The sequence below is a fragment of the Phytophthora sojae genome, assembly GCF_000149755.1.
Source record: "Phytophthora sojae unplaced genomic scaffold PHYSOscaffold_11, whole genome shotgun sequence".
Lineage (NCBI taxonomy): Eukaryota > Oomycota > Peronosporomycetes > Peronosporales > Peronosporaceae > Phytophthora > Phytophthora sojae.
In genome coordinates, this window is record NW_009258125.1 from 135,891 (window position 1) to 258,261 (window position 122,371).

The window sequence follows — 122,371 nt, forward strand, 5'->3', positions numbered from 1 at the left end:
TCGACCAACTCGACGTGGTGACAGCATTCCTGTACGGGATAATGAAGGAGGTGGTCTTCTGCGTGGTTCCGGAAGGCGTCGAACTGGATGGTGACTTCGACTGCCTGGAACTGGTGAAGGCCATCTACGGTCTCAAGCAAGCTTCGCGAGTGTGGAACGAGACCTTCGACGAGTTCGTGTGCTCCATCGGCTTCCAAGTGTCGGCCTTCGATCCGTGCCTCTACATCAAGGTGGTGGACGGTCACTGCGTGCTTGTACTGGTGTACGTGGATGACGTACTGATTACCGGGAGTTCGCCCGAGCTGATCGCACGCACGAAGACCGACCTGAAGACGCGCTTCGAGATGACCGACAGCGGCAAGTGCGCGTTTGTTCTTGGGATCGAGTTGGTGGACGGCCCGGACGGCAGCGTGACCATGTGCCAGCGGCGATACGTGGACGACATCCTGAAGCGCTTCGCCATGGACGAGTGCAAGGCCGTGGTGAGTCCGGTGGACATGAGCACTCGACTGGTTCCAAGCGACGCGGCGACCAAGGTGAACGCTCCGTTTCGCGAAGCTGTTGGTGCTCTGATGCACCTGATGACCGCCACGCGCCCAGACATCGCGTACGCCGTTGGCTATGTATCGCGCTTCATGGAGAACCCCCAAGAGGAACACTGGGTTGCGGTCAAGCGTATCTTTCGCTACCTGCAAGGCACCAAGACGCATGGGATCTGCTTCAAGCCGGGCGACAAGATCGACTTTCGTGGCTACTCGGACGCGGACTGGGCCGGCGACCTCGCCGACCGCAAGTCCACTTCAGGCTACACGTTCATGCTCATGAGTGCGCCTGTGAGCTGGGGAAGCAAGAAGCAATCAAGTGTGTCGCTGTCCACGAGCGAAGCGGAGTACATCGCGCTCAGTCTGGCTATCCAAGAAGGCAAGTGGATTCATCGCCTGCTATGCGAGATTCTGGCGGCCGCTAATGAGACTGGACCCGAACTCATGATCCGCGAAGACAACCAGTTGTGCATCAAGATGACGAAGAACCCAGTGAACCACGGTCGCGCCAAGCATATCGACACCAAGTACCACCACATCCGCGATGAAGTCAAGCGCGGCGAAGTCAAGCTCCAGTACTGCGAGACTTCTGTGATGCTAGCGGACATCATGACGAAGGCGCTTGCGGGACCACGCCACACGGATCTGACGGTGGCTCTCGGCATTCGTGGGACTTCGAATTGAGGGGGCGTATTGAGGGTTGCTGGTCTTGGGTACTGTGTACCAGTTGTACCCATTAATCGGTTAACCCGAACCGGTCCAATCCGAACCCACGTTGATTATGGTGATTACGGTAAGTTGTTTACGCCACCGATGATTAGACGAGTAGGATGATTGGATGAACACCGGTGAGTGATGGTTGATTAGATGCACTAGGTGATAGGACGCAGGGTCGCGTGTCTATAACAGTAGGGTGTAAGCTCCAACAATTCAATCACTTTCGAATCTTCATTCTACCCCTCAAGTGCCTTCGCTCCGGTCCCGCCGTCTGCGACGTCCCTCCCTCCGCTTCGTCCGAGCTTCGTGTCCAAGATCCATCCTTCCATCATATTTTATTGCGTACATAGTAAAATCGAGTCAAATCAAAATCTCGGGCGGTTTGCTGGCGATTTGGCTCGGTCGATTCAATCAATCGACTTCTGAAAGTTTGACTAGAACGCGCAATACGCCTTCAGCGAAGCCATGGCGCTCTCATAGTGTACTGGAGCGCACGTAAGTGTTTGAATGCAGGTTTTGGTAAATAATTAACGATTAGTATCACCCTTTGGTAAGTAATGTATTTAAAATTTAAATTTTATTGTGCTTTGCAAACGTTTTGTCGTTTTGACTTGAAGCTTTCCTCGAGTTATAATAATTCGAGATCGATTTAATAAAGCGAGGTCAAAGAAAGGGACAGATCGATTTATTTTGGCCGGCTAACAACTCGACCTACGACAATCTAAATCAGGGCTCGAGGTCGATCTCCTGGTGGATTTGAGCATAACGAGGTCGATCTACGGTAAATCGATCCCTTTTGCGTTTTCAAAAGTGCAATTCCAGGTCGATCTAAGTAAATCGAGATCGTCCATGCTACCGCCTCTGTTTTGTGCCCTGATTTGTGGACCGGCCTTCCTCGATCTAGGCCATAAAACGGGGCGACATTTTATCTGCAAAGCACAATACAGACAACGACGGAAAAATCCGGCAACGCAAAACCCGGCATTCCATAGACATGTCCATACAAAACAAGCGATGATTTTATCCAATCAAATTTATTTTATTCATAAAAATAAGCCAATCACCGCGATTTAATTTTTGAATGGCTCTGGTAAATCCCCGTGTGCCATTGCCGAATTTGGAGCTGGTCGACTGAGCCGCTCAAACCGTTTTTCGAGCCTGATGGAAGGTATGGATCTTGGACACGAAGCTCGGACGAAGCGGAGGGAGGGACGTCGCAGACGGCGGGACCGGAGCGAAGGCACTTGAGGGGTAGAATGAAGATTCGAAAGTGATTGAATTGTTGGAGCTTACACCCTACTGTTATAGACACGCGACCCTGCGTCCTATCACCTAGTGCATCTAATCAACCATCACTCACCGGTGTTCATCCAATCATCCTACTCGTCTAATCATCGGTGGCGTAAACAACTTACCGTAATCACCATAATCAACGTGGGTTCGGATTGGACCGGTTCGGGTTAACCGATTAATGGGTACAACTGGTACACAGTACCCAAGACCAGCAACCCTCAATACGCCCCCTCAATTCGAAGTCCCACGAATGCCGAGAGCCACCGTCAGATCCGTGTGGCGTGGTCCCGCAAGCGCCTTCGTCGTGATGTCCGCTAGCATCACAGAAGTCTCGCAGTACTGGAGCTTGACTTCGCCGCGCTTGACTTCATCGCGGATGTGGTGGTACTTGGTGTCGATATGCTTGGCGCGACCGTGGTTCACTGGGTTCTTCGTCATCTTGATGCACAACTGGTTGTCTTCGCGGATCATGAGTTCGGGTCCAGTCTCATTAGCGGCCGCCAGAATCTCGCATAGCAGGCGATGAATCCACTTGCCTTCTTGGATAGCCAGACTGAGCGCGATGTACTCCGCTTCGCTCGTGGACAGCGACACACTTGATTGCTTCTTGCTTCCCCAGCTCACAGGCGCACTCATGAGCATGAACGTGTAGCCTGAAGTGGACTTGCGGTCGGCGAGGTCGCCGGCCCAGTCCGCGTCCGAGTAGCCACGAAAGTCGATCTTGTCGCCCGGCTTGAAGCAGATCCCATGCGTCTTGGTGCCTTGCAGGTAGCGAAAGATACGCTTGACCGCAACCCAGTGTTCCTCTTGGGGGTTCTCCATGAAGCGCGATACATAGCCAACGGCGTACGCGATGTCTGGGCGCGTGGCGGTCATCAGGTGCATCAGAGCACCAACAGCTTCGCGAAACGGAGCGTTCACCTTGGTCGCCGCGTCGCTTGGAACCAGTCGAGTGCTCATGTCCACCACACTCGCGAAGCTTGCTTGAGACCGTAGATGGCCTTCACCAGTTCCAGGCAGTCGAAGTCACCATCCAGTTCGACGCCTTCCGGAACCACGCAGAAGACCACCTCCTTCATTATCCCGTACAGGAATGCTGTCACCACGTCGAGTTGGTCGAGGGGCCAGCCAAAATACTTAGCAATCGCGATCACCATGCGCAGCGTCACATACTTGACCACGGGCGAGAACGTCTCGGTGTAGTCAATGCCGTACTTCTGCTTGAAGCCCTTGGCCACGAGGCGCGCCTTGTACTTCTCGATCGAGCCGTCCGCTTTGCGCTTGATCTTGAACACCCACTTGGTCGTTGTCCGTTAGGCAACTTGGCAGCTCGAAACACACCACGCAGTCGCATCGACTTGAGCTCCGCGCGGATCGCTTTGCGCCAGTGCACTTGATCAGGACCGTTCACAGCCTCTTGGAACGTCGTCGGCTCCGATAGATCGGCTGCTGCTTCCACAGCGTTGGCACTGGCACGCCAAAACACTGGAGGCGTCGAGTCGTCGTCTTCATCTTGGTCCCCAGACTTTTCTTCTTCGTCGGGGTCGGCTCGGCGCGAGGAGGATACGTCCGGCGCACTTGCTTCTTCTAAGCCAGCTCGGTGGCGAACGGGGCGCGATCTTCTGGCAGTGTTGTCGTCGCCACTCGGTCGGTACTTGCGCTTCCCCGCCTGCTTGAAGCTCGTTTGGCGCGGTCCATCGTTGTCGTCCAGGTCCAGCGCGTCCAAGTCCAGCACAGCATCATCGACGTCTTCATCCGAAGTATGCGTCGAAAGTCCAAAGGTCGACTCATCGAAGTTGACATCGCGACTGATAACCACCTGCCCCGCCTCGATGTCATAAACTCGATACGCCTTGGACACTTCTTCGTAGCCGAGGAACAGCCCGGCGCGAGCCTTGGGGTCCCACTTGCGCCGTCTTTCCTTCGGCGTCAGGATGTACGTCTGGCATCCGAACACACGCATGTGCTTCACACTCGGCTTGGACTTGTAAACGATCTCGAACGGAGTCTTGTGTTCGATCTTGGGTGATGGCAGACGATTCTTCACGTAGATGGCTGTCATGGCCGCCTCAGCCCAGAAGCTCTTGTCCAGCTTGGCGTGATGCAGCATGCTGCGGCCAATCGTGACGATGGTCCGGATGGCGCGTTCTGCCGTGCCGTTGGTCTGGTGCGCGTACGGAACCGTGGTTTGCTGCTCGATGCCTTCGACTTCGTAGAAGGCCTTGAGCGAGTTGGTCGCGAACTCACGGGCTCCGTCGTGCCGCACAAACTTGACCTTCTTGCCGAACTGCGTCTGCACCTTCGTGACGTACATCTTGATGCAGTCCTCGCTCTCCGACTTGGCACGCAGGCAGAACCCCTTCATGCATCCGCTGGCTTCGTCCACGATCAGCAGCAGATACTTGCTGCCACCCAGTGACTCTTCTTCCATGGGGCCGCACACGTCGAAGTGGAGCAGCTCGAACGTGTCGTAGTGACACTTGTCACGGTTGCTTGGGAACGGCTTCTGGACCATTTTCCCTTGCTGGCAGCCGCGACACACGCTTGGTCCACTCGACTTGGAAGGTGCCTTCGCGTCCTTGATCATGTTGTTGTCGACCATCTTGCGAAGCACCTCCACCGGAGCGTGACCCATACGCGCGTGTAAGTCGACCGTCTTCCCACTGGTCGCCGCATTCGCCGATCGCTGAGGCGTCTGGAGCCAGTAGAGTCCATCCACGAGGTTTGCCGTCGCCACCACTTGCTTGGAGCCCTTGTGCGCAATCTGCATCTTGGTGCTGTCGAACACGACTTGGAACAGACCACTCTTGTTGATCTGTGGCACCGAAAGCAGATTCTTGCTCATGCTTGGGACGTACAGCGCGTTCTTGATCTCGATGTCGCGCTCGTCGCCGTTGGGCAGAACCACTCGTTCCACGATGGTCCCCACACCCATGATGGCCGCCTTGTTGCCGTCGGCCACCGAAAGTTCGCCTTCATTCCGCTCAATCAAATGAGCGAACTTGGCCTTGTCGTTATTGTCGTTGCAGATGTGGTGCGTTCCGCCGCTGTCGACCGCCCACAACCCGGACATATTCTTGCCCGTCGAAATGCCACACTCCAGTGAGACCGCGAACGCCACTCGATCATAGCCGTATTCGTAGTTGTAGCTGGTGTCGTCGTTCCTCCACTGGGCATTGTTGGCCCCGCGTCCACGGCCATTGCCATTGCCGCCGCGTCTTGGGCCCCGATTCTCGTCCTTCTGCTTGGTCCAGCACTTGTCAATCGTGTGCCCCAATTTCCCGCAGTACGTACACTGGCGAGACTCTCGGTCGGTGTTGAACGCCTTGGCCGCATTCTCCGTCTTCACCGTCGCCGTCTTCTCGCCTTGTCTCTTGATGTGCTCATTCGTCAGCACCTTCACGACGTCTTGCGATCGTAGTTCAGCGCTGCTCATCTCCAAGTTCAGCACGACGTTCTCGTAGCTCTTGGGGAGGCTGCGCAACAGGCAGATCGCCACGTCCTCATCCTCCATCTTGGCGCCGATGCTGCTGAGCTTGGCGCTGATGTTGAGGACCTCGTTGCAATGATGCAAGACGTTGCCGCCTTCCGACATCTCCATGCTGAAGAGTTGGCGCTTCAGGTAGATGCGTCCAGCCTTCTGCGAACCACCGTACAGCGTCTTCAGGCGCGTCCACGCAACCCACGCTTCCTCGCAGTCGTCGACCACATGGTGGTAGTCCGCGTCCATGTGGAGCAACATCAGTCCGAACGCGATGTTGCTCGACTTGACGTAGTCGTCCTTGGCCCGCGAGTCCGTGAAGCTCGGCGTCGTCTCGCGGTTCACGACATGCCACGTCGACTTGGTCAGGAACACGCCACGCATGTAGCGGTTCCACGTCGCGTAGTTGTCCCCGTTGAACTTGTCAATGGAGACCTTGGTCGAGGCGTCTTGGGCAGAGGACATGGTGCTTGGGCTCATAACCTGATGGAAGGTATGGATCTTGGACACGAAGCTCGGACGAAGCGGAGGGAGGGACGTCGCAGACGGCGGGACCGGAGCGAAGGCACTTGAGGGGTAGAATGAAGATTCGAAAGTGATTGAATTGTTGGAGCTTACACCCTACTGTTATAGACACGCGACCCTGCGTCCTATCACCTAGTGCATCTAATCAACCATCACTCACCGGTGTTCATCCAATCATCCTACTCGTCTAATCATCGGTGGCGTAAACAACTTACCGTAATCACCATAATCAACGTGGGTTCGGATTGGACCGGTTCGGGTTAACCGGTTAATGGGTACAACTGGTACACAGTACCCAAGACCAGCAACCCTCAATAAAGTACGAAATAAGAAGTCGCTCAGGTCGATTCCAAAAGACTTGAAATTTGTATTCAGCGATTTCACCCCATATGGCCGAATCGGCAATATTGACCAGAATTCACAATATCAATTTGCGCCATAATAGACCAAGCTTAGCTGAAGATGACCAACATGACTTGTCTAGGTGTCAGCGTCCAATGGCTACGTTGGCGCCAGCAACGAGAGAGCTATTTCATTTATTTTGCAGGTAAGGTATACCGTGCTCATTTTTGTACTACAGTATGTTGTGTGCTAACGATCAGACGAGAGAGCTACAGTGGCGGGACGAAGGAGAGACGCATGGTGCGCTGATCTTGACCTTTTAACTTGAGGATGTTAGCTAAGTGACAATAATGATCCTCAATTCAAAAACAAAACAAACAAACAAACAAACTTTTAACTTGAGGGCTTGGGGGATAAATTGCGGAATGAGAAATACGCTAATGGACAATCCTTGGAAGTGGGTGCTTCAACGGAGGGAAATAAGTCTTATTCAAACGAACGATGCTCGTGTCACTGTCGAGCTGAGCGGATTGGTTTGGTGACAGACACGAGGTTGGGCATCTTCGGCTAAGAGTGATTGGGTATTGAGCAAATTGACATGTAAAAAATGTAGCCCAGGGTGTTATGTCACCGATGGCCTCATCAGACCAGGCAGCCTCAATTGGTGACTTTCGGTTCCTGAGAACCCACCACGATAAAGAAGAGTGGGGCTTGCTGGTTACCAGCCTCACAAAGGTTTGGCTGAAACATCATTTCAGTATCGATACACTTCGATGTGCGCAACTATTACGCATTCTCGGGCAGATGCTGCGGCTCCGAAGCAGGCGCAGTAGATGCCCACGTTAGAGTCAACTAAAGAGTTGGGCTGGTAGTGCCTTTTAAAGGATTAAAAACAATACAACTTTGGGATTTACTCAATTATTAACCGTTATCATCGTCCATGAAACTATTCGTCGACCTGTGTACCCCCCCCCCCCCCGGAGCAACGCTCCGGTTTGCCTATGTACATTTAAAGCAAGAATCTGCTCGTGTAAATGCCGAAGCGTGTTGTAGGTCGAAGAGGGTAGTTGGACTCCAGCAAGAACAACGCGCACACTTGTTGTTCGTAGGAGGCTGTTATTTAATAAAAACTTGATAACTTGCGAACTCATGGTAATTCTGCTGCTGGCTGTAGTCCGAGAAAGCCAGGAAGCCAATCTTAATTAAACCCGATCCTTGGGAATCTAGCGAACTTGACTTCAAAATCACGAAGTTGGCGAGCTTGTGGTTGACCAGCCGTCACAATCCCTGATGAGCAGGCCTCCTTAAAGATGGGAGTTCCCAAGATTCCCATAAAATGCTTTATCAAGGGAGATTTTTCAAATTCATTATGGGAATTATGGGAAGGCATACAATATCTAAGTTCATTGCTTCGTGAATGATGGGAGAACTGCGCCGGGCTGCTGCTGCAGCTTTGAGGCGACACCACTGGTCGTGTAGTGGTTTAAGCGAGCAGCAGTGTATATTTTGAGCTTTTTTTTCACGGGACAAATCGAGATTTTATTATGGGAAAATTGGGAATATATCGTAAAATCCCATCTTTAAGGAGGCCTGCTGATGAGGTGGGCACAGTAGTACCTGTATTGTTGGTGTTCAAAACTTGGGAACCTCAGTGGCACTTCTTAATTTGCGGCCAGCTGAACCAACGATATCATGCGCCCCAACCATCTTGTCATCGGTGTTCTTCTCGCTACGTTTGCAAGTGTCGTTGACGCCAGCTCCTCGAATGAAATAGCCACCGCGACGTCTTCGACCTACAAACCATACACTTTCAGCGCGGATCAGGAAGAAGGTTGAGGACATCTCCCGGGGAATGGAGTCACCTGGAGGCCGACATCTCCCGGGGAATGGAGTCACCTGGAGGCCGACTGGGACAAGCTCCTAGCGGCTCAAGGACAAGCTTTTCTTCTGGAGGCGCTGGAACACTTAGACTCGTCGGCTTCGGTAGGTGACAGACAGAATGAAGGCACCAGTAGCCAAGAAATGTTCAGCTTTCAACAGGCACGGCACAGGCAATAAATGCAAAACGGTGTCTTGAGAAAGACTCGTGGCAACCGATTCACAAAATGTTAGTAGCAGACAGACCGCTTCAGACCTAGATGTAACAACCGCTCTAGTTCAATTGCGACTTGAGGTTGAAGGCTGCCTGCTGCTCGGACGCTTCCTCGCTTGCCAAAAGTGTCTGCACAGCAGCCGCCACACGTTCGCGCTGCACGACCAACCTCAACGCCACATTCGCGTCATCGACTCCTCGCTTAAGCAGTGCAGTTAAAGCCCCAGCCGCAGCGACACGGACCATCGAGTACTTTCCGTCGGCCACACCGAATGGCCCACAACAAGTCTCAACCATGCGCTCCACAGCACCGCTCTTGCCTCCAGCAAGCGTCTCGACTGGAGCTCGATCCGCAACTGCAGACAATGTCTGGAAAATAGCCTTGCGGACACTCCAAGCAGCTAGGTGAGGTGATTCCACACCGGCACAAAGCCAAACTATTGCCTCTGAAGCCGTCTCAGCGTACCTACTGTTGCTCGCTGCTTGATCAGTAGTCACGGGAGGCCACATTAGCGCAAGAGCCTCGAACACGCACTTGATCAGCAGCGGGGGCAACAACTTGGCAGAGTCCGATCTATCTCTTTCGCTGTAGGCCATCCACTCAGCAAACGCACTCCGCAATGACAGCACACTGGCAGCACGCAGCTCATTCTGCTCGGCCGGTATCAAGGCCGAAAACTTGCCCAGATTAATGATGGCACTCTCGAGGTATGCCAAATCGTTGTTCTTCCACGCACGAGCACACTCGTCGACAAGCAGCTGCAATAGCTTTTGCACCCACTCCCCGTTAGAGGTCTCACTTTCCAGTTTGACGGCCGCCAAAGCGACAATTGGCTCCAAAATCACACCCTTGCCTCTCCAAAGGCGACCAGGAACGGCGCCAATCAGTTCCTGCCAAATACGCTCAATTTGTTCAGGTGACAGCCTTGAGCGATACGTGGCACTCGCGAAGATGGCTTGCAATGCGCGTGCCGCTTGCCGGCGTGTATCCCAAGCAGGATGCGCCAACAACAGCGCAATAGCACGCAGCGCAGCATCCAGTGAGTTAGGTGAATACAGTACTGTCGGTGGTAATTCGTCCAGCACAGCTGTCCACGTGCTCTTGAGCCCGTTCGTCATCGCAAACTGACCGATAAACGCAGCGGGAAATACGTTGGTGCTGTACCAGGTATTGCGCAGATCATTGGTCACCACTGTGTCCGCATCTGCGATCGGTGGGACTTTCTTCACGAGCTCCATTGCTGCCAGCGCGCTGATTAAAAGAAACCGGCTTGTGTAAACTTGAAGTGCTTTTGGCCGGGTATCCTCTCCTTCTTCGGTCATGGCTTCGTCGTCACCATGGCTGTGGGGAGAAGATGAAGGACTCGGAGTTTTGCTGGTGTCTGGCTTGCTGCAGGTGTTGAACGCAAAGATGCCAGATCGAACGTAATCTCGAACGGTAGCTGCGTCCACCAGTGGGCACAAGTACGCAGCAGCTCGACAGTAACTTTGAATGACCAGTCCATCCGTCAAACCTGACGATGCGGTCAAAGTTGAGTCAGCACCTTCAGTAGAGTCACCTCCACTCGCTCCGCCGTATCGACTTTCTTCATCTCCATACTGATCATTTTCTGCAGCAGTCTTCGCACCGACATACGGGATGAACACACGACGCAGCAACAGCTCTGCGCCGCTGCATTTGCGAAGTTCAAATGGCAGCTCACCTGCAAGAGTTACCACGAAATTGGCGGTGCCAACTCGAGTATTGAGCCCTACACCAAATTTGAGCAGGTTGGCTACACCACGAACAAGCTCCGTGACAACGGTCACGCAGCCTGCTGAGCCGGCAAGGTCCTTCAGTCGAGCTGTTGCCAACTCTAGAAGCTGGCCAACGGGTCCTGACTGACTGATTGAAACCCGCAGGCGCTCCAACTGATCTTTCTTCTCCACATGGAACTGCGCGTACTGCAGCTCCGGCATTTCCAGCGAAGACAGATATTCTAGCAGCTTGAGTATCAGAGGTGCCAAGCGGTCCTGCATATCATCAGCCTTCAACGTCTTGACAAGACGCAGCAACACATCGATGCTGAGCGCACGACAGATAGTGTTTTTGTTCACAATCCCATCCTGGATCAAGAACTCCAACAATTGAGAGCGGCATACGGCATCGTTTACCGCCACACGCAAGCTTAACTCGCCTAGATAGCGGTAAAGCTTCACTCCAGACAGCGCAACCGCCTCCATGACGTCATCCACTGCGCGAGACGCCGTCTTCCACAATCGTAAAAAGTCATCACGTAAGTCATCTGCTTCAGCACAGTTCAGCAGGTCAACAATAGCGAGGCACGCGGCTTCGCGGTACTTGAAATTTCTTGCGTTTTCGAGCCGAGCCAAAGCAAACTGGAACAGAAGCGACCCATTTTGTCGGAGAGAAGCCTTCTCCCCCTTTGCTTTAGCGGCATCCGTAGTGTTTCCTTTCGCGAACTCCCACAGATTGCCCATGACTGCCGCCACCTTAGCGTTTGAATGAAACTTGAGCAGGAACAGCCAAGGCACCAACTTGGCTTTGCTGGAGTAGTCCTCGGCCATCCACTCACTACCAGCTTTGTTGACAATGGAAGCGTGGAACAACTTATCCACCTTGACAAAGGAGAACATGGCGGGTCGGCGAATGGCAATTGTTGAAGACGACACTGCAAACGATTCCCAAATCGCATCGGCAGTGCTCAGGTACAGCAGTGCATACATCAGCTCTGGGTCGCCAACGTCAGCTGCAACATTACTGACCTCACGGTATGCTGCATTCTCAACAGTAGAACTGGACGACGACGACGACGATGATGATGATGAAGCAGTAGTGGGTGTAGCTGGTCCGCCCGCAGTAGCATTGTTGGTGCTAGCAGCATTTTCGTCATCATCGGTGGCGGCGTCAGCAGAAGACGCGAAGGCTCGGAAGCACCGCAGGCGACGGAATAAGCTTTCGCTAAACTGAAGACCCATCTCGCCATTTGGCGCATGTAGTCGTAGATAAGCAAGTCCTTTGACTGCGCTTTCCTTTGATATTTCATTCGTATCGTTCAGCATCGTAACGAAAAATTCATGCACCTCCAGTACCAATTGAGAATAGGCAGGAGATACCAGAACGCTCTTCCAAGACTTCAATGACGACGCTTCGCCACTTTCCGCGGGTGGCGGTGCTAGTCCAGCAGCGCACATGCACAAGAGCCATATCGTCGAATTCCGACGATATTTAGGTTGTCGGGAGCCTGCATAAGCGCTCAACACACGCTCGAAAATGGCGGCTGCCCGATTCTCAGTGAATCCATTGTACTTAGTGTCGCGGTCAAGTGAGAATAGTTCTTCAGCATCGTGAGCTCCCAGTGCAACCAGGACTTCGCCTACGCCGAACTGCAACTCAGCATCAATTTGATCTCCGAGATTAAGAAGAGCTTCCAGGGCCTTTTCAAGACCAGCAGACACCTCTGCAGGTAGGCCAGTACCGGGTAAACCAGACACCGCGCGGCCGAGATTTTCGATTGCGACACGCTTTAAGGCTGCCAGCTTGGGCAACAGTTGCTCGTCAAAATGGACGGTCTTCAGCTTCCACTCAATCACATGCCTCAATTCGCCAAGCATCCTGGCCTTGAGTCGATTCCATTCGCTAGCAACAGTAGTCGCAGAGCTCTGCATACACCTCGTCAGGGTTCCTGCGAAACCAACTCCATCCATTACACTCCGAAGCAACGTCACGTGCTCATTCTGAGCAAATTCACTTCTCGGGTATGATGCAAAATTCGAACTCTCCTTCACCTTGCTCTCGAGGAGCTCGGTCATTCTTCCAAAGCACGACAACAGCAGCTGCATTTCCTCTGGAGAAGCAGCTTCCACCATGGCTGCATCACAGCCAATGTAGCCCAACGCGCTTCCAAGAATGTAGAGTATGCCTGATTGTTCCTTCTCCGAAGAGCTATCCGGTTGAAGCTTGTTCATTCCAACCGTGACAAATTCAGATATCACTTGGCTGACAGATAGTGTCCCAGCGCTACATGTGCACGTCACGATCGTCGCAATGTTCGAGAGGAATGTGCGGTCTTGGCTGACTGCCGCAACATCGTAAAGCTCCATCACGTGATCAACCAGAACAGCCCTAACACTTTCCGGATCAAACGCGCAAACTTCTACAACTGCGCTCGCTGCCGCCTCGAACACTGACGTAGCAGCTGCAGATACAGAATCCTTGTCCTCGATTGGGGTCAGGAGCGTGCGTAGTATGTACTCCACGATACTCCTCCGATCATTTACGCTCTCCAAACTGAGTTTATCTCGAGAAGCTTTCATGATCTCGACACAAAAGCGCACGCAGCTTTCGGCTGCACCGACATCGTGCATACTTTTCTTTAGATCTTTCTGGGGGAAGTTTGCTCTCAGACTTTTTGCCAGCGCACTCGTCGACGGCAGCGGCTGTGCAAACAAAGCTTTGTTCGATAAACGCCTGGTGTCCTCGTCCGGGGAAGCCCCTAGGCGCAGCACAGCAAAGCGTACAGTGATGTCATCGTTTATTGCAGCTGTGGACGTCAATAATTCCCCACACCAGGCAGCAATTGCAGTTCGTACACGCGCGTAGTTCTTGGTGGGTTCGTAAAGCTTTGAGCCGTTCAGCAGTGCAACAAGCTCGTCTTGTACTTTGGCCCGAACCTCCGACGTTGCTGCTGCCGCGTACGCGCTTGCCAACGCTGTAAATGCCTTTAATGCATTAGCACCAGCACCAGTACGGTGCTCTTCCTCTGCAAGGCAACGCACGAGCAGCACCTGGAAGACCTGCTCAGATGCTGATACTAGCCGCGGCGCTCGGGTTCCAAGTACCGACAGGGATTCGTAAACTCCTTGCCTAAATTCTCGCACAAACTCCGCGCTCGACGCCTCGCTCTCCGAGTGCGGATTCATCAGCAGACGTAGCAGAGTTGGAAACAATACAGGTCCAAGCAAACCCTCCAGCAACGCTAGTTGGCAATGGTGAAATGTCCACTGGCACAACCGCACAGTCGCCAACTTAATCTTATTGTCCACATTCGGCGGTCGAGATGGCTCAGTACCAAACATCAGCTGGCACAACAGTTGCAACATCATCGGAAGCACATTTGTTGCTGCCTCGGATGCTGAGAGTAGTGCCAGCGCCTGCAGGATACTTGGATCGGCCAGCCGTGTGCGGTTCGCCAACAAAATCGCATCAGCTCCCTCAAACGCCCCCGAACTTTGCGCCACTTGACTGCCCAGCACCAACGTCATCAGCCGACGCATCACATCAGCGTCTTCCACTTCCTTTTCTTCGTACTTGAGCACACGAGACAGCTGCTCATCACTGAAAGCTTTCACAGCGTGGTGGAAGGACGCACTACCAGCGAGGTAGATCGGGATTTTGTGCTTTGTGGGGATCCCCATTTCCTTCACCAGCTTCAGGGCATGCAGCTGCCGTTCATACAGAGCTTCACGCCTCAACTCCGACACCTTGGCGCGCTGCAGCCGCTCCACCCGCGACGTCATCAGACCGTAAACCGTCGCGTCCGCACTTGCAGACGAAGGGAGCTCATAGAGGACCAGATCCAGCAAAAAGTCCAGCACCACGTCCACATTGGCGTCACTCTCGTACTCTTCCGCAATATCTCCATCTCGCGCCTCCGCACTCGCTTGTCCCTGTTGATCCCCCTCAACTACAGTGCTCGGAAAAACAGCGGCAGCGCTGACAGGCAACGCGCGCACCAGCAGCCTGAAGAACGCCTCCTGCTGCGCGCCGGAAAAGCTGGAGAGCTTCCTGGCGATTGCAGCCAAGACCGTCGCCCGCTGCTCCGCCGACGCGGCGTCGAAACCCAGCTCTACGAGTGCATCAACACAAAAGAGTGTCAGCTCCATGTTACACCCACCAGATCTACCGGCAGAGCCCCTCCTCCCTCACCGATGAAGAGCAGGGCGAGGTTGTACGAGAAGACGGAGACCTCCGGCTGCTGCAGCACTTGACTCAGCGCGTCCAGCGGCAGCGCGGGGCGCGTCAGCGCCTGCAGCCGCGTCTTGATGTGGGAAACCACCTGCAGAATCTGCAGTAAATAAATAATTATGTTAGTAATTTGAATTTGTTGTGGGGAGGTCACGGAATCTTTTCCTGTACTCTACTGTGCTGTACTGTACCTTGTCCTTGAGCTGCAGCTCCAGCGGCGTCGCGAGCGAGCGAGGGAAGAGCGGCAGCAGCTGGGGAAGCAGCGACTGCAGCACCTGCAGCATGCGCTCGTCGTCCACGCTCGCCAGGCGGAACAGCACGCGGTCCAGCGCCTCCACCTCCTTCTGCAGGTCCATCGTCCCAAGAGCGCGGAATCGAAACTGCGTAATAAAAAGGGGAGGAATGATTGTTATTGATTTTGAGAGGGGAATTTAAGCGTCCACAAGGACACTTTTGCGTTGGCTTTAACTACGGCCAGAGGTGCCACGTGAACTCCTTCGTGTAGTCGAGAGCTTCCACCCAGAGCGCAGCGTCGCGGGGCTCGGCGGTGCGGAACAGCAGCGCGTCGTGGCCGGAGAAGAAGATCTGCGACGGAGAGCTGTTAGAATAGTGTCCGAGTGCAACAGTACAGCGCTTAAGAGACTCGATCGCACCTTGAAGATGTTGGGCCGTTTGCGGTGGACGGAGGCGCCAGTGTACATCGTGAGCGGGAAGACTTGCGCCTCGACTCTCGACTTGCGATGGACGCGGAGCTCTCCTGTCAGCACTGACAGGTGCACCGAGCAGTGACTCCACAGCCGGAGCATGTGGAAGCTGGACGGACACACACACAAGAGGGGTGAGCTCTAGCAGCAGCAGAAACTTGCAGCAGTGCGTAGGATCACAAGCGTACATGGCGTCTCGGCGCATCTGCAGCTCCCCCGTGGCGTTCGTAAAGAGCAGGTAGTGCATGTGGTCGCCCACGCCGCGGGACAAGCAGATGCTGTTCGAGACGAGCAGCGACGTATTGTTGCGGCGGCTCGCTGTCCTTGCCGTCGCGTCCCGCTCTGCAGCGCAGCCGTCGTCCTCCGCGGTTAATGCACCTGCAGGCAGAGATGCCACATTGGACAAGCTCGACGTCACTCCTGAGCCCATCGAACCTGTACAGCAATGAAAGTTTGTCCCTCGCTGGGGGTCAGAGCCATCTCTCCATAGCGTTTCTCGGTGTTTTCTCGAGACTTCAAAACCGTTTTGTTGAAGTTCTTGCTCGCAGCTGTTACCCCTCGGTTTACTAACATTGTGTCCTTATTTGTATGTCCCAGTCAACTTTTCCATTTTCGCTGCAATAATTGCAATTATTGTTGGCGAGCCTGCCTGATGGGGGGCGAGCAGGAGGAGCAGGCGCTTGCGGCGACGGAGGAGGCGTGCCGCGTCTACGTGGGGAACCTGCTGCCCAAGGCCAAGGAGAGCCACCTCACAAGCAAGTTCTCGCGCTTCGGGACCATCCACAGCGTCTGGATCGCGCGCAGGGTACGCGTCCTGCCCCCTGCCACTCTGTGCGCTTGATCCCTCCGTTCTGACGCTTGTCTGCAGCCTCCAGGCTTCGCGTTCGTGCGGTTCGCGGCTCCCGACGCGGCGCAGCGAGCGGTGGAGTCCTGCCGTGAGGATGGCGCCATGGAGATCCTGGGGAAGGCCGTGCGCGTGCAGATGGCGGGGGACAAGTACCGCAAGCCCTCGATCGGGGGCGAGGAGCAGCAGAGCCAGGCACGGAGCCACGTCAGAGCTAAGGAGAAAGATGCCGGCATAATGAAGAGCCCCAGTCATGACTGCAGGAACAGGAGGAGAAGGAGTCGCAGCCCCAGACGACTGGGACGCAGGAGCAGGAGCAGTGAGAGGCATCGGCGGAGTGACCACCGAGACAGAAGCCACAGGAGATCGAGAAGCAGCAGCAGAGGGAGCTATCGCCGTGGAAGGCATGGGAGCAGGTCGAGGTCGAGGTCGGAGCGGAGAAGCACGAGCAGAAGCAGGTCCAGGTCAAGACGACGAGAGGCAACTCGCAGTCGAAGCCGCAGTAAATGTAGCCGAGACCATGATGTGGTGCGGAAAAGGAGGAGGAGAAACCCCCGCAGCTCAAGTAGAGGCCGACGATAAACGAGGAAGCGCGAGTTGTTTTGCGTCGCCTTCGACTACTATCTGGCGCTGGACTTGAATGGATCATATTGCCAAGCGCTCCTCGAACGACCTGCAACATGCGGCCCATGTGGACATCGCTTACATGAGGCACCGACAAGTCTTTAGCAAATGAAGACTCGACATTTTACTGCGCACGGAAGACTTTGTCGTCGGAGGCGGCAGTGAACGATGAGACCACTGCGAGGAATATTGATGAGAACTCTTACATCAAACACGTCTCGAGCGGGCCACAACTCACGGTAGTGCTGCGCTAGCAGCTTCTGCGAAAGAAACTTTCATGCGCGACCACCGAATTAAGTTGAAGCAAATCACAAATCAGCAGGCAAGGAGATTTCATCGCGACCTTCCAGCACCTCTCGCGTCCATGACAACGTTGTCGTCGTCGATGTCCATGGAGCATTACGTTGGCAGCTTGTCGGTGCTGCAGAGTCGTTTACCGGTATGCCTGGTGGGGATAGACTCTCATATGAGGCAGCTTCTTCTTCCAGCGAGACTTGAGGAGCTACATGCTCCACGTCAAGTAGAGAATCTCTACGTACTAGAGATCGAGCGCCAAGTGAGACTTGCTAAGCAGACGAGTCAAGGGTATCCCTGGAGCGTCCACGCACGTTCTCGGCACAAGGACGCTGCCCGACTCGCGAGCCTAGGGCTCAGGCGACCGCAGACCTCATTCGAGCATTCATCGGCCAGAGCACACGCGCATTCCGTTCCAGCTCACTCACGCCCATGGCAAGCTTCCCCGTGGACCGCCTCAACAACAAGTCCAGCGTGGCGATACTCGAGACCCTCTGCAAGAGGTCTCGCTACAACCCCGACAGCGAGCAGCTCTGCGCGCAGCTCTACGAGCGCGTCAAGGATCTGCACGATGCCATCGCATCAGACGAAGGCCAGCTCAAGCGCAAGTACATTGACGTCCTCGTGCGGTCCGTCAAGCTGACGCACCGCGACCCACTGCTGTTGCGTCTTGCTACGAGCAACTCGACGCCGTACAAAGTGCGTGAGCTGCACACTGTTCTCGACGACATTGCGGCTGGGCTTAGCGTGTCCGACCACGACCCGATCATGCAGTGGCAAGAAGGCTGGGATCGTGCCAGCGAGGGAATGCGCAGTCGCCTGGTCCAAATGGTCACAGCCTCCAACGAGCGCGTCCTCACTAGCGACCTCCGCGGCGAGAAACGGGTCGAGGAAGCGCTTATGACGCTGTATGCGGGCCTCGAATCCTATGAGCCCGAGGAATTTCGGCAGTTCAAGCGCAGGATCTACGACCAAGTCCGCCAGTTTTCCTCGATACATGGGCCAGCCATGTTCGACTGGTACACGCCACGACAAAATGTGAGGATCGACAAGGACCAATGGATCGGCAACGGCACGTTCGGAGACGTCTCGCGGGGCACACTGCTGCTACTGAACGGGGAAAGGCAGAACGTCGTCGTCAAGCAGGTCTTCAAGCACGTGACGAGCGACGCCAATTCCACCGAATTGTTTATGAGGCAACTGGAGTTTTGGTACGATCTGATGAAGAACGAGGATATCCCCAAGACCCACATCCTTAAGCTGTACGCTGCGGTTCACATCGGTGACCCTCAGTTGTACGTGTGCGAAGACGCAGTGAACGGCAGCCTCATGGATTTCTTGGGCAAAGAAGAAAACCGGTCGCAGTTCTGGCCCATGTTCCTGCAGGTCGCGGAAGGACTGAAGACCCTTCACTCGAAGGGCATGGTCCATGGAGGCCTCAAGTGCACCAACATCTTGGTGGGGGAGGGCAACGTCGCCAAGCTGGGCGACTTTGGCTTCAGCTTTATCCGTAGCCTCTCCATTGAGCTGAGTAGCCACAAGAACAAAGCGATGACCTCGTCAGTCCGGTGGAAGGCCAAGGAGATGCTACAAGAGTTGACTGACTCAAACTATCGCTTCGCGTCGGACGTGTACTCGATGGGCATGTGTATGATCGAAGCGATCACTCAAGAGCCACCCTTCGGCTTGCTAGATGACGACGCTGTCACGGCATTGATCATGAGCGGGGCCGGACACGAACGTCCCGATGGGGTCTCGGATGCTGCATGGGACCTCATTTCAGACTTGTGTGCCGCGGATTACACGCAGAGACCGACACTCGGGCAAGCCGCCCAACGGATCAGTGAGCTAGCCGCCAACGGAGCTGGCGTAGGGGCATAACCAAGACTGCTGGTGTAGTAGATGTAGTGTTTAGCACAGTTTCCTGTTGTCGAATTGAATACATGTACTGCCAGTATTACCGTGAAAACTGTCCGTTCACCCTCGCGGCTTCTTGTTCTTCACCAGCGTAAGTCGTGATGTGATGCCAATATTTATTGCAGGCTACCAAAGTCTATTCGTGCCATCTCGTGGTCCACCACCTATCGAAGCCGACGAGTTGAAGTGTTCGAAAGCCTCCAATTTCTCCAAAAGTAAAACGTGGCCTTGAACCACGTTTTGAAGTTGTCCCACCACTCCTGGTGACTCCATTCTCCGGGCGACATTCTCAGCCGTTCTTCTTGATCCGCCCTGAAGATGTACAGCACGCGGGGTACCATACGCGAGAGGTCGTCGTGGCTGCTTCGTTTAAGCCGGCGTGGGTAATAGTTGCAAATGCAGCGAGGAGAGCACCGATAACGAGATGGTTGACGCGCATAATGGTGTCGTTGGCTGGGCTGGTCGCAAATTGGGAAGTGCCGCTGAATCAGTGACACATGAGCATTTGTAGTGAAATACTCATTCAAATCTTCGAGTATAGTACCTGTAGAAAACTGCGAAAGACGCATACTAAGGAGAAAGACGCATACTAAAAGTTTTTCTGCAAAAGACGAGCGCGGACGTGCCCATATTTTTCCAAGCGTTGTGTAGGTTGCTCGCTCATCTGATCCTACGTACTTGACGACAATCTCCACTTGCCGGAGTAGACCGTTGCAAATGCACCGCATCCAACTTGTTCTTCAGGGTCATTGGATTTCCTGTCGAGGGATTCCGCTGCCGGCACGATGGATCTCGATGAAATCATCCAATAGCTTCAGCTCCGTGTTCGTGTACGGCTCATGGATGGTCTCGCAGACCAAGGCGAACAAGCGTTTCATCGAACATGCTCGAATCGGAGAGCTCGTCGACCAAGTTTGAGGAGTCTTGTTGGGGGCTTGATGTGCGCCAAATAGTTCAATGATATCGTTCGCCTAATCTCATCACACTTGCCATCATCAGCAGCAAACAAAGTCTTCAGGATACAGCCTCACGAAGTCGTCATCCCCTAGGCCTGCCAGTTCATATTTATCCACGACATCGTAAGGCAAGAAAATGTGCTTGTCAATAAAAGATGCGATCAAATACAGCGCAGGGTGATGCCCACAGCAGCTTCCGGCTGTCTAAAAAAATGCACAAGATTCGCGACACAAGCGAGCACGTCGCTCAAACGACTGAAATTCTCAATACCAGTCTCCTGTCAACTCAGAGGAAACAGGAAAGAGCTTGCTGCGATCCATTAGCGCAACTTGGTTCCAGCCTTCAGTATTCCCTTGTTGATTGATCGGGGTCGCTCGTCCGGTTGGACAACGTAGCGAAGGGAAGCCACGTAACTGGTTCACCTCCTTGATGTCTTTGGAACGATGATAGTATTCTTCCTCGTTCTGTCCTGTAGTTTGAGCCAGATCAATCGCGAGTTTTCAGTTCTGATCGCGCAATGTTTTGTCATCGCCATTTTAAGTAGCGCAGCTTCCATCAATAGGGAGCGTCCTTGATGGTCTTCTGTGTTGGCATCACTGACATATCGAAGCAAGAGCGAAACCATCATCGGTTCGTTCTTCATCGCTGCACACCACACGCGAAGAAAAGTATCATACGCAGCGGTTTGACCGCATCAATGGAAGAGATCCGACAGCGGCCTGTCAATCGAAACAAGCGAGCTGGGACCATCGAGAATGGATACCGACGTGCACTCAAGAGGGTTGTCGTCTGCTGGCGCACACTCCCAGCCGTGAACCAACTTGCTCTCTGCATCCATTGGGCATTCCTCCTCTGAGTCGGAACGTCTCGTTGCACTCATCGCGTGTTCACCGCTGGTGACGTTCAGATCACAGTCACTCTTCGTTTCATGTTGTTTTTCATCGCTGGTCGCGCAGTTTTCTTCTCTAGCTTCGCTTGCACCAGTAGTCGTTTCCGGCGGCGCTTGAACCTCATTCACCGATGAATCAGCGTCCATCTCATCCGACTGTAGAACGTCCGCTTTGGCTGGTATGTCCTTTAACAAACGGCCGCAAGGGTCGGTAGCCTTTGCCTCAACTCGCCACAAGGGTAACTTCGGTTGTGCTTCACTCTCTGGAGCGAAGCCCTTGACAATATTGGCACCAGCTGCTCGCAATGAAGAAGGAAGCCCTTTGCTTGGAAAAGGGATTTTGGTGTCACCTCGCATTGGTCGCGGCCGTGGGGCAGCCTTTGATGGAACTTTTGCCTTGGCGTCTAGGCCTTTCATCTGGGGCTTTCTAATGGTGGAGCTCGGTTTCACTTGCGACTTGTCTACACTGCCCCGCAGTGCCGAGCTCCGTCGTCGAGGAGCCGAACTTGCTGCCTTTCCATCAGCCTCCAGTGTCGAGTGCAAACTGGTGAGTACAGCGTGCTGCTCGAGCAGCTGCCTCTTGACGTCTTCATTCTGCTTCTTGAGCTCCTCACAGAAATCCACGATCTTCGTGATCACCACAGGGTCCGCCGCGACTTCCGCTTTCAGCACTGGAGGTGGGCACGGATCAACTTCGAGCTGGTTCGAGGAGGCGGTCGCCTTTGCATCCTCCAGCCTCTGCTGCAAGTCCGAATGAAGCTTGCCATCATCATCCTCACTCCTCGACCGCCGCCGCCGTCTAGACTGCTGCTCCTTCAGCCGCTGCTCCTCCGCCAGTCGCTTCTTCTCCTCGATCTGTTCCTGCAGCCCCCTGAGATAGTCCTCCCTCGACTGCTGCCACACGCGCCTCCTCCCGCCTACCGCTTGGCCTTCGCCAGTCTCTCCACTGCCCGTCGTGGCCGCGCGCTCCAGCCCGGGGGCCATAGCGAGCTGCTCGCCGTCGACCTGCTGCGGGGCGCTCTGCGACCACCTCTGCGGCTGCTCCACTTCCTCCTTCTGCTGCTGCTTCTCGCGGATCTGCTGCTCCAGCGCCTCGCGCCACTGCGCGGGCGTCAGCTGCTGCACGCCCCGGCGCCCCATCGCAAAACTAGTTGCCTCCCGTAAATGCCTCTTCAAGATCCATATCTACACCGTGTACACCACATTATGTGCCGCACACCACCTCTTCCCTATTGTCCCTATTGGCCGATATTAATCGGTGGGTAGCGGGTCTTGTGCGCCTCACATAACCAAGCTCGCTACTGCCGCCGCCGCCGACCATGCCGCTGTACAAGCAGGTGCTGCTGACCAACCTCAAGTCTCCGCCCAAGGACGTGGCGCGCGTGTTCCAGGACTGCGCGGCGCTCATCACGTCCCAGGGCGGCGTGATCCGCGGCACGGAGAACCGCGGCGAGAAGCGTCTGGGCTACGGCATCGAGGACCGCCGGTGGGGCGCGCTGCAGCGCCACTACGAGGGCAAGCTCATCGTGCAGCAGTTCAACACGTCGCCCGCCGTGCTGGAGGAGGTGGAGGCCAAGCTCAAGAACAGCTTCCCCATCATCCGCTTCCAGACCTTCAAGATCCGCGACCCCGTGGACAAGCTCATGAACACGCGCGTCACGCTCGAGCAGGCGCAGCTGCTGCTCAACCCCGCGGCCAAGGCCAAGGCCGACAAGGCCGCGCGCGAGGCCAAGGAGGCGCGCCGCCCGCGCAACCGCGACCTGGCGGACGTCAAGCCCGAGGACTTCTTCGACATGGACGACGAGAAGGAGGCCGCGCAGTTCAAGCAGTACGTGCCCGAGTGGAAGCGCGACGCGCTCTTCGAGCCCGAAGTGCCCGCGCACCTCAAGGAGAAGCAGCACTGATTGATAGGCTCCCAGCAACAGCAGCTGCAGCTACAGCGCCGACAGGATGTGGACGTATTGCCTGTGTTTGGGTAGAAATAGAGAGAAAGCAACCTCGGAACCAATCGACTCTGGAAATCAAGGAGAACGGCAGAGTGACGGACGTGACGTGACGTGACGCGGGTCTCTGTGTGCCTGCCCGCCCGCCTGTCGCGTCCGTTGTCGCTGGTGCTTTATTATGGCTTAGTTCAGTTGCACCCGCCCGTCGTCTTGCATTAGCAGCAGTCGTCCGTCTTCTTTCAACTACGTGTAGCTCCTGTAGGTGGGTGGCCCGCCCTACTTGGTCTTCTGCAGCTCCTTCCGCAGCTGGTTGCAGAACTCGTCGTCGGCCTCATCCACGTCCCAGTCGTCCTGCCACTGCTGCTTGATGTGCGCGTCCTTCTCCTCCGCCTGGCCGTTCCAGTCGGCGTCCTCGAACTCCTCGAACTCGTCGTCCTCCTCCGTCACCACCACCAGCGTCGGCGCCTTCTCCGCCTGCGCGGGCGCCTTGCCGGCCGCCGCCGTCGTCTTGGTCTTCTTGTCCGCGGGCTTGCTCATCGTCCGTCTCCCTCCGCTCTGCAGTCAGTAGCAAGTGTCGGTCCGCTCTCCCTCGGAAGGGCAAGATCTAATGTCTAAATGGAATGTCGCGCCAAGGTCGCTCCACTGCAGCGACCTTCAAACAACCTCCACGACCTTGAGCTTCAAATTGCAGACTCTGCTTGCGTATCATCGCCGCCACTTGACATCTCGCCGTCTCGGTCGCATGTGGCTCTCGTCCTTCGCCTCCGCCGCCGACGCGGAGCCGCTCGCAGTGCGCGCGCGCGTGTGGAGCTCGCGCAGCTGCAGCGCCGCTTCAAGCTCTGCAGCTGGCGGCGACGACGCGCTGACGCTCGTGGCCACGTCGGACGTGGCGCTGCTGCGCCGCCTGCGCGTGGTGCACGACTCGTTCGTGACGCTGCAGTTCCAGGGCCGCCGCCACGTTGGGAGACTGCGCCTGCTGCCGGCAGGCTCCATAGTGGACGCCAGTGAAGATGAAGATGGAGACGTGACGCTGTCGCCGCTGCTGGCCTTCAACCTCGGCATCCCGCTGCACTCGTCCGCCGCCAGCCACGTGAGTGTGGAGCTGTCCATCCGCGCGGCGTCTCCGCAGCAGCTGGGCCTTGCACTGCAGCCGCCTTCGTCTCCGTTCCGTCGCAAGCAGCAGGAGCAGCCAGCGCCCGCCTCGTACGCCATGATCGCGCCGCTGCTGGTGTCGAGTCTGTCGTGTCGCCAGCACGCGCTGCTGCAGCAACGCGACGGGCTGCTGGACGCCATCCGCGCGTTCTTCTCGACGGCCAGAGCGCTGCAGGCCGGGGACGTCTTCGCCGTGGAGCTGCGCGAGACGACGCAGTCGCACGTGCCCAAGGAGAACGAGCGCTACAGGCAGAACTACGTGCCGTACAAGTGCGTGGAGGTGCCTGCCGCCTGCATGCTGCAGACTGAGGGCGAGACTGCCCAGGCGGTGACAGAGCTCATGCCCCCGACACTGGACCTGGACACGTCGCTCATGTTCTTCCGCGTGGAGAAGCTGGAAGGTGGAGACAGCAAGGACGCGCTGGCGCTGACGGTCTCGGACGCTACGGAGCTCATGCAGGGCTCTTCAACCTCCGCCCCGTCGCCGGATGAAGCGACCATCAAGTATTTCATGATGCGCAGCAGGCACCGCGGGGCTGTCCCGCCGTTCGACTCGCCCCTACCGTCGGCTACGCAGCAGAAGCTGTACGAAGTGCTGTACCCGGCTCAGTTGTGTGAGATCCCAGTGTCCGTCCTCCTGAGTGGCGCGAGAGGAGTCGGCAAGAGGACGCTGGTCCACCAAGTAGCCAAGCAGCTCGGCGTGATCACTGTGGAGGTGCCCTTCACTGAGCTTACGGGCCAGTCCGAGCTCCACTTGCTGGAAAACGTGCGGGATCAAGTGTCCAAGGCTCAGGCACTGTCGCCTTGCCTTCTCTACATCAGCCACCTCTTCCCGGTCGAGAAGGACAACGAAGAGGCTGAGCTGCGCATCGGCGCTGTTCTTTCCGAGTGTATTCGCTCGCTGAGTCAAAACCAGCACAGCATCCCATTGATCGCGTGCGTTGAGGACGTCAACGAAGTGCCCAAGTTCATCCGACAGTGCTTTCTGTATGAAATGCACCTCGAGGCGCCGGACCAGCGAAAGCGACTCGAGTTCTTGCGGCACATGGCGGCTTCGATAGCGCTGAGCGAGGACGTTGACCTGGAGGAAGTCGCGCAGTTGACGGCAGGTCGGACGTACGGAGAGCTGTCGGCCATGCTGGCAGATGCCGGCAGTCTTGCGATCGAGCGCATCCTTGGTGACGAGACCGACACAGACACGAGTGAACAATCGTTTGAGGATCTAGTGTTCGCAGACTCCGATGACCTCCCGCACGAATGCTCTGTCTCGGCTCAAGACATGGAGGAAGCGGCCCAGAACCAACAAGCACAGGCATCCTCCGCGAACATTGGCAATGCGTCGATCCCCAACGTGAAGTGGACGGATGTGGGCGGACTAGAAGACGTCAAGGACGAGATCCTCGACGTCGTGCAGTTACCGATTAAGCACCCTGAGCTTTTCGCTAGCGGTGTGCGTCAGCGATCCGGAATTCTGCTGTATGGTCCGCCAGGAACAGGCAAGACACTACTCGCAAAGGCCATCGCCACCGAGTGCAACCTCAACTTCTTGAGTGTGAAGGGCCCGGAACTGCTGAACATGTACATTGGTGAAAGCGAAAAGAACGTGCGGCAGGTGTTCGCAAAGGCGCGTAGCTGTCGGCCCTGCATCCTCTTCTTTGATGAACTCGACTCGCTGGCCCCGATGCGTGGGCGCGGGTCGGACTCGGGTGGAGTCATGGACCGCGTGGTATCGCAGCTTCTAACGGAGATCGATGGCCTTAGCGGCGGTGGCAACGACCAAGTATTCGTGATTGGAGCCACGAACCGCCCGGACCTGCTCGAGTCGGGCTTGTTGCGTCCCGGTCGCTTCGACCGACTGCTGTACCTGGGCATTTGCAACGAGACATCCGCGCAACTCAAGGTTCTGAAGGCGCAGACGCGGAAGTTCACGCTCGCCGAGGACGCCGACCTCGAGGCCGTGATCGAGCACTGTCCAACCAATTTCACGGGTGCCGACTTCTATGCGCTGAGCTCCAGTGCTCTAGCGGCTGCTTTGAAGGATCGCGTTGAAGCGCTTGACCAGCAACTCGGTGCGTGTAGCATGATTGAAGCTTTAATCGTTGAAGTTTTGGGTGGTAATATGGGTAATGTGCTGACTTTGTTGATGATTATGCAGAGGCAATCAACGCGGAGGACTGCTACTCATCGAGCCCGATGACGATCCGTTTGTTGCTTAACCGATTGTCGCCCGAGGAGCTTCGCGTCCCCGTGAGCCAAGAGCACTTCATGACGGCGCTCTCGCAGGTCGTCCCCTCCGTCTCGCCCGCCGAGATCCAGCACTACGAGAACCTCAAGAAGCAGTACAGCTCGAGACAAACATGATACTGTACGCACGAAAGAGAGCATGTGTCGTGCCGCTGGTTGCGCCGCGGCACCCAGAGTGATTGCATCTGGTGAGGCAAGTATTGGGGAATTTGTGTGCGTTGAGATCGATCTCTGCCGGCCGAGCTACAGTAACTAAACTCCACTTTAATATCGATCGCATGGTGTTGAATCTTTTGCTTGCGTTCCAGGTGTACGGTGCCGTTGCAGCCACCACATGACGCGTTGTGTATGATTCGGACAGTGAAAGCTGGCATATGGCGAACGCAGGTGCCTCGGAAGAGGGGCTGACCAGCGTTGAAGCGTAAAGGGAGAGCCGGCGCCCCCATCGAGCGCGGCGCGGTGGCTCAGTATGTGCTCACAACCTAATTTGCTTCGTATCTGCCATTCACTTGGAAATGGCCCGCTTCGTCTCCTCTCTCACTCTGTGCGCTCTCGCGATGAGCTCCGTCTCCGCCGGGTATGACGGCGGTGTCCAGCAGCAGCAACAGCAACAGACAGCGAGTGTCGACACGTGGAGATCCCAGTTCCAGAGCAAGATCAACATCCTGCCCAAGCCCAAGGGAGACTGCGCCGTGTGCTTCTACGAGCAGCCCAACTTTGTCGGCAGCAGCTTCTGCGTCGGCAAGCGCGAGCAGAGCTGCACCAAGGTGAACCCGATCACGGCTCCGGGGACGATCGGCAGCATAAAGTTCGGCAAGGGCTGCAACCTCGTGGCCAACGTCCGCGTGACGGATGCCCCCTACGACTCGCACGTCGACGTGCTCTCGACCGACGTGGCCAACACGGGCTACAACCTGACCTCGGACCACTCGGTCCAGGAAGTGTACGTCGAGGAGGCTGGCCGCGCCTGCTTCCTGGGAACGCCCGAGTCTGGAAATGGCTACGGTCTCTGCTACACCAAGAGCGTGCCCATCGTGGACGACCAGTACCGGAACGCGCTCACCGAGCTGATGCTCTTCAAGTCGGACGCCAAGGACTTCGACGTGATCGCGTACGAGAACGACTACTACAACAGCCCGGAAAAGAGCGTCGTGCAGCGAGCGGTGTCGGAGAGCAACAAGCCCGGACTCTCGCAGCGCTTCACCGGGTACAGCAAGACGCTGGATACCAGCGCCACCGACAGCTCCACGGGCATGAAGAAGACTCTCACGAACAAAGTGCGCTCCATCGAATTCGTCGAGCCCGAAGAGGACTCGACCCCCGGCTCCGTGCACTCCCCTGCCCAGTACGCAGTCTAGATTTGTTTAAACTTGCTAACGAGGCGTATGCTCTGTGTTTCCCACTTTAAATATTCGACACCTACTTGATGCCATACTTGCGCTGTACAGTGTCGTCCGGGTGCTCTGTCACGATCTCCGAGCGCTGCTTGCTCCAGACCAGCCGCGGCGGGATGCCCATGCTGTCGAAGAGATGGGCGTTGGGCACTCGACTCGCTAGTCGACGGAAGTTGCGTGTGATCAACGAGGACGCCGCATCGATGACGGACCGGGGCACGTCTCGACCGTAGCCGCTGCTGCGCTTGTCCACGCGCTTGTAAGCCTCCGTTATGGGGATGTCCAAGCAGATCACGTGGACGTCAAAACCCGCAGCCTTGACTTGGTCGATAGTGCGGGCGTAGCTGGTGAAACTCTTGCCGCTGCCGTGGAGAATAATGTTCTTGCGCGACATGATGGCGCTGTGCAGGTTCTTCTTGAGAATGAAGCGCGCTTCGTCTCGACAGAGCTGATAGCGCGTCTGCGGGCCTGGCAGCAATTTGGCGTGGGGCTTGGAGATAACTTCGGCGGCGTTGGGGTCGGTCACACTGCGGCTCTCCGGCTCATTGCCCAGTCCCACGTTGAGCATGGCATGATAGAACTCTGGGAGTAGCGCGATGACATCGTCAACGTCAAAGTTGACAAAGTCTTGCAGTGTGAGCTGGCCCATGAGGTCCAGATGACTGAGCATCGTGGACTTCCCGGACCCAGGAATCCCCAGCAGGAGCACAAACTTGGGCGTCGTCAAGTCCTGCGGGGCGGACGAGTACAGCTGCTGCGCGATGCGGGCGTGCAGCCGCAGTCGCTGCGGTGAGAAGTAGCCTTGGTCGTTCGTATGCAGCTGGAAGGTTGAAGTGGGCGGCAGCGCGGTCATGACGTCGGCGTCAAGCGGATCTGCCTCGGCGCTCATCACCGTCGGGTCTGCGTTCTTGTTGAGCTGTCGGAGCACGGACGCGGTGCCTTCACTCACATGGGCCCCGCCGCCTTGGATCTCGCTCTCCGTTTTTGCAGGGTCAGCGGTGGTGGACTCGTTGTCCGTGGGCACGACGAGCAGGTTCTCCACTTCGGACGCGACCTTGCGGCGGAACGAGTACGCGCTCTCGGGGTCCAGCGTCGAGTGCGACGTGTCGAGGAACACGGGGCCGCACGTCTGCGTCTCGAGGATCTGGAAGCCTTCCTCCGTGAGCGCGCCCATGAAGCGGATCACCTTGTTGGGCTCGTCCGCTAGCGTCAGGAACTGCGTCGCGGAGGCCGCGCTGCTGTGCGAGAACGGGACGCCGTCCTCGTCGTCAAAGTCCGCGCCTTCGTCGTCCAAGGCCACGAGCGGCTCGTCGCTGTCGGCGTCCTGCTCGTCGTGCGGGACGATGAGCTCGGCGTCGAACTCGTTGAGAATGCGCAGCAGCTGCGGCTGGCGGCGCGGGTCGCGGCGGATCTGCAGCAGCAACTGCGAGCGCAGCAGCAGCTGGTCGTTGGCCACGCAGAAGTTGACGGTCGTGAGGTGGAAGAAGGTGACGGCCACCAGCGCGCGCAGCCGCTTCTTGAGCGCCGGCAGCTCGCGGTCGCGCAGGAAGCACGAGATCGTGACGCGCGAGAGCTCCGGCACGACGGTGGAGCGCACGCAGAGGCCCGTGATGTTCTGGTCCGCGTAGCCGAACACGTCCGCGATCTGCGCCAGCGTGCCCGGGCGGTTGACCACCAGCGCCGAGATGATGCGCTCCTCGAGGGCGTCGTCGCGCTTGCCGGCTTGATTGGCGGTGGCTGCGGGGGTCTGGGTGGGGGACGGCGGTGAGCTGGAAGAGGAGAGGCAGCGGCCCAACAGCCCGTCAAGGACCGCGGCGCAGGCGGAGGGGGCGAGCCGCCGCCGTGCCAGCCGCAGCATATCCTGTCGGCGGTACTCCCTTGAGCTACCGACGGTCGCAGCGACGCGACCTCAACATGATTGTTGTGTACCGGTAGTGTACACAGAGTTCTATGGGTAGTACTAAAACTCAAATTAGTATACTACGTGAGTACTACAACACAGCATTATAGTATACTACACATGGTATTCATGTAAGTATACATTAGTGGTTCTCACGGTTGGTAGATTTGCAGGTTGCAGGTAAATCTACCCAATCAGCGTAAACCTGCAGGTGTGTTCAGAAAGTGCATTGCAGGTTAGCCAGCATACTTTGTGACTTGCTGCAGGTTTGACTGCAGGTTTGCAGGTAAATCCTATTGGCTGATGAAACTTGCGGACCTTCCAACCGTGAGAACCACATAGTGGTTATGAATATGGACTATCTAAATAATAGTGATTAATCTTCTAGTTATCAAGTACTAGTTAAGCTTTTCGAGGATGACTGGGCACGTGAGCACGCATTCTGGCCTAACTATCAGTGGAATCTGGTTTCGGACGCGAAAGGAGCTATGCTAACAAGAAAAAAGTTTGACCGCATCCAGGCTTGCTCCCTGCAGGAACTGCAGATCCAACGGACAGGTCTGGCGGCGTATTCGGTCTTCGTCCCCTTAGCATCAACAGCGAGCAAGCATCACACGGCACCGAAATTATGTCGATGAGCACTCGCAATCATCGCCGGATCACCCCCGCTAGCAATTGCGTCAACGATGTGTGTGTCGCCTCAGCTATCGCTCCGACACCCACCTGAGCTCCACCATCACTATCAGTGGACCATACGCGTTGATGGCACTGTACAATGCGTACTAGAAGGTGAAGAAAACGGCGAGGCTTACTTCACTTTACAGCAAGAGGCGGATGGAATCCACTGGACAATGTTTCAGGCGTTGACACCAACACCTCAGCTAGCCTCGGACTGTGTTGCACAGCAGAAGGAACGTTCAGGCCTCGTTTTCAAGGCTCACCCGGCAACCCGCAAATTTCCGTGGATGTGTAACAGGACATGGACAGATGGCGGTCACGGTATGGTGACCACGGAGGCGAGCAGCGGTAGCTGGTCGCACGAATCGGGCGACGAGTGGGGCATGGCGGACGAGAGCGGCTGGCATGAGTGCGCGGTGGCGGGTCGCGAGATCCAGACGACGGTGGGTGCGGAGAGCCGCACGAACGCGATCTTGGCAGCGAACGGTCGCTCCGAGAGCAGTGGCAGCCGGAACGGACGGCTGGGAGTGGCTGACGAAGAAGATCTCGAAGCTGAAGGGTCGGCGGTGCGAGCTGACCTTCGGGCTGGAGAAGAACGAGCGGTGGCGAACGAGTGAGGACGGGGAGTCGGAAATTTGCGCGGTGAGGCGCAAGCGGTTGAGAATTAGCGCGCTTGGAGCAAGCGAGCACTTACGAGTTGGGTGGCCTGGTGACGGGTTGCCGGACAACGAACGAGGGCGAAAGCTCTTGCTGGGGGCGACAGCTCCTTCTGGACGAGTGACGGACAGGTGGTGGTGGAGTGTCGACGGGCGCTCCGCTGCTACTGACGAACGAGTGGAGGGTTAGTAGCTCGCGTGCGTGGGTGAACTCTCTTTGTGTAGTTAGCTCTAATTGTCGGCTGTGGGCTGATAGCTACGAGTTGGCTGAGGACTATTGAGTAATCTAGCCTCCTTAATAAAATTGGATACGTTCGTGCGTGTACGGACGATCCGGCGCAGTAGCTCGATTAGCTGCTGTCGGCCAGCACGGAGTCAACTTCAGTTCCCGCGGGCGAACGAACGCAGCGGAGCAATACGATATGCCCCACGAGCTGGGCAAGATAAGAAGCTCGTTACAGATGATTTCAGAAACAGTCGCCAATCGCCACGTGCTTCAAACGCTCAAGCGGCTACCATTCAAGACATACAAAAAGAGCCTAGGCCGGGATCTCCAGCCGATCGTCGAACGCCTCGAGCAGGCAGGGGTACCGACGATTGGAGCCACGGGGCGCTGCAACAAACGCCCGGCAATTGAGGACGCACAAGAATGCGCTCACTGAATATCAAGTGTGGGTTAGCTACAGGATTGTAACGAAACAGCTCAACTTGTTCTTTGAGGGCAGACAGCACGACAAGAGCTGCCGAAAATTACAGTGCTGCCGACAGGAAAAGGAGACGCTCAGTCACATTTACTGGACGTGCCCGTGTGCGCATGCATGTTGCCAATTCCTCATCAGCCACTGGACCGAACGAAGCTGTCAAGTCTCGCAACTACAGCGTTTTCTGACCAGTTGCGCGTCCCGATCGCCTCCTGCGATCGCGCCGGAACTTAGTTACCGACTCCGCTGCGTGTTCCAAGACGAAGTCGCGGAATATGAACGAGAGTGGAAGCGAATTTGGTGGATCCTTAGTACGATCTGTGTAACAGTATTGTGGTCACAGAGGAATCGAGTGGTGCATCAAGGCAGCCACGTCACGATAGAAAGCAGTGTTGCTGCTTTTCAAGCAACAGGACTACGACAATTGCGGGCATTAGCCAAAAGAACGATGAACTCCGCGGACCATGACACAAGGAACGCGTCTATTAATCTGTCTGGATTTTTTTCCAGCAAACCCCAAAAGAGGCACCTCGATACGAGGCGAGCCACGTACAGCTACCGGGACCTTACTTGGCTCCAGCGCTGACCAGCTGGCTTAGGACCTTCCAGACAATCTTATAACTATACGTTTAATAGACTAGTCTAAACCTCCTCCTCCTCAAGCTTTTCGAGGAGCTGAGGACGGCATTCGCCATCTGCTAGTTGGTTGATATCAGCACGCTTTGGCGGCTTTCCATGCTAGAGTTCTGTTCGCTTAGTTTCGCGTAATCTCCTGCAAAATTCTAGCAATTATCAAGGCAAGTAATAAGATCAGCAATAACTGATGCAGTAGTAGTGGTACAGTCCGAAAGTAGTACTAAGAGTTATGATATAAAAGTAATGAGACCAGCAACAATTGATGCAGTAGTAGTAATATTCCGAAAGAGAAAGAAGTACTATTAAAACTACTATTGTAGTCGATATTATAAATCTTAGCAGTTATCGACGGGTACCCGATTCCGGCAGATATTAGCTTAAATATGACAATTAAGAAAGAGAGACCCGGTTTGGTACCTGGTTTTGGAAAGTTACAAGTTTTTTGCCGGGGCCAAGCACTGGTCTTCGGGAGCGACTAAATTAGGTCAAATCGCAAGTTGGTCAAGGCCAAATCTTGAAGATAGATCACGGATAGGTCACACATTTGGCACTTAGGTCACGTGACCAAGTGGTTTGGTCACGTGAAGCTACTAGAACAAGCTTTAGCGCCCCAGCATCACCCAAGTCGTTCCCTTCATTACTACGGTAAAGTACAACATGCCAAGTAGCTATTTCTGGCCGTTGTACCTGTCCTAAACTCTGGGGGGGTTGGAACCAACATGATCCAATAGAAAGCATGCGAACAGTGGGCCATTGGGACTTTTCCCTTCACAAACACAACCTTCAAGTCACGCGCCAACCACTAACGTAACCCAAGATGGCTCGGCGCCGAGGCGGTCGTGGAGGAGCCTCTATGTCTTCCCCAGACCCAGCCCCATCTCGTTCTCCTGGTCGTCGTGGGCAATCTCGATTTGCCCCGACTTCGCGTCCGACTCGTCGAAGCAGTCGCGCGACGAGTGACGTTCTTGAAAGAGACCTGTCCGACGCCATCTTGGCTTCCCAAGAGTTACGGGCAGGAACACAGGCGCCGACGTCGCGTTTAACACGCCGAAACAACCACGCATCGAGTGACGTCCCTGATAGCGAGGTGACCGCAGCCGTCGTGACTCGGCATGGATTTCTGATGGGGATTCGCGATACTGAACCAGACACGCCTGAGCTGGTAGGCATCCCACGACCAGCGCTATCCATGCCACTGTCCAATGTGGACACTCAGACCTCGACGAGTGTGTCACGTTCGCAACAAGCGTCCAAGCCTCGGGACGGACGTACAAAACTGTACTATTAGGGGTACTCTTTTGTTCGAGCTAACGGAACTTCAAACAAGATATCGTATCGCTGCAGCTCATATCGTTCCCCCTGCCCTGCGCAGTTTGCATTCTACGTGAGTACGATGGCGTTTGACTTCAGCAGCATGGAGGCTCATACATGCCGTGCTGGTCCTGCTCTCCGAGGAGCAACGGTGAACCCAGGCGATCACGCCATAGATGCTTCGAACGACATCATGGAGGAGGTCGACAAACTTGCTACTCAAACGACTCTCACTCAGAGGCAAATATGGATGGCTATTGTACATGAACGATTGGGCTCCGGTTCGCGGCGTATCGGAGAAAACCGTCAAAAACCGTGTGCAAGAAGCTTGGGCCCACGATTCCAGTCACGGCCGAGCCAGTATCATGACGAACCCCCGACTGACCAAGATTAAAGGATCGCACCAAGGCTTCTTCCAGTTTCAGTATGCCTGGCACGATGACGTCAAGGCGCTGAAGAAGCCGCCAAAGGATGCAAATGGCATCGATCAGATAACTGCGTGGGCTCATCCTACGCTTTTGAATTTGCTTTGCTTCGAAAACTTGTCGTGGTTTATCGGCGGCACGTTTAGATGTGCCCCCGTCGACTATAAGCAGTGTGTCACAATTATGATCTATGATCTTTCCAGCAAGCTGTTTCTCCCTGTCCTGCATGCGGCAACTTCATCTATGACGAGAAAATCCTACACCCGACTGCTGCAATGTGTACAAGATGCTGTGGGGAGCAAACTGGTTCCGAAAGATGTGGTGTGTGACTTTGAGAGTCACTGATTGGAGCACTTCGCGAGTTCTTTCCTGACGTCACCATTATCGGGTGCCTGTTTCATTTTAACAGGCATGCCGTCGCAAGATGAATAGCATTGGGCTACCAGTTGGTGAAGTCAAGGTTGCTATGTCGCGTAATGTCTTTGACATACTTATCGTCATTGATCCCACCAAAATTGCTGTGCAGGGAATCGCTTGGGTGAAGGCCAAGATTTGCAGCGTGTGTGAGGTGAAAGGTCTGGAGTACTCTCGCAGCAAGTGGCGAAAGGTTTGGAGCTACTTTCAGCGGACTTGGTTGGAGACATACCCGCCGGAATACTGGAATGTGTTCGGCATGAGGCGTGACATCATCAGCCGGACGAACAACCCATTAGAGCGATTTCACCGTGAACTAAACAAGCGGTTAATGCTCATCCGCCCATGAAAACCTTCGTGACTTCGCTAGAGAACCTTGCTCGCGAGTACGTTGCGCAACGGACGACTACTGTGACGGGGCACACAGCACTTCTTAACAGAGGAAGCAGGAGTATACAAACTCCAAGTGAACAGCCGTTCATGTGTCCCTGGTCTGAAGGGGACGACTTGACTTGAAAAGCGGTAGATCTAAGACTGAATGTATTTATAGGTTGGTACAGATTTGGCCTGCATACAAATCCTAAGTTCCCTATGTTTGTGTCATACAAAATGTATCTGTTGGCTCTGAGGCCACTTGGGTCACTATCCAGGGGAGTGACCGATGTAGCCATCCCGGAATAGTGACAGGGTCACTATTCCATGTAACCCCGTTACATCCTCCCCCACTTAGATTCGATCTTATCGACCAATCAGAGCGAGGTTACGCCGGCGACTCACATTTCACTCGCAAAGTCGAAATCCATCGACAACGGCGCGAGCTCTGGCGCCTCGGCTCCCGGGCCTCACAGAGCAACTGGCGCATCGCCGAGCAAGCCGCAGGGTCTCCACGTCGACCAGAAGCATGCCTCCAAAGCGCAGTGCGCGCAGTGCGAAAGCACCTCCGAAACCGCGGGCCGTAGGGCCGAAGACCAGGGCGGCCAAGGCCAAGGACGAGTCGTCCGCGCTGGTGGAGGCCACGAAGGCGGCCGAGGAGGTGGTGCGCTCTCGTAGCAGCACGCCGGAGAGTGGCCGTCAGGCCGGGGCTCGGAGCAAGTCTCCTGACGCCGCGCAAGGCAAGGAGGAGAGTCCTCGGGGCCATAAAAGCCCGGCTCGCGACTGGGAAGCCGCCGTCTTTGACTGCACGATGGTCCAGTACTCCGGTGAGAGTTCACTCGACGACGAAAACGTCTCGGAGGGCAGCACGCACGCTGCCGAAGGCACGGAGCTGGCGGCAGGCGACATGACCAACGCCTCGGCCGACGCAAAGGCCTCGTCAGAGAAGGAGGCGGAGGACGCCGAGTCCGGCTCAGGCGACAGCAAGCAGTCGCACGACGAAGTCGCCATGGCCGACGCTGGGGTCGTGGCCGAGAAGTCGCCGAGCGACGCGGGCTCCAAGCCCATGGAGGTGCTGGCATCCAAGCATCTGACGCTGGCACAAGGTCGTGAGCGTGCCCAAGCGTCGAAAGCGGCTGCCGCTGCGAAGGCCGCCGAGGCCAAGGCGAAGAAGCGTTCAGCTTCCAGGTCGCCTCGCGGCTCCAGCTCCAAGCTGTTCATCGACTCGGAGTCTGAGGACGAGGAGGGTGCCGTCCACGAGCCCAAGGAGCTCTCTAACAACCTCGACGAGCAGCAGCAGCAATACCACGCTGCTAGCTCGGGTGCGTATGCCAGGCAGCCGACTGCCACGACTGCCACGACTGCCATCGAGTCTTCTTCAGGCGGGGATGCCACGTACCCGCAGGGCTACTTCCCACCCGAGCCTGGCACTGGTGCGCCAGCGCTGTTAGAGAAGCTCTCGGCTCCTCGTGGCCTTATCGGGGGGTACACCTCGAGGAGTTCCTATGAGCGTGCTCTTGTTGAGAAAGAGTCACTCTTTCTTGGCGACGTTGAAGTCGCCCGGTGTGTGCTACTAGCACCACACAAGCTCACACTGAAGGAGTTCACCACGCTTCGCAAGAAGCCGGAGGACAAGGGTGGACTCCATCCTGTGTGGGGTTTCCACTGGGTCAAGCCGAATGACAACATGACCTGGAGCGAGGTGGAAAACCTCTTCTGGCGCTACGTCCAGCGCAAAGGGTATTCCGACCAAGAGTTCAAAGAACGCCGTGAGGATCGCACTCTGTCCGCAATCCTGGACGTGCGCGAGCTCCGCATCGAGTTCGCTCAACTCGTCAGCAAGCGCAAGCTCCACTCGAAAATGGACGAGCTGAAGCAAGAGGCGAGAGCCAAATCTCGTGAAGAGCGTGGGCGTGGTGCGAATACGTCTGCTACCGTGCCCCGGGTACCGGCCAAGAAGCCAAGGACTACTTACGAAGCTGCCGCTGCTTCTCGTCCCATATCGCAACAGCCTTCGGGCAGTCTGCCTGGAGCTGCTCAACGGGCTCCCACGAGTTATCCGACTCAGGGTAACCCCTCCACTTCACGAGCAGCTGGCGCTTGCCATGGAGCCGCCGCTCCCGGACGACTCGTTCCACGTGGTAGTGGATCTGCCCATTACGATCAAGGAGGGCCGGCGGTGGCCTCGTACGGCCATGGCTACGAGCCTGAGGCGACGCAGCCGTATGATGGGGCCCCGAGTCAGGTGGTGGCCCTGCAGCAAGAGGAGATTCGTCTTCTCCGGGACCGTGCGTACGTCCTCGAGATCGCGCTTGGCGTCGGCCTTGGTGGCGAGGCTGCCGCTCGTGCTGGTCAGCCTGGTGCCGTGGAGCGGCTCCGTGAGGATGTTGCCGCGCTCTATCAAGAAACTCGCAGTCTCCATGGCCGTGTGGATCGTCGAGCCGACCTGTCGTCTTACGACTCGCTGCGAAACCAGCTCGCTGGCCTTCGGGCCGAGCTTCATGGCCACACGCCGTATCCGAAGCAGCAGCAGCCCCACTCGTATCAGGCCCAGTTTGGCGAGGGCTCGTACGGGGCCCCTGCGTATGCTGCTCCGATGTACGCCGCGCCGTCTTACGACCAGCGCGCGTATCAGGCGCCTTACCGCGACTCGACGCCGCGCTTCGAGGAGCTGCGCTCTACTCCACCGGGCCACCCACCGCTTCCTGCGGGGCAGCCAGAACCAGAGGGTCATGGTACCTCTTAAGACGACCCACGTAAAACGTCGGGCGAGTCGTCATCGACTTGGGCAAGTCTATGGTGTACGCCGCGCCATGCCGGCTGAGGACCGTGAAGGGTCCAATGAAGCGGTGTTTCAGCTTGTTGCTCTCGACCGAGCTAACAGTGTTTAGCGGTAGGTTTCTAGTATCTAGGAGAACTAAATCCCCAACCTTAAACACGTTCATGTTTCCTCTTCCATTTCGGTCAGATTACTCCTTCTGTTTATCTTGGGCTTGCGCCATGGTGTCTCGCACCCTGCTGATTATGTTCAGCCTGTCTTCGGCAAACGAGGACAGTTGCTTCCGCAAGGTGGCTGGACTCACGTCCGAGACTTGGGAGGAAAAGGTTTTCCGAGCCTCTCCCCCACTTAGGACCGAAGCCCCGGTACTGCCTCGTAATGTGAGCGGCACCTGAGGGTGGCGCAACCCGTTCAGATAAAAGGGCGTAAAGCCCGTCGATGCGTGTACCGCATTGTTGAGTGCGAACTCAACCATGGGCAAGCGATCAGCCCAAGAGCGGGGCATCTCCGCGCAGATACTGCGGAGCGTGTCTTCGAGCACGCGATTGACGCTCTCCGTCTGGCCATCCGTCTGCGGGTGGTCCGCCGTCGACATCGACAGTCGTGTGCCGAGAAGGCGAAACAGCGTCTGCCAGAACGTAGCGGTGAACCGCGGTCTCGATCAGAGACAATGGTCTCGGGCAGACCGTGGTGTCGGAAGACACAGTCCATGAACAGGCGAGCGACCTCGTCGCCAGTGACGGTGTCACGAACTGGAGCAAAGTGGACCATCTTGCTCAGACGGCACACGAAGGCAACAACACCAGTGTTGCCACGGTCATCGGCCGGAAGTCCGAAGACAAAGTCGAGACTCATCGACTTCCAGCAGTCCGCTGGGACCGGCAGGCTCTGCAATGGTGCCGAGGCGTGACCGGCAGGCTTCACGCGCTGGCACGTCTCGCACGTACGGACGTAGGTGGCGACCCACTGGTACATGTGACGCCACCAAAACATCTGCGAGACAGACGCGTACGTCTTCTCACGGCCGAGATCGCCACTGGATGGAGCGTCGTGCGCCTCCATCAGGATGTCGTACTTGAGATCCTCGTCGTTGGGCACGACAATGCGGGGAGGATCCTCGGGCTCGACCCTATAGTGGATCAAACCGTCAGCCCACTCACAGCGGTGCAGCCTTGCACGTTGTCGGGGCGTGAGCCACTCGGCCTTGGCTTCCGAGCCAGCGGCCAAGAACCGCACAAGAGGTCCGAGGCTGGCATCGTCTCGGTACCCCAGCCTGATGCGATCATACAGATCCGTCGTGACCCGACTAATATGAGCAAGCTCCTAGTCGGGTCGGCGCGACAGCGCGTCGGCAAGCACGTTGAACTTGCCCGGCTTGTACTCGACACGGAAGTTGTATTCCGCGAAGAATGACAGCCAACGCGCCATCCGCTGTGAGAGATGCGGCGTGTTGACGGCAGTCCGCAAGGACGCGTGGTCTGTATAAACGACAAAGGGCGTCGAGCCCAGGAGGTGCACTCGGAACTTGACAAGAGCGTACTTCATGGCAAGTAGCTCCTTGTCGTGGACTGGATAGTTCCGTTCGGCTGCCTTGAGCTGCCTGGACTGGAACGAGATGACCCGTTCGCGGCCTTCATCGTCGGCCTGCAATAGCGCATAGCCAATTGCGTAGTCAGACGCATCACAGACTACGCTGAAAGGCTTCGTCTCGTCCGGCAATGCCAGGACTGACGCGCGCTGTAAGCTCGCTTTGATGTCGTTAAAAGCATCTTGATGGCGACGCTCCCAGCGCCAGTCGACATCCTTCTTCAGGAGATCCGACAAGGGCCGTGCCAGCTCGGCGTAGCCTGCACTATACTTGTGCAGGTAGTTGGCGAGGCCCAACCACTGTCGTAGGTCCTTCTGCGACCGAGGTGGCGGCCAAGCCGCGATGGTTTTCACCTTCTCCGGGTCCGCCCGGACCCCGGCGCTGCTGGCGAAGCAGCCCAGGACCTTGATCTCCTCAGCTGCGAATACACACTTGTCGATGTTGGCGTACAGCTTGTTCGCCCGCATGACTTCGAACACACGTCGAAAGTGCTGGAGATGCACCTCCATGGCCGTCTGGCCTGCCTCGGCACGGCTGTGGACGAAGATGTCGTCAAAGTACGTCTGTGTGAACGCGCGCTAAGGTCGGAACAGTTGTGTGACCAAGCGAGTGAACGTTGCCGGGGCGTTAGAAAGCCCCTGAGGCATGACCAGCCACTCCCAGAGCATACCGCTCGGCGTGCTCACAGCCGTGAGTGGGATGTCGCTCTCGCGCATCAGGATCTGGTAGTATCCGTCCACCAGGTCCAGCGCGCTATACAGCGTGCAGCCGGCCATGTTGTTGAGCAACACGTCCTTGCGCGGGATCGGTGTCTGCGCAGGCACTGTCGCGCTGTTCAGCTTGTTATAAGCATGAACCAGACGCCACTTTCCGTTCGGTTTGCGAACACAGAAGGTAGGCGTCGAGTGCGGGGACTTCGACTCCCGCACCATGCCTGCCTTCGCCTTGGCGGCAAAGAAGACATCAATGACTTCACACTGCTCCCGGGGAAGAGGCCATTGCCTCGTGACACAGTACTTCGTGTCCGGCACGAGATCGATCTCGTGCCTGATTCCCCTGTCCGGAGGGAGATTGGACGGTGGATCCTGACACCACGTCCTCAAACTCCTTCACCAAGGGGTACACCGGGTCCCGGGGGTTCTTAAGAATCTCAGAGCCCATGCGCGACGCGCGCTGTCTCTGGAACTCCTCCAGGACTGCCTGGTCCATGACCGAGGACGAGTTCAACTCGGCCGACGTGGACTCCGGTCGGAGGAGAACCAACTCTGCGATCTCCCCGGCCTTTAGCTCGGCCAAGAAGTCCTCCATGGCGAGCTCCTCAAGGTTCAGCAACTCTGAAACCTCGGGCAGAGCTGTAAGCTCGACAGCTCCTGTCTTGACCCGACGACCGGCAGCTCCTGTCTTGACCCGACGACCGGTCACGCCGTCGAAGATGTGATAACACTCTTCGGCGACTGGAGCCTTGGCTGGAGGCTCGGAGTCGCTGGCGACTGGCGTCGTCGGCCACACGACTAGGCCCGGCTTACGACGTGACCCTCGGGTGTCTTCGTCTCGTGGCGCCGCCTTGACGGCACCACCGATCTTCTCGATCTCGTGCGGAACTACGTTACCCGCCTTGTCCTTGAGCGGAACTTGGTTACCGCCTTGCTGGGTGGAACTATGTTACCCACCTCGCCGTGTAGAACTTGGTTACCCACACCAGGAGCGCTTCCAGCGACTCCCGCATCAGTTATGGTCTGAGTGACCTATGTTACCCACATCGGAAGCGCCTGCAGTGCCTCCCTCATCAGTTACGGTCTGAGTGACCTCGCGTGGAACTTGGTTACCCACGCCAACGCCAGCGGCGCCTTCTCCAGCAGCCCTTGCTGCCTGCGGTACTTCGTTACCCGCGTGTGGACCTACGTTACCCACCTGGTAGGTGCTGTCCGGCACCTCCACTCTCAGGCCTTGTCCGGCCCGGTCGGAGTCGTCGTCAGTCTCGACGGACCCCAAGAACTCATTAGACGCTGCTGCCAGAGGTGGGAACATGACTCACCAAAGCTCTGTCAGAGCGTGGGGGACGGCTGGCCCCGATGGCCTTGCTGCGCCAGTCGATCCAAGGCTCATGTTTCTCCAGCCACGGCATGCCAAGGATCAAGTCGTACTTGTCCATGTCTAGGACCAAGAACGGCTCCGTGCTGTCGAAATCCTCGAACTTGACAGTGAGGTCCATGTGGACCCGAGGTACTTCTACCACCGTACCGTCGGCCAGTCTTACCGAGACCAGCCCGTTGCCTTTGCTGCCTCGTAGCGCATCGGCGTACTTGTTGCGATTGCGTGCGACAGTCTGGCGGCGCGCAAAGTTCTTGGACGCCCCAGAGTCGATCAAGATTCTCAAGGGATGATCGTTTACCGGTACACTCGCGTGCACCACAAGCAGCCCACCGCTGCCCTTCTCCGCTTCGAGAGTACATAGACTCTCAGGGGCTACGTCCCCATGGTGTGCGCCACCCGCACGCCCCTCATGAAGACTTAGTGTTTCCCCAGTAGAGCGCCCCGCCCCTACTGGTGTCCGGCGTTCCCCTGGTTCCTGGGGCGCGGCTTCTGCCAGCGACCCCTAGAGCCAAAGGGCTTCGAAGAGAACTTCTTCTTCAGTCCTCCCGCGGGACAAGCACGTTTCATGTGCCCAAGCTTGCCACAACCGTATGACACGAGGCGGTCCCCAGAAAATTGCCGACGATGTGCCGTCACCTCTGTGACCTGGAGTTTGTATCGGATGCTGATTGGTGAATGACTTGGATACGGCGCGGCTGTACCCGTGTGACATGGATGGCGACTGTGGGAGAGAAGTGATTTCTCGGGATGAATCCAGCGTCTGACCGCAGATGGGCCCAACTGGCTGGAAGTGTGAATCCTGGGAGTGCACGCCCAGAATTTCAGAGAACACTCAGTCCAGCCGCGGACTTTCCCTTACGATGAGTGCCTAAAGTCTGGCGGAAAGTGTCTCTGGAGAATGTATCCCAGAGTACCCTCATCTTGCTGTGGCTCAGAGTGCCCCAGAGGATCAAATTACCCTGAGAATCAACCCACTACCACCGTGATCATGCGCAGGAGGCCGCTAAACCCGCTAAAAGTGTGGCTTTGTGGAGATGCACGCAGGCCTGCAATGTAGCAGACTTGTTACCCAGATTGCTGCACGGAAACCCAGAGGGCCGCACGATGACCCAGAGTTCACCTCCCTGAGTACAGGTGACCCAGAGTTCCAAAGATGATTCTCTGGGTTTGGACCATAAATCCAGACTCTCTATACTGAGCTTAAGTGTTTCCCAAGCCAACACCCAAGAATCCCTACAGTTCCCCAAGATTCCTCAGAATTCCCAGGATTTCAGAAGATGACCCTGAGTGTCACCTGATTTTCAGGGATTCGAGTCAGTTCGAAGTCGGTCTGCAATCGAAGTGATGCGTGACCTTGAAATACCGTTGTGGATGCGCAGACTGGATACTTTCAAGGAGTCGAGAGGGAGTCCTTCACCATACCAAACCAAGTCTAAGGACCCACAATTGGCACTTTCGACGCCGTGCGACAATGGATTCGCAAGCCGATCGCAAGTTTGGACCGCTGATCCCAAGGTATACTCAAGACAAGACATTTTGACCCCAAGCATAGTGAACAGAAGATATTTGCCCGAAGAAGAGAGAGAGAGAGAGAGAGAGAGAGAGAGAGAGAGAGAGAGAGAGAGAGAGAGAGAGAGAAGTAGCTGATAAAAACCAAACAGAGTTCCTTTTACCCTGTACGCGCAAGTGACTTCGGCCAAGCCTGCCGACGGAAATCCGGAGGACCCGAGACTACGACCGCGGGACGCTAAGGGCACATCAACGGCGAAGGACAGCCGTCTGTGTGGGCTCCATCAAACTCAAATCCAGTTAGGGGGTGACCAGCGACGGCCTTGAGCTTCCTGGGGTGATCCATCTATTCCATATCCTAGTTGGGTCACTTGCTGTGCTCGTGGTAGCCCATTTCATATTATTCCAGAGGGTATTCTGGGGTGCTAGGTAGTCGCCTCCAGGATTTTGTATTGACTGCTTGTGTGAAGGGGAGGTAACTGATAGTGATTGTATTTTCCTCCTATATTGGAGGTGGCGCGCGTTTGTGTGAGTCTCAGGGGAGCTAGGCCCCTGAATTTCAGACTCGAGTGAGCCTAGTGTGTGTGTGACCCACCGTCCAAGGGTCCAAAAGAATAAGTGACGGCTAGTTGTAGTGTTTGTATACTATGTATTTGTTGGTTTTATCGAGCTAGGAGGGCATTTGGGTAAGGTGTCTTCTGAGTTCCAAGTCCCAGAGTTGACTGAAATCCTGGACCCTGAATTCGTGATATTCTGGGTTTCAGGGGATCTGATTCTCTGGGTTTGCCTTTTGGTGTGGAGGTGCGTTCTGAAGTAGACGTGCGCTCCCGCACTTCTTCGAGGCTACATTTTCAACCGGTGGAGTGCCGTTCCGTCGAAGACAAACGAGCCGACAGGGATTACACAAGGTACCCACGCCAACCAAGGAGTGTGATTCTCAGGGTTTAAAGTTTTGCGGCTGCGAATCTCTGGGTCTATCTTCTTGCTGTTGACTCTCAAGTCGATTCTCTGGGTCTACCCCTGGGGAACAGTCTTGGGCTGCGCTATACGAACCCCCCTGGGCGACAAAGGTTTCATCGGCCTCGCCTCGCGTAGCAGCGAATGTCGCTCTGCTCGGCCATGCCCAGATCCATGGGAACCGGCCCGTTGATCGCTCCATGGCCGGAGTTACCATTAGGCGCACCCCCAGAGGCAGGGTTGCTCTGCCATACCGTGGCGGGGGTACGAGCCTGCTTGTGGCTGTACTCCTCCTGGAGGGCGATCTGAATCGCCTCCTCCATAGTGTTTGCTTGCACACGGAACAGTTGCGTGCGGGCAGGACCGACACGCAGACCGTCCATGAACACGGTCACCTTGATGTGTTCAGGCAGGGAGTTCCCCACCAAAGAAGCAGTGAGCACTCGCATCTCCTGGATGTACTCATGCAGCTCACGCCTTCCTTGTTTGCAGGCGAGGAAGCGCGAACGCTGGCGGTACTCGTAGTTCGCCGGAAGAAACGCGACCCGCAGCTGCTCGCACAGCTGGGACCATGATGCGAAGCATCCAGGCGTCGTCGCTTCGCGTGTATACGCCCAACTCTTAGCGCGACCACTAAGGTTGGAGAGCGCAAAGGCGACACGGAGTCGCTCGTCCGAGACGAGAGCCGTGTCCATCGCGAGCTCAACCTCTCGAACCCAGAAGTGAAGGTTTTCTCCTTCCTTCCCTTCGAAGGGGTGAACCTTCAGCCGCAGGGGCTTCGGTTGCACCGGCTTCGGCGCGGCCGCAGTGGCCTGCAGCCCTTGAACGGGACGATGAGCCCTCGCTCGTAGGTGTCGAACGCGTTGATACGCTCAACCTGCTCAGCCGGCGTCGCCACCGCTAAGCTACGCAGGGCATCTGTCCCAAAGATGCCTGCCATCTTACGAACGGACTCGTACTGCGAGTCGTTCAGATGGGGAAACTCCGTACGATCCATCTTGGCTCACTCGATGAGACGACAGAGGATTCAGGTAGTCCAATCTACCCGCGTAGGCGTAGGATTGACTACAAGTGCTACCAAGTGTGACGGGGTACACAGCACTTCTTAACAGAGGAAGCAGGAGTATACAAACTCCAAGTGAACAGCCGTTCACGTGTCCCTGGTCTGAAGGGGACGACTTGACTTGAAAAGCGGTAGATCTAAGACTGAATGTATTTATAGGTTGGTACAGATTTGGCCTGCATACAAATCCTAAGTTCCCTATAGTTTGTGTCATACAAAATGTATCTGTTGGCTCTGAGGCCACTTGGGTCACTATCCAGGGGAGTGACCGATGTAGCCATCCCCGAATAGTGACATGGTCATTATTCCATGTAACCCCGTTACAACTGTCATCTCAGGCTTAGCCAAGCCACCTGAGTGTACAGGATTCGTCTTACCAAGATAGCCAAAGCTGCCAGAGGTGAGCGACATCGTCGACTCGCCAGCCAGCAGCGACGGTGAGGGTGAAATTGTCGATGCTGACGCGGACTCGGAACCATACAGCAGCGCTTTGTCCTCGACGGGTGACGAGAACGTGGAACCCGGCGAGTACATTCAGCCGGATCACTCCTTCGAGTACGACGGCGAGACGTAGAGAGCCTCCGACACCTACCGCAATTCGCATGTAGAGAGCTGCACCCTATGTTCACCCCGGTAATGTTGATCTGTATTCGTACTTAAAAGTATCATATACAAAATTCTTCATGTTGTATAAGTCACAACTGTAATATTGTGGTTATATCTTATTTGCCGTGTATTATAATTGGTCTGATTGATTAAAAATATGTAGATCGCTTCATATGATTGGTGGATGTAGGTGCATCTCATAAGCGGGTGCAGCTCTCAACATTCGAAATTGCGGTACATCACGGACGCGACCGCGCCGTATGAAGAGCGCCACGCGACGTTGGTGGGGTGGAACGTGTCGTCCGTGGACGGACCCTTGACGCACCAGAGCGGTGGACGGCATCGGCTTAGACTCTAACCAGTTACAGTAGTAGCAGCAGTAGTTGGACAAACAGCAGTAGCAAGCCCAGCGGCCCATGTAGGCTCAGCAAGACCACACAAACTCAGCAAGCCAACGCAGCGTCCGCTCGCTACTACTGTTGAAAAACTGTGCACCACAGTGTCCCTGATAGCGCTCCATTATTTCAAGTGGGCTTTTATAGATTTTTACTGAGTCTGGCGCGTGAATAGTTTGCCTTTGAGGAGTTCTGCACTGGTGCAAATGTACTGGTCAAGAGTAATTAGTACTAAATTTTGTATACTGCTACTAAAACACTGGTGTATGAGATCTGAAGTTACATACTTCACGAATAGGTACGCTCAAGATGTGTGTGCAACGATCTTAAGGTCCGAAGGAACGCTAAGAATGTTGGCTGGGGTGTAGTTCTAGTCAATTACATATAGTCGGATGATTTCGTCCTTCATCTGACGAGTAATGACATAACGACGTTGGGAGGCGACACTTAACCGGTGTTCTCCATCAGTATAGAATACTTTACTCCTGTCGGTTCGCACCGTAGCACCTTCAGCCAGTAAGTACACGCTGGTGAGCCTCGGCGTTGCATGTTGTAGTAATACACCCTGGAGCGCATCCCGTGCTGGTCGATGATGATCGCACAGACTGTGCATGTCCGCGAAGTGCTGTGGTAGGTTGTCAATGATCTCAAGCCATCAATGTTCTGGAGCGCTGCTGCCTCTGATGAAACCTGTATCTGGAATTGTTGTTGGGCGAGCAGTCGAGATTCACATTCGCCCTGGTGCTCAGAGCTTTTCACAGATGTGCCCAAATATAGCAACCGTATGGATTGGTATGTGCATCAGGTTATGTTCAATATTAAAGGGTGTAATTCGTAATTCAGGCCTTAATCGAAAAGTCAAGAGTTTTTGTCGACAATTACAGCTCTCTCCAATTGCGAGCACTAATCTCACTGACTCATAGCGAGCGACGGGCGAAAATATTTCACCGTAATCTATTCCATGTGTCTGATGATTCCCTCTTACAACTAATCGGGCTTTGAATCTTCAACTGATCCATCTGCATTATATTTTACATCCAAGACCCAATGACAGCCTAATGCCTTTCGTCCTTTTGGCAAGTCAATCATTTTCCAGGTATTATTTGCAATTAGAGCGTTATGCTCAACTACTAATGCCCCCAGCCACTTCTCCCTATAAGGCCCTGGTATAGCCGCTTTTAGTGACTTAGGAATAGGAATGCGTGCCCTACTAACTTTTACGCCTAAAATTGGGTTTATATTAACCTCATGCCCACTGAGCCTTGGGCTGCGCCGTCTTTTACGCAGTGTGCGCGGCAACGTATGCAGCTTTGCACTTTCTGGTTCCGTATTGTCCTCCCTCAGTCCGACCAAAGTTGGTGGACTATTTATACCAAGTGTGGAAGGTACATTGTGACTAACATTTGACTCATTTACGTCACAAGGAGAAATAATATCTCCCACATCTCCCACACTTCCTGGCTGGGGTGATTTAGACGTCTTTTCTTCTTCCTTTTCCTCTTCTTCTGGTTCTAATTCTTCGTCTTCTTCCTCTATGTTGGTGGAACACTCAACCATTTCCTCTACTTCGTCCGGGGTTAATTGTTTATCCCGCTTAGGAAACGACCTTCTCATAATTGCTAATTGGTCGGTTGTATCGAATCTTACGCTTCTACCGATCAGTAAAACATTTATAGCTGCATCTAACAGTCTACAACCTTTATTGTCTTCTGCAATTCCAAGAAATTTGCGTTCTAGTCCTCGTGAACTTAATTTCTTATCCTTTCTTTTGGTACTCGGAATGTGAGCATAGCAAACACTACCCCAAATTTGCAAAATGTTCCTGTGGTGGAACAGGTTCCTCAATAACCGTTCTGCGGTCTTCTCAGTGTTATCTCACACTCACAAACGCAACGTCACGCTCTTGATGAATAGACGTCGCGTAATTCCCCGGGACTTCGCTAACGTAATTCCGAGGACTGTCTGCACCGGTTGTAGCCGTAAGTGACGATCACGTCACTGAGGTCTTGTTGTTGGTTGTTGTTGTTGTTGACGGGCGCGGGGATGAGCTTCTCACGCCGCCTCGTTGTCTTCTTATCGCTCCTTCTCCCGGTCTTCGCAGGACCTATCGCTTGTCTCCGCGGTTTCTGTTCTCGGTTCCTCCGTCCCGTTCTTCGCGGTCCGTTCGTTCGGTCCGGTCTTCACGTTCCGTTCGTCCGTTCCCTTGTAGCCTGGATGAAGTCTCCTCTTCTGTTCACACTTCGACCCTATCGCTTGCCTCCGTGCTCCCTCCGTTCCGCACCGGGAAATGCGTCCGCGCGGTCCGTCCTTCGGTCGTACTCCGGCCCTTTCACTTGCGTTCGCACGCCTACTCTCCGTCGGTAGCTCGGCCCTTTCGCGTACTCCGCCCCGACGTGACTAATTTAGAGTGCCCTCCTCTTGGACACTTGGTGTTGGGTTGAGTACACGCGGCCTTCTAGTCGTAGCGCCTCGTGCAACGTGGTCTGCACGGCCGGGGTCGGTTCTTCTGCGCGTTGAGGTCTTGGACACGAAAGCCGGAAAGTTGCGGGCAACAAAGGTGTATTCACGTCTTATCGGTCGGCTACTGCTTGTGCTTGGACTTGTGGGCTTGGGCGCCAATTGCGGACTAGCAATCTACTGTCTTTTGGCTCCTCCCTACCGTGCTGTCTTATCTGGGTGTCCATGCCCTTCATCGAGGATCTCCTCCATTCATCTCCTTGTTCTGGCAGCGCAGCTGTTGACTTTGCACCTGGACATGCCGTCATACTGGTCTTGACTATACGCTGAGGGGCCAGGGGAGCGCTAGAGCCCGAAAACGGTTCAAAAACGAACCGGTATGAAACCGGTTACAACCGGTACTAACCGGTATGGCCTGATCACGTGATTCTGGCTTGGGGCAGTCCGTAAAGCAACTTTGTTACGACAAAACGACACCCGCTACAGCACCCTTAAAGAGGCTTCCACAACCTTAAAAACGGCTCGGCAACCTTAAAATTACAGGTTGCTTCAGCAACCGGTAATTTATCGAGGAGAAAATGACAATAGCGGAGACAATTTTGAGATCGAAGGTTGACGATCGTACGGGCTGGTGACTTCTCAAAACATGTTGCAACACGTATCCTAGCGAAGACGACGGAGCTACACCGCGTTAAGCGCGACTATCACCGCCAGGAAGCTGTCTGCCGTGGTTCAGCTTCCACACGACACGAATACATGTACATCAAGCAATTAAGTAGTGAGTTAAAAGCCCGCAAGTGCTGCCAGAAGGAGAGATGCGGGCGATGCCCGGTGTCAAGTTCTCGCAACTTGAGCAGCACCTTTTCCTGACACAAGCGTGCCAGTTGTTAGCGCTGTGCAAGCGAAGCCGAACAGCTTCGAGATTGGGGCCATGAGCCGACAGACTTCACGTGCGTCACGCCAAGACATCGAGTATTTACAAGTGCAGCCTACACCTACAAAGGTCGTCGTCGTTCATATCACTGGTTTCTCCTGCCTAAATGGTAGCTGCTAAGAATCTCCCGACCAAACCGATTCCCTCTAGCATAGTAGTCTGTTTAAGCAATACCCACACCATCTATTATGCCCTAGCTTTCGCTTCTTTCAATTTACGCTTGGCTGAGATCTCGATTCGCCGGAACGCAGCCTTGACCGCGGCTTCACGTCTGCTCGAACACGCACAGGCATCATACGTTGGGTTACGAAAGAACGCACCCTGCAATTTTCTCTGCACAGTGCAACGTACCATAGCTGCCTTCAGGTGTGCTTCGCTGTCACAGTTTTCACCGCAGTCCTCCTCGCAGCGCCTTCCAATCGCCCAGTCACTGGCTGTCGTTCAGCTTCGTCCACTGCTTGGCCGTTTGACGTAGCTATTGTCCAGAGCCACACAAGTGTTAGATATACGCGCACCCGAAGCTATGGCAAAGAAACTTACTTACACGTCGTCGGGCGGGACGTAGCATGGTGCTTGCTTGCTGCTCGTTCTTCGGCTTGCCTCCCACGTTGGATCTTTCGAAATGGAGCACCTTTCACTCGAGCTTCCGGCCGCGTTGGACTACCTTGACAATTTTTTAGTACGAATATCTTACCTCAAATAGAAAGTTTGCGGTAAACTACTCAGTAGCCGAATGTGTCGTAAATTACAAAGTTGCTCAAGCAACCTTAACAGAAATATAAGGTTGCTCGAGCAACCTTATGGGATTTTTTATGTTTCAATTAAGGTTGCGTTAATCACTTCGCTGGCTTGGTGGTGTAACCGGTTCCAACCGGTAATAAACCGATATTTCCCCCGAATTCCGATTTTCCCTGTTTTCCACCCCCCTTTTGCCGATATCTTCCACGTGTCCAACGATGACTGCCTCAGTTCCGCAAAATCTTCGAGTCGCTCTTCCACATTCCCATCCGGCTTTTTCTTATTTAGCGCCTCATATGGCGATGTGTGGCCAAGTCTAGATGTTGGAAGCCTATTTGATACTTCCGCTGCGTACTTAATGGCTTCAGGCCACCAACTTCCTGGCATTGCTGCCGCTAATAGTGCACTCCTAACTTGTTTCATTAACGTCTGGTGACAACGTTTTGCACTTCCATTTTCTTCCTGAGAGTCTACATTAGATTTCTCAAATAGCATGCCGTTAGATTTTGCAAACGCCTTAACTCTTTTATTTACAAACTCTTTGCCACCGTCACTGCGAATTCTTTTTATCTCATACGGATACTGTTTTTCCAATTGACGTACGAGATTCACAACGTGACCATACACTTCTTTTGGCGATTTCATGACAAACACCCACTTATAGGATGTTGCATCATCTACAATTGACAATGCATAGCGGTAACCAAAACCACCATATCTTCCATTCACTTTTATCTTTCCTGTGGTATCCATATGTAAAGTATGCAATGGTTGCCTACTTCTTGAGCCTATTTTATTACGATATGACATTCGCATGGAATTTGCGATTTCACACGTAGCGCAAAAGAAAGGAAGATCTTTTAGTTCCTTTTGAGGAATTTGAGGAATTCCTTCAACTAATCCATTGCTAAATATTGCCAAAAGTCTGGCCTTGTGAACGTGCCCTAATCTATGATGCCACTTCTCCAGCAAAGCTATTTTCTGAGCTTGTGTATAACTTTTTCTTACTGCATTAACTCTGCTGTACTTAAATGAAGGCAGATAATATACTGCTCCCTTTTGAACGGCTGCAAATAAAAGCTGCCCTTTCTCACTGAAAAAATTACAAAAACTCCCCATCTCGGGATTGAACGTGATTGTAACCTTGTCTGGCTAGATGACAAGCGCTAATTAAATTACTCCCACATTCCTTATCGAGAGCAATGTTCCTTATCTTTAAACCGATAGAGTTATTGAAAGGACTTGCAATATGCATCTGTATTGAACCCGTTAAAGCAGTCTCCGATGTGCTACCGTTTCCATACTCAAACTAGTGACTCGAACCTGTGTGGACAGATTCGAACCAGCTCCTGTCCGGGCTTATCCCTAGTCCAGCTCCTGTATCAACAATCCACAGATCATCCGAAACTGTTAATCGCCGTAGCCAATTTAAATAAGCACCATACTTCTTACGTACCCTGGTGTCGACTTGACCGAAACTCAGCAGACAACCTCCATTCTCGTCTTCCGATCCGGCCTTTTCCGACTCAGGTAGCTTGAACTCTTCTTCCATCTCGAATGTCCATGGGTGCGTCACGTGTCGTCCTTTGCTTTTTGGTAACGTGCTGCACCGTGGCAATCTTCTTAGTCCCGTTGGGCGCCCGCTTGGAAAGTTGGGCTTGCACGTTGGTGCGGAAAAGCGGTCCCCCTTCACGGTTTGGGTCGCGGTCTGCCTTCATGCGCTCGCATTGCGCCTTCGGATGTCCTTGGCCGAAACAGTAGAAACACCCTTGGTCCTGAACCTTGGTGTTGGCATCCGACTTACGCTTCTTAGTGTCGTATCCACGCACAGCACGCTCACGCTTGACATGGTTTATGCGCGCCACTGTTGTCGCATCGCCATTTCCCGTGATCTGCTTCCGGGATCGGCCACCAAACAGCTTGTTCAGCGCCACCTCGACCTTTTCGGCGGTGAACGCTTCCTCCGTGAGCTCAATCGAAGATGCCCAAATCTCGCTTGGGAGTTGCGCCAACACTTGCACGCACATCATCGTCTCCGTCATCATCTCCTTGCCGAGGAGCTTCTTCGACTTCCGATTCATCTCGTTCCGCGCTTGGTTGAGCAGTGAGAACAGGGTCATGGTGTCTTTCCAATTCGAGTTCAGAATCTGAGTCCACCGATTCGACCACGCTACCAATCCTCCAGCATCACCATTCGCAAACTTCCGTTCGAGATGCTGCCAAATGAGACACACTTCCATGTTTCGCAGCTCGTCCGGTAGGGACGAGAGAAACGAGTTTGGGAGGGTCGAGTTGAGGACATGCCTCATGGCTGCGTCCGCCTTGCGCCATACCATGATCTCCTTCCGGACAGCCAATTGTCCTTCGGGCGGAGCTGCTTTCACGTCTGCATCCGTAAGACATGGCGGCGTGGACTCCAAGAAGTCCCTCATGCAGACCTTCGGGTCCGGGTCACCGGCTTCGAGTAGCTTGTTCTCGGCCTCCAAATCCAATTGGGCCACGTGCGTGAGTAGCTTGCCTTTCCAAGTAGCATACTCGAGTATCTGAAATGTTGTTGTCTTGAGCGTAGTTGTAGTTGTAGACCGTCAGACGGAGGGCCAATTTGAAAGTGGGGCCGACTCCAGTTCTTCATCCGGTTGGGTTCTCTTTTCCTACAGCCCTAGTAAACTGGTGGAGCTCAGTAAACTCACTTATCCTTATTATACTTTACGAAAGTCAAGTTCTTGTACTTCATGCATCTGTTTCTATCCGAGATTAGAAACTCCGATCGGTATGTCAAAAGTTGGTACTTATTCTAAACCACAGCAATTTCTATCCCCGTTTTAGATTCAAATCGCATGCAATGCAGTGTCCATAACAATTACGGTATTTATAAGGATAGAAAAATCTCAGCAGACAACACGTGCAACCTTCTCTAGAAAGTCCCCATTCAAGGTGATAGAAGCAGATAGGCGGGGTACTAATGGTGGGGCGCAATTGCAGGCACTTAGGATTTGACTAAGGTTGGGTCAGTCCAGTTAAAGGGGTATTTTATACGGGGGGGGGGCAAAAAAATTAAAATGGCGGTCGAGATGATAAAAATCGGTGAAAAAAACTCCGTAGACAAAGCTATACGCAGGTAGTCGTTAGGCCGGTTCAGAGTGACAACAATGCACCCCGCTAAAAATGATAAAATGAAAGTCTGGACGGGCACAGGTAAAAAAACTCATGGGCTTTGTCACGACAGAAATATTTACAGTTTTAACGCCAATACCTATCTATTTTTTTGGTTGGGGTTGGGGTGACGCCCTCCCCCGGAACGCGTGGCCAGCATGATGCTAGCTACGCGCTTCCGGCAGGTGCTCTCAGGCATCTGTACGTCCCTAGCGGGTCTTTCCTTCGCCCCCAAGCCGACAGCACTAGCGACAACTACACCTCCCACCCTCTTATCGCGCTCTCCTCGCCGCGCGCATCAAACTAACCGTTTTAGGATAGGTTCGCTTAATGTCCAGTCGTTAGGTTCGACCCGCAAGCAGCAGGACACGCTCCCCCAGGACCTCCGGCGCTACCGCATCGACGTTCTCGGCATCCAAGAAACACGCATCTGCACCCTCAACAAGAAACGTATCGGAGACTACACGCTACCCACACTACCAGCCGTACAGGAGCGCCACGGGGTCGGCTATGCCATCTCCCCCCGCGTCCGCCCCTACTTACACTGCTATTGGGCACACTGCGATCGAATCGGCGTCGTTCAGCTCTTACTCCCCCACGCAGGCCCCGTGAACATCGTCACGGCGTATGCTCCCCACAGCGGTCGGCCTCTCGCCGAAGTAGATCGATTCTACGCTGATCTCAGCGACACACTTGACCAACTACCAAGGCGCAACATCGCGTTCGTGGCCGGCGACTTCAACGCCAAGCTCGGACAACAGATCAATGGAGAGGTATTCATGGGACCACATGCACGAGGCATACGCAACCGAAACGGCCACGCATTTGCTGACTTCTGTTCTACTCACCTTCTCTTTGCCAGTAACACAGGTTTTCAAAAGCGAGCCCGCCACAAAACAACATGGAGTCAGCGCCGGACGAATCACTGTATTTACAACCAGATCGACTATATCCTATGCCCTCAGAACTGCCGACAGCTCTGCATGGACGCACGATCCTGGGGTGGAACGTTGACGGCGTCGGACCACAAGCTCGTCACCGCCGACTTCATCCTGAACGCGGCCACTCACCGTCTCCGCTACAGCGCGGTCAAGCCAGATCCAGCACTCAAGTTAGCACGAGATCATCTCATCTACGACGACACAGCACGAGACGACTACACGAACGCGATCCAGGCAGCGCTTTCACAGCCAACAGGACAAGGCAGCACCGTTCTCCAGCGCTGGACAGACACGCTCGATCGAATCCGAGAAGCAGCCGAGGGGACTATAGGATTCGCAGGTCCTAACCACCGCCACGTACGACATCACGACGATGAACTTCAGCTGCTCTCTGAGGCCCAGCGGGCGCTTCAGCTTCGAATCTACAACGACTGCGCCGCTAACACGATCGAGCTCCGAGCCGCCCGCAACAAGATCCTCCATCAAATCCGAGCGCGATGCCGAACCATCGCATCTCGCAAACTGGACGAGCGGATTACACGCGAGGACTGAAGTACGGGGCTTCAGTCCTCGCGCCTCTCTTCGCAGACCTCGTCAACTGCAGCTTCGAGCAAGGCACCCCTCTCGCACTCGGTGAAGGAACACTCGTGTGCCTGCCCAAGCCCAACAAGCCCCGAGGTGTATGTTCCAGTCTCCGCCCCATCGTGCTGTTAAGCAGCATTCGCAAGGCCTTATCTCTCGTCGTACTCGCACGGATATCCGCTGCGGTGGACACATTCCTGTCCCCCAATCAAAGCGGATTCCGCAAACACAGAAGCACTGCTGACGCCGTGTGGGCGCACAAATGGCTCTGTGCCCGCGTGCAACGCTATCATGAAACCATACATGTCCTCGGCATCGACCTCTCGCGCGCGTTCGACACAATCGACCGCGTAAAGCTTGTAGGAGTACTCCAGACAATCTTACACGACGACGAGGTCCGATTGATCAAGGTTTGCTCGCCGACACCAAGCTCTCTCTGCGCTCCGGGTCCAAGGCACAACACAGCTTCGATAGCAACATCGGAACGCCGCAGGGCGATGCGCTTTCACCGGTCCTGTTCGTCATCTACCTGGAAGCTGCGTTCCGCGACCTCGCATCCCACCTCGGAGTGAATCGGACCCTACTCGACCAAATGATCGTCTATGCTGATGATGCAGACTTTGTCTGCCGCGATACCGAGCTGGTCCAGCGCATCCAAGCCGAAGCACCAGCAGTGTTCGCACGCTGGTCCCTCCAGATGAATGCAACTATGACAGAACTAACCATGATTCAGCGATGTACAGGCTCGTCGGGAACTATGACAGAACTAACCATGATTCAGCGATGTACAGGCTCGTCGGGTACTCCCGACACGCTCGGGCGACAGAAGAGGCGTGGCGCTCCACACACAAGCTTGGCAGTCTACTCGGCGACTCAGAAGATCTGACACGACGCAAAATACTCGCAGCAGGCGCGCTACGTCGGCTCTGGACAATATGGATCCGGCCCCAGTACGTCAGTGACGCCACCAGAGTCCGGCTGTATAACTACTATGTGCTTCCTGTTCTGCTGTACAACAGCGGAACGTGGGCACTGACGCCGTCCGAGCTGAGCGGACTCGAAAGCTTCCACCGCCGACAACTACGTAGCGTACTAAACATTCGCTACCCTCAGCGAATCTCTAACGCCACGCTCTACGAAATCTGTCAGGAACGCCCGCTCCGCCACAGAATCACAGCAACACGATGGCGTCTGTTCGGCCACATCCTGCGCCGGCCCGAGATCCCAGCGTACACCCAGATGGCCGCCTACTTCGACTCGCCGTCCAAGGGAACCTGGCGTGGACGCCCACGCACGACACTACCGACTGTGCTCGATGCGGACCTTATCTCGAGCGGATACGCCTATCGCCTCGAGACCCGCCGTGACCTGGACCAACTTCGGCTGCTTGCACAAGAGAAACCTAAATGGAAAGCCCTCGAGAGGGCAATTGTCGCCGCACTGCCGGCGAAGAAGGACCCGACGTATGCGGACACCACCTTATGCCGTCGACTAGCAAAGCTGAGCCTAGCGACAGCATAGTGTGGCAACGCGAAAACGTAATACATTACATTACATTACCCATCTATTTGGAAACTGTAGATTACCTATTCCCTAAGCGAAAGGCGCACTAACGTTCACAATACAATACAAATACAGTAATCTGCCCGAGTAAGGAACACCTGATATATATAAAGACGCAGAATATATAAATTGATGTTAAGTTGAGTATACGTTTCCAATGTACTGATTTAGCTATTTCAAAATGAACTGAAGAGCAGCTTTACCAACGAGTCCGGAATGATTCCAACAGTGGCGTATGGTCGAAGCACTAACCTCTGACCAGGCATCCTCGCACCACAACAGCGCTGTCAACTGGTCGACCTCCTCGTAGGGATTATCTAGCCCTTCACCAAGCCGGTCTAGAGCCTGCATCATCTTACGGGATAGAATGTGTCGCTTAATACAATGAATGATTCCTTGGTCCTTCTCCAGCGGCCGCCCCAGCAGGACTGCACTTGACTTGATTATGCGGCATATCGTTGTCTTGCCTGGGGCGGCCGGGAGACTGAACTCCGTCATAGCCCACTCAGCCAGCCCCTGTAGGAGAAAGCAGGTGTGCGGGCTGCCTTGTCGAGGATGCCCAAGTGAGGCGGAGACGCTTGGACGGTGTGGACTTCATGGGTGGAGTGGGGGAGGAGGTGGGCTTGTGGGGCGAGGTGCAAAAGCAAAAGTGCGAGTCTACCACTACGGTACATATAGTTTGAAGTCTAGTAAGATCGCTAAATGCGCGCCATTTTTCAAACGAGGGTGGAGAGCTGATGATTGGCACTGGATTTTTCACCTTAGTACCTCAGTACCTTGCAGTACCTTGCACATCCCTCTATCGCCACATCGACTGGAAAATAATATTAAATATGTGAGGCTATTAGTTGTACACCCGTTCCTTATTCGGGCAGAATTCTGTACCCATCTATTTAATGCGCTAAAATTTAAGTACATACAACTACCCATCCATTGCAAAACTTGTTGGTGGGACGCAAGCGTAACAACAAAGAATGGCAAGTTACTACATACATACACAGCACGCCATACAAAGCTAAAGGAGAGTATATTACACGCACTCTTACTTCACAAAAGTCTCAGCACCGAACGGCTACTCCGCTCCGATCTTTTGCTCTCGCTTCCTTTCACACGGCTCGCGATCCGCTTACAGGAAATACGCGCCGACAGCCATGACAGTCGCCGCCGCGACACCCATGACACCAGTGACCTGCGCCGCACCGCTGCTCGAGCCCGACGCACCCGTTGATCCCGCAGTCGACTTGGACTTGGACTTGGTCGAGTCAGCCTCCCTGGAAGAACTCGTCGTCGTTGAGGTTGAGTCGCCAGCGTCCACCGCACCCGTTGAGCTCGACGACCCCACCGTCGTCGAGTCCACCGCAGCGCTGCCCGCGCCCACCGTCTCAGAGACACCAGCGTCCGACGATGTCGTCGTCGTCGTGGCGCCGGTTTCGGGCGCCGTCGCCGCTGTCAGAGCAGCCGACCCGGCTGAAGAAGCTGTGGAGGAAGATGTCGCCACTGTCGGGGTCGCATTCGCGGTGGCAGTCGTCTGTCCGTTCACAGCGGCAACAGTGAGGACGGCGAGCGCGAGGATCTGGATGAACTTCATTGTGATGCGGAGGCGGAGCTGAAGGGGCTAGTCGACGTGTGGAGTAGGTTGAGACTTGGTCACTCGAAAGTGAATTTGGGAATGAATACACTTCGCATCGGCGAAAGGCAAGCCCCAACACCCCCACTGAGGCAGAGGCGGTAACGGAGTGTTGAGCTCCAACCCAGGCCATGCGGATAAATCAGGGTGGTCGATGGAGCGTCAAGACCAGCCTCAGCGTCTGCCTCATGAGGACGTGGACAAGCTGATCTACTCGACAACTTCAAGGCGGGTAGCTGCTCCTGTAAAGCTGTGCTTACTACGGTACGACAGGAAGCCGCGAAAGACGGCGCATGCAAAAGAACGCAGCAATCTCATCTCGCTGTTCGCGCGTGCGGAGCTGAGCGGCATCCGACGTTGCAAGCTGCAACTCGACCCCCGAAATTTGGATCAGACCCGTTCTAAATTCTAAAACATAAAAACGCTTGAAGAGTCTCAACTCAACTTGAGACCGCGAGTCCAATCCGATGGACGCCATCTTGTCGCGCGTGGGCGTGAGCGACGCCCAGCTCCGGCAGCACTGCGAGGCCGCCGTGCTGGACGAGCTGCAGCAGGCGGACGCGCGCGTGCAAGACGTGGTCGCCGCGCTGCAGCAGGCGCTCAAGGTCGTGCGCGCGTCGCGCGAGCTGCACCAGTCGCTGGTGCTCAACGAGTGCGAGCAGGTGCAGGCGTCCTTCCGCCGCCTGGGCGCGTCCTGCAACCAGATCGGCCCGCTGCTGCGGCTGCTGCACCGCGACATGGGCGCCACCGTCTCGTCGGCCTCGGACCAGTCGGCCGCCGTGGCTCAGGCGGGAGCTTCTGAAGCTCCTGGAGCTTCTGCTGCTGTTTCAACGGTCTCAACAGCGCCCCAGCGGACCGAGACGAAACCTGCCGCGCCTCAGTCGTCGGCGTCCTCCTCCACGGCCAGTGAGTATGAGCTGTCGTCCGATGAGGACGAAGACGACGACGAGCCGGAGGTGGTGGAGGTGGCCCCGCCCACGAGCAGCAAGAAGCGCAAAGCGGCCACGTTGGACTTGTCCCAGTCGCCCCCGCCAGCGGCGAGGAGGAAGACGACGACGACGACGACGCTGGACGAGGACACGCAGACTGTGCGCAGCTATCTGGCAAGCCAGCTGAAGCAGCTGCAGGCGCTGCCGGCGCACGGATACAGCGTGGCGACTCACAAGGAGCTCGCGGCGTACGTGAAGAAAGTGTTCGCAGCAGCAGACAAGTTCGACGACTGGCAGCCGCGGGACGACCCGACGCTCGCTCGGCTGCTCCACGAGATGGAGAGGCGGGTGGGTGTGTTCAAAGACAGCGTGGCCCAGCTGATGCGTTGCAAGACTATCAGTAAATGGCAGAAGGAGATGACGGGGTCTGCGTTCGTGCCGAGCCTGGACCTCGTGTCGATGCCGCCGAAGATTTTGCCTCAAATGGCTTCTTTAGCGGTATCAGGTTGTAAAACCTTGGATGCTCTCCATCAGGTTGCCGTTCCGATTCACCGTATTGTGAGTAAGGCGCATGTGGATGCTTCGGACAAGCAGGAAAGGAAGAAGAAGTATTTCCTGCCCTTGCTTGATACAATGACGAAGTTCTTTGCTAGTGCTGCGGTGACAAAAAGTGCTTCCGTTCTTTCGGGTGGCGTCAAGCAATGCAATGCCGGACTCGGGCTGCTAGCTGCTTTAGCATCGCGTGATGGCACTGGCCTCTCTTGCAGAGAGTGTATGCGAGTTGAAGAGCTGCTGTACTTACTTCGTTTGGTCATGCACAAAGTCCCTCAGTTCCGCGGAAAGGCCGCCAAGTAAGTTTGCTTATTGCCGGTCTTGCATACGGTGATCATAACAGTACTAACGCTACGTGGCTATGACTGTCTGTCCAACAGGTTAGTGTCCGCTATCGTCAATTTATTCCCAGAAGCGGCTCGGCCTAACTTTGGTTGTTCGGTTGACGAGCCCACGCAATCCGAGCCGAAGAAAAAGAAGAGTCAATCGAATCACGAGAAAGATAACCACGGCAAGTCAGAGAAGACAAGTAAGAAGAGTAAAAAGAAGAAGAAGAAACACTAGCGCGAGCGCAACGAACAACCCGTCACCGGTTGTGTAGCAGTAGTTGGTACATCAGAAGTAGTTTTTTTTGGAAGAGAACGAAGTTCATGAATGCCGAACAAAACGGTGCTGTCCTTCTTGACGCTATTCATCTTTCATCTATGGCACGCGGCATGTCTGAACAGCAAGGCCAAAAGATCGTTGCCAATCGATGTAGAAACACCGCTAAGTACACGCCAAGCACCCTCTGTACCTAAGTAGCCATCACCACAACCTGCAAACAGTTAGTGTTATTCACCCGACCGCAGCTAGATAGTCTTCCAACGCAAATTAGAATGACTTATGCGCGACTGCAACCACAATTTACACTCCCTGACGACTCGTTTACCTGAATTTATCGCCATTGCTTCGCCCACGAGCCCGATCTTCTCACATAGGAAGTCGTTAGCTAGACCTAAGTGACATCAATGTACCTCACTGAGAAACGAAACGAAACGAAACGAACCCGATCTTGCTAAGCTCTCTGGATTTTATATTCCAAAGTCCATCCAGGCACATAAGGGTGGGTGGGTGTCTGGAGACTTATTGGTCGGTACATTTTGCCTGTTCCCTCGCGCAACAAGCGAGAGAGGACTCAGGGTTGAAGCTCAACGCCTCTGGTTCGGTGAAGGTGTTGGTTGGGCCTCGTCTTGCTCTTCCATACCCAAATTCACTTTCGAGTGACCCAGTCTCAACCGACTCCACTCGTCGACCAGCACCTCCAGCTCCACCCCCCACATCAACAATGAAGTTCGTCCAGATCCTCGCTCTCGCTGCCCTCGCTGTTGCTGCTGTGAACGGACAGACGAATGCGACCACGGATGCGACCCCGACAGTGGCGACATCTTCCTCCACAGCTTCTTCAGCCGGGTCGGCTGCTCTGACAGCGGCGACGGCGCCCGAAACCGGCGCCACGACGACGACGACATCGTCGGACGCTGGTGTCTCTGAGACGGTGGGCGCGGGCAGCGCTGCGGTGGACTCGACGACGGTGGGGTCGTCGAGCTCAACGGGTGCGGTGGACGCTGGCGACTCAACCTCAACGACGACGAGTTCTTCCAGGGAGGCTGACTCGACCAAGTCCAAGTCCAAGTCGACTGCGGGATCAACGGGTGCGTCGGGCTCGAGCAGCGGTGCGGCGCAGGTCACTGGTGCCATGGGTGTCGCGGCGGCGACTGTCATGGCTGTCGGCGCGTACTTCCTGTAAGAACGAATGATCGGAGCTGAGACTTTTGACTATAACAAGCATTGCGTGTTCGTGTAATAGACCATCCTTCCAACGTACTTGAGTAGGTGGCAATACAGCCTTCCAATGGCCTCCACGAGCCATGGCCTCCACGAGCAAGCGACTGCATTGGGCTTGATGCATCTCGGGCTTGATTCAGCTTGATACCGTCCTCAATCACGCGAATCCAGCGTGGGACGTGTCAAACTCCGAGTGCTGAGATGTCGAGCTGGATATTGAGAGTCGCGAGCTGATTTTATTTCTCTTCGCCACCGAAAGAAAGCGAGCACGCCTTCGCGGACGCGTGCGCGATGCAGACCGCTTCTAGTCTCAGGCCAGCGCGTTCGCGACGGGCACGCAGACAGATTGACCGTGCTCACCGTACGGAGTCTCAACACCGAAAGCGATACTCTGAGGCGATACTTGCGGTGCTCTCTGCAGGCACGGCGCTTTTACCGGACGCAACTCGCGCCGCCTCGTTAACACCGGTTCAACCGAGGTGTGGTCCACACCGGAGTAATCGCGCCGACCGCGATTACGCGGGGAGATGGGGCGCGCGATTGCCGCAACCGCCCCCTTCTCTCGCCGCAACACTCATCGCGTTGCACACGAACGCCCCCGAGCCAAACTGGTCCAAACTTGTTGCAGCGGCGAGCGAGCTGGAGAGCTGCTGCGCTTGCTGCCGGCATCGCACTGCAATGCCTTGCTGCCACCACCATCCAGCAGCATCGCCGCTCGCGACGCACACTGTCATTATTGACCCCTGCCGATCTTCCAGCTAGTATAACGAACGATCTTCCAGCATCGATGACAACGACGGTCGCCGCTGCTGCGCTGGCCGCGCTTGAACCTATCGGACGCCGGTCATGTCTCGACATGAGCAGGTATTCCTGCGGCCGAGCGCAGCCGCCGGCATCAAACGCGGCTTGCCCCACGAGAATCCGCGCGGCGGCCGAGGAATGATGGCGGTGATCAAGCGAACGCGGGGCTGCTGCTGGGCCCGCAGGCACGAGCCTTATCTCTGCTGGACGCAAGTCGCTTGGGTTGACCCGCCGGTCATATTCTGCCGACGCAACTCTAGCGAAACGCGCAGAGCCGGGCCGCACGGGCGGATTACGTTGTCACCGCACTCAGCCGAAGCTCAGTCCGCAATTTGCCCCGCCAGGCTCAAGCTCCCATTGCCTGCCCCATGAGCCCCAAGAAGACGACGACGCCTCCGCCCAAGCGGAAGCAGCCCAGCGCCGCCACTGCCGCCCGCAAGCTGCGCAAGTCCTGCTCGCTGCCGTCGTGCTCGAGCGCGCAGGGCACCTGCATGCACTGCACGTGCGACGGCCGGTGCGGACGCCACCCCGCGGGCCGCTGCGGCAGCCGCCGAGAGGGCTCCGGCCGCGGCTGCAAGCGCGAGGGCTGCACGCGCGACGACCGCTGCCTGCACAGCAACCGCGCCACGTGCTGCCACTGCCGCAACCTCGTGTCCTCCGCGGGACGAGCCGCCAAGCGCCCGCGCGTCACAGCGTCGCTGCATGTAGCGCAGGCTCGACTCCAGCTCCTGACCGCCCCAGCGCCTCCTGTCTACCAGCACCGCCAACTCGCTGCTCCAGCTGCCGCGGCGACTAGCAAGGCACAGCAGGCGGACGAGCAGCTCGAGGCCGAGCTGCGCGCGTTCCTGCAAGAGGCCAACCTGGGCGGAGACCTGTCGCTCTGCGAGTTCAAGGAGTACGCGTCCCGGCGCCAGTACTGCAACCTGGTGGTGCTGGTCTGCGGCACGCAGTTCAACCTGCACAAGCACCCGATGCTGCTGGAGAGCCGCAGGCTGCGCAGGATGGCGCGCCAGGCTCTGGACTCCAGCGCCGCAGACAGCAGCAGCAACTTTGGTGGCGCCGTGCCTGTTCTAGAGCTGTCCGCGTTCCCAGGCGGCGCCGAGATGTTCGAGACGCTCGCCATCTACTGCTACTCGGGGGAGATCTCCTTCTCGCTCGCCAACGTCGCGGCCATGAACTGCGCCATTGAGTTCCTCGAGATGCGCGACGACATCCGACAGCGCGCCAAGCGGTTTCTCGATCACCAGATCAGCGAGGGGAGTGGAAGTTTGAGCAGGCTCTTGCAAGTGGTCAACGCGGCGCAGACGCTCGCACAGGCGCAGCCAGAGCTCTTCCGCTCGGCGTGCGAGACACTCGTAGAAACGTGCATGGCTGCGCTGGTAGCACGGGGGGAAACGCTGGACGTTGACGCCATGCAGCAGCTCTTCGCGCTGCCGACTGAGCTCTTCCTTGAGCTCACGCAACGCGTGATTTCCGCCAAGCCGCCGACCTCCTCCTCCGTGCGCACAACGTCCGAGATCGCAAGCGAGCTGTGCGTCCAGGCTAAGCTTGCGCAACTCCACCGAGACGCGCAGCGCCCGGCCCACTGCAACCGGTTACTGGCGCAACAGTGCGTGCACCTGCTGCAGGGCGTCTCTATCGAAGCCGTCGAAGCGATCAAGGCCGAGAAGCAGGCGCTGTGCCAGGAGGAGCCGCTGGAGCTGGCCATGCTGTTCACCAGCGACAAGTCGGACAAGATGCTGATGAAGCTCATGGACGACGACCTGTCCTCCTGCGCGGTGTCCTCCCCGCGAGCCGACGCGTCCATCTGCCTCGCTGCCGACACCTTCCACTTCGGCGCCCACACGCTGCCGGAGACCTTCGTCGTGTAGACGCCCGCTCTATCCTATTCTAACAGTGAATACAGAAATGCTTTGAAAGCCACAGCTCGTCACTGGAGCGCGATCGTCAGCTGAAGTTACGCCGCCTGCCGTCAGTTGCCCTGCAATCAAAAGCAGGTATACGCCGAGCGCATAGTGAAAGGCAGTCATGGCGGCGCGCTTCAACCACCACGACCAGCTTGCGACTAGCAAAGTGGGAGCTGCTTGGGCTCAGCGTATTTTTACCCAATCCCCTCGCGCGCTTCTATTTATAGCGGAAATACAGTACTGTCCACCTTGGCGGCCAAGAGCTCACTTCTGCATTTGTCGCGCAAGACCCAGAGCCGAAGCAAGCAATCAAGAGAGAGAGAGAGAGAGAGAGAGAGAGATGGCCGCCGCTGCCCCCGCCAAGCAGGCCGCGCCGTCGTCGTCCGCGTGGATCGGCTACGTGGCCATGGTGCTGCTGGCCATGCAGTTCGGCCTGCAGCCCATCCTGTACAAGGAGTTCGCCGGCGAGGTCAAGAACCGCTCGGTGCTGGTCATCGCGTGCGAGGGCTGCAAGCTGCTGCTGTCGCTGCTGACGCTCGTGTCCTCGGGCGCGCTCGGGCGCGTGGTCAAGACGTGGAACCTGCACGACAGCCTCATGGCCTCGGGCCTGCCCGCCTGCACCTACGCCGTGCAGAACGTGCTCATCCAGGTGGCGTACCAGCACCTGCCGTCCATCGTGTTCAACCTCATCAACCAGACCAAGCTGCTGTCCGCCGCGCTCTTCCTCTACTTCCTCATGGGCACGCGCTTCTCGCTGCAGCAGTGCTTCGCCATGATGATGCTGCTGGGCGCCGCCGTGCTGCTGTCGCTCGCCAAGGACGGCGGCGCCGACGACGACGCGGCCGCCCCCGCCATCTCCGTCGAGCTGGGCCTCGTGCCCGTGCTGCTCGCCTCGCTGCTGTCGGGCCTCGGCTCGGCGCTCACGCAGCGCTCCATGCAGCAGCACAAGCGCGACGCAGCGCTCGTGACCATGGAGCTGTCCATCTACGGCAGCCTGTTCCTCATGCTGCCGGCCATCTGGTCCACCATCGTCAAGACGCCCGTGTCCGAGTCCCCCGCCGCCAACGCGCTGGCTAACATGGACAAGGTCTTCGAGGGCTGCACCTACTACACCATCATCCCCGTCGTGAGCAACGCGCTGGGCGGCCTGCTCGTCGGCACGGTCACCAAGTACGTGGGCGGCGTGCTCAAGTCGTTCGCGCTCATCTGCGGCATCGCGTTCACGGCCTTCGTGGAGAGCTACGTCTACGGCGCGGTGCTGCCCAACGAGGTGTTCATCGCCGCGGGCCTCGTCGCCACGAGCATGGCCATCTACTCCAGCTTCCCGTACGTGAAGAAGGAGGTCAAGGCCAAGACCGAGTAAGCCAGCGAAGAGTTGTGCTGTGAAGCTGCTTCTTGTGCCCGAGTATATGACGTCGAAGAAGGAGCGCGAGGACTTGGTGGCGTGCTGTAGAGACTAGCATGGAGCTGCCTTGACTCCCATTCGGCTGTATAAGTTTGCAGAACATGTTCTGTTTGCCTAACCTCCGTAATTCGTCGCTAGGCTCAACTATCGTCACGGGCCTTTTGACTGCTGGTCTTCATATTCTTCGACGGCCTGATCACCTCAGCGTTCTGGCGTTGCTGAGTATCGGCTGCTCTTCCCGGCGATCTTGTTGCCTTGGTGTCTGCTGGGGCTGCGGCCACTCCGTTGGCATCGCCACCATGACGGCGATTTTCTACTCGACCAGCCGCGACTTCGACTTCCGCACTATGGGGGAGCACTGGAACTTGTCCCTGGCCACGCTTCTGCTGCTGCTCGGTCTGTGGGGCGTCCACCACTACCTGCTCGTCCGCAACATCGTGCAGCAGCGGATTCTGTTAACGCACCTGCAGCAAGTGGAGCAGCACGTCTTGTCGCTTGTGTGGCCGATGGCTTCCATCCCCGAGGCGGTAGCATGCAGCAGCGAGCCGCCGATGCTCGACCCGGACTCGGACTTGGAGCTGCAGACGTCTCCTAATAACATCGCCGTGCTCTACCACCCGTCGTTCGACGAGGAGCTCATGGTGGACAAGTGCAGTAGTAGGTCGCAGCACATTACACCGGCAGTTTTTTATTTTCATAATTTCTTACCGTAATTAACCACCGAGAACATTCCTGAAACCTTCTTTCGGGACAGCAGCGATTTCAACGACGCAACCTCTCGACCACCTTAGAGCGAGAGCCACGACTTTTCGATATTAGGGTAGTTTTAGAACGCTCAAGTACTGAGATCTAGCAGCTGCTATTTTGACGACGCAACCTCTCGACGGCCTTATAGCGAGAGCCACGTCTTTTGTTTCTTAGGGCATTTCGGGACCGCTCGACCGACAACGTTCTAACTACATTGATAAAAAAGCAATAGCCAAGGACCAGCGCGACGTGATTCTGCATGTTGCTTTTATCTGCATGTTGCTCTTATCATGATCTTGGGATTTGCCTGAAGGTGGGGGGTGACACTTGACACCTAGATTACGGTATGTCAAGAAATCAAATACTACTTCGAAGTATTTAACTCGGGAGCCACATTATTCCATTCAATCGACCGCAGGAGTCATATCCCAAAAGCTTCTCCAACGCTCCGCATTGTCGTCGTGCTTCCACCTCATGCACAAACAAAATGTTTCTGGATCCTCCACGTGAACAAACGTCTTCATCATGAGCGGATCGTCCGTCGTGGTTGATCCTCCTTTCAAACGACTGAAAACGCGATCTGTGCACCGAGCATCCAGAACCTTCACGAAGACCTCTACCTACACGCAAAATGTCAGTAAACTTACACACACCAGAACTACGCGCTCACACAGTACCTTGCGTCTGTTGCCAATGGATTGATTCTCTTCAACAGATCCGGGTAGCATGTTAACGATGGGAACCTCAATGCTCATACCGTCGAACCAACCATGCATATCGCGAGAAAGCGCAAGCCTGTTGTTTGAGTCGCGATCGTACTTGGCGAATTCCCGTTTGTGGTCTCTGCTTTGCTTTCTCGACACCAAATGGCAGCTTTCTGCCTTGCCGTACGGTAGGAAGAACTTCTCGTGCTCAATCCGCTGAAAACGAAACTCGTCAGTCGACGAGTCCAGATTCGAAACGCTTGTAGTCAACGATATCGTTTTGAGGAGATTCCGAATCGTCTGGAACGTAGTCGCAGTAGAAGACGCGCTGGAGATCAGTAGACACAGCGTTAGCTGGTGCAACACGCGTCTCAACAACCTGGTTAGTTAACGGAGAGCCCAGCGTTTGTGGCCCAGTCCTCAAGTCAGTTTCGAACAGCAAAGCAGCATCTTCTATAAAAGAAACAGAGTTAGCCCTCAATGAAGCAGTATTACGATGCAGCGACAGCATATAGAGGCACGTACTTGTCTCGAATAAAACATGAAAACACAATTTCTTGTCTTCATACCAAAACGCGACATTCTTGTTGCCGATGCAGCGCGTAGGATCGTAGTATCCAATGCGTAACGTCGCCATCCAGTACAGTTTGCAGCGAATTCCTTTCGTGATCAACGCGTTTTCAACGGATCCAGTGACAAGCCACAATCCAGTTTGTGCGTGTTCTTGCTCCGGGACCTTCACCAGCACGTGAACTTGTCCTTCACCCGGTTGAAAATTATCGCCAAAGTGCTTGGGGTTCTTGATCCACAGGGTGGGATCCATCTGCCCGAAGCCTTGCGGGTATCCACGTTCATCGAGCGCCACAGATGCCGCGCCAGCTCCATCTAGCCACGCGCCGTCCGCCGTCTTCGCCAGGAAGAGCTGCAGGTCCTTGGCATCGCACGTGATCGTCGCTGGGTTCTCCGCCTTGATCGCCTTCTTCAACGCGGAAACCGATGCACCCTCGTCGATATCCACCTCGAACGCGCTGCCCGCCACGCCAACGATCGCACAGAAGAGCTTCACCATCTTTCCTAGAGCCGGCAGATTCTGGAAGGAAGAAGGAAGAAGGGAGGGAGAATTTCTGGCGTACTTAAGCGGACATGAAGGTGTGTGACATAGATTTTCAACCAATGATGAGACGCCAGATATCAATTAATCCACACACTGTGATGTATTTAGCTGGTTAACAATCTTCCTCCCTGTAAATGTGGCGATCTACGATGTCGTCGTCCCAGCAAACGTCACCTACCTCAGAATCGATCCATGAGAGGCCCTCTAGCGCCGCCACCAGCTCGTCGTCCACTTCGTCCGGCTGCACAAGCATACTCGGCGTGTTTTCACGCCCGTCAAAGAGAATGTCAATGTGCTTGAACCCACCTTTCACTGTAGCAGAACTGAGGCCACTCCATGCTTGCTGTAGCCATCGTAGCACACGCTTACGATCGGGGCCATCTCTTTCCCGTCACCGCGTACCAGCACCTTTGCGCACTCTGCCTTCAGATACACCGCCCAAGCCGCTCGCATGCCATCCTTAAGGGGCTTGTTCCAGGATATGTCGGCGGGTTGGCAGCAGTGGGTGTAACCTGGGGGCACACGTTCCAGTACCACATTCTTCTCAGCCGCGTAAGCGACGATTTCAGCGGTCCAGTGGGCGCTGAAGTCGTCCCAGACTAACATGACGGGATCATCCTCGCGGCAGCGATGTCCGAAGAAGTGCTGCAGGAACTTCGCTAGTCTTCCTCTCATGCTGTGGCTGCCTTGGTGTTGTGAGCGCTTGACTGCTGGTTCAGGAGTGCGAATTAATGGTGGTTGGTTGTTGGTTCTGGCAGAGAGTGTGGGCTCCGCCACGGGTGACACTAAACATATCGCTGCAAATCCTAATCTGAGTAGGCAAATCACCGCATCTGATTGGCTCAATCAACGGGGTGACACTAAACAACTCCGGACACTTAACACCTAGATTACGGTACTTTGATCCTGATAAATATAAAGTTACTAATATACAACGATGGCGTACTCTCCTGAGCAATACCAAGCTAGCAAGGAACGTATCAAAGCAGCGCAGAAGCGCTACTACCAGCGCACACGCGAAGCCCGTTTATCTTATCAAAAAGACTACGATGACAAGAATAGAGACCAGATTCGAGCTCGCAAGCGTAAACCCAAAACCGAACTTATTGATGGTGAAGTCGAACTTAATAATGAAACCGAACTTAATTAATTAATTAAATTTTTTCCTCGGATAAAAAGTCGCCTATGATATAAAGTCAATCCTGATACAAGACCCAATATTATAAAGTCGTTTTTTCGGAGAATAATATAGCCACCGATATATAGCAATGTTCGCATACGAGCTTGAAGGTCTTAAGAGATTAAATATTAACCCAATCCGATGGGGTAGCAGCTACCGTATTAAGGTACGTGGCAAGACGGGGCGCATGGTATACATTAGCAACATTTCCCACCCCTTCAACCAAAAATTGGTAGCGAAGCAGTACAAGATCAGTCTAGGCAAGCTCCAAAAGAATTTGGCTGCTGATTTCAAGGAAGACAGTAAGTACCGCTTCTACCAAGGCAAGAACATGGAGTCGCACCTCTACGAGGGAATTCAGCCTGCTGAGTTCTACGACAAGCTCGAGAACGTGCTCGCAACCCAGAAGTCTGCCTTCAAGGTCAACATCGCTCTTGGGTACAAGCTTGTCAGCAGAACCGATGACAGCGAGACTCGCTACTTCCACCCGAATATTAGCAACACATCTGTATTTAGCACTCCTGTGGCTATCAACAGCAAGGCTGATATTCGTAAGAAGGTGATCTTGGAGATTCGCTCCATGGAGTTGGCTGACAAGCTCAACTACCCCAGATCCGGGTACATGGTGAAGGGTATTACTGGCTTCAAAATCTATATCTACCAGCGCGACCATGCGCTGGGCGATAGTGAGGCTGTCATTCCTAAGGTGATCCGCGATAACAAGCACGTCATCAACTTCCCCAAGACGAATAACAAGTGTGTCTTCCACTGCATTGCTTATCACAAGCAGGAGGGGGCGAAGAAGGATCCACGCAGAATCCAGGCTCTTGTGAAACAAGCCTTCAAGCAGTACTGTTCGTACAAGGAGATCACCTACACTCTGGGTCTGTTCCGCAATTTCAAGCCTATCGATATTCTCCAATTCGATGAGCTTGAGGAGTGCTTCAAGCTGAACATCAACGTCTTCACCATGGATGTTGAGACAGGCAAGGTTGAATGCATTCGCTGCTCGGACAAGGACTATGATTCGATCAACATCCTGTCGCACGAGAATCACGCTCTCTACATCACGAACATTGATATGCTCCAGCAGAAGTACCAATGCTCTAAGTGTGAGATGGTGTTTGTCAGCTCTGATAAGCTACGCAACCACACCAAGAACCAGTGTGAACTCGTGAACATCGAATCGTTCCCAGCTCAGCCAACCATCTACCAACCCGCTCCGAATAGCATTCGTTCCATACTGACTAAGTACTCCATCGAGGATGCTGACCATTACATCGATCACTTCATTGTATATGATTTTGAGGCTATCCTCAAGCCTACGGGTGTCAAACACGGGAGAATACTATCTTCACAAACGAACACATCCCTGTGTCTGTTTCCGTAGCCAACAGCTTGACTGAGGAGGTGCGATGCTTTGTCAGCGATGATCCAAAGGAGTTGCTCAAGGATATGTTCCAGTACATCGAGGAAGTTGCGGCTAAGATTCAGCGGTACAACGTCTCGAAGTATGAGACTTTGCTACACAAGATCATCAACGTCCATGGTTTGACTGACGCTGAGGTTCCTGGCCTAGACTTGAGTAAGACGTACAAGATGGAAGATGTCAATGCTTGGATTCAGAACGGAGATTTTGCTAGTTTCTTCGATCTCCACAGCAAGCTCACATTCGGTAAGAAGCGCTCTGACTATGGTAAGCTGAAGCAGTGCATTGATCAGGTACCAGTACTCGGATTCAACTCTGGACGATACGACATCAACCTTATCAAGGCGGACCTGTTTGCAGTCATCGGTACTGACAACATCACATCAGTCATCAAGAACCCTAGCTACATGTGCATCGCCACGTCAGACATGAAGATGCTTGACATTAGCAACTATGTTCCGGCAGGCACCAGCTATGCAAAGTACTTGTTGACATATCTCGGTGAGTGCAAGTGTGATGACAAGATTCGATGCGTCTGTGGCCTAGGAAAAGGTATCTTCCCGTACGAGTACATTACTTCATTTGACGTACTCAGTCAGCCGGAAGTCCCTCCTAAGTCGGCGTTCGACAGTGCTCTTCGTAGCACTAGCATCAGCGATGAGGACTATGTGCGGGTACAGTTCGTCTGGGAACACTATGGCATGAAGTGAATCAAGGATCTACTCATTTGGTACAACAACCTCGATGTAGTCCCCTTCATCAAGGCCATCAAAGCCCAGCGAGAACTATTCAAACGTTTCGAACTTGATATGTTCGCTGATGGTGTGTCGCTACCTGGTCTCTCTGAGAAAGTCATGTATCAGACGTGCTTCAACAACCTCCAGCAACCAAGTAAGGAGCCTGCGGAAGCGTTTGACTTTCCCGCTAGTCGCTTAAGCGGATATAAGACCCAGGATGCTGATGCCGATCGCGAATTCAATATGACGCTAGAACACGTCAACGACTTGCTAGAGCGACAAAAGTACCTGTGCGGGTTATGCTACAAGCAACTCACAGCTGATACTGCCTCGGCCGACCGAATCAATAACAAGCTCGGACACATCGATGGCAATATCTTGATCAGCTGTGTGGGATGCAATGTTGCTCGCAAGAACATGTCGCTAAAGGGCTTCCGCCATAAGAAGCTACTTGAATTCAACTCAGACAGGTTGGTGTACAGTATCGATAGAGAGGAGAAGGACATCTACACCAAGATGAAGGCGAACATTGCTGGTGGTCCTTCTATCATCTTCAACAGATACGCAAAACGTAACGAAACCAAGATTCGAGGGGGTAAGATCTGCAAAAAGATCATCGGCTACGATGCTAATGCTCTGTATTTGTGGGCTCTTGGTAACGAGATGCCATGTGGACAGTTGACCACCATCGAGGCATACACAGGGATCGTCGATGATATTGTAAATGGCAAGATCTTTGGCTTCCTAGAGTGTGATATCCGTACACCAGAGCATCTCAAACCCTATTTCAGTGAAATGACCCCAATTTTCAAGAACACCCTTATCGACTGCAGCGATCGGAGTGTCATCGGTCAGCACATGTTCGAGTACAACGAGGGGTGCAAGCAAAGCCGAGCAAAGCCGGCTCGCAAACTCATCGGGAGCTACTTTGGTGAGAAGATCCTCATTTATGCACCGCTACTCAAATGGTACATTTCTCATGGCATGGAGATCACCAAGACTTACAGCTTCATCAGGGCTAGCTCTCACAAGGCGTTTGCTCCATTCATGGAAGCCGTATCGAACGCGCGACGGGAAGGTGATGCCGATAAGTCTAAGGCCATGATTGCTGAGATGATGAAACTAGTAGGTAATTCAGCGTTCGGTCGCAGTGGCATGGACATGAGCAAGCATAAGGAGGTCAAGTATGAGTCGGATGAGAAGGCAATTAAATCAAAGATTGAGCACTTCACCTTCCATGGAATGGAAGAGTTGAATGATTCATGTGAATTCACAATGAAGAAGAGAAAGCTCAACAACAAGAACCCAATTCATCTCTCGATTGCAATCTATCAGCTCGCAAAGCTCCGCATGCTTGAGTTCTACTACGATTGTATTGACTTCTACTTCGACCGCTCAAATTTTCAGTATCAGGAGATGGACACCGACTCTGGCTACATCGCTTTCAGCTGTGAAAAACCATTTGAGGAGTGCATCAAGCCTGAGCTTCGTGAGCATTTTCAGCAGCACAAGTATGAGTGGTTCCCGCGCGACTATAATGAGACTGTAGCCAAGTTTGACCGTCGAACCCCTGGTTTATTTAAGGAAGAGTGGTCTGGTGATGCTATGGTATCATTGTCCTCTAAGAACTACATTTGCTACCTACCAGATGAATCTTACAAGGTCAAGGTTTCAGCGAAGGGAGTCCAGCAGAGTGCTGGACGCAATGGCGACGTCCTCAACCCAGATGGCTTTGAATCAGTTGTTCGCGATCGCATCACGCTACAGGGTACCAACAAGGGGTTTAGACTCAGTAAGGAGAGTAAGTCAATAATTACGTACAGCCAGACTAAAACAGCTCTAAATTACTACTATGACAAGCGTCGTGTACTTGCGGATGGTATCACCACCGAGCCGCTCGACATATAAGCAACTACCCGGCAGGGGATTTTTTTTTGTTTTATAACCATATAGAGCGATGGATCAGCTGTTGTCCAAATTATACTATAACCCCAAAACGGGCTATGTGGGGGCACAAGCCTTGTACCAGAAGGCGAAAGAACTAAAGTCGAAGATAACAATGAAAATCGTCAAGGAATGGTTCTCAAACCAAGCGATTTCAGGAGCAGAAGAAGCGATACGATGGGTTGAAAATAGCTTCGCATAACCCTAACTCTTGGCAAATTGACCTCGCGTTTTGGGAGAAGCGACCAATTTTGACTGCTATCAATATCAACTCGAGGTTGGGCTTTGCCAAGGTCTTATCGAACAAGACAGCAGCAACTGTGTTAGCAGCGCTTAAAGCGTTTGTTCGACTCCATAAAGTGGATATCATTACAAGCGATAACGGTAGCGAGTTCATGAACTCGCAGGCTCAAGCATACTTCAAATCCAAAAATATTGAACACTACAACAACGATCCAGGTGATCACGGTACTATGGGAAAAATCGAGCGATTTAACAGAACGTTGAAGCAGAGACTAACTAAAATGTCCCCCAATAGAATTACGCAAAAGCTTATTGGTGATGTGATCGAAAACTACAATAGCACGTTTCATCGTTCGATTGGTATGACCCCGAGTGATGCCAAAGGTAAAGTAATGGATGCGGATCTGAGTCATAATCAAGCAGAAGCCGATAGAATTGAGAAGGAGTTTGAGGTCGGATCAAGCGTATAATACCGTCTCAAGAAGCATGCATTTGGTAAGGAATCGGCTCGGTGGAGCAATGCAGTCTATATGATAGTTGGAATTGATGGCTACCGAGTCCAAATCCGCTCAAAGAATGGTCATACCCTCTACAAGGCTCCAAACGATCTTAAACTGGTCAATACAGAGACTACAGATGCTACTATTAATCGAGGTGATATTCTTGAGGCGGAAAAGATCTTGGATCATAAGAAGACACGGACTGGGAAGTACAAATATCTGATAAAATGGCTCGGTAATGAACTTGACTCCTGGGAGCCACAAGATAATCTTAGATTAGTCAATAAGAACAAGAGATCAACCTTAGAGAATGAGTACTGGAAGTCGATAAAAAAAGGAGTCGAACTAGCTTCAAAATAAGTTTAATAGAGCAATCCTCTGTAAGCTTTGACTCATCTATATCTATCAATTTTGTTTTTGAAAACGATTGCATAAATATATGACTTCATATAGATAAAAGAATGTGTTCCAACTGCGTAGAGAACCAACGTGAGCTTGTACAGCTCCGACGAAAGCTGTGGATCATTCAGGAGGTAAGTCGAATCAAAAATGAGTTGCTGAATCTTGATGCAAGCGCGAATTTTCGTAAGACAGTGGTCAATCATAAATACAGACACGAATTGGAGGAAATCTTTGGCGTTCCATTCCATTGTATTAAAGACCGATATTTAAATCTATTAAACGAACGAAATCGTATTTGTCATTCGTATCTACCTTTCCGCCATGACTCAGTTATGCCGAGCTATTGGTAATTCGAATACTCATTTTTTTATGCCTAACATCTATATAGGATCGATATGTTTCCAAATTTTACATCACTTGCTCAAAGAGAGCAGAAGCGACTAGAGTTGCTCGAAAGAGCTCAACGACGGGTTCGACAAGCCAATTCCAAGCGTCAGATGTACGAAGGCGCATCATGGGCTAGTGACATCATCAAGGGCATCACCACCGTTACTAAGAAAACAGCTGAATCCACACAGACTGATATTTCTGTCGGACCTGACGAAGAAACGCCTGATGAATTAAAAATTCCGCTCGCGGATATCTTAAAAAAAAGCTGAAAATTGAAAACTCCCAGAAAAACCCTGAGTCCTCAACATCAACTAAAACTGAAGCCATGCCAAATGTTCATCCGTTAATGGTAGATGCTGGTGTTAGCGCAGTACCTACAACAAGCGATGCAGAAGCTACTGTTAAGCCTCAAACAAGTGATGCTTCGACCACAGCAAAGCCTCAAACCAGTGATGGTTGGGTCCACGTGAGACCTGATATGAATGATGTTGGAATTGCTAATAGTGCAAGAATGACAGATACTGGTGTAAACACTGACATATTCAATGAGAAAAAGGCAGACACCTCTATTCGAGATATTGAGGAGCAAGTTCATGCGCGTGAATGGATTAAAAAGTTCTTTACGGACAATCCTAACTGGGTGGCGCTTGGTATTCACCCAGTGAAAAAGAAAACTGGTAGAGATGATCAAAACCTAGTAATTAGTGAAAAGGGTTCTCTCCGCTCAGTGCGTAGCGGTCGTAAATACAAGAGATATGACTTGATCGATTGGATTGCCACTGAAGGAAAGATTCGCGATATTTTCTACGATGGGGAAAGCAACTCGATCGATGAAGTTGATGCGATGCGTAGGGAAGACAAACCACCTCGATCAGATAGAAAGCGGAGAGGTGATGATGATATTGAGGACTTAGATACTCCACTTAAGGAGCCAAGACTAGATTTAAAGTACAAGGACAAATCTACTTCTACAAAGCTAGATGATGACGACGCCAAGTACAATCTTACATGGTTGATTATTCAAAATAGTGCTTTACTAGAAGCCAATCATCTTCATAAGCAAATCAATCCTATCCTCAAGGACGGGAAAATTTATAAAGAGGGGTATCTATGGCTTGACGCCAATTTCCGAATCTATGTATTTGGAACCGACACTAATAAGCATCGCCCTGCTGTACAGAAGGAAGTCAATTGGATAGCCACACTCGAGCGATTCGTAGCAATGGTTAAGGATAAGGGATTGGTGCTATCGCTAAACACTCAAATGGATAAGGAGAAACTTGCCAAAGCATACGATGCGTTTGATGGGGACTTTGAAGAACTTCCAGGACTTAAAACCGGAAAAGATGAAGATATGGATAAATTAATGTCTATCCCAGATCTCGAAGCTAAAACCATCCTCACCCAGTACTATAAGAAACTTGCTAATAATGGAGTATCGATTGCCACAAGGTTGTATCCGATTGTTGATTCCGATAAGGGTATTAAAACCCATCCTACTTACTATCTTGGCATGCCGACAGATACTAAACCACTGAACTTCAAGAATGCACAGCACAAACCAGTGAAGGGTGATGCTATGGCTTACCTAATGAAAACTATCAGATGGATGGATACATTTCAATCCTTACTAACCAAGCTTGAAGATTATGGTAAGTACGTTGATGAGAATGATGATAAGAATTTAGAGAAAATTCTTGATGATAACCTCAAACTACTCCGTGAAGCTATCTTCAGCAACGTTTCTGACATTAAAAGCCCACTAGGTTACGATGGCTATGAGGACGAGCAGCTACAAAAGCTACACGATGAGGCTGAAGAAGCCTATCGCGCATACGGAGAAGCCTACAGTCAGCTGGAAAAGAATCTACATGATTTAAAGAACTCAAATTCAGAAGCCGATAAGGACGCTGTAAGAGCTTCAAAAGCAGCTGTAAAAGCTACTAAGGCAGCGTATACGGTTAAGAAACGTGATTATATAACCAGAGCACAAGAACTCAATGAAATTAGGTACAATGATCATCCAATGCCCGATTCGGCTCGAGCAAGGGTGGACCGAGCTAATGTCCGTGCTCACTTTCGTCATTTAGCTCAAGGTAGCGGGCTTAAGGGGCGAGGATTGCGTGGTGCAGGAGTTGCTCCATTGGAAGGTGTGGTTCGCCGAGGTCGTACCTATAATCTCAACGAGATCCAGGGATTAGCTACACCTAGTGCCTATACCTATAAGCAGCTTGGGAGCAAATACATCAGAATTCCCGATCTTGATGCAAAAACACTGGTCATTGTACAGCCGAATCGCCGAAAATGTGGTCCAAAATGTCAAATCAGTGAGAGTCTCCAAGGAATGATCCGAACCTTAGTCTATAAGCAGCAAATTGATCAAGCCTCATACGATAAGCTATCGATCGATGATAAGAAGCTTTTCAAGAAAATCCTAGCAATCACTCACCTCCAGTACAACTTCCACGACAAGCTCGAGGATCCACTTTCGACGCTCCGCGCCGAGTATGACAAGCTGAAAGGTGAATTAGAGCTAGGAAACGATAATCCTAGCATCATCAAATAGCTGAAGTCTCTCACGGTGGATATGTACAGCAATCGTCTGATTGATGATGAGGAGTTCAAGGAAATTATCACTCGATTACTATAAACTATGAAATTTCCTACTACTCTAATTATCGCTTGGGCCATTTTTATTTTCGGACTAATATAGCTATGTTCTTTTTCAACCCCCGCATCATCGCCAGTTCAGGCGGCAGCTATGGAGACAACAGCGATCTCAACATTGCTGAGCTCAAGTCCATCATGAAGAATCTAATCATCCATGACCGACCTCAACAGACCCAAGCAGCAGCATGGGCTACTGACCTCGATAAGTCAATCAAGAAGGTGGAAGCAGCTACCCAAACGGAAGGTGGACGGGTATGGGCGTACCAGCCGAAAAAAAAGTCGAAGAGCGTGAAAACCTTTGCTCTATAGAGATACTTCTGTTTGTTTCTCACGGTAGACTCTAATTTTTTTATCACCGATATCGATAGCCATGATAGCATTCTTGCCGTTGTGGACATTGCGCATGGGGATATAAGCATTATCACCAGTAGATACTACTCCATCGCGCATCGTTATTGAGCCGATGACTTGACCAGTTTCAGGATTTGTCAAATCCTTTGTGATCTGCCTTTTACTTGGTACGCAACCCATGATATATATACTCTACCAAAGATATTTTTTCGAGAACCAATCGGCTGTGTATAGATTTGATTCGTCAAGGGGTCCATGCCTCTTGTAGTAGCTCTCTCGGCGAGCCTTATCGTTATGATCGTAGTCTTTGTAAGCTTTCAACGATGTGCGATCTCGATACTGTTGATAAGGCTCACCAGTCCGCTTAATAGCACCAAAAGATACAACCCTCCCATCAGTAAAAACAGCATCATATTTTTTGCCTTTTCGAGTTGATAGTCGGAACTTGAATGGAGCCATTCTATATAATTGAGTCCAATTTTTGCTTGAGTTCATTGATTTGTTGCTGCTGCTGTTGAATCGCTTTGCACAGAACCGATGGCAGGCTAGATAGATCTATACCCCATGGATTGATTGGAAATCCATCAGCATTGAGATCATCGTTTGCTCCGATATCAACAGATTCCGGTATAACCTCATACATTTCCTGCGCGATGAATCCAACATGTGAGGTTTGCTCCTGAATCATTTTAAATCGTTTTGGTCGCATTCTCATGACGCATCTATTCCATATTCTAAATCGATTATATCCTTCTTCAATCTCTGATCTGATGCGTTGGTATATGAACCACCTCTCACCGGAACATAGGCTGTCCAATTATAGTTTCCATCGCATTTGCCTAGACGGATCGCCCCGACCGTAGAGTCAGTTCCGATCGCTGGGTAGTCAGTCTGGCTCCAATTGAATCGATAACGAGCGAAACCATCTCCATTACCCTTGATATGCATGAAGTTGTTTGCCCATACCTCTCCTCCACTGTGGATGGTCGCTTCGGGGCTTGTGTTTCCAACTCCCAACCGTCCAGAGTTGTTGAGATATGCTTTGGTAGTATTACCAACCATGAACCTAAGAGGATCGCTTGTAGTGGTCCCTAAAGCTACTCCATTGCTACCTCCAGCAACATCATTGAAAATTTGAACTTCGAATTCGATAGGCGTTGCCTGATCATTAGCGATTCTCATTGCACGCTGCCACGATCCGCTTAGTAAATTCGCGGTTGATGTAATATCAATTTTCGCGGTCGATGACGATGATCCGAATCTAATATACCCCTGTTGAGTGATACGCATGCGTTCAGTCATAGCACTAAGAGCATTTGAACCACTTCTGGTACTAATTGCAAAATCGGCCATCGAATATTGAGCGGCAGTAGCTGTTCTGGTACAATATAGATTGACAGATGGTGTATACGTAGTCATATCACTAGTACCTTCAATCACGAACGATAATCCAGCCTGAGCCCCAACCGTGTTGGATTGATTTCGGATAATGAGGTTGAAATCAGACGCACGCGTTGTCGATGTAAATGAAGTACCAGCAGCAATTTGGCATTGAGTGGTCGTCGTTGAGATCAGATTGGTCGAAGTTAGTGATGTGATACCTGTTGTCAACGCGCTATTAGAGTCTAGAACGAGTGCCTTCAATGCTTCAGCCGTTCCTGCCCCAGTAGTCAAATCCAAATAATTCAACTCGCTTGTAGTTGCTGTACATCCGGAAAGCTTGTTCAGCTCCGCTCCAGTAGCATTCAGGGTTGTTCCTTTGATTTGAAGAGTGGTAGGATTGATGTTGAGGGTAGTTGCATTCATCGTTTGAGTGCCGCTTTTCGAAATCGTATCACATGTCAGCGTTGGTGATGATATTGAAGTTGAAGCTATAAAATTGCGCGATATTGTTAGATCTCGAATTCCAGAGTAATCCTTTGTACTTCTGAGTACGACAGCGGTACTGGGGGAAGCTCCTCCCTCGATAACGTTAAGAAAGTAAGCATGATTGAAGTTAACCCATGCACTAACGCCATCCCAGAACTTGAGATTCGGAATGAATAGACCTGTCCCACCCGTATTCAGGGTGAGATTGCTCAGCGTACCTACTGAGGTAATATTCGTCTGAGCCGCGGTTTGTAGCGTGCCTGTAAGACTCGAAGCTGATAATGAACTGATTCCTGAAACAATCTTCGATCCATCAAGTACCAATGCTTTGTTTAGATCCGCGGTACCAGGCGTAATTCCTAAAACGTAAGATGGAGCGCTTGTAATAGTTGATCCATTAACAGTCAGACTACTACAGCTGATTGCCCCGAGGCCGCTGATATCACCACCAGATCCAGGGACAAGTGCTACTCCTTGGGTTGCAATTCCTTGAGAGATACCGGTAATGTATGGCAAACGATAGTCATACTTGTTTAGATAAAGAGTCTGAGCATAGTCATACGTTAGAAAACCACTGGCATCCAACGATAGGTAGAATGCAGGGTTATAGATTGAAGATGTGAATGTTGGTTGAGGATAAGAAAAACCAGAACTCATTTTGTCTAAAGCTATATAGATTAGACGATAATCATGAGCGGTATTCCTGATTTTGGGGCTTCAATCCCAAAAAAGTTCAAAAGCGCATCGATGGGTGATATTCCAGCGCTTGACATCAAAGCGTTGTTTAGAATGGTGGTTCTGGGGTGGGAAGAACAATCTATGTATGTACATCCTCAAACATTCTCCTCACGTATTCGCTCATCTAACGATCATTGCCCGTAATCCTCATCAGGAGTTGTACGAATATCTTCGCGACAAGCTGGATGGCTTTATCACATTCGCCGACCCTGATTCGCCTCCAAGTGTTGATCAGGTTCGTCATACACCAATCAACTCCAATAAACCTGAGCTCGTCATCATAGATGACTACAGCAACGATAAGCTACTTCAGAAGAATTTGTTCTCTCATTACTATACAAGAGGTCGCCACTTCAAGCTCAGTACGATATTCCTAAGCCACAGCTACTTTGCCACGGATAAGATGATACGCTTGAATTCAGAGTATGTAGCTATCCTAAAGGCGAATTCGAAGCGTGATCTCCAGATGGTTGTGAAAGATTTCAATATCAAGGGAGTAGATGATCGTTCAATCGTCTATTACTACAACAAGGCTACGGAGCGAAAGGGGCAAATGCTCTTCATAGATTCCGTCAAGGGTCAGATCAGGTATAACTTTGATAGAGTGATTCGAATTGAGGACTAATTTTATAAAAAAATATGCTTCCATTCATATAAAACAATATGTCCAGCTTTATCAAACTCGATAGCACCAATCTGGTACAGGATGGAACCAACTCAACCTGGAAATACTCTTTTCCCGGATCGGCCGCTGACTTCCGCGATGTAGTATGTGCTATTCAATCGATTTCAATGTATAACTCCGAGTATAACATTGATTCGATGCAATTTCAGAACACAACCTTCAAAATCGAAGTACCTACCGCAGCAACTACATCGACAATCAATCTAAGCCTTCCTGATGGAATCTACTCCTACGACGATATCAATCGAAGCATTCAGACGGCTCTTGTCAATGCTGGGGCCTATCTCATCGATCCGTCTGGGAATAATACATTCTACCTCAAAATGAGTGCTAACAGCGTCTATTACGCTTGTCAGCTTGATTTCTCTCCTACACCTACAACGCTACCTACAGCTGGGGGTACATGGACAAGACCTACCACAGGTCTATATTCCTCGGGCGGTAGTGGATTGCCGACTACCACTCGTGTCCCTCGATTGATCATCGATAATGCTGAATTCGGAAAAGTAGTAGGATTGACGCTTGGGTCATATCCTGCTTCTCCAGCTACTGTTGCAAGTGCTCAGCTCTCTAATATCATTCCTCAGATCCATCCAACCAGTTCCTACATCGTCCGTTGCGATCTTATCAAAAACGAATACGTAGCCTCAGGCGATATTGTCAGCGCTTTTGATAGAGGCGATGCCGCTATTGGAAAGGTCATTTCATACAAACCGAGTCAGTATGCGTGGATGAACTGTCATAACGGATCTCGTGCCAGTATTACGCTAAGCATATACAATCAAAATGACAAGAAGGTCATTTTCCGTGATACTTCGGTATCTATTATGCTCTTGATCCGTCCAAAAAAATAAATCTTCGATAATTTTTTTACAATGTAAAAGAACCTCCAGACTTACCCTTCTTTCGCATAGCTCGTAGCTTTGCCATTCGCTCCTTCATCTCCGCCGAACCCTTCGCTGGGCGTTTCTTTGCTACTCCTACTCCATAACGACGACGAACCTCCTTTCGCATAGATCTGATTAGATCCTCATGTTCAGGCTTGGTAGCTTTTGATAGTAGGAACTTCTCTCCTGCATCGACCGCATCAGTGATGATTCCTCTACGTTTGGCATATCCAAGAGCATTCTTAGCAGCCTTCTTTACGTCAGCCATCGATACACGTCCTCCCTCCTTGTCGCTATCGGAGTCGTAAATACCGATTCCTGTTAGAGACTTAATTGCAGCTCGCGCGGGGATGGCAGCCGTTGGCTGACCGGCATACGTTGCTAACGCAGGAACGGCAGCATCAACGGCTTTGCTCAAGATTCCCGAATCTTTAGCGAATTTGAAAGCAGACTTGATCCCTCCCTACACCTTGGACCAAATAGAACCTCCTTGAGCCCTCTTGTATCCCTTCTTTACTTCGTGCTTGGTAATGTCAAGTCTGACACCGCGTCCAGCCTTACAAGCCTTAATAGCTTTCTCATAAGACGTCGGATGAAGGTGGATAACAGAGCCGCTACCCTTGAGTTCGTTTGATGTAAGACTAAGCTTACCGGTCTTGAAAGCTTTGCTAAGCTTTCGGGCAGGAATATCGCTTGAAATAGTTAGTTCGCGGTACATGTTTGCTAAATACGTTGAATTAAAGAATAGTTAAATTTAAATCTTTCATATTTTTGAATACATCTGGCTTACGATATTGTTTCGAATAGAGCCACAGCATGCACCATATCCCACAATAATCACCATACGTGCTTTGGATTGTATTTACCAACTCCATACTTTGTTGGGGCTGCCTCACCCATACTATCGAAATACTCCCCATCATGAACACATGTCCAATGTCCTACATCCATATTAGGTTGCCTCAACAAAATCAGATATGATCCTTTCTTTGGGAGCCGCTTTGTTATCTCACTTGACTCAAAAATATCATCAAGATGTATATTCATTTTTTTCGCAAGTTCAATGAGGTCATGATCAGATGTGATTGGTTTAATGAGCTCCATAATAATTAATTTTGAGAAAGGATATTACATCCCATATAGAATCTCAACGATGAGTGAAACTCAATTATCCGACCAATATTTGTACCAGAGCTCGCTCAAGAGCGACCCGGAGATCAAGGTATCATCAGGCAAGCGTGTACCGTTTGTTATCGATCTCAACCAGGGATCGTATCAAAATGGTGTCATCACTATTGACGCAACAGCTCAACTGAATGGATCAGAAGGGTTTGCGAGCCTCCGTGATGCCTACATTATGCTTCCATACAAAGTATCGATGAAGAATGGTGCTACTGGTCAGACTCTACCTGCTAACCGCTTCTGCGCTACTCTAAAGTGTGGCAACTGGAATGTCATCGATAGCCTGAGTCTTGAACTAAATGGTAAGACCATCGTATCGATGGCCGACTACAAGCTCTTTTGGAACAACGTTCGCGCTCAGACTGGATACAGTCCTCAGTATGTAGAGAAGCATGGAGCGGAATCGTTCTTGTTCCCCGATGCTGCTCAGTCCGTCTCGTACAGCTCTGGAACTAATTCCCTCAACGGCGATGGCTATTCAAACACTGCTGCCTTTTCTTCAACTTTCACCACTTCTACTCCTGCTGGAGGAGCAACAATTGCTAATGACGGTCTCGTAAAGCGTCTGTTGTCGAACCCTCCTACTGCTGGCGTTGATTTCTCTTCGACGTGGCCTTCGGTGGGTGGAGCTGCTGCTTCTACCACCATTGCTAACCAAACTGCTCGTGGTGCATTTGTAGCTGGTGCTGCCACTGCTAACGCAATCATGGGTACATGGAACTACATGCTAAAGATCAAGCTATCCGATCTCCATCCTATCTTCAAGGAACTTGATTTAATGGCTAATCCCCAGATTCGTCTCCGTTTCCGCGTCAATCAGGGAACTTCTACTATCGCTGTAGATTCTACAAAGGGTATGTCTCTAACTTCTACTACCCTTGCTTCGGGCAATGTATGTCCTGTAATGGTCGCTGCCTCTTCCAGTGGCAATCCCATGGCTGGAGTGCTTGCTGCTTCTGCCGGATTCAGTATCTCTTGGGGCGCTGTAGTCAATGCTCTTGAACCTACTATCGATGGAACGTATATGCCTTTCACTACGGCTCGCCTGTATGTACCGTTTGTACATCTTGAGAATCCTCAGGCTATCATTTCTAAGCCGGTTAAGAAGGTTCGCTACAACGATTGCTACGCTCAGTGGTTCTATCAGCGGACTGGTATTGGAAAGCAATCGACTCAGCATAACGCTTCCTTTGATCTACAGCTATCGGCAAGTGTTAAGAATGCGAAATACGTAGTTGTACTCCCTTTTGCTGAACAGACTGGTAATTTCGCTTCTGCTACTGTTCAGGAATTCCAATCTCCGTTCGATAGTTCTCCATGGACACTCCACCCAGGTAGTTCGATTCGCAACTTCAACGTGCGCATTGGTTCTACTCAGGTGTTCGACATTAGCCATGATTATGACTTCCATCACTTCCACAATGAGTTGGCTAAGATCTCTTCGATCAATGGTGATCTAACACCTGAATTAGTTAATGGTCTCCTTGACTATCAGACGTGGTCGCTAACTAACCGTGTCCTTATCGCTGACGTTAGTCGTCTGACTGAGCGTGATGTACCTCAAGCCATTCAGATTCAGGGTACCAACGCTGGATGTCAAGGCGTAAATCTGTTGGTCCTCGTGATCAGCGAACAGGAACTAACGTTCGATAGACTAACCGGCGAAATTTTAGAATTCTCAACCGCATAGGTTGTAGACCCCATTTTAGCTAACAAAAAAATATTTTTTTCTTAGTTAAGCTCCTTGAGTAGCTTAGGACACTTCTCAATCACTAATTCGCTCTTGCGTAGGTAATCGATATATCCGGGATCCATTCGGCTAATCTGCTTGAGAGTCTTACCCCGATACTTCCCCCATGTCATCATATATGAATTATCGTTGCTGAGAAACTTGGAGTGAAGGAAAATCTTGATATCCTCACTAATGTTAAGGCTTGGTTGGTTGTGCATCCATCGACAGTATCCAGGATCATTCTTGAATACATCCTCAATGGATTGACCTTTGTATTTTCCGAAAGTTAGTGATGTATGTATGGTATCTATATAGATAGCCTCTTATTTTTTTGAAAAAAATAAATTATTTCTGAAAATGACGTCGTAATGTGCCAGTAATTATTAGGAGTTTCGTCTTACCCTCGCATGTGCGATCCTGCACGTCTACAGGGTCGCGCGGCTGCCCGCTCGCTAACAGACGCCTCCTCAAGCTCTCAGGTGGTTGAGAGGTCGCGTCGTTGAAATCGCTGCTGTCCCGAAAGAAGGTTTCAGGAATGTTCTCGGTGGTTAATTACGGTAAGAAATTATGAAAATAAAAAACTGCCGGTGTAATGTGCTGCCACCTACTACTAAGTGCTGCTGCGGGAGGTGCAGGCGGCCGAGCCCGGACATCACGGACCCGACAACGCAGACAGTCACGTCGGCGGTCTTCGGGGTGTTCCAAGGGCTGGAGGTGGCTAGTTGTGCGCTGCCCCCAGCTCTGCTCAGCGACTGTAGCCAGGTCGTCGCCTTCCTCGTGTCGTTCTGCGCGACGTCGATCCTCGTGGTCGGCATCATGGCGGCGGCTTTCGGTGGGGCTACAGCTAGACTGAGCCGCGTGTCCGACTGCGCGCTCTACCGACTCGCGCTATACTCGTCATGCGCGTGCATCGGCATCGCCCTCGCCTGGGTCGCGCTCGTAGCGACCAGCAAGGTGAACGCCGTCGTCGGCTGAGGACGTCAGACACACCAAGTTGAAGTTGGGATCGGTGACGCTCCAAGTTAACCAATCAGCGAGCGTTTGACAGAAACCTATATTATCTAATATATGCCCGTTTTATCAGTTTGTATCTAACATCGTTATACACAGACTTCCAGCCATTTGAAACTGTTTACGTATTGTTTACGTGTCTTCAGGTCAAACATCGCTATAGACAGTTGATGCGCCTGTCCAGTGCCACGTCTGACAAGAGGCCGCGTGCGTGTCAAAGGATCGCCCACATTCCCCGATCGGACCCGTAGACCAGCAGCAGCTCTCATGGGCGCCGCAGACACCGTCGCCGCGCTGGAAGGCGCGTCACTGCCGGGCATCGTGGGCATAGGCCTGCTGCTGGGCCTCGTGCACGTGCTGACGGGCCCCGACCACCTGAGCGCGCTCATCGTGCTGAGCGCCGGGTCGTCGTGGCGCTCGTGCCAGCTGGGCATGCGCTGGGGCTGCGGCCACTCGACGGGGCTCGTGGTCGTGACCGCGTGCTTCCTGGCGCTCAACCGGCACCTGGACGTGGACACGTTCGGCAGCTACTGCGACTTCATGGTGGGCTTCCTCATGATGGGGCTCGGGCTCTGGAGCCTGCGCTACTACGTGCTGCTCGGGCGCCGGCTGCGGCTCAAGCACCAGCCCGCGGGCGAGAGGACGCCGCTGCAGCTCGAGGCGGAGCTGCAGGAGGACGTGGACAGCGACTCGGAGGTCCAGAAGATCCTGCACGCGCACCATCTGGACCACAAGGGTCCTTCTGAGACGTCCACCGAGGTCCAGGAGGACCAACCAGTGACCAAGACCTGTTGCTTCGGCCTCGTCACGGCGGACATCAAGAACCCGCACACGCAGAAGCTCACGGCCTTCGCCTACGGGACGGCCCACGGCCTGGCGGGCACCGGGGGCATCCTGGGCGTGCTGCCGGCCGTGATCCTCAACGACTGGGCCAAGTCCTCCGCCTACCTCGGCGCCTTCTGCGTGTCCTCCATCTTCACCATGGGCGGCTTCGCAGCGCTGTACGGAGAAGTCACGGGCCGCATGAGCCGCTTCTCGGACTCGTCGCTCGTGCGCGTGGGCATCTTCTCGTCCTGCGTGTCGCTCTGCGTGGGCATCATGTGGGTCATCCTCGTCTCGACCGGCACCTTGGACGAGGTGTTCGGGTAAAATGGAGCAGAGGCTTCCAAGCCTCTGATAAAGTACTGGACGATGACGTAAAGGCGTATCAATGGATGCAACTTGTGCTGTGCTCGCTTGGGTGGAGGTAGTGTGCGCAGGTACACGTCCACAGTTACCATGAAAACCCAAGGAAACCGTGGATGTTACCGTGTACCAGAATCTGGTAACACGTTTCCTGCTCATGAGACCCCCTTCGCCAGGAAGCCTGAAAGGACCCGATAAAATGTTACAGGTGAAGCTTTGGGATCTTGACTTCAACATTGCTTTTGAAGACGAGCTTTGACCATGCGTTGGCTATCGTGGGATAGATAGATAGCCTTATGCGGTAAATGATCTGTGCGGTAAAGCTCTTCATAGTTGAGCACTGTTGCAATATTGCCTCATTCCTCGATTTTCTCCAGAAGCCGCACCCAGTCGTTTACGTACACGCTAGCACTTCCTCTTCGTCAGTATCGCTGTTTCCCCGTCTCCAACATAACAACGATGCTTGGCAGACTCTCTCGGGTACTTCGACGTCGCCAACGGCAGGGACAAAGGGACCAGGAAAGGTCTAGTGCCGTTGGCAAGTCTGGTTGACGAGCGATCGTTGTAGACGAAGGAGACAGCAACAGCGACGAGGAAGTGGGGTAGACTGATGATGTAGGCGGGTGTAGCATTAGTGAAGCCGACGTGGAGAGCTATAGCGCGACATTCCAAGCCTATTAAATATAGGGGGTAGTAGGTAACTGTGACCATTGTGAACCAAGCAGTACCAATGTTACTGTTACTGTGTACCTCGCCGAGGAAACAGTGGATCTGCACACACTAGGTGGAGGAGGTCTATCCTATCGTACTGCTGAACTGCTAAATACTCGTGTTGATGGGGCTGCAATCAGTCGCCGAACACGCGATCCAGTACTCCAGTCGCCTGCAACACGACCCACGTGACCCCCACAGCTATTGAGAGGACGGACGAGCCGACCGCAACGTACAGAGCTGCTCTTGGGGATTGCGATCTCCCACTTCGTTGCGTCAACTCCCCGTAGAGCGCAGCGAACGACCCCATGGACAGGATGGAGCTGCCACAAAAGAATCCGAGATACAGCAACGCCCGGAAGACGTCCTTCTCCATGGCGAGAGTGGGCAGCACTGCCAATAAACAGCCCGGTCCAGCTGCCCCATGCACGATCCCCACGCCGATGCTGGCTGCCGACGTCGCTGTGAGCTGCATCTTAGCCTCCGGATCATTCGGCGACTGCAGTAAAACGTAGGAAGCGTCTTGACACTGCACTTCACTCCACAACGACTTCGGTGACGACGCCAGATGTCGAGGACTGCGCGGCACTTGCGTCTCCTTGTACTTTCTGAAGGCGCCGTACAGCGTCCACACTCCAAGCAACACGAGACAAACTCCCGTGAGGTACTTGCACGCCATATTGAAGCTGCTGCTCGGGGCCAACGCGTGGCCGATGACGAATACACACACCAGCGCGACGGCCAAAATGCCGAGCGAGTGGCCACACCCCCACTGCGCTCCCAGCAAGAACGCCTGCCGCCACGTTTTCCCGTTGGAGAGCGCTACCAGCGCCCCAATGTGATCGGGTCCTGGACGAAGAAGTGCAACAAGGTTAGCTGTCCTGGTCGAACATTCGAGGCTCTCAAGTGCATTCGCCTTACCGGTGAGCACGTGGACAACGCCGAGGGAGACGGCTATGAGCGCCACCTGCCACATCGAGCTATGTAGAACGCTCGACGCATCGTCGTCGGGCTCCATGTTCACGACGACAAATGGAAGATATCTCAATGACCTTTCATGGCCCACCTCAGATATTTTAGTTAAGACGGTATTCGACTCGCATTTCGACCAACACGCCACTCTACGAACAGCGATCGAGTTATTCTCCGAGTACTGCGTCCATCTGGCCTGATGCCTGCAGGCCGATCCAGGCGACGCCCACGATGAACGAGAAGAAGGCGGAGAAGATTCCGATCCGGAACTCCATCACCAGCGAGTTGCCGCCCAGGCGACCAGTGACTTCGCCGTAGAGCGCCGCAAACACGCCCATGATGAAGATCGACGCTACACAGAAGGAGCCGAGGTACGCGACGGACTTTACCCAGTCGTTCAGCACCACCGCAGGCAGCACGCCCAGAATTCCACCAGGTCCGGCGAAGCCGTGAATAATCCCCACGAGGAGAGCCATTATCTGCAGCGCACAAGACAAGAGCAATATGAGCTTAAGCTAACAATGGAGCCGAATCGGATACGTAGAGCCACAAGACCTACCTTTTGTGTCGCTGGATTCTCGAAGCTCACACTCCGACAGCAATTCCAGCTGTGCGGGTGCAGCTTTGAAGCCTTCTCTCGCGGGGATACCGCCGTTCCCGTGGCGTCCGCAGCACTCGAAGCCCCGTCCTCTTTGATCAGCAAGTGAAAAGACGAAGACGGCGACGCGACTTCCACATTCTGCTCCTGAGCCGACGAGCTCCTCGGGGACGTCATTGGTACCGCAGCGTCTGCGGCACTCGACACTATTCGCTGCGAGAGCGGCATGAGCTCCACCAAGTTAGTCGGCGTGGCGCCGGTGGAGCTCCGACTCGCGCGGTTGCTCTCAGCTCGCCCGCCTTCCGCGCTCACGAGCGACTGCACGCCCTCCTTCAGCTGCGTCTGGTACTTCTTCCGCACGTGAACCGCCGTCCAAATGCCCAGCGCGATCATGAAGAAGCCCACGACGTAGTTGAGGTAGCCGCCCACGGCGTCCAAGTCCACCGTCTGGCCCGCGGCGAAGAAGATGAGCGCCATGACCACGAGGCCGATCGAGTGGCCGCAGCCCCAGCGAATGCCCAGCGCAAACGCCCGCCACGAAGAGCCCGTCGTCATTGCAGCTAGCGCACTCAAGTGATCGGGACCTGCGCCAAGTGATACCATATGCACCAGATTTTAATCTCCCAGGCTAATAAGATGAAAATTGGTCAGGACCACATAACTAACTCACCTGTGAGCACGTGCACGACGCCGAGCAGCAGCCCCGTGGAGATGATCTTGCCCAGCGACGCGCCCGAGAGGCTGCTGTGCTCCTCGCTCAGCCACCGACCCGCAGTCTCCATTGCTACTCGCGGAGGGATATCTACAACTGCCGTTCCCCTCTTCTCGTCCAATGAGACGTTGGATACTGCTGCTACACCGTGTAGCAGCAGTATCCAACGTCTGTAGCCTACACGGCGTTCGTGGGACGACGTCAGTTGAAGGGCTTGAACGGCTTGAGCTGGGACCGACCGACGTCAGCTCGCGGTCATGATTGCGATCGCCCAGCCAATCAAACGGCGGCAGCGCATCAGTAGCCGGTCCAAAAGCGAGCTGACTCTCGAGCCGTTGGTTTCACGTTGAAGTGGAGTGAGTCAAGTGAGACTGTGGAGGACGAATGCAATGCAAGGCAATGCCGGACTCTCTCTCTCTATTGACAGCGCTCATTTACTCGCCAAAGATGCCGCTCATGAGGCCTGTGGCCTGGAAAACGATCCAGGCGATGCCCACGGCGAAGGAGAAGGAGGCTGAAACGAGGCCGACGCGCAGGTCCATCGCGAGTGAACTGCCCCCGAGTCGACCGGTCACTTCCCCGTACAGTGCAGCGAAGCCTCCCATTGTGACGATAGACGCGATGCAGAAGGACCCGAGGTAGGCGGTCGATTTGAGCCAGTTGTTGAGTACCACGGCGGGCAGCACGCCCAGGATGCCGCCCGGACCAGCGATTCCGTGGATGACACCGACCGCCAGAGCCGTGATCTGTTGAAAACCACGACAACTTCATCAGCACAGGACACGGGAATGTGGAAGCTGCTACTGTAGACGCACCTTTTGGACCCACGGGTTCTCGAAGCTCAGGTTGCTGCAGCACTTGGTTCGTGTCTTGTCAGGCTTGCCCGGCTCCAAGTCCACGGACTCAACCACCGACAGTCGGTTCACATGGTGCGTGTGGTCGTGGTTGCCGTTGCTTTGGATGAAGAGGTGGAAGGACGAGGCGGGCGAGCGAGTCACCTCATGAGCCACCTCTGCGGGGGAAATGGGGCCAAGTGGCCGAGTGATCCGCTAGTTGCGGTTAATTCGCCCACGGGGGACCGATAGTCGGGCGATTTCATCACGCTGGGCGAGGTGGGCAACTCGTCCAGCTCCTTCACCTTCTGGAGATATTTTTTGCGGACGTTCACTGGTGTCCAAGTCCCCAGCACGATCATGAAGGCGCCCACGACGTAGTTGAGGTAGGCGCCGACAGCGTTGAGGTCGACGGTTTGTCCCGCCGCGAAGAAGGTCGCCGTCATGATGAGCAGCCCAAGGGAGTGGCCACAGCCCCACCGGACTCCGAGCGAGAAGGCGAACCTGTCGTCATGGCTGCAATGGCGCTGAGGTGGTCAGGTCCTACGTATATACGCACGCCGACGACTTCAAAGTCAGACTCCGCGACCTCAAGCAGTGGAGAACAAGAGCGACGATAGCCACCTGTGAGCACATGCACCATGCCCTGAACGACCGCGGTGGAGATGATTTTGCCTAAAGACGCGCCTGAGAGATCGCTGTGCTCTTCAAGTACTCGGGTTACAGTCGAAGCAACTTGAAGCATAATTATGCCTGAGGAGTTTGGACACTTGGAGCAGGGAAAATGAGAATGGCGGAAGGCAAGCCACCGGCGCAATGCACGCTCGCAGACTCTACTGCTTTCAGTTTCACTATCGCTGTCGTCTCGGTACGCATATCCACGCGCGTCAGGCAGAGCTCAGGTCGTGGCGACAGACGTGTGGCCAGCAAGCAGTAAATGCTGATCTCTCCGTTTTAGGTTTCGTCGAGATGGTTGGACGGAATAAGAGATCGGTTGAGGCGGGGGGTACTCGACTTCAAGTTGCTGCGCGATTGAGAAACCCCTGCGTATTGTTGCGAGGCAGCGACGAGCGTCCAGCTCCACTGCAAAGACAAGCATCGTGACGATTCACGATTCAAAATGGAAACCCCTCTCGACAAATAGTAGTCCAGGAGTTCGCTGTACAGTACCTCTCTTCTTCTGCCGACGAAACTCTTTGGAGATGTGGTGTAAGCAATTCACTGCTTTGGCAAGCGTAGGTGAATCTGACTTAGGTAAAGTTACGTCTACTAATCCAAGCCGGCGATTCCGGTGTCTGATAGGTGTCGGACACCAAATCAAGACTCCACACTCATCGTAGGCACTAAAGCCCGCACCTTGAAACGAACTCGAAACGTAGCTCTGGAGGGCAACATCTCCCAGGGTTGACGCCATAAGCTCGTCAAATTGGTTTAAGAAGCCCCAACGGGACATCGAGTAAGAGATTCGAGAAGTTCCTATTTACTCCAACACAACAGAACAGCATGTACAAGCTACGTCTACGCCGCCGGTGGTGCCAGACTGCGCAGAAGCGCGATAGTCTCGTTGATATCCGGGCGCTGGTTCATATCGACAGCGATAAGGCGGCTGATGACGCCCCACTCCTCGTCCGACATTTTTGCCGCTGGACGCTCGTATGGCTCCCCTGAGATGATCATCCCCGTGACATCCTTATCGTCGATCTCGGCTGTAAAGGGAATATCCTGAGTCATCGCCTCGATGACGCACATTCCAAGGGAATAAATGTCCGACTTGTAGTGCGGGTCATCATTGGTAGCTTCCACCATTCTCTCTCGAGGCTTCCAGCGGATGGAGCTGCTCATCGCGTCTTCCGTCTTCTTGCTGTAGCTCGCGGAAATGGTACGGATACGAGAGCAGTCAAAGTCCGAGATCTTGGGCGTGTTCTTCTCGCCCATGAGGATGTTGCTGCCCCGTAATCCGTCGTGCACGATGCGGTGGTCGTGGAGGACCTTGAGGCCTTCTGCCACCTGCAGGAAGAGGCTCCACAGCAGTCCTCGGTTCTCCTCGTCGCCCATGAACTGGACAATGTCACCTGCGGGGGCTTCTTCACACACAAAGAAGGGCTTCGCAGCCAGGTGGGAACCGCCAAAGAGGCGAATGATGTTGCGGTGCTTTGGCAGTTCGTACCAGAACTGGAGCTGCCTCAGAAATGAAGCCTCGGATTCCGAGCCTTTGTCGTAGAGCGACTTCACCACGACGTTCTGGGTCGTCCCGTCACGGCGGCGCCAGGTGCCGTGGTTCACTGTGCCGTACGTTCCAGCGCCAATTGGCGCAGCATCCGCGAGGTCCACGTCTCGCTGGGGAATGTACCAGCGGAAGATAGACAAGATGCTGTTCGAATTGGGTCCACTTGCAGCAAGAGTATCGGCCGTGATGACGCGGGTCTCGAGGCGGAGGTGGGCGCGCAGGCGCTCCAGTGTCGCGCGCTTTAGCTCCGTGAGTGGTCCGGACGCCGTGTCTTCGAGGGACGCGTACATGTCCACCATGACTTTGGTCACCTTCTTCTCGCCCTTCATCTCTCCGATGAGCATGGAGGGGCTGGCCGTTCGAACCAGCTTCTCCAATAGAGCGGCCTGGGCCCGGCAGTCGCTGGCCCAAGCTCCCTGCCATTGGCCTGTAGCGGACGAGTCCATCACGCCTACGCCCACGCAGATCTTGTCCATCTTGGAGTTGAACTCCTGGAACGTGTACGCAATCGTTTCTCCCCCTGCGAGGCGCTCGAGCAGAGGCGTCTGACGCAGCACCCTGATGAAGCGCTTGAGGACGTTGCAGTACTCGGCCTTCCACTGCTCGTCGTGAGCTGCGACGGCGTCGTGGACCGCTTTAATGCGGTCGTGGAGGCGCCGGCTCATCCCCTCGCACTCGGGCATGCGTCGCAGCCGCTGCGGGAGCTCCTTGAACACGATGCGATAGCTGGACGCCCCTTTCAGAGACGTCACGGGAAAACTCACAGGCCCAGCGGGCGTCATGGTCGCGTCTGCCATCGGAGGCTGGAACATGTTTGCGGGTGGGCGGGTCGAGGCGGTCTTGGCACCTGGGCTGGTCTTGACGCTTGAGGGGCGGAAGCGGAAGTGAGGAGACCTTGATGACCGCTCGACTCGACATCGACATCGAGATCTTTTGCCCGCGTACTTAGTGGAGTGGACCATGAGTTAAGCACAGAGACAACCCTGGACCTTTCTGCTGGAAATCGCCCGCACACAAATCACCTCCACTTGGGTGCGAGCAGGGAAGACCTCTACAGTAGCCATCTAATCGCAGCAGCAACAAGCTCATTGCCATCCAGGGCCTCTATGTGTTTCAATTTGAAACTTTCAAAGCCCACTTCGAGCAGACTGTATCCAAGTTGAAGCTATCAGCCAATCACAATGGAGCTGCTGTCTCCAAGTCTAGACACAACGACAATGCAGCTTGTCCTAGGCCAACCCATCGCCCGATCACGTATAGTGAACATCAATTAACCCTTTAGAGTACCATTGCAGAGGACAACTAACCGCGGACATTGCGCGAGAAGAAGCAGCGACTCGCCGAATTTTTCAAGCGAAGCAGTCAAGCTCACTCACGCCCGCCGGTGGCGCCAGACTGCGCAGAAGCGCAATGGTCTCGTTGATGTCGGGACGCTCGTTCGTCTCACAGCAATAAGGCGGCTGATGACGCCCCACTCCTCGTCCGACATTTCTGTGGTTGGGCGCTCACATGGCTCCCCTGCGATGATCATATCCGTGATTTTGGTTTCGTCGGTGTGGGTTCCAAATGGGAGACCCTGCGCCATGGCCTCGGTGACGCACATACCAAGAGAGTAAATGTCCGACTTGTATCTCGGGCCCTCCTCCGTAGCGCGCTTTCCCCCATCTCTCGCTGACACCGAGTGGATACGGGAGCAGTCAAAGTCAGAAATCTTGGGCGTGTAGTTCTTACCGATCAGAATGTCGCTGCCCTTTAAGCCACCGTGGACGATGCGCCGGTCATGGAGGGCCTTCAGGCCTTCTGCCACTTGGAGAAACAGGCCCCAAACCATCCCGCGGTTCTCCTCTTCGCTCAGGAACTGGACAATCGTCCCGTAAGGAGCGTTCTCACACACGAAGAAGGGCTGCTTTGCAAGGTGTGAACCTCCGAAAAGGCGGATGATGTTGCGGTGCTTTGGCAATCTCTGCCAGAGCCGCAGTTGGTTGAAAAATGACGCCCCCGACTCGGAGCTTCTGTCAACGAGCGACTTCACGATGACCTCATGGGTGATGCCGTTGCGGTCGCGCCACGTGCCTTGGCTCACTGTGCCGTACGTTCCACTGCCAACAAGCGGAATACCACCAGTGAGCTGCACGTCTTGTTCGTGGATGTACCAAGGAAACATGTTCAAGATGCACTTAGCGCTCATGCCCCCCCAACGTTTCGGAAGTGATGACGCGGGTGTTGAGGCTGAGTACTTCACGTAGGCGCTCCAGCGTCGCTCTCTTGAGACCCGCCAGTGGCGTGTCTTCATTCTGCGACAGCTTTATCTCCAGCACCGCTTGCTTGAGCTTCGTTTCGCCATTCACCTGGCCGATAAGCGCGGCAGGACTAGCTGTACGAAGTCGCCGCTCCAGTTCTTGGGCCTGGACTTGACGGACACGCTCCCAATCTCCTTGCCACTGAGCTGGGGTCAGTCCAACCCCCACGCAGATCTCGTCAAGCTTCTCGTTCAGCACGCGAAACCAGCAAGAGGTCGTATCCCCCCCCCGCGAGGCGCTCGAGAGGGGGCGTTTTAGACAGCAACTTGATGGTGCGCTTGAGAACAGAGCAGTACTTGACCCGCCACTGGTCGTCCTCGTGCGCTGCAACGACGTCATGGGTAACGTGAAGCCGCTTGTGGAGGCTTCGGACGAAGGCATCACACTCAGGCATGCGCACGATCCGCTTGGGGATTTCCTTGTGTACGATCGAACGGCTTGACGGTGACCCTAGAAGACCCGGCACGGGGAATTCAACGGGTGTCATTGGGACCCTTTCCATAGCTGCTGGGGTGGGGCTGCCGACAGTCGGGTGCTGGTTGTTCTCGACTCTTGAGAAGCGAAAACGAAAGTGGGGGCAGATCTTTTGATCAGAGTGAGCAGTCAAACATGAGTCAAGTGCACGAAGACAATCTAGCCTATATTGCAGCGAGGTCCTAGATTCTAGGACCTCGCTGCTGGCGACCTGCTGGAGATCGTCTGCACACAAATCACCGTCGGTGGCTAGCTGTCCACTTGGGTACGAACAGGGAAGGCTCTGGCCATTCCAGCGGGCAGTGCAGCTATCATTACACTGCTGCTCAGCTTTCGAGCGCATTGCATTGCACACTTCGAGCAGACTTGGATTCGGTATCCAAGCTGAAGTTACCAGCCAAGCTGCTGCCCCACCTTCTGTTCATAGTCTCCACTAACTGCAAGCCCAGCCACAACGGCTAGACAGGCATATCCTAGGCTAACCGACTACCCGATCACGTCCAGTGTGCATGTATTGACCGATAAGAGTACCATTGTAGGTAGCACCTAATGGCGGGCATTGAGAAGCAGCGATTCGCCGAACAAGTGGCATGTTTGAAGCAGCTTTATCTAAGCTCACGCCGCCGGTGGCGCCAGACTGCGCAAGAGTGAGATAGTCTCGTTCATATCCGGGCGCTCGTTCATGTCGACAGCAATAAGGCGACTGATGACGCCCCACTCCTCGTCCGTCATGTTTGTGTCGGGGCGTTTGTATGGTTTCCCTGCAATGATCATCTCTGCGACATCGTCATCGTCGACGTCAGTCCCAAAGGGGATGTCCTGAGTCATGGCCTCGATGATGCACATTCCAAGGGAGTAGATATCCGACTTGTAGCGGTCATTGGTAGTTTCCACCATTCTTTCTCGAGGCTTCCAACGAAACAAGCTGTTCATACTGAAGCTTGCACTCAAACTCAGCGATGTCGTACGGATACTCACGTAGCCGAAGTCCGAAATCTTAGGCGTGTGGTTCTCTCCTATCAGGATGTTGCTGCCTCGTAAACCGTCATGCACGATATGGTGATCATGGAGTACCTTCAGCCCCTCCGCCACTTCGAAAAACATGCTCCACAGCTGCCCTCGGTTTTCCTCTTTACCCAAGAACTGGACAATGTCACCACCCGGGGCATCCTCGCACACGAAGAAGGGCTTCGCGGCGAGGTGGGAACTTCCAAAGAGACGAATGATGTTGCGGTGCTTGGGCAGTTCGTACCAGAGCTGCAAGTGCCTCAGAAATGACCACCCCGAGAACGAAGTCACGTCATAGAGCGACGTCACCACGACGTTCTGGATCACTCCGTCGCGGCGGCGCCATGTGCCACGTTAAACTGTGCCGTACGTTCCATCCCCAATAAGCGCAGCGTACGCGAACTTTACGTCTCTCTGTGGAATGTACCAACGAAAGATGGACAAGCTTCTGTTCGAATTGGCTCCACACTCACCTGCACCCAGCATTTCGGCCGTGATGTCAAGGGTCTCGAGGCCAAGGAGAGCACACAAGCGACCAAGTGTCTCCCGCTTAAGCTGTGTGAGTGGCCCCAACACCTCCTCTTCGAGCGACAAGTACATGTCCATCATCGCTAGCCGCGCCTGCTTCTCGTCACCCACCGCTCGAATGAGCATGGAGGGTCCCGCAGCTCGAACGAGCTTCTTCAATTGCGCGGCTTGGGCCTGGCAGTCGCTGACCCAATCTTCCTTCCACTGGTCTGCAGCGGACGAGGCAATCACGCCCACGCCCACGCAGATCTCGTCCATCTTGGAGTTGAGCTCTTGAAACGTGTACGCGATCGTTTCTCCCCCCGCGAGGCGCTCGAGCAGAGGCGTCCGACGCAGCAGCTTGCAGAAGTGCCCGAGGACGTCGCAATACTTGGCCTTCCACTGCTCGTTGTGAGCCGCGACAGCGTCGTGGGCCGCTTCGACGCGTGCGTGAAGATGTCGGCTCATACCGTCGCACTCGGGCATGTGTCGAAGCCGCTGCGGGAGCTCCTTGAACACGATGCGACGGCTAGATATCCCTCTCCGTGCCGCCACGGGGAAACTCACCGGCTCAGCGGGCGACACGGGGGCATCCTCCATTGTTGCTGGAGCAGAGCAATTGGCGGCAGTGAGGCCTCGACGCTTGAGGGGCGAAATCTTGAGTGAGAGGGGTCGGCGACACTACTGCACGGGGCCTCTGTACGTCCGCCCTTAAATCACCAGCTGCTGTCCACTTGGCTCTGACCAGATACGCCTTGGTTGAAGCTGTCAGCCAATCACAATCGAGCATCGTCCCCACCTCACGTTCATAGTCTCCACTAGCGATCGATGCCCAGCACCCGCAACACAGACACATGAGCTCCTAGCATCTAACGTTAGCCATGCCCAAAACCACATGCAGCTCCCCGACGCCAACACCAGCAAGAGCACCTTGCTGGAATGGCAGGACCTGCCGCCGCACCTTCTCCGCAAAGTGTACCCATCGCCCGCGGCCAAAAACAACAAAAATCAGCACTGGCGATCTTTCTCCACTCTTGGACCTCTCGTTCCCTGGTCATTCTCGCATTCCCCCCGCCCCCGTGCTGCCATGTCGACCGAGGGCTTCCCCATCGCCGGGCTCAAGGGCTCCCCCTCCAGCGTCAAGACGCTCACGGACCTGTCCAGTCGCTGCCGCCGCATGCCCGAGAACGAGAAGCTCTGTCGCCAGGTGCTCGACCGTCTCCAGTTCCTGCACGCGTCCGTGTCGCCCCTCCCCGCCGAGGACCCCCTCAAGGCCAAGTACACGGACGTCGTGGTGCGCTTCACCAAGCTCATGCGCCGCAAGCCGCTGCTGCTGCGTCTGGCCAGCAGCGAGACGCTCGTCACGACCATCCGCGAGCTGCAGCTCAAGCTCAGCGACGTGGCCCAAGGCCTCCACCTGGCCGACAAGCCCGAGGCCACGCGCTGGGAGCAGCAGTGGGACGCCGACCGCAACGAGCAGTTCGGCAAGCTCAACGAGCTCGTGACGGGCGCGTCCGAGCGCATGCTCGTGAACGAGTTCCGCGGCGACAAGAAGGTGCAGGAGGCGCTCATGAACCTCAACAGCGGCATCAAGTGGAAGGGCCAGACGCCCGAGATGCTCAAGCTCAAGGAGGACACCTTTGCGAGGGTCTCGGGCTACTTGAACCAGACGGGCATGCGCATGTTCGACTGGTTCATCCCCATCGACGACGTCGAGTACGAGGACGAGGCCATCGGCAACCGCGGCACCTTCGGAGACGTGTGCAGGGGCTCGTGGATCCACGACGGAGAGCGCACCGAGGTCGTGGTCAAGCGGCTGTTTCCCGAGACGTCGAGCGAGTCGGACGACGCCTTCCTGCGGCAGCTCGAGCTCTGGGGCGGCCTCCCGCCCAACAAGCACATCCTCAAGCTCCACGGCGGCTCCCACGTCAGCAAGCCGCAGTTCTACATCTGCGAGAACGCGCACTACGGCAACCTGGCCGAGTTCCTCGAGGACGACAAGCACAGCGGCCTCTTCTGGCGCATGTTCCTGCAGGTGGCCGAGGGCGTCAAGTTCCTGCACAGCCAGAACACGGTGCACGGCGGACTCAAGTGCAATAACATCCTCGTGGGCGAAGGCTTCACCCCCAAGCTCGCGGACTTTGGCTTCAGCACGGTGCGCACGCTGTCGGCGGGGCTGAGTCAGAACGCGGGCCAGGCCAACGCCAAGTCGGTGCGCTGGAAGCCCAAGGAGGTGCTGGAGGAGGCGGGCACGGAGGCGGCCCGCTACGAGTCGGACGTCTATTCGTTGGCCATGTGCATGATCGAGGCCAAGACCCACGAGGTCCCCTTTGGCATGGACGACGACACGGAGGCCATGGACAAGATCATGAGCGGCGAGAGGCACGAGCGTCCTGAGGAACTGACGGACGCCGAGTGGGACTTCATCTGCCGCCTGAGCCACCCGGACTTCAAGAAGCGTCCGACGATCGACCAGGTGATTGCCGAGATCAGCGCGTTCGCTGACGCCGAGGAGAAGCAGCAGCCCATGGCAAGTATGGCGTAACATAGAGTGGCGTGGATGAGGTGGTGCTTGGTACCAAAGGTAGCGTTTTGTGAATGGAAGTTGGAATGGTATTTTTCGTCCAGAAGCTACATGCATGTAATAACTATCCATAGGAAGAGTCGGCGTTGGCTGAGCGTGTACTCTTTACAGCAATTTTACTTCTGCAGCACAGCATGGTCCTTGCAAACTTCAGACACTGCTTGAACCCATTCACGCCGGCCCAACTCAACTGATTCGCTAAAACGATGGCTACACCCTTAGGCAGGTCTCATTTGTGTCCAGTTTCGGCGTCTTGCAGGCTTACTCAAGAATCTTGTACGTACCCAAAGCAGGGCGATCGATGGAGGGGGACTTGGAGGTCGCCCCAGGGGGTCTTCCTTGCAAGAAGCTGCTTGATGCCATCCACAAGAGGTGGTGCGAGTGGCTCCCAGAGCTTGAGTCGCTTTGTGCGCACGCAATCGACCGCCTCGAGTTCCTCCGCAAGGAGGTGGCGAGTCGAGAGCCACATGACCCACTGCGGGCGCAGTATGTAAAAGCCCTGACGTTCCTCGCGAAGATCACGCAGAGGAGGCCTTTATTGGGGCGCCTGGCCAAGTGTGATACCATCGCCCAGTTCATCCGCCACCTGCAGCAAGACATCGACCTTGTTGCGGAGGGATTGGGCCTGGGTGACTGTGAAGAGGTGACGAAGTGGAGAGTGGAGTGGGAGGGCGATCGGGCCAAGCAGCTCCGTCTTCTAGCTGAATTAGTCGCCAGCTCGACCGATCGAGAGCTGGTGTCTGGTGATGGTCAGGGTGCAAGGAAACTGGAGGAAATTCTGGCAGACTATGAGGACGACCTGAAGGGAGACGACTTACCCCAGGACCAACTTGAGCTCAAGAAGGCGACGTACGAGCGAGTTCTCAAGTATAGTCGTATTGCTGACGTTACTATTGCGGATTGGTTCATCTCTGCGAACGATTTGGTGCTCGACGACGGCCCCACTGTGGACGGCTCGTTTGGTAGAGTGACTCGAGCGATTTGGTTTCATGATGGAGTACGGAAGCCAGTGGTGGTGAAACAGATTTTCCCTGACATCGTGGAGGTCGTACGTCGTCCGCTTATCGTGCACCTTGAGGCGTGGTATCGCCTACCGGATCACCCGAACGTCCTTCAACTGTACGGCGGGAACTTCGTCGGATCACAGTATTTCTTCGTGTGCGAGGACGCGTGCCAGGGCAATTTACGTGATTTTGTTCGTGAGCATGGACCTAACTGGAAATTGTTGTGGGATGTGTTCATTCAAGTTACGGAAGGACTGGTATTTCTGCACCAGCGGGGTATTGTTCATGGCGGGTTGAGCTGCAACAACGTCTTGTTGGGAGAGAGGAACATTCCGAAGCTTGGCGATTTTGGGCTTAACTCGATTCGGACCGTGTCGATGAGCTTAAGTTCGTATCACGTGCAGTCTGAGGACAGTCGTTGGCAAGCCCCGGAGATGTATGAGGATACCAGCACTCCTCAGTTCGCAGCTGACACCTACGCGCTGGGAATGTGCATGATTGAGGTGCTTCAGCAAGATACCCCAGTTCCGAATCAAACAGATATCAACCAGGAAATTCGTGATCTTCGCCCTGCACATGTGAATGATGAGACTTGGGAGTTCATCGAGCGGCTTTGTGCAGCAAACTGCCACGAACGGCCAAATCTAAACGAAGTGCAGGAGCGAATGCGCGCTCTTAGAAGCCAAATAACAGACTTTCCTGTTGCTGGGTTAAGAGAGGCGTCAAGCCTTGAGGTCTTGAGCGCCCTGGATACTCGCCTCTTACGCATGCCTGAGAATGAAGGGTTATGCAGACAAGTCCTCAGCCGTCTGCAGTTCTTGCACGACTTTGTGGCTCCGCTGGAGGCCAAGGATTCTCTGAAGATTGAGTACGAGACTGTCATCGCCCGCTTCACCAAGATTATCCGTCGTAAACCATTGCTATCGCGTCTCGCGGATAGCGAGAAGCTGGTAGTAAAAATTCAAGAAATGCAGCTCAAACTCAGCGACGTCGCACAAGGCCTCGGCCTGGCGGACAAACCGGAGATGACTCATTGGAGGCTGCAATGGGATTTCGATCGCGCGGATCAGCACGCCAAGCTATTTGAGTTGGTGACTGGCGCTTCCGAAGGAATGCTGGTGAGCGAATTTCAAAGCGACAAAAAGGTGCAGGAGGCGCTCATGATCCTGAATAACGGCATGAAGTGGAAGGACCAGTCGCCTAAGATGCTAGAGCTCAAGCAGGCAACATTGTCGAGGGTGAGAGGCTTCTTGGGCCAAACCGGATTTTGCATGTATGACTGGTTCATTCCCTTTGACGACTTGGAGTGTGGAGACACAGTTATCCGTGACCAAGACGAAGAAATTGTCAAGGGTACTTGGCTTCATGACGGAGAGCGCAAGAAGGTGATGGTGCACCGGCTGCATCCACACTTAGAATACTCTGAAGATGAACTCATCCGCAACTTGGATCTGTGGTGCAATATGCCAGAAAACGAGCACATTCTGAAGGTCTACGGTGGATCTCACATTGGTCGTCCGTTCTACGTATGTGAATATGCTCCAGTATTCCTTTGGGAATACCTGGAGGATGAAGAGCACATGACGCAGTTCTGGCAGTTATTTCTCCAGGCTGCGCAAGGCTTGAAGGTTTTGCACGACAGGCAAATAATTCATCGAAATCTTAGGTGTAATAACATCCTCGTTGGTGAGAATCACGCAGCAAAGTTGGCCGACACCGGGAAACGCTCAGAGGAAGACCGCCTGCGCGCTTCTGGTTACACTACAGTTCCGCTGACTTTCGGATCTGTTCGTTGGCAGCCCAGAGAGATCATGTATAACGATGAGATACGTTTTGAGTCCGATATTTACGCATTGGGTATGTGTATGATTGAGATTATTATTCGGGAACCTCCGTTTGGAGTTATGGTGGAAGATGAAGAAGTGGTGGAGAAAATCCTGAGTGGGGAGAGTTATCCTCGGCCTGATGAAGTATCTGATAGGGCGTGGGATCTGATATCACGGCTGTGTGATCCTGATTTCGAGAAGCGCCCAGCACTTGACGACGTGATTGAAGAAATTCGCGAGCTGGTTTTAAATAACGTTGATCCTAGACGGAACCCAAATGACTCAGTGCCCCCAAGCGCCGCTCGTGAAATCAGCTATACACCACCTACGCCAAGTGAGCACAAGACTAGTACTACTGCAACTTGCTCGAGCTGCTCTGAAGCATCCTGTGCGTTTGAGCAATGGTGCCAGTGCTGTGGTAATTACGTTTGTGCTGGCAACACCGATGTTGATAGCCAAAGTTTTGCTAACTTTGTGAAACGTCACACAAGAACGGAAGTACTACAGAAGCTCTTCGAGATTTCGGTTTTTCTCCAGGAACTCCACACTAACAACATCGTGTATGGTGATCTCAAGCCATCTAATATTCGTATCGGTCGTGATGGAAAAGCGCAATTTACGGACTTCAAATATTGCCTGGAGTTGCTTGGATCTGCTCCCTGCTCTTCTCGCGATCGAAGTGTGCGATGGCAGGCACCTGAGTGCCTGCGTGGGCAGAGGCCAACCCTAGCGTCTGATATCTACACATTTGGTATGTGCTTCATTTACGCTGTAAGCGGACAGCCTCCGTGGGGTAAATCTCTAGCAGATGAAGACATCCAGTATAAAGTGTGCGACCAGAGAAGAATGCCTCCAGGATTCTACAAGCTTCGTAAAGACGACTTGAAGCTTGTGGATAAAATGTGCGAGTACGAGCCTCGAATGAGACCAACCATCGCAGACGTTGTGCGCCACCTCGCAAATTCCGTGGAGGACGATGGCGATCGACATCCGGAGTGGGTTATGATGCGTGACTTACCGAAAGATTCTGGTGTTGTTCCTATCTCAACCACGGCACTTGTCTCGAGGCACCTGGGCTGGTGGAAAGACGCCCGAGTTTGCGTCGAAAAGCCTACCGGTGCATTTAAGTGTACGAGTCGAAGTTTTCGGGCTGTTGCAGATCTTTGGTTCTCACTGAGCCACCCGTCGATACTACCGCTGTATAGGGCGTATGAGCAGGATGGAAAACAAGGTTTCATCTGCGAATATGCTGAAGGCGGGGTTTTAAACTCGTATCTCCACAACAACAACCCAGAAACCACGCACGTGTGGGAAATTGTGCTGGATGCGGCGCTCGGTCTGCTATACATGCACAACATGAACATTGCGCACGGAGATATAGGCGCTCGCAATATTCTTGTAGGATCCGGTGCGAGAGGAAAGCTGTCGGGCTTTTACCTCAGCTCCAGAATTGACAACCACATCAAGGACCTTTCACCCGAAGAAGATCCCACGACAGAGGGGGTATCAACCTCGACAATGTGTCCGGTAGGGCATCCCACCAGTTTCGAGTCTGATGTATACGGCTTGGGAGTCTGCATCATTAAGGCTTTAGGTACACAAACACAATTCACGTTAGAGGAATGCCCACCAGCACCTGCATGTGCCGTTTGCGCTCCAAAGCGCCAGTTGTTGCGACCTGAAGCGCTCAATGACGAAGAGTGGCAGTTGATCCAGGACATGTGCTGTGATGAACCAGCTCGCCGTATCGTAATGGAGCAAGTTGTGGATCGATTGAAGTGGTTTGTTGCTGTACGAGTCGCAATTGGCAAGCACCTTCCGACTCTGTCGGGCATTCGACTCAACCTGGACCAACAAAAACAACTACAAGTAATGATGGCCACGAATATGAGGGAAAATGAACCGAAAAGAAGCTCTAGCGATCGAGACGCTACTTCCGACAACTATGGAGCTTCGGACGATTCTGATTTCTTTTCTAACAATGGGTCGCTTGGTGATTCCCTATCTACTGGTAGTAGCTCCGTTGACTACACATCAGCGATACAACCGCGGCAGGTTTCTTTTCAGAATCCGCCGATCGAGTTCCTCGCTGAAAATGCAGCGAGGGAGCTCATAACTGAAGAGCTTCTGCCGAGGCTGCGGAGGTATACCAGCGCCCAAGTTCCGACCGTTGATCACGCACCCAGCGCTCGCGTGCTACCGATGCAACTGCGCGCGAAGTGGGGCATCCACCACGAAGACTTGGAAAGGATTGTTGATGGTCAGATCAGTGCTGGGTCCTTTGGATCAGTCGCCCGTGGTTTGTGGTTTGGGGCTCCCGTTGCTCTCAAGAGGTTGCACAAGTTCGACTTGGATCAATGCCAAGCGCTGCTAGTTGAAACAAATCTCTGGTATGGCTTGCGGCATCCTCATATTGCGCGTTTGTTTGGTGCCTGCACGGGCGGATATCAGCTGCTCGTTAGCGAGCTAGTGGGGGGAGGGCGCCTAGATAAGTATCTTACGACTGGGCTTGGGGTTGAGGCGACGTGGGGACTCTTACAAGACGCCGCCATTGGGTTACAGGGGCTTCACCTGCACGGCGTCGTGCACGCAGACCTCAAGTGTGACAACATCTTGGTATCAGGAGACGGCCGAGCCAAACTGATCGACTTTGGTCTCAGTTGCTTGCACACGGTCGATGGAGGGAAATGCCAGGGCGCCGAGCGGTGGAAAGCGCCCGAGTGTCTGAAGGGCAAAGGCCCCACGTTTGCATCCGACGTGTTCTCGTTTGGAATGTGCATCGTCCAGGCTGTCAGTGGGAAGCTCCCTTGGGGTCTAACTATGCCAAATAGCGTGGTGCGGTATCACGTTGTAAGAGCGCAACTCCCAACGAAGCCGGATGCACTTACCCCAGTGCAGTGGGAGCTCGTCAAGCGCATGTGCCGCTTTGAGCCAGACGACCGCCTTGATCTCGACTTCGTTGTCAAGGTGCTCGGCTACTTCGCCAAGCGAGCTCCATACGTCGACGACCGAACCGCCCAAGAAATCCTCGCCACTTGGGAGAGTGAGTCCCAGGCAGCAACACCGTGAAGCAACAACCGTGTAGCCAACAAGAATTCTTGCCGATGTTTTTTTTTCTTTTATCGCCTGATTGTACCCATTCATGGCGGTTGTAGCCATACCTCAGTCCACAACATATCACGCTTCAAGCTTGATTCAAAGTCTCCACATACCTGCCCTCCTGCCTCGTCACTCTGAGCATGCCGGCCATCGATCCCGAGGCGCTGGCCGCGGCCGCCTCGTTCTGCCAGCAGATGCGCGAGCACGAGCTCATGTGCGCGCACGTCTGCGAGCGGCTGCAGCAGCTACAGCAACAGCAACAGCTACAGACACAGACCACCTCAGAGTCAGGGCCAGTGGTCATTGCCAGCTTCGCCTCGTTCCTGCGCAAGCGCCGCGAGTCGAGCTTCGTCAAGCGCCTGGCCAACAGCCGCAAGGTGGAGGAGGCTCTGCGCGGCTTCCACGAGGCCCTCGACCAGCTACAGCAGCAGCAGGAGGAGGCTCGAGACAATGTGCCTGCCACCGACTGGAGACGGCAGTGGACGAGCGACCGCCGCGCGGCGCTGCAAGAGTTCGCCGACCTGGTGGACAGCGCGCAGGTGCTGGAGGCCGAGAAGAGCAGCGCCGGCTTCGTAGAGGCGCTCTCCATGCTGCAGTTCGAGCTGCAGCACAAGCGCGATAGGTACGAGGCGGACGACGACGAGGTAGCGGCCGCGCACTTGCAGCTCATGCAGCGCGCGCTCCGCCGCCTGGCAGCCACGGACCCGTCGGCATCATCATCATCATCAGCAGCAGCAGCAGCAGCAGGAGCAGGCGTGGACGTCCCCGAGTGGTTCATCCCGCGCGATGACGTGGACTTCGACTCGGACGCGTCCTTCGACTGCGGCTCGTACGGCTCCGTGCACCGCGGCACGTGGGCCAAGGGCGCGACTGGCGGCGGCAGCGGCAGCGGCGCCAAGGTCGTGGTCAAGTGCCTGCTGGTGGACGACGCCGAGGCCAAGCGCTCGTTTTACAAGGAGGTGGACGTCTGGAGACGCCTGGACCACCCGCACGTGCTCAAGCTCTACGGCGCGTGCCACGTGAGCTCGCCCGCCTTCTTCGTGTGCGACGACGCCACGCACGGCAGCTTCAGCGACTTCCTGGAGCTGGACGCGGGGCGACCGCGGCGCTGGCAGCTCTTCTACGAGGCCGCGCTGGGGCTCGGCTACCTGCACGCGGAGAAGGTGGTGCACGGCGACCTCAAGTGCACCAACCTGCTCGTGGGCAGCGACTACAAGGCCAAGCTCTGCGACTTTGGCTTCTCGTACGTGCGCAGCCAGTCGGTGGGGCTCAGCGCCAAGTCGCAGACCGAGGCCATCCGCTGGAAGGCGCCCGAGTGCCTGGCGCCGCCCAACGAGGAGACCAACCCGCAGTTCAACCCGCGCTTCGCCTCGGACGTCTACTCGCTCGGCATGTGCATCGTGGAGGCGGTCCAGGGCGAGGCGCCGTACGGACTCCTGGACGACGACGAGATCATGACGAGGCTGTTCGAGCTCGAGCCGTACCCGCGTCCAGCCGACATGCAGGACGACGAGTGGGCGCTGGTGGAGCGCATGGTGCAGCCGGACTGGAGTAAGCGCATCTCGCTGCAGGACGCGATTCACGGGCTCAAGGTGTTCGCAGACAGAGAGAAGGACGAGGGGGAGGAGGGGGAGGAGGAGAGGGCTCCTGGAGCAGCTACCGGTAGCACGCGCGTGTGCGCGTATTGTGAGGCGAGGATGCCCGTCGCGTTCGCCTTCTGCGGCGACTGCGGCACAGCTATGACGAGGCAGGAGTCGAGTGCAGCGCAACACCAGAAGAACGCGTGTCCGAGCTGCGAGGAGAACGTGCACTCGACAGACCGCTTTTGCCGCCACTGCGGCTATCGTCTGGACGCAGATCCAGCATTCGCATGAGAATGGGCTGCAAGAAGCAGCTTGTAGGGGACACAGCGCATCAAGACCAAACCTATTGATCGTGGTCATGGCTGACGTGGTGTGGATACCGGTGAGGGGGCATTACTTGCAGCGTGGCGCGATCAGCAAATGGGGTGGTACCGTACCCATTCGTGTGCTGATTTTGCAGGAATGAGTTCGGAGATCGACCTGATCTTTGGACACTTCAACTCAGGTTTGGGTGCTTGGATTTTGCTACAGTATGCTGTGCACGACACGTCAGGGAGGATCACTTTGGCTTAGGAGCCAACATGTTCACGGAGGTAGCGTCGCTGGTTGCCGAGTTTGTGGTCCCCGGAGTGGGCGAGGTCGTCGTCGCTGCCCTCGGCACTGTGGGGAAGCTGGTGACGGAGATGAAGGAGAACGAGGAAATGTGCAAGCGCGTGCTCAAGCGCATGACGTCCGTGCACAAGGAGCTGCTGAGGCTCAAGGACGACAAGGTGCTTCGAGAGCAAAACGTGCTGGAGATCTACGGCAAAAACATCGCCAGCTTCATCGCGTTCCTCAAGAGGCAGGCCAACAAGGGATTCATCAGGAGACTCACGAGGAGATCCAGGACTTCCACTTGCGCATGGACGACCTCTTCAAGCTGCTGAACCTGACCCACATCGCGGAGATGTCGAAGTGGAAGCAAGAGTGGGAGGAGGACAAGAAGCTCGCCATGCAGGAGAGAGCGGACATCCTGGCCAACAACCAGGCGATGAAGGAGGAGATCCACAGAATGGGGAACAAGATCGAGGAGGGGATCGCGCAGCTTGTGGTGCACTCATGGTGAAGCTGGACCCGAAGTGGAGTTGTTGGCCAAGCCTTACAACAAGGTGGTGTCTCTGTCCAAGGCAAAGGTGCCGGTGGTTCCTGCGTGGTATATCCCCAGGGACGAGGTGGACTTCGATCTTCAAGAATGTTTCGACTTGGGCTTCTACGGCTCCGTCCAAACGAACCCGATAATGCTCGAGACCGAGGGCTTGGACGTGCATCTGGCTAATGTTGACAACCAACAAGTGCCAGTGGAGGTCGAGACTGCGGATGTGCTCGTATTGTACAGCGAGTATGCCCATCGAGTTCAACTTTTGCGGTAACTGCAGCGAGCCCCCATCTTCATATCCTGCAGCAGCGATCGTAACTAAGCGATCATGTGGAAGTTGTAGTGGGGATGTTTTGTCGACCGATCACTTCTGCCGTCATTGCGGGCAAGATCTGAGCGCTGCCGATGTCTAGGACGCACGAGTTAAGGCTTAGATTATTGCCGAGCATGTTGCTTTGGAGTTCTAGTATTCTAGGAACGAAGCCCACGATCTTCTAAGCATAAAAAAGTATAAAAAAGTATCCATGTTCTGACGGCAATGAAGACTGCAAAAAAACAGAGCCTGCACAAGGGCAACTCCATGCCGGCCTCGCCTCTCAAAATTCCACTAGCATATCCTCTCGTCAGCTGAGTGCGTTCATCCGTTTCTTCTCGCTGGAAACCCGTCCGTTGGCGTCCGTTATTCCGTTGGAGCACGGCAGTTTCCGCCTTGTTGGGTCGCGACTCCGACTTGACTTCGACTGTTCTCCACTCTTCTGCATTCATCACCCGAGCCGCTCTTTTGATTCTTCCTCAGCTCCGATCTCCGATGGGCAAGAAGTGGACTCCGGGGTCGACGCCCACCTACAGCTCGTTCAGCGTCGTCTCGAACCAGCAGCAGGACGAGTCTCCGTGGGCTGCGGATGAGCACCAGCGGTTCCTGCAGGCGCTGGAGCAGTTCGGAGGCGGCCAATGCGTCAGTCTCATGCAGGCGTGGCAGTCCATCACTACGGCAGTCGGCACTCGGGACATCGCGCAGGTCGTGTTCCACGCGCGTCTGTACTTCGCTCAGCTGCAGCAGCTCAACGTCCAGAAGCGCCAGGAGCGGCAGTTCATGCAGAGCGTGGACCAGCGCTGGACGCCCGACGAGGACGCGGCGTTCGAGAACATGCTGGCGGCCTTCAGCACGTCCTCGGTGTGCTATCCGTGGGAGCTCATGGCGTCTCGACTGCCAGGCAAGAGCCCCGTGGACCTGAAAGAGCGCTACCAGAAGCTCTGCTACGACGTCGCGCGGATCGAGAGCGGGCAGCATGTGACCATGCACTTCGGTCAGTTCCCGCGCCATTCTGGTCTTCCGCTGTCCACGAAGGCCGCAGCTATTGGAGAGAGCGGGCGGTTGGCGTCGCAAATGACGTCGCCTCGGGTACTCGACAGCGTCGTGACGCTGACCCCAGCCGAAGAGCAGATCCTGGTGAACGCCATGGCGGAAGTCTTCGTGCCGCCTGAAGCGCCCGCAGACTTGCTGGCAGGCATCGCGTCGGCCGTGGCGGCGTTCACGAGCTCGAACGGGAGACTACCGCCGCAACGCACCCAACCTTTGTTTGCTAAGGAGCAGGCGCTGGAAGTACTCAACGGTTTACTGGCAGCCCAGCAGTCGGATCCTCAGGTGGTGCTGGAGACGTTGGCTGTGCGGCTGCGACTGCACCCAAGAGCGTTGAACGTATCGGCTGGGGTGTCCTTCAGTGGGAACTCGACAGGACCGAGCACAAGTGCCGAGCCCAATCTGCATCTACTAGCGACAACGGGTCTCACGTTCGGGTCGATGCTGCCGTCGCCGCTGGGCTCGGAGCTCGGCGGCATGTCGTTCGAATGCACGGGTACAACGCCCAGATTCTTGAGCGGCTTTGGGCTATTGTCGCCGTCACCAGGCCCGCCGCAGGCAAAGACGACTACTAGTAATGGTACTGCTGCGACTACTTCACTGCCGCCCTTGACGCCGAGTGGGGTACGAAAAGCCAACAATGGGTAGGCAGACGTCAATAGTTTGCGGGCAATGAAGCAGCATGTACAAAGCGACCTTAATCCAACTAGCAGCATCATTTTGGAGAATGACTCAATCAGCAGACACTTTCTTCTTCTTCGCTAATTACTCGTATTAGCGCGGTAACATGGAAGCCCGCCATAAACGCCATGCAATTGCATCTGAAAGGTGCAACACTATAGGAAGTCTTTAGCCCTTGCATAGTTTTGAAAGTGGATTTGGCTTGTGGCATCGAAGTGCTGCGGTTGCTATTTGACTACAGACAAAATTACGCAACAGGCATAGTAACACCGGTACGCGGTGGCTCTCGTTCCACCGGAAGTTCCCAAAACCTGCTTGCAACTTCACTCACTTGTGTCGAGCATTCGTAAGACAGTTTGACGATAGAGCAAATCTAGGGATTGGATTGGCTAATACGAGCTGCTGCTACAGTATTGTACTGAGGTGAAGACGACAGCGACTGCGCGCTGGTAAGTTGGTCTTAGTCTCTCTTGCTCCGTTTCCGGCGACTAAATTCTATAGTACGAGCGTTTGCGTTGTCGGCGTGCTCTGCCTCTCTAACTAGACACAGCATAGTCGTGACTTTCAGTTGGGTTGGTCGGCGGGTATGACGGCTAGTCTTGAGCTGCAGACTGTTGACACCAGCGATGCAGAGCATGGCAGCTTGCTGCTCTGTCTTGGAGGAAGGAGGCGGCGTGCCTGTTGCGCGCTCGATTGCCGTTGAGATGTGCTGCATCATCACACGCCACTCGGAATACGTTTGGCGCTTCTTCCTCGTTGACAGATCACGCGTGCTCACTGACTTGAACGGAGGCTGCCCAGCATCTTCGTTCCCAAACCACCATAAATGCCACGCATGTAGCACATCAGTGCTAGGAAACTCAAACGATTCTGGGAGAGTGTGCAATTTACCATCGCTTGGCTAGAAGTGAACCGTGGTGCGTGGTGCATCGCCACCGGGTCGACTTGCAGCAATTTGCTGTTGCGTCTGATTATTCTCCCCCATTACGCGGCGCAATGTTGCTTCGAGCTGCTGCTGAGTAACACCCCCGCCACAGATCCCGTTCTCTTCCAGTAATTGAGCAAATCTAGCAGCCATAGATTCTGGTAGAGCGCACACTGTAGCCCGAATCTCTTCTTGTAGCCCAAACATGACCACCTGAGGTGGGATACCGGTAGCAGTCATCCACGGAGAATCCACTTGTACAAGCCGCGATCGGAGCTGCTCCCTTAAATCTTTGGATCGGAAAATCGATGTACCACGTAGCGAATGCGTGGTGGGGAGTTGGGACAGTAGAAAATCGCTGTGAAACACCAGCGACGCTAAGCAGAGCTTGAGGACTGATAACAGGCTAGAGTCAAAACCCAGCGCTGGAAACATGCTCTTCACACCTTCACGCACGACTGGGTCGGTATTATCTTTGAAGTGGGGCGGTAGTATAGCAAAACCGGCGCTGTTCAGTGGCAAACCTGCCACAACACGGCCCAGAAATTGGTCTCCAGCGGCTTCATACCGAAAGTAGCGGTCTTGGACACCTCCAAGAGACCACCCGCAGCGCAGACACACGCTCACGATGGACGGGCCTCCCGTACTCCCGTTGCACGCGAACGTAGCTACACCCTTTCTCACCGAATGAGTTCCATAGTTTTTTTCGTCGTCAGCATTTCCCAAGGCGCGGGCAAATGCCTTGCGAAACCGGTTGCGTTGCAGGGAGCCTGGGAACAGCGGACCGGTGCCTTGGCGAGGTAGCACGCCCAATAGACCCCTAGCGCGGTGATGCAACATGTCCATGGAGCAAATGGGTTGGCGTAGACGTGTCGGGGGTCTTTTGGTCCTTTACCATCTTGATTCGCCTTGCTCTTATGAAAGACGAAGCCGATGCTGTCGTCTTCGTTACTCATGTGCCCGGTGTGAATAGTTTCGACCGACTGAGATCGGCACATCAGATTCCACTGCACCGTCAGAAATCGGTGGGCAAACCCACCGTCATTTAGCACGAGCATTTGCTTACACACTCGCTCGTACACAGAGTACGGTAGCGCCATTTTCCCCGCCATTTTTGCCTCGCCGGCACTTCCTTGGTTGCGCTCCGCCTCGATGCGCTTGAGCCCAGCGAAAAAAGTCTTCATATCGTCCATGTACGCAGCAGGGAGAGGAAGCTTCTTCTGTCGGTAAATGTCCTTGACTGCGCTCCTATAACCACTGAGTGTGGTCACCTTCAGCTTCTTCTCAGTGGCATTCATCGTAGCTAGCAAAAACGCCTCGAAATCTTTGGGAGTGAACATGGAGATGTCAATTTCGCCACCAGGCTCGAAATACCGGTCTGCATCGGCCTTAGACTCGCGGATCCACGCAGCTATCCCGTGGCGATAGCTGCGGTATGCACGCTGCGTTCTCGAGGTCGTACACGCGCGGCGTACATTCTCGGCACTAAGAGCGTCACTGGCGCGAGATGAGGGATCCATGCCGCTGTTGGTTGGCTGCCCGACGGCAGTGCTGATGCCTGTGGGGGATGGCTGCTCTGCGGACGTGGCTGGAGGCATGGGAAGGACGGCTGAGTGGAGGATGGGGAGGGGTCTGCTCTTCGGGGTGCTGTACGAACTGAATAGGCTTTCAGCCAATGGTACGAGACAAATACGTGTACGACAAACTGTCTTACGTTCCAGTGGACAATTAGCAATGTAGTCAGCTGTATACAAAAATCAAGATAGTGCCAAACTGCGTTGATTGGAAAACGTAAGACGCAACGTCGTACGGCAGTACTCTGAAGACAAGTATCGTCTTAGGAAAGAGCATGAATCAAGAAGGGAACAGCAAGAAGGTTTGAGCTGCTCGTGCCATCGGCGATACATATACAGTCAACGACGGTGAAAGACGTCCTGTAGGATTCTAGCCAAGTTTGTTAACCTACGTACAGGTTGTCCAAGTAACAACTCGATCAAGACTAAAAGTAATAATGCGTTCTTTCAGCGTGGCACATTTAGGTGTATCGCTAGTTTCTCGGGATCCACTCCACGTTGTCCGCACTCGTTATTGCCGTTTGCAGATATTTTGGCCAACGCATGCTTATTATCTCGTTAATAATCTCGATTTTAATCCAGCCAGCTCTTAATTAAGACCTAGGTCTGATTTATATATCTCGCCAGTACGGTCTAAGATCCGAGCTTGGGGCTCTGTTTTCTCGACCAAGGCGCTTTTGTACGACTTGGAAACGCAGAAATGCCATTCTAGACGGGCCAAACCGAGTTTCTGGGCCCAAAAGCGGCCCCCAGCAAAGCATAAAGCTAAATCAGCCCTCGCCTATCTCGTGTCCACTCATATTAAGAGACAGGCATGATCTATTTTAGAGGTCTATTTTAGAGGGCAAAGTATTTGCAAGCGGCAATACTGCTGAAACCCAGCACTTCGAATACAAATGGAATCCGGACGTGGACACGCACGTCACTCTTCTTAGTCGGGGCTTCACGCTGTGCTCTTGACGACCCCCAGCTACTCGAGTGAGACAGACCCACAGCTGTGCTGCTCGGTGTTGGATTTGTATGATTGCGGGGAAAACGTCAAAAGGTGTATGCGTTGGGAAAACGTTTGTCAATAGGTGTAGTGGTCGTGGGCGTCACGTCGCGTCATGTCTTCATACACGTACTGACACGTTTTGGTTGCCGCGGTATTTCGGGTCATACAGACCCAGGATCGAGCTTCCAAGGACAGTAGTTTATTAACGACACGCTCGTAGCGAACACGGTCAACTAATAATAGCATATAGAGCAACTGTACTCGACAACTTCGCTATTGCAGCTACAAGGAACTACCAACGCAAACCGCAAGCGTATATAGCATGGCTATACCAGGTAGGTTTTGCATCTAAATTTCGGAGGTGAAGGAGCTCTAGTGAGAGCCCCCAACCGGGGGAGAGTGGTGGTATCGTAGAACTGTGGCAACGCTGAGGCCTGGCTACAATGGATAACGACGTTCATTGTATTGTGCTTTGCATACTTTTTGGCGCTTCGGACTGTAACTCGTACGACTTATCGAGCACGACTTATCTATAAATCGTACTCGAGTACGAATTGCTGTAAGTCGTGGATGGTCAATGAGCACTAAGTAGTGCGCAAACGCCATCTCCTGCATGATTCAGCACATCCAGCATGGATTAGCATCCGTTTGGCACCTTTAGAAAGTGCCATTTCCGAGCCAAATCGGGCTCGAAGCACCACTTGAGCAACTTGCATTCATAACCTCCATGATTTACCACTAAGTACGAGCACTAACTAGTGCACTAATTAGGAGGGCAAACTGGATGCAAAGCGCAATAGTCCCTCAGCCGTACAATTCGCTATCAAAGTCATGGACACCACGAACCGGGCTAGTTGCATCAGGTAGAAGCCTTCCTAACCCCGGGTTTTATGGATTTGGATCTAAGCCCACACACCAGTCACCGCATTCGTTGCTGATGCAGCTTTATCATGCACCTTAGTGCGCTTGGAACCACATACACATACTGTCATACCGACAACCTAGCATAACCTAATGACACGAGTTAACCGCTTTTGACAAAACGTTTCAAATTCATACACCTTTTGACGTTTTCCCTTATTTCGTGAATTGACAGATCGCATCGAAATCCTGAAGTGTTCGAAGCGTTCGAACTTCGGAACGTGTTTATATGCAGACGCCTACCAGCCAACGAAAACGTTTACGGTCGAGTTGTTCCTTCGGGCAACCAATCACTCTGCGAAAGCTGCAGTCGTTTGTACATTTGGATCCAAGGATTGGATTCCACAGAACCGTGTTCCGAGGGTGCCTGCACCGATTGCTTACGTCGGGAGACCAATGGCTCCGGCGTAACGTCTGAAGATGCCGCAGTGCACAGGCTTCTCATTCTCCAATTCGAGCCCATTGGCCAACACCCTCCAACCAAGAAACAACATGCAGCTCATCCAACTGCTCTTCGTGACCATGCTGGTGCTACTCGCAAGCAGCAACGCGGTCGATGCTGCTAGCAAATGCGGAGTCAAGACGACGGTCATCGTCACCAACGGAGCTGCGAACAACGCACCCTCTAAATCCACCAACTCCAAGCTGGAGCTGACCAACCTCGCAGCGAATGACGAAGAGCGAGGCGCGGGAGTGAATACCGGAGCGGCAGCGCGTGCTACTGGCGCAGGCGCGATCCCAATCAACGGACCATCGGGGGGCGTCGAGATGGTGACCGTGACGACTTTCAACGGCAACGGAGTCTGGCAGAAGATGAAGAGGTGGTTGAACGGGCTGTTTAGCACCAGGACGGAACCCTCCCGCTCGACGCGTCGACTCCGGCAGTGAAGAAGCGGTGATGACGAATTAAGATATTTATTTACCCGACATTTCGAATAGAGTGGGAGAGTCTTAGGCAGACCATCCAACGCCTACATACTACAACAGAAATATGTCGCTTTAGTCCTTTGAAGAACTGTGAAACTATCACTTTGCACTACGTTAGAGATACTCTTAAAGGAATATTGGTGTGAAATAATCGTCTTGAGCCAAAACTATTGACGGTAACCACCGAGACCTCAAGCCTCTTGACTCACAACGGACATGGTTGGTGGGAAGATTTTTAAACAGGTCTTATGCAGGTCTGGTCTTTTTTGGTCCGTAGGACCTAAACAGGACCGAAATAAAATCAGCCTCCAAATGGGACCTAGAAAAGACCCTACAGAAAACAAGGTTTTAGAAAAACTCTACAATTAAATATTCAAACGGAAAATAAATGTATTTTGTATTAAAGGGGATATTGCAAATGAAAAACCATACTGGACAAAAACTTCAACCCTGCTGTCAGGTTAACTGTCAGTCATGCTAATCCGGCTTGTACTCTAGCTGCCCGGGCCGTCCGACTTGATGAACACCCCTGCCCCCGCGAGTTAATAACTCAGCCAAACGATAGAGTACACACTCGGTGGATCCGTCAGCACCAATAGTCTCTCCATGGTACCAACACTGTCATACAGGCGACTCACGAGATAGCAACGCAATCACCATGGGCCCAACCAGCGCACCCAACGCAAGCAAAGCGTCCAAACGGTACCAACTCTCGGACCAGCAAGCTTCACAGGATATCATTCAGTCTAATCAGGCCGAACGTCAGTGAGCCAACAGCAACCAAAGCATATGAGAAGAAGTCCACGCCGATCTTCGGCCCACCAGCTACCGCTATACTTAAGTATGCACTAAGGCTAGACCAATTGTAGTTTTCCTTAAATTGCGGTCTTAGGGACAATCGAGAAGTTCATTTTGCGTACGTGGGATGTGGAGGGCGAGCTGCGAGCTAGCGCCCTGCTGGATGTCGATCACTGGATCACTATCTAGCTTCCTGCAGAGGCAAAGTACAAGCAAGTACTTCAAGTACCATGTACCAAGGATCAGCGGTACATGCATACAAGACTACATGGACGAAGATAGCAGTAGATTCAGGCACGAGGACGTCTGAGCAACCCAGTTAGTTAAAGCTCATTAAGAAAGTCTAGCAATAGCGTACAGTCCGAGCAGCGTCGACGGTCCAGGGATCGACACCAGCAAGACACTCGCTCGCAAATTCAGACATTTGGGTTTCATATGAGACAACGGCAACAAAAATGTTACTTATCCACCATTTAGAGTTATCGAGATAATCGCCTTAAAAGAGGCCAGGTTCAAAATCGTAACTAAACGAAGTCATGAGAAAACGAGGAGTTTTGATTTTCAAAAATTTGAAGGGTGTGTATCGGCACGGATACCATTTCGAAAAGCCACTCGGACCACTACCTACAGCCATGCAGACACCACCCACGACGCCGACAGCACCGACCTCGCGCGCTGCAGCGCCAACTGCGCAGCCTGCGCAACCTCCAGCGCTGCCTCTCTCAGCTTCGCCACCGGCCACCTCGGCGCCAAGCCCGCCAGCCACGGCTCCGAGTCCGCCAGCCGCGACGTCGGGTCCGCCAGCCACGACATCGCCCTCCCAGGCGCTGACTCCGCCGGCCACAACGTCCCCCTCCACGGCGCTGACTCTGTCGGCCACGGCACCCCTTGCTGCTCGGCGTCGCGAAGCAGACGAAGAGCCTGATTCTGCCGACGATTCTGTCTGTGGTGTCGATCCCACTGCTACCAGTGAGAGTGAGGTGAACGAGGACAGCAGCGACGACGACTTTACGCCTGATTCGGAGGCGTCGCCCAGCGACGACGAGGAACCGCTCACAGCAGAGAGCGCGAGCAGTGAAGCCGAAGATGAAGAGGATATTAGTATCTTTTTGAATGACGCGAGTCCTCGAGCCCGTGTGACTGAGGTGATTCATGCGGACGCGTGTGAGAACGAGTGCATCAAGGGCAAGGCTCGTGAGTTGGAGTTCTTGCTGTGCTCGCTGGACCAGATGACGAAGCAAGAGCGCACCACGAGCTTGTACACGCTCCTGGCTGTGTTGATGCAGACCCCCACGGTTGAGCGTACGAGAGGACGGGGTGACCGTGAGAAGTTTCCGTACATCCTTCCCTACGTAGGTAATGTGTGCCGACCCACTTTCGCGCTTTGCTATGGAGTAGTCCCCATTACCTTGCAGCGCTACAAGATGCGCATCCGAGACGGTAACATGTCGATCAAGGCGCATGGTAACCGGCTCAACACGCATGCAGCTCGTAGAGGCTGTTAGTTCGGCGTCCAAGAGCTCAATCACGGTGCATCTGCCTCGCGGAAGCTCAGCGTTCAAGTCCTACAAACCTATTCTCACCGAATTGTACAAACGACTTGACGGCATCCAGAAGTTCCAGATTTTCACGATGGACGCATCGCAGGCGGGCGTCGTTGTCTGCAAGAAAGGCCCCGAGAGCGAACCTGTAGAGATTAGTTTGAGCCGTCAAATTGACGGGATTTTCACCACGAAGGAGAAGGTGCAGCGGATGATGACGGACCATATCGAGACGCTGTCCCCTCCTGTCCGCAACACCGAGAAAATTGCGCAGATGTACCACAACATCAGGCCCTACGTTCCTGCTGAATTTCAGAGCGATCCCCTCTACGCCAAGCCTAGCGAACAGGAAGGAGAAGATGCCAAGTCACGGAAACAAGCACGACGTGAGCATCGCGCGGCAATGGCCGTGGCGGCTAAGGCTAGCCAAGACTAGCGCGGTATCACGGAGGCTGTTGCGACGAAAAAGAACCCAGCAAATAAGAGGGCTACTGCAGCGAAGAAGACGCAAAAGAACAAGAAGCACAAAGCTACTGCGGATCTGCCTGCTGAGCAAGAATAGGCAGCCCAAGGTTGTAGTCGATCATTATGATACTTATGTCCACAGTTCATTCAAAATGTTACTTTAAGTAACTTACTTACATCCAGATATCAAATTTTCTAAAAAAAAACAAAAATATACCCCTGGTGATTTGAAGTGACGGCACAAAAGTGAGATTCTAACACTGTTAGGCTTCAAATTAGCTAAAACGGACAACATTGTCGGATTCGCTGACTAATTTTACACCAGTTCATCAAAAAACAAATTCTCTTTCGGGGTTGAAGTCGGACATATATTTTTTGACGGTCTCGTTCTCGGTCGTTTCTTCATACCATAAGCTCGGGAGGGACTCAAACGAAAGAGGAGACATCCCTCTTTCCAATTATGCGCCTAAATCGCGATTCGTACTTAGGTTGATAAGTAACATTTTGTTTGCCGTCGACCCATATTATAATCTCCAGCTCTACTTCAATAGTGGCTGTCCTCTATAATCTATCACGATATTTTATATCAGGGTGAAGGGGGTCTAAAAATGGCTTGTTTCGTAGTGATATCATTTGGGTCTCTCCATCCAAACGGGACCGCTAGCGAAATCATACTGATTTTCTGTTCTCTAAGCGGATAGCTTAGAGCCAGGGTCATTTCTTGTCAGACCATCAGTTTAATACATTCGGTACATTTTAATATGAACTAGAGTATCCAAAATCTCATGGTATTACCGGTATAAAGCAGCGCAGCGTCCAGATCGATGCTTTTGACGTGGTTTTGGATTTGGAATAAAACTTAAGCAAAATAAAATGTGCGGTTTAATTCAAACCCACCATTACGATGCATACTGTGGTACTGTGCGACGTTGGGGCTCATGCAGGCTGAGGAATCCAAAACGGAGTGCGCATGGCGCGACAGTAGTCCGGACGTCGCACCACAGTAGTATGCGTAGTGTTTTCTGGACGTCGCATCATATTGAGTACCAGTATCTACATCGATATAGACGGACAAGTCCATGGTGGTGCACTTTAGAGTGCTCGATTAGATGGGCGTGATGTTTGCTGCCGCAAGAACCTAAGTAAAGCAATATGAACGCATGGCGCAGCGAAATTAGCGCCAATTTGCACCGCGTACTTTATAACTGCAGTATGCAGATGTAATTCGTAAAAATAGAGGTATTTTACTAGGTGTGGCTCGCGAAGAAGTCTCGTTGGATGACTTTATACTGGGTTGCAACAACTCACGCACCATGGAGTACTGTAGACCTTGACAGTTTTCTTCCTGATCGTGGGGTGAGCAAAAAAAAGATAGTAATAGAAATAGCGATAACAATATCAGTTTCAAAGTCAGTAACTAATAGCGGTTGCAGTAGCGGTGGCATTGACAGTAGGGCAGTTGCAGTGGTTGTTGGAATGCATATCTGAGACCTGGTCATGGCAGTTGAGACGAAAGCTGAGAAGCAGAGAAAAGCAGGTCGTTGTATGGGAACGGGTAGGAACCCGTGAGTGTTGGTAGGAGCTCAGGCAGTGAGCAGCTAACGCTCCATCAATTCAGTCTTCATTTTATCCTTCGTAGGCACAAGGTGCTCGGATCCGGTGCAGGTTCCATTAGGGTTATGTGCCCAAAGCACGCTGCCGGCGGCAGCTACTCGGGGATGTCGAAGCCTGAAGTACACGAACGAAGGGGTGCCGAAGAACTGGAGCGCCAAGGATTGGCAGACGTACAAGTGGGCCATGATGAACGTGTTCAAGGAGAAGAAGCTCAAGGAGATCGCGGTCGGAGACCTGACCAGGGCGATGCTCGCGACTGCGAGTGCGGTGAGGCTGGAGGCTTTCGACGCAGCGCAGCTCAAGATCATGCGCATGGTGGGTACGTCCGTGCCGCCGGACATTCTTCAGCAGATACGCGACAAGGAGACCGGATCGGAGATGTGGGCGGAGCTCTGCAACCTGTACGAGGGCAAGCAGAATGAAGCCATCAAGGCCTACACGATTCGTCGCGTGGAGAACGAGATGTGGAGCATGAAGCTGACGCCTGGAGGAGACACGAACCTCCATCTTTGCAGGATGTTCAACCTCAAGACCGAGTTGGCGGACTTGCAGCATGTTATTGCCGATAATACAATGGTGGATATGCTGCTTGAGAGTTTGCCGGAACAGATTGAGTTTGAGCGGTTGAAGTCTTCCATTTACTACGGCGCGGACCCGAGCGTGTACACACCGAAGCGGGTTCGAGAATTGATTCTTGCTGCGGTCGCTCGACAGAAAGAGTTCAGAGGCAAGCGTAGTGAGAAGCAAGGGAGCCATGGTGGGCAGGAAGTGGCAGAGGAGGTGAGCAGAGCAGGACTAGTGGGTCAAAGAAGACGCGGCTATGTTATGTCTGCGGGAGTGATAAACATCTCAAGGCAAATTGCCCGGAGAGGACAAAGAAGCAAAGCGGCGCTGATGACTTTGAGCAGAAGCGAAAACCGCGGGGAAATTGTACCCTGCGCCAGGAGAGTGGTGTTTCATCGAGTCCGACGCAGGATGATGCGGATCCTGGTGTTGTGACGGGGTTAGTGGCGGAGGAGCAGCCAGAGATGCACGAGGAGCTACGAAATGCACATGACGAGCACGTAGAACCACATGGTGAGGAGGAACTACTTAGTGATCACGGTGCAGAAGGTACTGAGGTACTACTGGAGGACAGTGATCAAGGTGCTGCGGACTACGGCAGTGGGTGGTGGTTCTTCGACACTGCGTCAAACTCACATGTGACGGGGAATCGCTCGGACTTTGTGTCGTTCACGGCTGACACGGCGGGCATACGGACTGACTACAACTATTGCTTCACGCATTGCGGGCGTAGGAACGGTGGCATTGGCCACAGAAGTCGGTGGTGAACAAGTTGTAATGTTTCTGGACGATGTGCTTTTCATCCCTGGAGCTGAGTATGGACTGTTTTCACCGGGACTGGCGTACGCTCAAGGATTTGAGTTTGACTATGACATTGCAACTCGAAGCTTCGTCGTCTTAAGAGAGGGGAGAGCAATGGCTGTCGCTACTCCGCAGGAATCTACTTGGGGGTTCCAGGTGATTGGCCCTGGTGAGCGAGAGCAATTCACCCCTCAGGATCGTGCTCTGTGCAACTACACTGCTGCAGAGGGAGTCGGCTCACTGGCACTTTGGCACGAGCGTATGTGCCACACTTGTCCACAATATTTGAAGACCATGGTGGACAAAGGTCTAGTGCGCGGGATGCTGCTGACTCAGCGGAAAGAGGACACATGCGATGCATGTCATCTGGGCAAACAGAAGAGGAAGACGTACAGGAAGAATTTGGATCGGGCAACCAAGGAGCCGAACCAGGTTGTGTACGCTGACCTCCTAATCCCCAGTAAAAACTGCGGTACACGGTATGAGGCCGTGCTGATCATTATGGACGGAT

General features: G+C 53.9%; 45 protein-coding genes across 45 annotated transcripts; 24 read left to right on the top strand and 21 right to left on the bottom strand.

Annotated features, from left to right (window-relative positions):
* Window positions 1-8,985: 8,985 nt before the first annotated feature.
* Window positions 8,986-15,316, bottom strand: PHYSODRAFT_565028 (hypothetical protein; the record flags this gene model as incomplete). The annotated part of the gene is made up of 3 exons (XM_009537710.1): window positions 8,986-14,841; window positions 14,922-15,060; window positions 15,152-15,316. 3 exons carry the CDS (start codon window positions 15,314-15,316, stop codon window positions 9,053-9,055), a joined length of 6,093 nt encoding a protein of 2,030 aa, XP_009536005.1. The 3' UTR covers window positions 8,986-9,052.
* A 112-nt stretch (window positions 15,317-15,428) lies between these two features.
* PHYSODRAFT_306021 (hypothetical protein) lies at window positions 15,429-16,094 on the bottom strand (the record flags this gene model as incomplete). The annotated part of the gene is made up of 1 exon (XM_009537711.1): window positions 15,429-16,094. The coding sequence occupies one exon, from the start codon at window positions 16,092-16,094 to the stop codon at window positions 15,429-15,431; it is 666 nt and encodes a 221-aa protein (XP_009536006.1).
* A 222-nt stretch (window positions 16,095-16,316) lies between these two features.
* PHYSODRAFT_435191 (hypothetical protein) lies at window positions 16,317-16,706 on the top strand (the record flags this gene model as incomplete). Its single annotated transcript, XM_009537712.1, has 2 exons — window positions 16,317-16,451; window positions 16,533-16,706. Coding segments are annotated over 2 exons (309 nt in total), but the record flags the coding sequence as incomplete, so codon positions are not given.
* Window positions 16,707-17,858: 1,152 nt separating this feature from the next.
* PHYSODRAFT_252794 (hypothetical protein) lies at window positions 17,859-19,307 on the top strand (the record flags this gene model as incomplete). The annotated part of the gene is made up of 1 exon (XM_009537713.1): window positions 17,859-19,307. One exon carries the CDS (start codon window positions 17,859-17,861, stop codon window positions 19,305-19,307), a length of 1,449 nt encoding a protein of 482 aa, XP_009536008.1.
* Window positions 19,308-21,635: 2,328 nt separating this feature from the next.
* On the bottom strand, window positions 21,636-22,329 carry PHYSODRAFT_252719 (hypothetical protein; the record flags this gene model as incomplete). Its single annotated transcript, XM_009537714.1, has 2 exons — window positions 21,636-21,650; window positions 21,745-22,329. 2 exons carry the CDS (start codon window positions 22,327-22,329, stop codon window positions 21,636-21,638), a joined length of 600 nt encoding a protein of 199 aa, XP_009536009.1.
* Window positions 22,330-22,508: 179 nt separating this feature from the next.
* PHYSODRAFT_252718 (hypothetical protein) lies at window positions 22,509-23,093 on the top strand (the record flags this gene model as incomplete). The annotated part of the gene is made up of 1 exon (XM_009537715.1): window positions 22,509-23,093. One exon carries the CDS (start codon window positions 22,509-22,511, stop codon window positions 23,091-23,093), a length of 585 nt encoding a protein of 194 aa, XP_009536010.1.
* Window positions 23,094-23,210: 117 nt separating this feature from the next.
* On the bottom strand, window positions 23,211-23,714 carry PHYSODRAFT_288747 (hypothetical protein). Its single transcript, XM_009537716.1, has one exon. The coding sequence runs from the start codon at window positions 23,667-23,669 to the stop codon at window positions 23,409-23,411; it is 261 nt and encodes an 86-aa protein (XP_009536011.1). The 5' UTR covers window positions 23,670-23,714; the 3' UTR covers window positions 23,211-23,408.
* Window positions 23,715-23,874: 160 nt separating this feature from the next.
* On the top strand, window positions 23,875-26,823 carry PHYSODRAFT_549953 (hypothetical protein; the record flags this gene model as incomplete). Its single annotated transcript, XM_009537717.1, has 2 exons — window positions 23,875-26,353; window positions 26,440-26,823. 2 exons carry the CDS (start codon window positions 23,875-23,877, stop codon window positions 26,643-26,645), a joined length of 2,685 nt encoding a protein of 894 aa, XP_009536012.1. The 3' UTR covers window positions 26,646-26,823.
* A 262-nt stretch (window positions 26,824-27,085) lies between these two features.
* Window positions 27,086-27,886, top strand: PHYSODRAFT_339745 (hypothetical protein; the record flags this gene model as incomplete). Its single annotated transcript, XM_009537718.1, has 1 exon — window positions 27,086-27,886. One exon carries the CDS (start codon window positions 27,086-27,088, stop codon window positions 27,884-27,886), a length of 801 nt encoding a protein of 266 aa, XP_009536013.1.
* A 61-nt stretch (window positions 27,887-27,947) lies between these two features.
* PHYSODRAFT_527334 (hypothetical protein) lies at window positions 27,948-29,780 on the bottom strand (the record flags this gene model as incomplete). The annotated part of the gene is made up of 3 exons (XM_009537719.1): window positions 27,948-29,453; window positions 29,520-29,636; window positions 29,733-29,780. The coding sequence occupies 3 exons, from the start codon at window positions 29,778-29,780 to the stop codon at window positions 27,948-27,950; spliced, it is 1,671 nt and encodes a 556-aa protein (XP_009536014.1).
* An 893-nt stretch (window positions 29,781-30,673) lies between these two features.
* Window positions 30,674-31,117, top strand: PHYSODRAFT_339747 (hypothetical protein; the record flags this gene model as incomplete). Its single annotated transcript, XM_009537720.1, has 1 exon — window positions 30,674-31,117. The coding sequence occupies one exon, from the start codon at window positions 30,674-30,676 to the stop codon at window positions 31,115-31,117; it is 444 nt and encodes a 147-aa protein (XP_009536015.1).
* A 19,699-nt stretch (window positions 31,118-50,816) lies between these two features.
* Window positions 50,817-51,390, bottom strand: PHYSODRAFT_527864 (hypothetical protein; the record flags this gene model as incomplete). The annotated part of the gene is made up of 2 exons (XM_009537721.1): window positions 50,817-51,132; window positions 51,242-51,390. Coding segments are annotated over 2 exons (465 nt in total), but the record flags the coding sequence as incomplete, so codon positions are not given.
* An 802-nt stretch (window positions 51,391-52,192) lies between these two features.
* On the bottom strand, window positions 52,193-52,660 carry PHYSODRAFT_433166 (hypothetical protein; the record flags this gene model as incomplete). The annotated part of the gene is made up of 2 exons (XM_009537722.1): window positions 52,193-52,456; window positions 52,520-52,660. Coding segments are annotated over 2 exons (405 nt in total), but the record flags the coding sequence as incomplete, so codon positions are not given.
* Window positions 52,661-55,508: 2,848 nt separating this feature from the next.
* Window positions 55,509-56,332, top strand: PHYSODRAFT_527293 (hypothetical protein; the record flags this gene model as incomplete). The annotated part of the gene is made up of 3 exons (XM_009537723.1): window positions 55,509-55,558; window positions 55,603-55,900; window positions 55,961-56,332. The coding sequence occupies 3 exons, from the start codon at window positions 55,509-55,511 to the stop codon at window positions 56,330-56,332; spliced, it is 720 nt and encodes a 239-aa protein (XP_009536018.1).
* Window positions 56,333-56,551: 219 nt separating this feature from the next.
* Window positions 56,552-56,776, bottom strand: PHYSODRAFT_384506 (hypothetical protein; the record flags this gene model as incomplete). Its single annotated transcript, XM_009537724.1, has 1 exon — window positions 56,552-56,776. A coding segment is annotated over one exon (225 nt), but the record flags the coding sequence as incomplete, so codon positions are not given.
* Window positions 56,777-57,424: 648 nt separating this feature from the next.
* PHYSODRAFT_355967 (hypothetical protein) lies at window positions 57,425-58,018 on the bottom strand. Its single transcript, XM_009537725.1, has 2 exons — window positions 57,481-58,018; window positions 57,425-57,442 (listed from the first exon to the last, which is right to left on the bottom strand). Exon 1 carries the CDS (start codon window positions 57,960-57,962, stop codon window positions 57,501-57,503), a length of 462 nt encoding a protein of 153 aa, XP_009536020.1. The 5' UTR covers window positions 57,963-58,018; the 3' UTR covers window positions 57,425-57,442; window positions 57,481-57,500.
* Window positions 58,019-58,155: 137 nt separating this feature from the next.
* Window positions 58,156-60,046, top strand: PHYSODRAFT_339754 (hypothetical protein; the record flags this gene model as incomplete). The annotated part of the gene is made up of 4 exons (XM_009537726.1): window positions 58,156-58,357; window positions 58,452-59,383; window positions 59,465-59,781; window positions 59,863-60,046. 4 exons carry the CDS (start codon window positions 58,156-58,158, stop codon window positions 60,044-60,046), a joined length of 1,635 nt encoding a protein of 544 aa, XP_009536021.1.
* Window positions 60,047-60,748: 702 nt separating this feature from the next.
* PHYSODRAFT_288751 (hypothetical protein) lies at window positions 60,749-61,347 on the top strand. The gene has a single exon (XM_009537727.1). It carries the CDS (start codon window positions 60,810-60,812, stop codon window positions 61,269-61,271), a length of 462 nt encoding a protein of 153 aa, XP_009536022.1. The 5' UTR covers window positions 60,749-60,809; the 3' UTR covers window positions 61,272-61,347.
* Window positions 61,348-62,155: 808 nt separating this feature from the next.
* PHYSODRAFT_318979 (hypothetical protein) lies at window positions 62,156-63,981 on the top strand (the record flags this gene model as incomplete). Its single annotated transcript, XM_009537728.1, has 2 exons — window positions 62,156-62,173; window positions 62,515-63,981. 2 exons carry the CDS (start codon window positions 62,156-62,158, stop codon window positions 63,979-63,981), a joined length of 1,485 nt encoding a protein of 494 aa, XP_009536023.1.
* Window positions 63,982-64,138: 157 nt separating this feature from the next.
* On the top strand, window positions 64,139-66,017 carry PHYSODRAFT_252826 (hypothetical protein; the record flags this gene model as incomplete). Its single annotated transcript, XM_009537729.1, has 2 exons — window positions 64,139-65,359; window positions 65,748-66,017. 2 exons carry the CDS (start codon window positions 64,139-64,141, stop codon window positions 66,015-66,017), a joined length of 1,491 nt encoding a protein of 496 aa, XP_009536024.1.
* A 479-nt stretch (window positions 66,018-66,496) lies between these two features.
* PHYSODRAFT_288753 (hypothetical protein) lies at window positions 66,497-67,630 on the bottom strand (the record flags this gene model as incomplete). Its single annotated transcript, XM_009537730.1, has 4 exons — window positions 66,497-66,789; window positions 66,847-67,101; window positions 67,145-67,326; window positions 67,399-67,630. Coding segments are annotated over 4 exons (885 nt in total), but the record flags the coding sequence as incomplete, so codon positions are not given.
* A 1,294-nt stretch (window positions 67,631-68,924) lies between these two features.
* Window positions 68,925-69,137, top strand: PHYSODRAFT_527672 (hypothetical protein; the record flags this gene model as incomplete). Its single annotated transcript, XM_009537731.1, has 1 exon — window positions 68,925-69,137. The coding sequence occupies one exon, from the start codon at window positions 68,925-68,927 to the stop codon at window positions 69,135-69,137; it is 213 nt and encodes a 70-aa protein (XP_009536026.1).
* Window positions 69,138-69,354: 217 nt separating this feature from the next.
* Window positions 69,355-73,241, top strand: PHYSODRAFT_339760 (hypothetical protein; the record flags this gene model as incomplete). The annotated part of the gene is made up of 3 exons (XM_009537732.1): window positions 69,355-70,495; window positions 70,558-71,270; window positions 71,313-73,241. The coding sequence occupies 3 exons, from the start codon at window positions 69,355-69,357 to the stop codon at window positions 73,239-73,241; spliced, it is 3,783 nt and encodes a 1,260-aa protein (XP_009536027.1).
* Window positions 73,242-80,122: 6,881 nt separating this feature from the next.
* On the bottom strand, window positions 80,123-80,359 carry PHYSODRAFT_422526 (hypothetical protein; the record flags this gene model as incomplete). Its single annotated transcript, XM_009537733.1, has 1 exon — window positions 80,123-80,359. A coding segment is annotated over one exon (237 nt), but the record flags the coding sequence as incomplete, so codon positions are not given.
* Window positions 80,360-81,103: 744 nt separating this feature from the next.
* Window positions 81,104-81,979, top strand: PHYSODRAFT_526504 (hypothetical protein; the record flags this gene model as incomplete). Its single annotated transcript, XM_009537734.1, has 1 exon — window positions 81,104-81,979. One exon carries the CDS (start codon window positions 81,104-81,106, stop codon window positions 81,977-81,979), a length of 876 nt encoding a protein of 291 aa, XP_009536029.1.
* An 870-nt stretch (window positions 81,980-82,849) lies between these two features.
* On the bottom strand, window positions 82,850-83,128 carry PHYSODRAFT_526657 (hypothetical protein; the record flags this gene model as incomplete). The annotated part of the gene is made up of 1 exon (XM_009537735.1): window positions 82,850-83,128. A coding segment is annotated over one exon (279 nt), but the record flags the coding sequence as incomplete, so codon positions are not given.
* Window positions 83,129-83,165: 37 nt separating this feature from the next.
* Window positions 83,166-84,884, top strand: PHYSODRAFT_526202 (hypothetical protein; the record flags this gene model as incomplete). Its single annotated transcript, XM_009537736.1, has 2 exons — window positions 83,166-84,254; window positions 84,303-84,884. The coding sequence occupies 2 exons, from the start codon at window positions 83,166-83,168 to the stop codon at window positions 84,882-84,884; spliced, it is 1,671 nt and encodes a 556-aa protein (XP_009536031.1).
* Window positions 84,885-84,925: 41 nt separating this feature from the next.
* On the bottom strand, window positions 84,926-85,216 carry PHYSODRAFT_527854 (hypothetical protein; the record flags this gene model as incomplete). Its single annotated transcript, XM_009537737.1, has 1 exon — window positions 84,926-85,216. A coding segment is annotated over one exon (291 nt), but the record flags the coding sequence as incomplete, so codon positions are not given.
* A 67-nt stretch (window positions 85,217-85,283) lies between these two features.
* Window positions 85,284-85,901, top strand: PHYSODRAFT_252716 (hypothetical protein; the record flags this gene model as incomplete). The annotated part of the gene is made up of 2 exons (XM_009537738.1): window positions 85,284-85,291; window positions 85,562-85,901. The coding sequence occupies 2 exons, from the start codon at window positions 85,284-85,286 to the stop codon at window positions 85,899-85,901; spliced, it is 348 nt and encodes a 115-aa protein (XP_009536033.1).
* Window positions 85,902-86,204: 303 nt separating this feature from the next.
* PHYSODRAFT_565041 (hypothetical protein) lies at window positions 86,205-87,086 on the top strand (the record flags this gene model as incomplete). Its single annotated transcript, XM_009537739.1, has 1 exon — window positions 86,205-87,086. The coding sequence occupies one exon, from the start codon at window positions 86,205-86,207 to the stop codon at window positions 87,084-87,086; it is 882 nt and encodes a 293-aa protein (XP_009536034.1).
* An 883-nt stretch (window positions 87,087-87,969) lies between these two features.
* On the bottom strand, window positions 87,970-88,308 carry PHYSODRAFT_318982 (hypothetical protein; the record flags this gene model as incomplete). Its single annotated transcript, XM_009537740.1, has 1 exon — window positions 87,970-88,308. The coding sequence occupies one exon, from the start codon at window positions 88,306-88,308 to the stop codon at window positions 87,970-87,972; it is 339 nt and encodes a 112-aa protein (XP_009536035.1).
* A 664-nt stretch (window positions 88,309-88,972) lies between these two features.
* PHYSODRAFT_527679 (hypothetical protein) lies at window positions 88,973-90,185 on the bottom strand (the record flags this gene model as incomplete). The annotated part of the gene is made up of 4 exons (XM_009537741.1): window positions 88,973-89,284; window positions 89,365-89,534; window positions 89,604-89,987; window positions 90,074-90,185. The coding sequence occupies 4 exons, from the start codon at window positions 90,183-90,185 to the stop codon at window positions 88,973-88,975; spliced, it is 978 nt and encodes a 325-aa protein (XP_009536036.1).
* A 364-nt stretch (window positions 90,186-90,549) lies between these two features.
* Window positions 90,550-91,394, bottom strand: PHYSODRAFT_339764 (hypothetical protein; the record flags this gene model as incomplete). Its single annotated transcript, XM_009537742.1, has 3 exons — window positions 90,550-90,861; window positions 90,931-91,113; window positions 91,188-91,394. The coding sequence occupies 3 exons, from the start codon at window positions 91,392-91,394 to the stop codon at window positions 90,550-90,552; spliced, it is 702 nt and encodes a 233-aa protein (XP_009536037.1).
* A 1,072-nt stretch (window positions 91,395-92,466) lies between these two features.
* On the bottom strand, window positions 92,467-93,957 carry PHYSODRAFT_339765 (hypothetical protein; the record flags this gene model as incomplete). Its single annotated transcript, XM_009537743.1, has 1 exon — window positions 92,467-93,957. The coding sequence occupies one exon, from the start codon at window positions 93,955-93,957 to the stop codon at window positions 92,467-92,469; it is 1,491 nt and encodes a 496-aa protein (XP_009536038.1).
* A 590-nt stretch (window positions 93,958-94,547) lies between these two features.
* Window positions 94,548-95,339, bottom strand: PHYSODRAFT_252819 (hypothetical protein; the record flags this gene model as incomplete). The annotated part of the gene is made up of 1 exon (XM_009537744.1): window positions 94,548-95,339. One exon carries the CDS (start codon window positions 95,337-95,339, stop codon window positions 94,548-94,550), a length of 792 nt encoding a protein of 263 aa, XP_009536039.1.
* Window positions 95,340-96,564: 1,225 nt separating this feature from the next.
* On the bottom strand, window positions 96,565-98,064 carry PHYSODRAFT_252774 (hypothetical protein; the record flags this gene model as incomplete). Its single annotated transcript, XM_009537745.1, has 2 exons — window positions 96,565-97,283; window positions 97,431-98,064. 2 exons carry the CDS (start codon window positions 98,062-98,064, stop codon window positions 96,565-96,567), a joined length of 1,353 nt encoding a protein of 450 aa, XP_009536040.1.
* A 487-nt stretch (window positions 98,065-98,551) lies between these two features.
* PHYSODRAFT_252737 (hypothetical protein) lies at window positions 98,552-100,009 on the top strand (the record flags this gene model as incomplete). Its single annotated transcript, XM_009537746.1, has 1 exon — window positions 98,552-100,009. The coding sequence occupies one exon, from the start codon at window positions 98,552-98,554 to the stop codon at window positions 100,007-100,009; it is 1,458 nt and encodes a 485-aa protein (XP_009536041.1).
* A 5,071-nt stretch (window positions 100,010-105,080) lies between these two features.
* Window positions 105,081-105,947, top strand: PHYSODRAFT_526133 (hypothetical protein; the record flags this gene model as incomplete). Its single annotated transcript, XM_009538445.1, has 1 exon — window positions 105,081-105,947. One exon carries the CDS (start codon window positions 105,081-105,083, stop codon window positions 105,945-105,947), a length of 867 nt encoding a protein of 288 aa, XP_009536740.1.
* A 170-nt stretch (window positions 105,948-106,117) lies between these two features.
* Window positions 106,118-107,851, top strand: PHYSODRAFT_526592 (hypothetical protein; the record flags this gene model as incomplete). The annotated part of the gene is made up of 1 exon (XM_009538443.1): window positions 106,118-107,851. One exon carries the CDS (start codon window positions 106,118-106,120, stop codon window positions 107,849-107,851), a length of 1,734 nt encoding a protein of 577 aa, XP_009536738.1.
* A 290-nt stretch (window positions 107,852-108,141) lies between these two features.
* On the top strand, window positions 108,142-109,106 carry PHYSODRAFT_348084 (hypothetical protein; the record flags this gene model as incomplete). Its single annotated transcript, XM_009538444.1, has 3 exons — window positions 108,142-108,348; window positions 108,426-108,650; window positions 108,697-109,106. The coding sequence occupies 3 exons, from the start codon at window positions 108,142-108,144 to the stop codon at window positions 108,967-108,969; spliced, it is 705 nt and encodes a 234-aa protein (XP_009536739.1). The 3' UTR covers window positions 108,970-109,106.
* Window positions 109,107-109,503: 397 nt separating this feature from the next.
* PHYSODRAFT_385900 (hypothetical protein) lies at window positions 109,504-110,364 on the top strand (the record flags this gene model as incomplete). Its single annotated transcript, XM_009537747.1, has 1 exon — window positions 109,504-110,364. A coding segment is annotated over one exon (861 nt), but the record flags the coding sequence as incomplete, so codon positions are not given.
* Window positions 110,365-111,196: 832 nt separating this feature from the next.
* On the bottom strand, window positions 111,197-111,901 carry PHYSODRAFT_306040 (hypothetical protein; the record flags this gene model as incomplete). Its single annotated transcript, XM_009537748.1, has 2 exons — window positions 111,197-111,637; window positions 111,725-111,901. The coding sequence occupies 2 exons, from the start codon at window positions 111,899-111,901 to the stop codon at window positions 111,197-111,199; spliced, it is 618 nt and encodes a 205-aa protein (XP_009536043.1).
* A 671-nt stretch (window positions 111,902-112,572) lies between these two features.
* PHYSODRAFT_419808 (hypothetical protein) lies at window positions 112,573-113,157 on the bottom strand (the record flags this gene model as incomplete). The annotated part of the gene is made up of 1 exon (XM_009537749.1): window positions 112,573-113,157. A coding segment is annotated over one exon (585 nt), but the record flags the coding sequence as incomplete, so codon positions are not given.
* Window positions 113,158-115,642: 2,485 nt separating this feature from the next.
* Window positions 115,643-116,038, top strand: PHYSODRAFT_339772 (hypothetical protein; the record flags this gene model as incomplete). The annotated part of the gene is made up of 1 exon (XM_009537750.1): window positions 115,643-116,038. The coding sequence occupies one exon, from the start codon at window positions 115,643-115,645 to the stop codon at window positions 116,036-116,038; it is 396 nt and encodes a 131-aa protein (XP_009536045.1).
* A 2,319-nt stretch (window positions 116,039-118,357) lies between these two features.
* PHYSODRAFT_527304 (hypothetical protein) lies at window positions 118,358-118,852 on the top strand (the record flags this gene model as incomplete). Its single annotated transcript, XM_009537751.1, has 1 exon — window positions 118,358-118,852. The coding sequence occupies one exon, from the start codon at window positions 118,358-118,360 to the stop codon at window positions 118,850-118,852; it is 495 nt and encodes a 164-aa protein (XP_009536046.1).
* Between the last annotated feature and the right edge of the window lie 3,519 nt (window positions 118,853-122,371).

Bases quoted from the DNA above. Each gene is read 5' to 3' on its own strand.
- PHYSODRAFT_288747 (XM_009537716.1), bottom strand. From the start codon at position 23,669: ATGAGCAAGCCCGCGGACAAGAAGACCAAGACGACGGCGGCGGCCGGC.
- PHYSODRAFT_355967 (XM_009537725.1), bottom strand. From the start codon at position 57,962: ATGAAGTTCATCCAGATCCTCGCGCTCGCCGTCCTCACTGTTGCCGCT.
- PHYSODRAFT_288751 (XM_009537727.1), top strand. From the start codon at position 60,810: ATGAAGTTCGTCCAGATCCTCGCTCTCGCTGCCCTCGCTGTTGCTGCT.